This window comes from Trichosurus vulpecula, chromosome 8 (genome assembly GCF_011100635.1).
Source record: "Trichosurus vulpecula isolate mTriVul1 chromosome 8, mTriVul1.pri, whole genome shotgun sequence".
Lineage (NCBI taxonomy): Eukaryota > Metazoa > Chordata > Mammalia > Diprotodontia > Phalangeridae > Trichosurus > Trichosurus vulpecula.
The window spans coordinates 233387362-233503832 of record NC_050580.1 but is presented as its reverse complement, the minus strand read 5'-3'; the positions used below and the strand labels follow the sequence as shown (position 1 = coordinate 233503832).

Here is a 116471-nt window from a genome sequence, read left to right as displayed (position 1 = left end):
AGGGCAAGGAAACCTGCTTTACCCCTGAGAAGTTGTACTAGGGCCCTGTTTAAATGGGACCCTCCCATGCCTCTCACTCCCACCCCCTCCCTCCCTCCACCTTTTCATTTCATCTCTAACATTCCATGACCTCACCTGGCCATTGTGATCTAGGAGGGTGGACCTGGCAACAGCAGGCCTCGCAACCTCCCGCCGGCTGAGGCAGTCATCTTTTCTCCTATGTTCATCGGGATCAAGCCAAGGCTTGGCTGGGAGTGCCCAGGTGGTGTGGGTGGCTCACTCACAGGTGGCATATTTCCCTCTGAATTAGGACTGAACCAAAGCCTTTTAATCAGGTGACTGTCAAGAGCTGCCATCATGTCCTACTCTAGAGATGATGGCTGTACTTCAAGTACAAAACATTTCAGTGGAGGCTGAGGTCAGTTTCCTCCTCTATAGGTTTTATGTTTTTTGTTTTTGTTTTTGTTTTTTGTTTTTAAATTTGGGAAAGCATCCTGAGGCTTGGAGCCGAAGATCTATATCAGACAAATATACACGTTCTATCGACACAGACGGCAGCCAAAGCATTACCCAAGCAAGAGCTGCTTCTTGCCAGCTTAAGTTGAAGTTGCCCTGAGGTCATCCCCATCCCAGGCTGTGTTTCATGTCTTGGAATTGAAGTTCAGTTAGAGTTTACTGGTGGGTGAATCCAGAGACATTTTTGTTTTTTGTCCTTGTTTTTACTTCTTGACAAGTTCTTCCAGCACTTCGACAGGTCAGGTCAGTAATTTGGTTGATTTCAAATGATTCAATTTCCATAGATCTGTGATCTTTTCCATGTGGTTGTTCCAACAGTGCAGACTGCAATCTTATCCTCTGAGACTTTTGTCCATGAACTCCTTCCATAGAGTATACGGCCTTCTTCTAGGACTCTTGAACATTTTGTGGGTGCCACTGCAAGCCTTGGGCTGTGCATTCTCATTGTATGTGATTGGTTCACCTTCATCTCTGATCATACACTTCCTGGATATCTCTTAGGTCCTTCTGTGTAGGTCCTCTAAGTCAAGTTTAACACCAAATACCAAAGGCCTGAACTACTTAGGCCCATCGTGTAAGTTTTGCCAGTGACTTTTGGGGTTACCTGCTGTTTAATTTACCTGGAGAGTCATGGTATTTCACCATGCACAGCCGCATAGCTTCCATTAAATACAGTGATAAAGTGAAAAAGAAATGGAGAACAAAGATACTGAGCCAGAAGGAAGACAGAATGCAATAGGAAAAGAATCAGATAATTCCCTTGAAAAATGTTAGATGTGTGTCCATTCTCTAGAAGAAATGCTATTAGTTGAATGGAATAATTCCTGAAATATAATCTCCTGGCCCTGGGTTCAGTGACTTCTCAGGAGAGCAACAGATGATTATTATAAGAGATGAGAGTTTAGGACTGACGGGTAAGAGGTGCTGTCAGAGGTGAGGAGAACATGTATTCTTACGCATTCATTATGCTAGCCAGAAGCCCTCGCGCTTCTTCTCTGTTGCATAAGAGGAGACGAACACACTTTATTTGACTTCATCTCCAGCTGTTGAATCATTTCTCCTGAGCAGAAGGGGTCCATTTCTTCACTAATGAGGGTGAGGAGGTATTTAAAGGGACTTTAGGCTACTTCTACAAAGCAATTGAAGTTGGAAACATCTCCCCAAGGAAAACATGTTATAGGCAATTATTTTGGCATGCTGATATTTTCCCCTTGACCAATGGAGGCAAGCAGTCACTTTCACTTTGGTTCCTAGACTAATTTAAAACCAACATAGTTATTTGAGACTGGAGTCACTTCAAATAGAATTTTTCCTCTAGGAATACCACTAGCCTCAGCTTTCCTGACCTACTTTAGGGCCAATGGGGTTGTAAATGAGGTGCTTGTGAGCTTGGGAAATAGCTTGGCCTAGTGGAAAGGGCCCTAAGCTTCAAGTCAAGATTTGTACGTTCAAATTTCAGCACTGACATTCCCTAGTTGTGACCATGAGGTTGCTTAAGCTCACTGAATTTCAGTTTCCTCATCTATAAAAAGCAGGTTATATATTTCTGCTACTGACCTCAGAGATGTGAGGAAGATATTTGAAAACCTTAAAATACTACATAAACAGGAATTTTTATTCCATTTTCATGATTCCCTTGAAGCAAAGAGAACTTCAGGATGGGGAAGCAAACCCAGATTTCTCCTGTGGAACCCAATCAGTAGGGTTTGGAAACCATAACGCTGGGGCTCCCTAAGCTACTGCGGTATCTCAGTCACTTAGAGAAGTGTTGTTGACAAAGCTGCACCATAACTCTACCGCAGTGTGTCCTTTAACATTTGAGTTTTCATGACTTACCGTAATATAATGCTAAATTCTTCTAGATAACGACGCTTTGATAGTCTAAGTAATTCTTTCTATTCATACACATTCATGCCTCTCTCCTGGATATCTCACAATATCTCATGGATAACTCGTTAGAGGAGATGGGTGCCATGATGTGGGGGAGGGGGAAGAGAAGGGAGTCAGCATTTATAATAGAGTATTTGCTGTGTGTCAGGCACTGCGCCGAGTGCCGTATAAACATCTCATTTGATCCTCATGATAACCCTGTGAGGTACGTGCTGTTACTATCCCCATTTTACAGTTGAGGAAACTGATGGAGGAGCTACAAGCTCTTCTTGGAATCAGGAAGGCATGAGTTCAAGTCCAGCTTTGATGAGTATTGGCTCCATGACTTAGTAAGTCACTTAATGTCCCATCACCCCCAGGCAGCTCTGTTAAAACCCCAAGTTGCAGAGAGGGTGTGATTTGCATTGGTTAAGGAAGTTCTTTAACTGGAGTCTCTTATGCCAATAAAACAACAGGTTCAGCAAAAAACAAAACACAAAAATGAACAAAATAAACAAGTCAGACTCATCATTTGCTAACTGCTCGCTGTGTGCCAGGCACGATGCCAAGTCTAGGGATGCAGAAAAAGCCAGAGTCATGGTCCTTGTCCTCATGGAGTTTGAAATTTAATGGGGGAGACAATGTGCATGGAAACATGGAGTCCCTATGCTGGAGTTCTAGTCTTTTGTTTGCAAGTTCAATGATACGGCTTTTAAGTTAGAAATCTGTACTGACTCTAACTGGAAACTACTCCTCTGAGGTAATCTAGTTCATTATCTAGAAATACATCCTTTGGTCCCAAAGGGAAATAATTTTTGAGTGGACAATTTCCCTCTCTTAGTTTGGTACCCATACGTGAGGGACATAGGATTTCAGGTAACACATGGGACTCTCCTTTGTGAGAACTGACCGATACAAGCTGAAAATTAACCTGTGCTTTAGCAGATTAGTCTCAGTGAGTTGTATGGTGACACAGAGAAGTTAAGTAACTTATCATAGGATCACACAGCTAATAAGCTGTGGGAAAGAGGGAAGCCAGTGGATTCAAGTTTAATTCTGACTTGGACACTTTCTACCTTTGTGACCTTGGGTAAATCACTTAACCCCTCTTAACTGCCTTAGTTTCCTCATCTATAAAATGTGAGGGTTAGACCAGATGACCTCTGTGGTCCCCTCCAACTCTAAATCTATGACCCTATCATAAATACTATCCATAGGACTCAAACACAGGTCTTCTTAAGACCAAGTCCAACACTTTAAACAGGACTGCAAGCACAATGATGCCCCTTCTTCCAAGCTAAGATAAAAACGCTTCCCTCCAGATCACGTCTACAAAAGTTAGAAATTCTTCAGACACTGAGTGAATCACCTCATGTTAGTTCAAGGATGATGAAGAATAAAGGTAACTGATAAACAACAACCCCTGACATTAAAATGATTTTAATATACTTTTGAGGATAAGGTATGGATCACCGGTCAAAACGAGAGTTATCCTCAGTAATTTACGCAGTTATATAGACATAAACATGTTATATGCATTATTTGTATGTAGAAGCATGAAATTTCTCCTACCATGTCTTGAGGGTTGCTTGCAGTCCACCCCTTCAACACCTACGGCACAGGAGGCAAAGGCAAAAGGAGTGGCATCCTTACATATAGATATAATATGGGCAATTGAGATATTCCCTAATAAATGCAAATCCCCTATTTTCAGCTCCTCCAACATTCATGTACATTTGACCACGTACCTGTTCATTATTGTTAGATAGAGGTCAGCTTCTAGCCTTTCTTGTATGTTTTGGGGAAATGACCTATCTAAAGGACTACAGCCTCAGTTATAAATTCTACAGATTATTGGTAGTAACTCTCATTTAACCTGTAATCCATATTGTATCCTCAAAATTATATTAAACCCATCATAATGTTGGTGATTATTATTTATCACCTATCTTTGCTATTGATTACTCTTGAACTGACATGAGGTAGTTCACACAATGTATCTCACTGGAGAGTTTCTTACTGTTTTGTAAACATGATAGGGAGGAATAAGTAGGTTTTTCTCCCACTTGGAAGATGAGGATGTCACGGTATCTACTATCCTGCTTGGGGTTGGGCAGTTGGTCATCTAGATCACCTCCCAGTTGGCCAAGTGTATTTGGAATCTATAAAGATCTGAGCCCTACCTAGGACAGAGGGACTAGGGCTCACAGCTTAGAGGGTGCCATATTTAAATGCTGACAATACTTACCCTTCCACCTGATAGAAACAACAGAGCTCATAACCTAATTAAGGTGAGGGACAACAAAGAAATAAATCCCAACTAATTAAAACAGGCTGGGGTAAATTCTTACACCCTGCCCTGCTCCCTACCCTCATACAGCATTGTCAGTGATATCCCACCATGACCCTGACCCTCCCCGCTCCCTTTTCATCTGAGGATACTCCTTCATTTCACTTGCCCTATGTTGTTTCCACTTGTATCAAGTACAAAACGACTCTGGGCAGAGATGTCTAAACACAGCTTCTATTGGCTAATCAAATAATGCCAGATTTGAGACTGGAGAATATGCATCATATTCAAACCCAGAGGGAAGGGGTCAAGTGGCAGAAAGTTGCATGCCAATAGTAGGCAAAGGCTATATTAAAACATTTCAATACAAGGATATTAAACTTTCTGTAAAATGAAAGGGTTACACTAAGTGGCCTCATTGCTTTTTGCCAGCTCTAAAAGCCTGAGACATATATAATTGGATAGAGGATATAGTTGGAAATGGAAAAGGGCAATGGAATTTGAAAAGTCCCATGAACTCCAGATGTTTGGCCACTATAAGTGAACCTTGAACAGAAAACTCTGGGGAAATGAAATTAGGGCAGCTAGGTGGCGCAGTGGATAGAGCTCTGGACCTGGAGTCAGGAGGACCTGACTTCAAATCCAGCCACAGACACTTGACACTTACTAGTTGTCTGACACTGGGCAAGTCACTCAACTCCAATTGCCTTGCCAAAAAGAAGAAGAAGAAGAAAATAAAAATAAAGTATGAAAACAGCCACTTTAAAAAAAAAAGAGAAAGAAAGAAAGGTCTCTAAAATACTATCTCATGAAGGTGGCTATGTGTTCTTCTCATTAGGTGGCAGTGCTGTATATACATGTTCACTCTGCCAAGAAAGCATACAGGAAGAGAGGGAAAAATGTGGCTAGATTACCTGATTCATTTCTGGAGTGCTGTCTCGGGGTCTTGAGATTTCTAGCATTTTGTCCAGTGTCTCATGGAGGGATCTGAAGTGATTTGAAGAACAGTATTCTGTGTACACATTTTTGATCATTCAAGGATCTCGAAACACTACTGAATGTTTTCCTTTACCCTTTCAGTACCTCGGGGAAGAAAGTAAGGAAAGGGTTAATTCTTATCGGCCATTGTTTTACAGATGTGGAAAAGGAAGTAAACAAGGCTGAAAGCAGCTGACAAGCAGCTGGGTGCTTACAGGATCTTAGATGATGAACTCAAAGGGACCTTTCAATCCCACCTCATTTTACAGATGAGAAACTGAAACCCAAGAGGAATAAGCGACTTGCCCAAAGTCACAATAAAAAAAATAGTAATAACTAGCATTTCTGTGATGCTTTGAAGGTTTGCAAAGAGCCTTTCCCATATCACTTCATCAACCCTGGGAAGTAGGTGGTATTATTACCTCCATCTTCCGGATTAGGAAAGTGAGACAAACAGAGGTTAAGTAACTTGACCACAGTCACGCATCTAGTAGAGGCTGGATTTGAATTGAGGTCTTCCTGACTCCAGGCCCTGTGCTCTTAATTGTATCATCTAGCTGCCATCATTCTTGGTGAAGCTAGAGTTTGCACCAAGGCGCTCTTTCCTCCTAAAGTCAGGATTTTTTTTCCAACTGTATCATACTACTTCTCTGATGTGAGGAACAAGACCCAGAACACTCAGCAAGACCATGTTCCACCTCTCCCCAATGTTCGCTTGCTCATAACTGCTGTTCGGGATTAACTAATGCAAATACTACAGCAAAAATGGCCATTTGTAGGGTTAAGGGGAGGAAGTTTCCAAAATTTAAAATGAAATAATCTGAAAGTGGCAGGAGGGGGAGGGACACAATTTGAGAGAGTATAAAGTTGAACCTTCTCTAAATCTCAAAGAATCCCAAACACACAAAATTGTGATGAAAACAACATCTTTGTTTTTCCTCTCCCTTTCCCCTCTGAATCTCAACCTCCTTTTGTCCAAACCATGAAGAAGGGGCTTCCTGCCTAGGATCTGGATGAATGTTCTAAGGTTAGGACCAGTTTTGGAACTTGAACCTCTGGCAGCTGGGAGAGAGGAAAACGAGAGACATTCCCTCAAAATTTAGCTGCTCTCTAAGATAGTAGCCTTCCTCTGAAACCTTTTTCTGAACACAAGTCTGCCTAAAGTGGTTAATTGATTCCACAAAAACATCTATCAGGTAAAAGTACATTATAGCAAGTAGTTACACAAGAGCAATATGTTTTCTTGTGACCCTGTGGAGAGTTTAGTTATAATGTGTTGATGATTTTTTAGCAAAACATATTGATGGGGCAAAATCATGCCTATACTTACAAAGCGACTATGATTGACTTATTTTCACCCAACAAGCCTCTCAGCACTTCAGATGGCACCTGCAGCCTCCTGTTGAAAGGGCACAAAGATACTTGTTATCCTAAGATCTGCACCAGTTTCAGGCACCCAAAACAGACAACTGTATAATGCATATAATTTACACACAGAGTGGTAACTGAATTTGCCGTTATCCCCATTACTGGGGAGGCTGAAGCTTGGGGGGTTGTTTGAAAAATTCTGAGCCGTTGTAGGCATGAGTCTGGCAAAAGTATCTCAAGCCCCTGAGAGGCTTGAGAGGCCACCACCCCATCTAAGGAGGGGCAAACGGGGCTAAGTCAGAGATGGTACAGATCAGATTTGGCCTATTTGCCAATTAGTACTGCAGCCCATGAATGGTTGTTGTACTTCCATCCTGGGCGAAAGAGAGACCAGTGTCAAAAAAGAATATTACACAATGTTTTTGTTATATATCATTGTCATCATCATCATCATCATCACCATCATCACTATTATCTCTGTGTTTCTTTTTCTAGCTTTTCTGTGTCATGATGTACCCAGCCGGTCCTGGGTCTGGAGACTCCCCAGAGGGCTTTCCTGAACAACAGAGACTCCAGCCACAAATTGGAGACTGCACAGCCCGGACGCTGGGTACTGAGATAGGGAATATAATAGAACTTTCTGGCTCCATAGCATGAGGTGGGAGACGGGAGGGAAGAGAATAGGATCTGTGTAAGATGAAGAAAAATTGAAAAATAAGTTGTCAGAACAGTATACACATTGAACTTAAATAGCTTTTAGTTAATGCTGAGAGCCTCTTATTTAGGGGATTATAGAGTTTAGAACTAGAAAGGGCCTTTGTTGTCACTTACTTAGCCTTACCCATCATTTTATCGATGAGGAAATTGAAGTCCAAACAAATAAAATTACCTAATGACCGATGGAATTACAGAATGTCAGAGGCCGCATAATCTCACCTACACCTGAACGAAATGATCTGTTCCACAACACGCCCACCAAAGTGGTCAGCCAGCCTTGAATGGAAGACCTGTAAGTGAGAGAGACTCTTCCAGGGCAGCCCATTCTAGTTTCAGACAGCTCAAATTTTTAGAAAACATTTTCTTCATATTTAGTTGAAACAGGCTTCTCTAACAACTTTCACCCAGTGCTCTTAGCTCTACCCTTTGGGGAGAAATGGAGCAAGTGTAATCTCTTCCCCGTGGCAGTCTTTCACATAACTCTTTGTAACTATTCACAGTCTTTCATACAACTATTTTATCCATTGTAGGTCTCCCCTTTTCCAGGGTAAATATGTCCTGACCAGTCTTCATACTGTGAGAACTTGGGGATGGGAGGGAAGAAGAAAATGAGCATTTATTAAATGTCTACTATGTGCCAGGCACAGTGCTAACCACTTTACAAGTATTCTCACTTGATCCTGGGAGGTAGGTGCTATCATTCCTTTTTACAATTGAGGAAACGGAGACAGACAGAGGTTACGTGATTTGTCCAAGACCACACAGCTAGTAAACATCTCGGGCCTTTCACCATCCTGGCTGCCCTCTTCTGGATATGCTCTAGCATTTCAATATATTTTCTAAAATGTGGCATCCAGAACTGAATAGAAATCACTCCAGATGTAGTTTGACCAACAGCAGAATACGGTAAGACTGACATCTCCCTTTTCTTGGACATTATGCTTTTCTTATTGAGACCTATGGTTTCATTAGCTTTTTTTTGTGCTGCCATATGGTACTGTTTACTCATTTAAGCTTTTCATCCGCTAAAACCCATAGACCTTTTTTTCCCCATATGAAAAGGTATACCTTTCATTTTTTTTTTTGTGATAGAGTAAGCTCTGAGTTTAGCTCTGTTAAATTTTATCTTATACAATTCAATTCAAGGTCCTAACCCGCCTTTGATATTTTGGATCCTGACTCTCCCATACAAACTAATCTATTCTTCCTAGATCCATATCATTCGCATATCTGGATAAGTATAAATAACACGTCTTTATCTAAATAAATATTTTTAATGCCACACAGGTAACAAAGCAGGATTTCAAGCCAGACCCTTTTGCTGCAAATTCATCAATCTTTTTGATTACACCAAGCATTTAGTTTGTTGCCCCTTTTTCATCCCTTCAGAAATTGACTCCCATTTTCTCCAGACCCTAACCCAAAAGGTCTCCCACTCTAACCCTAACATTCCAGGGCTGGGGAACGTGGGGCCTCCAGGCCACGTGTGGCCCTCTAGGTCCTCAAGTGTGGCCCTTTGATTGAATCCAAACGTCTGGGGACAAATCCTCTTAATAAAAGGACCTAGAAGGCTATGTATGGCCTCGAGGCAGCAGTTTTCCATCCTTGGGGCTAAACCCTAATCGGGGTGGAAGGAGGTGGGGGGTGGGGAGACGAGAGAAAAATCTCCATGCCTTTTGGGGAGGAGGAAAAAGAGGTGGATGAGTCAAAAGTTCGTTTCTTTTAGGTGGTGCCTTGGCCAGAACACTGAACCTAGAGTCAAGAAGGCCTGAGTTCAAATCCCAGCCTAAAACACTTAGCTACACACTAGCTGTGTGACCCTGAGCAACTGCCCTAGCTTCAGATTTTCTTCATTTTACCTCCCGTTTTGTGAGGACAAAATGAGATATTTGCAAAGCACTTCGTGAACCTCGTAGGGATTATTCTGTTAATTAACTAGGCCTGTGGCCTTGGACAAATCCCCTCCCCTCGCGGGCTCGGTTTCCTCATCAGTCAGTGGTTAAATGAGGTATTGGCCAAGTGTTTAGTGAACCTTAAAGTGCCGTATAAATTCTGGTTATTGTGATCATTCTGCCAATTAACTAGGTCTGAGGGCAAGCCCCTTCCCGGGCCTCGGTGTCTTCGTCTGTAAAATGGGCGCGCTGCCCTAGGTGTCTCTAGGCACCTTTGCACGGGCAAGGAGGGGGTGGGGCGTGTCTGGAGTCTCTGGGCTGACGAGGCAAAAGGGAGGGGCGGAGCCTGCGCCGGGAGGGGCGGGGCCTGCCTTTGAACGCGCAGGCGGAGCGGCCGGTCGGTGGTTGATTGATCTGGCACCGCGGCGCCCCACCGAGGGTGAGACGGGTCTATCGCAGGCAAGGGGGCGTCCTCCCGGAAGGAGGAGGGAAGAGGAGTGGGGGAGGGGCAGGTGGCCCCGGTTGTTTTGGTAACCCGGGAGCCACCGTGGCCTCCGCGTGCCGGGCGAGCACGCTCCCAATAAAGTTGTTGTTGAAGGGTGAGCGGCGGCGGCGGCACCACGTGGGCGCGGCGGCTGCAGGGAGGCCCGGTGGAAGGGCGGGCAGCCCAGTCCCGCAGCCGGGGATGATCGGGTCGTGCCTGTGCTACCTGCTGCTGCCCGCGGCGCGCCTGTGCCGCGTTCTTTCAGGTACACGGGACCCCACGCTCTCGGCGCCGCCCGTGCAGACCCCTCCCCTCCGCCCCGGAAGCCCGCCTCCACCCCCACCCTGGGCCGGCGCGCCGGGAGCTGTCCGCGGGGGCAGGAGTGCTGTGGCCACAGCCTCTTCTCTGGCCCGTGGCGGAGGGATCTTCGCTGCTGGAGCTGCTGCTTTTGCAGGGTCTCGGCGGGGGACTACCGCCCCGGGGCGCCCCAGCAGCTAGAGGCTGGGGGAGGCGTCCGGGTCTGGGTGGTGGGGGCGGCTCCGGGTCAGTACCGCGGAGTCGGAACTGCCTGGTTCCAACATCAGCCCCACCCTCCCGCCCCCCAAGAAAAAAGCAGGTCAAAATGAACAGTCAGTGACCGAGGGGTTGTGCTTAGCAACATCACTTATTACACCAGATGGAAATAACACCGAACCTATCCCGGGCTATTTGACTCCGAGAAATTAAGCAGCATATCGACATGTGCTTTGTTGAAGAAGACGAAGCACCGTGTACAGGGTAGACCAGCAGTCTCGAGTGCTTTAATAAAGCTTTAAGAGTGAGCTTTGATAGAGTTAAACTGCATGCAGACTTTTGGGAGCATCTTTTATCTTAGAAAAATTCCCTAAGCTTTAAGAGTAAGCTTTTATGGGCTTAAACTGGATAAAGTGGAAGCAGACTTTTGGGGGCACCCTGTATCTTACAAAATTTTCCAAAGCCTCAAGAGTGAGTTTTAATAGATTTAAACTGCATGCAGACTTTTGAGAGGCACCTCTGGATCTTGGAAACTTTACAAAGCTTTAAAAGTGAGCTTTTTCTGAATTTTAAACTAGGAGCAGACTTTTGCTGGCACCTTGTATCTTGGAAAATTTTCTAAAGCTTTGAGTGAGCTTTACATTTAAGCTGCATGCACACTTTTTGGCACACCCTCTATTTAAGGAAATTTTATAAAGCTTCAAGCTTTAGTAGACTTAAACCGCATGCAGATTTTTGGGGGCACCTTGTACTTTAGAAAATTTTACAAAGCTTTAAACGTGAGCTTTAATAGATTTTAACTGCATGCACACTTTTCAGGGCACCCTCTATCTTGGGAAATTTGCCTTCCATGGTGACTAAAATTTTTTAAGAATTTGGGCACCTAATAGATTTAAGCCTGTATTCTGGAAAATTCACATATGTGAAAACAGCTCTTTCCTTGATGACGTATGTCATTGTATGTTGTTATAGTGCAGGGTGTCTTGTGAACTTAATTTTTTTTATAACTCTCTCAATATAAGTGGTCTCTTTTGTAATCTTGTGTGTTTTATTCATGTAAAAGCATTATTTTGAGAAGGGGTCCATAGGCTTCACCTGCCAAAGGGACTCATGACAAAAAAGATTGAGAACCCCCTTCACCATAATAAGTGATTAGTAAACATTCGTTCTATTTATATGGCCTGAGGTTGACCTTAACCCCAAGTGACCAGGCTGCCTACTTTCTTTCCTACCAGGTTTTCTTGCCTCCTTTTTCCAGGCTAGAAGGGAGAGGAAGAAAGAAGAATTTATTGAGGGCCTACTATGTGCTAGGCACTATGCTTAGGCCTTAGAACTATCTCCCTCTCTTAGAGGGGAAGGGCATATAAGGGGGAGCTGGGAGCCAAGCTTGGAGCCTCTTCTCCATTCTCTTTACTTTGCTGGAGACAGCTAGCTGTCTGTGGGCCAAGGTCACGCCTAGGGATTACATAGCTAGAACCATAAGCCTGAACACCTCTCAGCCCCTTGTGTTTATTCTGGTGGTTAGTAGTATGAATGAATTAATAAAAAGGTATTTACTGAACACTGACATGCCGAGGTTTATGCTAAGCACTGGGGATTCATAGAGAAAAGTAATCCGTGGTTGCTCCTGAGGTGCTCACATTCTGATGGGGGAGACAACCCCATCTGCCCCATGGGGCAGAGGTTTTGAGCTGCAAGTCGGAAGGAAAGGTCATATGGTCCTTACGGTCAAACAGATAGTAATGCATCTTCCTGCATGTCATTTCCACTGACAAAATCACATCTGTTTGACAGTATGCCATAAGCTGTAAAGCTTCCTTGTCTGTCACTGACCTTCAGCCCTTAGCCACTAATGGAAACATTTGTGGTCATAGACTATCGACTGCAAAGGACCCTAGAGATTATCTAGGCTAACCTGCTCCATTTACAGGTCGTAGTGGCCTAGGGAGGCAAAGGGGTTTGCCCAGTATCATCACAGCTGGTGAGTGGCTTGGGTTAAATTGAACTCAGAGATTCAGACTGAGTCTGTGTCTATTTTACACTCTCTCAGCCTCCCAAAGACTAGGGTGGCAGATGATCCCTGTAGTGCAGACTGCAGTGCTTGAGTTTTTTTGGTCATTCCCCCATCCTTCCGGGTTTCATTTGCATGGCCTGTCTCGGCTTTGTCAGATCTCAGAGCCTTGTACAGTTTGAGACTGCCCTTCCCTCCCTTGAGTTTTTGTAGAGCTCCTATGGTGGTGGTGTTCAGTCGTGTCCAACGCTTTGTGACCCCCTACTGGAGTGATTTGCCATTTCCTTCTCCAGATGAGGAACTGAGGCAAAGATGATATAATGACTTGCCCAGGGTCACACAACTAGTATGTGTCTGACTCACGAAGAGGAGTCCTCCTGATTCCAAGTCCAGTGCTGTATCCGCTATTCCATCTAGCTACCCAGAGCACCCAAACTTTAAAACAGAATCTTATTTTTGTTGATAGTTTTATACCATCCACACTGCTGAATGTGTCTCCCCACCACTCCACTCCCAAGCTAGCTATTCTTTTTTTTAAAAGATTTTAGAAATAGTTTAAAAATGGGAAACAAAAGCAGTTCCACAAAACCAAAGAACACACCAATCCTGTCTGTATGTGCACTATTCTGTACCCACAGAGCCCCACCTCTGCCAATTGGGGAGGGAACAGTTCTAAGGTACTTTGGTGCATAATAGTGAATTCATGAATAAACCCATGTTTACTGAGCGCTTGCTCTACCATGTTTCATTTGTCTGGGCGTTGGTCTCATCAAGGAGGGAGCTGTTTCCACATAAGAGAGTTTTCTAGATAATAGGCTTACCCCATGAGGTGCCAAGGTGTTTAAGATTTTGGTTGTTATTGAAGGAAAGCTCTCTAAAATGGATGCTGTGCTTTCCTGCTTTCTTAAATAGGATACATTGTAATACCCTTGCTTGATGGTTCAAGGTCATAATTATGACTATCACTTTTTTGTACCGACCCATCAGGCCAGTTTGTCCCAGACTGTGATTTTAGTTCTCTTCTCTACTTTTATTCATGTCTCTTCTCAGGTTGTCAGCTGTCACTTTTTGCTTCTAATCTGTTGTGGGCAGAGAAACCAGATAACCCAGCTTGTTAGACTTGTAGGTAATTATAGTAAATAGGTGCTGAGTGAGGGCCTTAGGGCATTTTCTGTGGAATAAAACATTCAAGTTCTAGTTAATAGGCTTCACGATCCCTATTCTGACTTTTTAAAGGCCGTTTCCTCTTGGGTTGTGTTTGTTTAAATTCTAGAATTTATTTATTTTTAATAATTATACTTTAATATTCATTTAAAAAAATTTGAGTTCCAAATTCTTTCCCTTTCTCCCCACTCATTGAGAAGACAAGCAACATGCCAGTTATATGTGTGAAGTCATACAAAATACAAAATCATTGAATTTAGAGTCAAAAAGGAACCCTAGAGACCATCTAGGCCAAACCCCACATTGTACAAAAGAGAAACATGAAGCCCGGAAAAGGGACTTGACATTCCCAGGTCACATAGAAAAGTCGCAGGATATTAGGACTGAAACCCAGGTTTCCATCATGGTACCAGTATAAAGAACACTGTTAGAGGACCTTGGTGTGAATAACACTGTCAGAGGACCTTGGTCTTGGTTGGGTTGTGCTACTTTCTTCTGTTTTACCTTAACCTCTAGCTGGGCCTCAGTTTCTTCATCTGAAAAATTAGAAGGTTGGACTAGATGAGCACTAAAGAACCTTCTGGCACTAAATCTGTGATTCTGTGATCCAGGTTCTTTCTATACTTTCCCATACCCCTTATTTCAGAAGTTAGTATCCAGAAACCTCCTTGGTCTCTGGATAAATGAACCATTAGTTATCTGTGCTTAGGACTATATGAGGAACCCTAGGTAGTACTAGACATATTTTTATAAATACATTTTTATTAATCTTTTCTGGTTTTGTTTTTACTTCATTTATATTTCCCACATGCTGTATCCCTCCTCCTATGTTTTCCTAGGGAACCAATCCTTTATAATAAAGAATAAAAAATAGGAAGCAAGAAAAAAAATCTCGTAAAACTAACCAACATATCAAAAAAAGTCGGACATTATATGCAGTGTTCCATGTGAACTTTTTAAAAACAATATTTTGATAACTATTTCAGTACAATTAGTTTCCTTTGTAATTTTTGTGTATTTTGTTGATTTAAAAAAGCATTACTCTGAGATGGGGTCCTTAGGCTTCACCTACCTAAGGGGCCATGACATGAAAGAAGGTTAAGAACCTCTGCCATAGCAAGTGATCAAAAAATGCTGGTTGTATTTATTTTAAACTTGTATTTAAAACTTTTTTCCCCCAAGACTCTCTGCAAGCTATTGTAATATTTTGTCAGCTTTGGATGTTAAGAGAGTGCAAAAAGAGGAGACTTTAGGTTGGCCAGATGGCCTACCTTCTTCCCTAGTAGGCTTTCTTGCTTCCTTATTGGGGACCCATGGTTCTACACTGTGCAGCAGTGGAGGGACTATGTATGTATCTTCTCCTATCCCTTTATTGAGGCCAAACTTGGTCTTATAATTTCACAGCATTCTTTTTCATTTGCTTTATTGTTGGCAAGTAAAGTGCTGTAAATGATTCTTGTCCTTCAGGAGGTTAGAGTCCACTGGGGAGAAGGGTGTGGTAGAGCAGTGGTACTTATGCTGTAACCTGGTGTATTGACTTTTCTAACAGATGCTTTCTTCACGTGTCGGAAAAATGCTCTCCTGGCAAAGAGCTCGTCCCCCCAGGTGGAGGGCGGCTTTGCCATGGCCCCTCGGGGTCTAGACCAGGAGGAGCGGGAAGGCTTGCTGCATCAGTGGAGAGAGGAAGGGGCTAGCAGGCTGCCCACATCTGTCAGTGAGGGGCCTCCTCTCGAGAAGGGGCTGGCCTCGGGAAGCTTGGCGCTCTTGATGGCAGGCCCTGAAGAGCAGCGGGATGCTGCTTCAGAGGATAGGTGGTCCAATGTTCAGCTGAGCGACTTGCGGGCTACGGAGACCCTGGAGGAACCCTTCTCCGACTTGGCGGGGATCCCAGGAGAGGAGCAGCTGGAAGGTGTGGATGGCACAGTGTGGACTGCTGTCCCAATGCAGGCAGGACCCCAGTTTGCGGATTGTGCTGTCCTGCCTGTGGGCACCCTTGCCACAGAGCAGTGGGAAGAGGACCCTGCAGTAGTGGCTTGGAGCATAGCACCAGAGTCAGTGCCAGAGGAAGAAGCACCAGTCTGGCCCTTTGAGGGTCTTGGTCAGTTGCAGCCTCCTCCAGTTGAAATACCTTATCATGGTGAGTAATGGCTGAACCAAAGGATGGAGGCAGGGAAGGGGGAGGTTGGAAGGCAGTCTTACTGTGGGACAGCGCACAAATTACAAAGTTTTTAGATAGCAAGGGACTCCTCTGCCTCTGACATGTGTTGTTTATAGAGTCATGGAATATTAGAATTGGAAGGAAACTCTGGAGTTTATCTTGCCCAACTCCTCTCATTCTATAAAGTAGAGAAGGTGAGTTGTGAGTGGTCTTGCAGCTAGTTAATAAAAGAGCTGGGAATAGAACCTGAGTCTCTTCAGTCTAGGGCTTTTTCCATTAGACCATGGTGCATAAGAAAATTGAGGAGAATAGATGAGTCATGGATTCCAACCCTCCTTTTTCTTCAGTGCACTGAGCTGCCAATTTTAAACAAAGGGGAACGAGCCAAGCCTGGGACTGAGGTCAGAACAGAAAGACCTTTAACATCAGCTTGGTTCGACCTCATCAGTGTGTGCATATGTCCAATCAGTAATAAATCAGTGAGCATTTATTAAGCTCCTTCTCTCTGGAAGGTACCATGCCAGTGAAAATAGATATCTGTGAGCGGTGCCCTCATAAAGATGCCTTACATTGATCAGCGGTGGTCATTCAGTTCAACATTTATTAGATACCCACTGTGTATAAGGCATAGTGATGATGGGCAGTGAGAACACAAAGAAGATGACATTCCCTACCCTGAAGGAACTTAAATTTAATAGGAAATTTCTGTGCAAGAACTTTAGATTACCAGGTGCAGGGTCAGGGTCCCAGGGAAAAGGAAGAAAAGCAGGCCATTAACAACCAGATGGGCCTGGTAATAGGGATCACTGGGGAGGCAAGGTGGGAAGCCAAGAGGGGAAGGAGGAGGAATCCTCCCCTCCCTCAGTGCCCAGTGACAACTTCCTTGGGTCTGTCTCTTGTCTATAGAAATCTTGTGGCGAGAATGGGAGGATCTCTCTGTCCAGCCGGATCCTCAGGGCCTGGACTCAGGGGAGGCTCCTCAATTCCAGTTTACTGTCATGTCATATAATATCCTGGCCCAGGACCTGGTCCAACAGAGCTCTGAGCTCTACCTGCACTGCCATCCGGACATTCTGAACTGGAATTACCGATTCTCCAACCTTGTGCAGGAATTCCAGCACTGGGACCCTGACGTGAGTTGGAAATTGTGCCCGACTGCACTGGGCTTCCTCCCGTTGGGACTTTTCCATGACCCTAATACAGGTGCATTTATTCTATCCCTACTAGGCAGTTGAGATCACATTGAAGGGCAAATCCCTCCCTGAAATTAGTTAGGCAGAGGCCTCAGAGAAACCCTCTTGAGAATTCCAGAGCCTACAAAGTCTTTGTATATGAGTGAGGATGGGGCTATTAAGAGAATAGGAAAATCCAGACCTTGGGTGCTGGGTGACTTCTGTTTTAGGCTGGGGTTCACTGATCAGGATTTAGGGGAAATGGTCAGTGATTGTGGGAATTTTGTTGCTTTCCAGTGCACCCCCTTACTCCCCTGGCGCTTTCCACATTGGTCTCAGTGCCACACCCTAGAGTGGAGGTGTCCCCAGCACTGTGCCTGCCAGCAGGAGGTGGGGGCCCCTTCTTTTCTGCACGTACCCATGTCCCCTGACTGATTGATCTCTTCGTCGGTTTCCCAGATTCTTTGTCTCCAGGAGGTTCAGGAAGACCACTATTGGGAACAACTAGAGCCGACTCTGCGGATGATGGGTAATGTAGTCCTGTGGGGGCTGTTGGATGGAGATGACTCTGAAGTTCTTCTGCCCTCTTCCCTCTGTCTGGAGGGACTCCCTCACTTCCTCTCTGGACCTTAGTGCATCCCGGATTCCTTTGCTCTGCTGAAAGTGAGCTCCCTCCCTCCTCCTGTGGGTAAGCCTTTCATTCCCAGTGAAGGAGGGCTTCCCATTTTCTACCTATTCTCACACCTATCTGCCCTCCTGCCCTTTCCTATCATTCATTCATCTGGATATAGCTAGAGAGAAAGCCTTGCAGAAGTAAGAAATTGGCAAGGGCTACAAACCCCAGAGGTGAGTAGTGGAAGCACTGTGATGCTTTATTTAGACAAGTATCATTATCCAGAGGACCCTGGCCTTTGACATCTGTGACCCCTCTCACTGGTTGTGGTTTCCCTCACAGGCTTTACTTGTTTCTACAAGAGGAGGACTGGGTGTAAGACGGATGGCTGTGCTGTTTGCTACAAGCATACCCGGTTCCGACTGCTTTGTGCCAGTCCTGTGGAGTATTTCCGGCCGGGCCTGGAACTCCTTAATCGGGATAATGTAGGATTGGTTCTGCTGCTACAGCCGCTGGTCCCAGAGAGCTTGGGGCAGATAACTGTGGGTCCCCTGTGTGTGGCCAATACACATGTGCTGTACAACCCCCGCAGGGGTGATGTCAAGTTGGCTCAGGTGGCCATCCTCCTGGCTGAAGTGGATAAGGTGGCAAGGTTGGCAGATGGCAGTTACTGCCCTATCATCTTGTGCGGGGACCTGAACTCTGTCCCTGACTCACCCCTCTACAATTTCATCAGGAGTGGACAGCTCCAGTACCAAGGCATGCCAGCTTGGAAGGTAAAGTGCTTATTGACCCTGGGGGCCAGGGAAGGGGAAGGAATGGTGCTTCAGGGTAGAGAACAACAGGGAGGAGAGGCAGGTTACCTATGGGGTGGCTCCATCACTGCCATCAAAGTTGTAAAGGGTTTTTATATGGAGGCTGCTTGAAATAGCATGGTATCTTGTTGGAAATAGGAGTTGACTTATTCCATGTTATTCAGACACCAACACTAGGGCCAATATGTGAAACTATAGAAAGGCAGACTTGGACTCCAGATGATAATCACTGGGCTCCAGTCATGAAATGAGGCAGTGAGCTTGTCATCCCAGGGATATCTATGTCTGGATTACTAGATATGTTGTATAAGGGATTTCTGCATTGGGCAGGAGGTTGGCCTAGATGCCTCTAGAGTTCTTTAAGAAGAGGCAGTCACCCACCTGGAATGGTTTAGTCACCGGCTAGAAGGTGCTAGGATGGGGCAGGACTAGATGATTCTTGCATTTCTTTTTGATTTTATCCTATAATTTGGACTTAGCTCTTAGCATTATTGTGGTTACTTTGGAAAAAGATGCTTTTTCATAATCATATAGTCAAAGGACTGGAAAGGATCCTGAGAAGTTAACTAGCTTGGCTCTCTTTATTTGAGCAAGATCAGCCTTAAATAGGTCTCAGGTATTACCTTCAGAGGAAAATAGCTCTCAGCTGTCCTTGGGAACTTTACCACCATGGGGTCAAAATTCTTCACTGTCAGGAAATACCCTGTCCCAGCTAGAAGGATTTGAGAAATCATATATTACAGTGGTTCTTAACCTGGGGTCTATGAACTTGCTTTTAAGAGACATTTTGATAATTGAATTTCTATATAACTAGTTTCCAATATATATATTCCTATTCCAGTGCCTATTCCATATTCCTATTATATATTCCTATAAATTCTGTGCACTTAAGTACAGGATTCTGAGCAGTGGTCCACAGGCTTTACAGCTTGCCGTAGGGGATCCATGACAGAAAGAAGGGTAAGCAGCCTGAGGCCTAGACAGGTGGAGTGGCTTGTTGATGGTCATACAGCCACATGGTAGCAATATTGGGATAAAGAACCCTGGACTTTTATTTTAGGATTCTTTCTACTACATCAGACTGTCTCCATAGTATGACCTACATCCCTGTTGCTGTAGCTTTCTTGTTTTGCCTCCAGAGAACTGGTCACTTTGAAAGGAGCCCTCGCTTTGCTTGGCAGGCTTTGTGTCTTCATTCCATTCATCGAAGCTCTTTGCCTTGTCTGACTCCTCTGGAAAGTGAACCAAAAGGAATGCCAGTGAGACTGGCTGAGTGGTCTGTGCCCGGGTGGGGAGTGTGAATTGACCTCTTGGGTGGTGCTGGCTCGTTGGAATCCCAGGCAGGACACTTAAGCTTTCTCTGTCTCTTCTGATTTAACATAATGGGTGTCTTTGGCAGAGCAGAGTGGGAGGAAGGAGAAGAGAATTCATAGTGTTCATAGAGCTTACTGAGCTTTTATTGTAATTAGGTTACTTAAATTTTTATTAAGCAATAGCATTGAGCTTCTTGCTCAATGGTGAACTTCTTGCTGAGAATTAATATTTTGAGAAGTTTGTTGTCTTAAGCTAAATCAGTACATACAGAGAGATCAAGGGACATTTGTTGCATTTGCTGCGTTTATTGGAAATGAGAGGCTGATTAAAATAAGGAAATGCCTCCCATATAGCGCTCTGTTTATTCTGGTTCCACTAAAAGGTGTTTTGATAACCATTAACTAGACCAGGTAATGACCAGGATTTAGAGCCTTTCTTTCCCTCTAAGGTTTGTCAGTGGGTTGGCTTCCTGGTCCTTTCAGTTGGTCATAATTTTTGGAGACAAAAATCTATGGGAGTAAGACAGGGTGGAATCAAGTATACAGGGCTTTAGCTGCAGGAAGGATAGCATTATACTACGGATTATTTGTTTCATCTGGCACATGTTCTCTAGCAGTAGGCTTAGGTGACCATAGGACCATGATCTGGGATAAAACAGGGTGCTGGTCAGGGCCTTGCTTTTAAATAATCTTTCGGTGCTGCAACTTTAAATGGCCCTATGGAGCATTACAGCTCATTGTGAAGTTGGAGAAGAGTTTATCCAGAGGTGAAACTTCAGAGGCTGTGTGCTGTCAAGTTTAGGCTTTGTCTTCCCTTCCTTCCTTTCTCCTGGACACAAGCAGATGTTTCCAGGGGAAGAATGGTGTGTTTAATTAACTCAATTAGAGCCATATTTTGCAGCCTCACAGGGAAGCGTATGCAATACCCTTAGCATATATGGATCTGCGTGCATTCACCAGCGGTCACGTCAGCCTTTCCCATTTCCGTTTCTGTTTCTTTACCTCTGGCCTGCTGTTTCCCTGCAGGTGTCTGGACAGGAAGACTTCTCCCATCAGCTTTACCAGCGGAAGCTGCTGACCCCACTGTGGCCTAGCTCCTTGGGCATCACTGACAGCTGTCAGTACATTACTCCCTATCACTCCAAGAGATCGGGTGAGCCACCATCCTGGTCTGCTGCATTTGTTGCTTGTAGCCTTTTTTTTTAATAGGAGAAAGTTCTGTCTCTTCAGGAAGATAGGGAGAATATCATGCCTTGGGGTCTCCTGGCATATTCCAAGGTTTCTTGTACTCCTGTCTGCATCTCAGTATTTTCAAATTGACAGAGTCAACCCTTTCATCTCCCCTGTACCCCTGGATTAGATGCTGCTCCATCACTGGGAGGCCTCATCATTTGGGGCTTTTTGCTTCTTCCTCTCACCCAGTGCTTGTCCTGTATCTATAGAGAGACGCAAGTATGGCCGGGACTTCCTGCTTCGTTTCCGCTTCTGTGACAGTGCCTGCCAGCGGCCAGTGGGACTGGTCCTGATCGAAGGAGTGACAGATGCTAGACCAGGTAATAGACATGGAGCCTTTTCTTCCTTCTCAGATCTATCACTGGTGCAGCTTTCTGGGCCTTTCAGTTCATTGGTCATAATTCTTAGAGACAAAAATCTATGGGAATAAGTGCAGGGTGGTCATCAAGTCTCCGTGCGACTTTTAGCTTTAATAACTTTCTTCTTTTTTATTAATTTATTTTTAGTTTTTAGCATTCACTTCCATAAGTTTTAGATTTTCTCCCCTTCCTTCCGCAAGATAGCATGCAATCTGATATTGCCTCTACACATACATTCCTATTAAACACATTTTCACATTAGTCATGTTGCATAGAAGAATTATAACAAATGGGAGAAACCATGAGAGAGAAACACAAAACAAAAAGAAAATAGTATGCTTTGATCTGCGTTCTGACTCCATAGTTCCTTCTCTGGATGTGGACGGCATTTTCCATCATGAGTCCTTTGGAATTGTTTTAGGTCCTTGCATTGCTGAGAAGGGCTGAGTCTATCAAAGTCAGTCATCACATGCTGTGTCTGTTATCGTGTATGACGTTCTCCTGGTTCTGCTCTCCTCACTCAGCATCAGTTCATATAAGTCTTTCCAGGTTTTTCTGAAGTCAGTGCTTATAGCACAGTAGTATTCCGTTACATTCATATAGCACATCTTGTTCAGCTGTTCCCCAGTTATAGGCATCCCCTCTATTTCCAATTCTTGGCCACCACAAAAAGAGCTGCTATAAATATTTTTGTACCTGTGGGTTCTTTTCCCATTTTTATGATCTCTTTGGGATACAGCCCTAGAAGCGTATTGCTGGGTCAAAGGGTATGCACATTCTTATAGCCTGTTGGGCATAGTTCCAAATTGCTCTCCAGAATGGTTGGATCAGTTCACAACTTCGCCAACAATGCAGTAGTGTTCCAACTTTCCCACACCTCCTTCAACATTTATCATTTTACTGTTTTGTCCTGTTAGCCAATCTGACAGGTGTGAGGTGGTGCCTCAGAGTTTTGATGTGCATCTCTCTAATCAATAGTGATTTAGAGCATTTTTTCATATGCCTATGGATAGCTTTAATTTCTTCATCTAAAAACTGTCTGTTCATATGCTTTGACCATTTATCAATTGGGGAATGACTTGTATTCTTGTAAATTTGACTCAATTCTCTATATATTTTAGAAATGAGGCCTTTATCAGAGACACTAGTTGTGAAAATTGTTTCCCAGTTTTCTGCTTCCCTCCTAATCTTGGTTGCATTGGTTGTTTGTGCAGAAACTTTTCAATTTAATGTAATCAAAATTATCCATTTTTGATTTCATAATGTTCTCTATCTTGTTTGGTCATAGATTCCTCCATTCCCCATAAATCTGACAAACTATTTCTTGCTTCCCTAATTTGTTTATAGTATTAGCCTTTATACCTAAATCATGTACCCGTTTGGACTTTATTTTGGAGTGTGGTGTCAGACATTGGTCTATGCCCATTTTCTGCAATACTGTTTTCTAGTTTTCTCAGCAGTTTTTGTCAGATAGTGAGTTATTCCCCAGAAGCTGGGATGCTTTAATAACTTTCATTGTAACCATGATAGAAGCACACTGTAAATATAAGCTATAAAAGGTGAATTCTTAAAGGGCTTTATATACTTGTTGGGTTAGTTTTTATTTCTTTTCACAAATACAATTCATGAAATTTCTGAATGCCAACTGAAAATCGATTGAGGAATGTGCCGCAAATGATGGTGGTTGAAGGTTATGTTGAAGGTTAAACACACACACACACACACACCCCAAAAGTGCATAGCTTTAAAACTGAACCAACTGAACACTGGCCTTTCTGAGAATAAACTGAGCGAGAGGCAGCATTGCTGACTGTCTAGAGGGCCAGCCCTGGAGTCAGGAGAGCCCACATTCATGTCTTACCTCTTATCCACGCTAGCTGGTTGACCATTGGCAAGTTACTTCTCAGGCAACTTTCCTAAGTCACAGAAGAGTTGCTGATTCGTGTTGAAGGAGGGAACGTCTACACCTGGAGTGTCCTATATGAAAGGAAAGGTCCACACCTTCTGAAAAGGTGAAAAATGTAGTACATGCTTTGCCCCTTATTTTAGGTGTCCTCTGAAGGCAAGATGGCGTTCTTAATGGATGATAATATTGACAGTGAGACAGCTTGGTCTCTGAGACAAGAAGGCCTGGCATCCTGCCTCCAACACAGACTGGTTTTGTGACTTTGGGCAGGTCACTTAATCCCTTGGATGTCCCAGCAATTCTCTCAGCTCATAAATTACAGAATTGTTGCCAGCATGTGTTGGTGGAGGAATGTTCCTCACTGGGAGTTTCTTATACCAAGGAAGTTACAGAGCTGAGCTAAAAAAAAATGGTAATGAGAATTATTATAGCCTAGGAGGGGTCAGCCTCTACTTGTGTGAAGACCCCCTCCCTTACTCCTTCTGACTTTTTCCTTATTCCTTTCCCTAGGCTCCCAAATGCCATCTTCCTCTTCCTCCTTTGTTCCTCAGAAAACCAAATGGGGTTTTCAGAGGAGTTTTAGGACAGGAGGCTGGAGCACTGCCCCCTGCCCTGGGGATTCTCAATCCTGTGTCTTGTCTCCTTCGTAGAGCGTCCTGCTGGCTGGTCCCAGTCTGTCCCTGAAGCGGACGCACCTGATCCAGAACCCTTCTTCCCCAGGTAGCCTTCTCTGGCCCCAGCCTTCTGTGTCTTGCTCTCTTCTCTTTTCCTTCCCCACCAGTGAGATTTGCCCTTTCCCAAAGTGCTGGTTGATGCCAGCCCTTAGGGCAGGCTGCTTTTCCATCTGTTCTCGCCTGCACCCTCGTCCTTGTTTGTCTCTGGGCTAGTTTTAAAGTCACTCCCAACAGAATGCCTGTGGGTGCCCCTTACTATGGAATCTGAAGGGCTAAGGGAAGGTTTACACCTTGGGTTGGGTCTGCTTGGACCAAGATGCATTCTCACCTCTCCATCGCTGCAAGCAGGGAGAGCTGAACCTGCCATCCATCTTCCTCCGCTTGGCTCAGTGATTACTGAGTTATCAGCCTCATGTTTTCCTGTGTAGGGCTGTGCTGAATCCCATGAGGCTTTTTTAAAGCCAGTGGGAGTGGGTGGGATTGCCAGCTATGACGTCTCAGCCTGTTCTGCCCCTCCTTGTCCCTTCCCCAGGTCTTCAGGCACCATTCAGCACAGCCTCAACCTGACCTCAGTTTATAGCCACTTCCTACCCCAGCACGGCCGCCCAGAGGTCACCACAATGCCCTTGGGCCTTGGAGCCACAGTGGATTACATTTTCTTCTCTGCTGAGCCCTGTGAAAATGGACACAGAGCAGGTGAGTCTGGTGGGTTGTGGGTGCCCTGAGGTCTTGACCGCCACCTCCGGCCGTAGTGGATTGCGGGTCAGCCATTTGTCAGAGTAGTCTGGGATGGAGAAAGCTAGGAATACGTGGAACTAGCAGGGGGGTTCTTATCGAGAGGACTTCACACTGACCTCCCTGGGTAATGCTATGAAAACAAATACTGATGAGATTTTGAATAAGAAGACCTAGATTGGAGACCTGGCTCTCTGATACTCTGTAGCAGCGGCTCTTTTGGCAAGTCACCTGACTGTTGTGAGCCTCGGTATCCCCATTTGCTAAATGGAAGCAATAAAAATGCTTAAACTGCCGACTTCACTGGATTTGTAAACCTCCAAACGATACAGAAATGTGAATTTATCATCGTGGTGCCTCTCAGGGAGCGTAGCTGCTGTTAGCATTGAAGTGAGGAGCCTGAGACCCAGACAAGTGAAGCGATTTAGCCCAGCCTAGATCTCGTGGCCTTACCCTGCACCCTTCCTCCACCATCTGCTTCGGGCAGGTTTGGATGGGGGCGGGGCTTTATGTCTTATGGCCCAGAACTAGGAGAAAGAAGAAGGGTATGAGTGTGGCAATGTATGTAATCTGTGAAAGATACTCTACCCCCTTTAAGTTTAATATGTTCCCACAAAAGATGCATGGCTCTGTGACCATTTGCGTGACCACGAATGGTAAGTACTTTCTTGAACCCTGCCACGCCCACACTGGCTTTGAGGGCTGGCAGATGCGTATAAATTTGTATTTTCAAGTGCCTTACATTTGCTCCCTTTCACAACCCAGGTCGCCGGCTGTACCGGGATGGAGCCCTTAAGCTGCTTGGCCGTCTCTCCCTCCTCTCCGAAGATGTCCTTTGGGCTGCCAATGGCTTACCCAACCCCTTCTGTTCTTCAGACCACCTCTGCCTGTTGGCCAGCTTTGGGATGGAGGTCACCGCCCCATGATGGGGCTCTTAGGGGACGGGGGGCTTATCCTCCAGAAGAGCTCATTGGATCAGAGACTGTGGAAATCCCAAGCTTCTGGAAACTTACACCCAAGGAATTTCCCTCCCCCACCCCTCCTTTCACCCTCCCCTTCTCCTTCTTGGTTGGATTTCCTCTCTCCCTTTCCCCCACCCACTATGCCCCTGCTCCTGCCCCAACCTCTTCCTAATCCTGTGCCTCACACGCAGTGGCCCTGGGAGAGGCAGGAGGGGGGCTCCCCTTCCTACCATGTATCCAGCGCCTCCCCCTTGATTTTTAATTACCAGGGTTGCGGGAGTTTTTGATCTCATTGGTTATTTGCTTTCAGGCTGCAGCTTGTTGACTCCCCATTGCAGCCACTGCTGCCTGCAATCTCCCCTCCTGTCGAGCAGATTGCCCACTAGCCTCCCTGGCCCCTGCCCATCTGGTCTAGCCATTATACAGCTACTGTATAGAATGTATAGTGTTTTTTTCCCTTGGTGTTCTGGTAAGCTGCAAGATTGAGTGCAGCATTAATTGCCCCTCCTAGGGTGGGTTGAATATGAGCAGGTGAAGTTAGTAGACAGATTCTAAGTGACCTGCTTGCTGTAGAGTCCCTTCTCCCCTCCCCTCTCCTCATTCCCCCTCTCCCCAGCTACCTTATGTGTAGGTTGCCACAGAATTGTGTTCATCCAGCTTGGCCCTTGTGAACAAAGTGGACCCCTCAGTCTGGACCAGCAAGATCAAGAGGGCCTGGTGATCCAAGATGATCCGACTTGCCTCACTCCACAGCCCCCACTCCTGAAGCTAAGACATGGCCCTAGTGTATTTCTCTTGGGTTCACCCCTACACCCTTGTATAAGAGAAGTTGGCCTTTCCGAGTGTCAGTTTGGGGAAGGTGGAAGCTGCGGGAATGGGGGAGGTGGTGTCAGAGGAGCTGAGTATCTTGTAAGATGAAGAAATTGGGTCTGAAGGAAATGTTCTTCTGGCCTGATGGTATCTGAAGCTGGCCCAGGGTGGTGGTTTCAGTGGGAAACAGGATGTGAATTGCTGCCATCATTCATTTGAGGGCTATCTGCTGAAGCTTAAAATCCTGAGGAAGGAGCTTGTCCTTTCTCGTTACTCCCAAGGAGCTGATTATCCTGCTTTTCTGATTCCCCAGGCCCTCCTTGAGAAGCTGTGGTGTTGGGGAGACATTATCTGGGAAGCATCTCTTTTATTCTCAGTGGAACAATTTGGTTGGAGAACTAAGGGATGGCAATGAAGCCAGTTGGGTGGGAATGAATTGTAGAGACCACTAGTGCCCTGGCCAGGTGGCATCCAACATAAAGCCCCTGCTTGACTCTCCGGTAGTGAGAGTGGGAATGGGTAAGGAGTACATATGCATGGGGGGGGGTGTCTCCCTAGAACCTACATGTTCTTGCCCTGCCCTGACTGCCACTCCTGTGTGCCTTAATCTCTCCTGGTAGCCTTCTTCCTGGTAGCCTTCCCCTTATGCTCCCCTTAACCTTAAGGCAGATTCTGAAGATGCTTCTATCCCCATTGGGTCTGAGTTCCCTTTGTATTTTTCCAAGCCCCCTCAAGTGGGCCTGCAGAATCGCTGATAAGCCTCCTCATGCCCATCAGAAGAGTTTTTTATCTTAAAGGAAAGCCAAAGACCCTGCTTGAACTATGCTGTCGCTTTTTTTTTTAACAGACCCCTTAGTTCTGCCTCCTTTACATAAACAATGGCTTGCCTGAGGTTTAGGAGCCTCTATTTGCCTGATTAACTCCACCTGCTTTTTAGCACCCCTTCCACTGTGTTTGCTTCTCCTGGGTCCATCCTTACAGGGCCTCAGGACATCACCCATTTGTTCCCCAGCTGCCCCTTGCCCTGTTCTCCCTTGTTGGGAAGCACCATGGCCCCATGCTGGGAAGGTTTACTAGGGAATCTTTTGGTCTCTGGCTTGTTTCTGTTTTGAAAAGTGAAGTAGGAAATTTTTCATGCTAATTTAATTTTTTTTCTGAAATAAAGGTTTGTCTTTTTTTTTTCCTGCTCTTGTGTTATTGGGATCCTGGAGGACATAGCACAGCCAGGCCAATTTTTTGTCTGGATTGGCTCAGAACTCACTTGTATATTTGGGGGTGGGATTAGGAGTAAAGGGAGTCCTGAGAACAGAATAGGGAAGGAAGGAAATGAGCATTTATTTAGCACCTGTTATGTACCAGGAACTGTGATAAATGCTTTAAAAATATTTCATTTGATCCTCACAACAGCCTTTGGAACTAGAGTGTTAACACCATTTTGCAGTTGAGGTAAATGAGGTTATAAGTAACTTGCCTGAGGTCACACAGCTAGCAAATGTGAGACTATTTGAACTCAGATTTTCCTGGCTCCAGGCCCACTGCTCTATCCACTGTCCCACATAGCTACCTCTAGGGACAGAGAAAGCACTGGAGCCTGGGACTGGAGTCTCAAGCACTAGAACTAAGCTTTAAGTAAGGGAAAAACCCAAGACTAGGAAGGCCTCTGTGGAGCAGCTGATCAGAAGCCCTGTTGTTCTTGTACCCTGCAGAAGCCAATCTGGTCCCTCTCCCCATCCTGGCATTTCTGTTTTACTTTGAGGATGGTGAGAGTGTGCTGGGCTGAGGGGAGTCATTTATGAGGGGATGGCAACCTCCTGGTTGTGGGGCAGCCCCTTATTTCTGTTACAACCACCAGGGAATCAGACTCCTCTCTAGCCCCCTCCTCCTTCACCTTGGGCATGCAGAGGCAGGCTGTGTGGGGGTGTTTCTCTGGATGAAGCCTAGGCTGATGCATTCCCACTTTGTTTATTTTTTGATAATCTGTTTTGCATTCCTGAGCTAGAGCTGATCTGTGGGCCATCTGTTGCTGGGGCTGATCCCCTCTCTGTGTCTGGTTCTGCTGTGCTGTAACCTTTTCTTTCTCCTAGCATAGTCTAATAGAATTAGAAGTCAGAAGAGCTGGAGTTTGAATTCCAGCCTTGCTTGTGGCCTTGGGCAAATAATTTGATTTCACTGGGTCTCAGATTTCTTTAAGGAGAGGGAGAGGAATTAGTTAATGTCTCAGTTCCCTTCCAGCTTCACATCCTGTGAAACCTGACACTGAAAAAATCAGTCTTGACCATACCTAAACTGGAGGCTGGAGTTTCCAACCCACTGCAAACCACCACAAAAGTGGAGGAAAATCCCTCCCCAAAACAAGCACCATCAATATCATATAGCCAATAGAATGGATTAAAAAGCATTTATCAAGTATTATTGTGTGCTAAATTGTGTAAGTGCTTGGGACACAAATAAAGCAAGACCATCCCAATGCTCAAGAAGCTTTTATATTCATGGAGACAACACATAAAATTCCAGCAGCCACATAGCATAGTGGGGAGGCCTGGAAGTCTTAAGGTTTCTGTGGTGGAAGGAATGGCAAGGCCCAGGAAGTCTTTAGGGTCTGTTAGACCATTGCTTCCAGGGTTCATTGGTTTGACCTTGTTTACTTTTATATTTGTATGTGTAGCACATAACACTGTGTATGGCACAGAGTAAACATTTAATAAGTACTTTTCCCCTTCCTTTCCTTCCTCTCCCTTCTTTCTCCATCCTTCCCTCCCTTCTCTCCTTTTCCTCATCTCCTTCCGCCTCTTCCTCCTTCCCTTCCTCTCCTTTCTTCCCTTTCTTTCCTTCCTCTCCCTCTCTCCTTTCCTCCCTCCCTCCCTCCCTTCCCCATCTTTTCCTCCCTTCCCTCTTTCCTTTTCTTCCTCTCCCCCTTCCTCCTTCCCTTCCTTTCCTTCCTCTCCTTTCTACCCTTTCTTTCCTTCCTCTTCCTCCCCTCCCTCCCTTCCTTCTTTCTCCATCCTTTCCTCTCCTTCCCCTTCTTCCTCCCCTTCCTCTCCTTCCCTTTCCTTCCTCTTCCTCTTTCTTTCCTTCCTTTCCCTCCTTCCCTCCCTCCCTTCCTTTGTTCTTTCGTTCCTTCCTTCCTCATTCAATATAATTTCAGGCAAGTCAGCCTTCCTAAAATTTCATGCATTTGGATAGAGGTGAGGGGTAATGAAGTGGATAGATCATGGATATAACTGCAAAGGACTTTAGATGGGTCACCTAGTTCTATCCCCTCAAATAAGGTAACTGAGTCCCAGAGAGATTTTAAGTGACTTGTTCCAAGTCAGATATGTAGTCTGAAGCAGAGCTTGGTCTTAAACTCTGACTACAGAGGCAGCACTCTCCTTATTACACCATGCTACCCTGCCACTGGAAATGTTTTGAGACCCTTGGAAGAAAGATGCTCTTTAAAATCCTGAGAAACATTTTTCTAAAGAAAACTACTCAGAAACAGTTTCTTCTCCACCAGTTAGTTCATTGTGATCAATGCCTTCTGGGCAAACTACCTTTACAACTCCTAAAGTTGTGAAAGTGCCAAGGATGTCCACATCAGAAGGCTCCTTACTGTAACATGGAACTATTGGGATACTGATGATTGTGAACAAAGTAGCCTGGGGTCTGACTCCTAATTACTGAACTGCCAAAAATACCTGGAAGCAGCCGCGTGATTCATATTCTTCCCCAGGGGCCAACCCTATAATTTTTCTTGACAGCTGTTAATCTTTTTACTGGAAAACTCTGATTGTGACAAAATTCCCTATCACTTTAAAATTATATCCCTTCTTCTACTTGCTCCCCCTTGCTCCCAGATGACTTTTCCCTCTCCAAAAGGCAACTTTCTTAGATTGAGTATCTGATCATCAGCATTACATTGGTGGCAACCACTTAAGGTCAGTGCCATCTGGGAACATGTATTGCCAGAGTGATGGCAGTAGTGAGCTAAAAGCAGGGTTTAGCTTGGTGGTAGAGCATTAGCAACCTCCAATTCTCCCATTACAAACATCAGACACAGAATTTCCTTGACTAACACCTTGTTTGCATTCCACCCCCATTGTGAGTTAAACTTCCCTTTCCCCAAAGGTCCCTCTCAGTTTGGCATTTTCACCAGGAGGACATGGTTTCCAGTGTTGCACCAATGAGAGGTCAAACTCACTACTGTAGCTAAGACAGGTAAAGTTAGTTACCACTTGCACAGGATCTCAGATAAATCATATAATTTCAAGGCCCTTCCCAGCTCTCGGGTCCAAACTCCTCATTTTACATGTGAAGAAATCAAGGCCCACAAGGGAGAAGGAATATTTTCTTTTGCCATTCACTTCTCTCAAAAGCAGAAGAGCCTTCTCTCTTAGCTTAAGAGAGCTCCATCAATTGGGTGACCCTCATTGGACTATTTCAGGTGTCAGGAGAGCAAGCAGCAATGGGTGGATACCCCATCTGTAAAATGAACTGATGCTGGATATATAACCCTAGGTAGTCCTAGGGCCAAGAAAGGCATAGAGGGGTAGTGACTTTTTGCATCTTTTTCTATGACACCAAACCACTTTTCTATAAGACCTCTAAAACAGTAGTTTTAGAATTTGTTTACTGATTATATAATGGAAGTGTGGCTTTTCCTTACTGCTGATAAATTGATCCTGCCAGAGGAGATCAGGCTGCTTTGGGTTTTTTGTATGAGTGGAACCTACAATCTTATGTTTCTAGTAACAGCCTGATTTCCTTCCTCCTTCTGTCCCTCCTTGCTTTTCTTTCTTCGTCTCTACTTTATATTCTCTCTCCCTCTCTTCCTCTCTCTCTCTCTCTCCCTTTCTCTCTCTCTCTCTCTCCCTTCCTGTCTATGTCTCCAAGGGATCCTCCTTCCTTCTTTCTAACTTGACTTTTCTGACAAGTAAATAGGCGTATCTTCAGTCAGAAGGCATCCAAGTGGTCCTACAGTCAGAGTTTAACAATTCCAAAGAAAAGAATGTTGGTTTATTACATGGGACAGAGAGACCTTCTGGTCATCTACCCCACCCCCAACAATGAATGTGTGAACTTAATGAGGTCTGTGGGTTCCAGAAGCTGTGTTCCAGAAAGAACATAAGCATAAGGGTCACTGCACGCCAATCCTGAGATTCCTTGCCTTTCCCACTAGTTCATCGTTCTTAACACTTTCCAGCTGGGAGTTGGACAAAAGTCCAGATATGTGTTCCCTGGGTTTGTTTAGGGATGGACTTGGAAAGTTATTTCTCCAGCTGCTCTGGGGTCATCTTGTCACCATAACCTGCCAGGCACTGTCTTCAGGGATTCCAGCTCCGGCCACTCCCCTGTATGGCAAGCGTTGAAGGGGTCCAGGATGTCGTGGTTATGGCCCCATTCAGAGGTCTCCTCTGTGTCTAGCATTAACCTAGGGCTCTCTGTTACCACTGTTCTTCATTTGATGACAATGTTTTGATTGGAACAAGAGAGGAGAAGATGCTGCCTGGCTTAGCCAATGCTAAACAATGGTAGGGAGTGAGCACCAGTTTGAGGGAGGAAGTTGAGGTAAATGTTCCAAGCCTATTCTATCATAAAACAGGAAATGTACCCCCACCCACCCCCATCTAAAAAGGCAGCGTAAATCAGTAATGTAAATGAGCGACTGATAGAATAGTGATCTGAACCAAAAAAGTCCAGGTGTGGAGTTTAAGAGGAATCTGGTTACTCCATTAATTTCTAATCTATGATAATCCCAAGGGGTTAGACTGAAATTTACCTTTGCATCAATTGGTGAAGAAAGTCCTGCCAAACAAACTCACAGAGTAAACGAGATTGTAAGGGGAATGATTAACCTGTGTGAGCAATTAACATGTCTTCAAGTCCTTGAGCAGTATTCATTAACATGTAAATAATTAATGTGCCAATTACATATGTCTTATCTCTGTGTGAAAACCCTCTCAGTAGGACTTTTACTTACTTAACAAGAGCTTAGAAGTTATCTGGAATCACTGTGTGTACCTGAGAGTAATAAAACTTAATTTCTTTAAAAACTGTCTTTGAATTCAGGCTGTTTCTTAATTCAAGTAGGTCCTTAATCTCCATCTTCCCCTCCCAGCCAACAAACACATCAGAATGAGTGAGGTCTAAACTTTTCTTTTTCTCACAGGAATTCATGAAAATCATGGTATTAGGTGGGGTGGTGGTGGTATCTTTTTCTCTCTTACAGCCAAGTTGTATTCTTTTCAACTGGGGTTTCTATAGCAGAGAGAGGTTAAGGGAGCTGTTTTTATCTGAAGGGATGAGACTGATAACATAACTTGAAAAGTGGCAAATATCTGGCAGGCCAACTCCCTCTCTCTTTTTTAAAAAACCAGTCTGATGCTGGGCATAGTGTGTATACCTGTAATTACAGGTGTAATTACACCTGCTCCTGGGTAGGCTGATGCTAGTGATTCACTTGAACTCAGGAGTTCTGAGATGTAGCAGGCCAAACCAATTCATTGGGTGTACGCACTAAGTCTGGCACCTATATCACGAGCCCCTGGGAGTAGGGGTGTCACCAGATTGCCTAAAGAGGAGAGAACAGATGGGAAAATGGAGTGGGTCAAAACTCCTACGCCCATCATAGTGGGACTGGGCTTCTGGGTGGCTGCTGTATGTCAGTAGTCTGAGGCTTAACATTTTTTTAAAATCAATCTGGAAAGTCTTATTTAAGTGACTTTGGGGTTTAGTTTTGCATCTGGTGATGGTATAGGTTGGAGGGGAGTAATCATGAAGTGAGTGAGAGAATGGCTGAGGGGAAGGACCCAGGGGACAATAATTCTGTAATTTTCAAAGTCTATTCTTGCATTGTCTCCCTGAAGTCTATCTTTGACCATTACAGATTTATTTGGGGATCCATGTGTAACAGCTAACAAGTGCAACTCACCTCAGAGGAAAAAAACTTCCTTTCTCTTCTGTGCAGACAGAAACTGTTGTTCAATGGGACAGGAAAATTGGGTTCTCAGCCCAGAGAACAGGCCCAGCAGAAAAACCCTCGGCCTCCCTCAACCCTGCCCTTTCCTACTTGGGCATTGGGAAGGTTCATCAGAACGTTCCAGGCTGTGCACAGGAGAGGAAAAGAAGCATTTATGGGTGATGTAGCAGATCTGTTCACATATGAGGGCTGATAAATATAAGCTGTCTGAGGAGGGGTGAAGGATGTTGAATTAAAATGGAAACTTTCAGCATCCCAGAGATAGAAGATTTTAATCCTATACCACTGGCTCTTTCTCCCTTCTTCACTTCCACAGGCAGCTGCCTTCCCTCCCACCCTCTCCTCAGGGACAGAGCTGATGGGGGGAGTGATACAGAGTTGATAGCGAAGGGTGGAGACTCAGAAAATTCTGAAAGAAAAGGTGGCAAGGTTGTCAGGTCCTGGTTTCTGCCCAGTCCAGACAATAGGAGCTGGGTAGACTTTATTAATTGTGTAAAAGTGAAGACAAGAGTGAGGTAAAGCATAAAAGTGAAAGGGGTTTGAATACTGATATGAAGGGATGGAAATACAGGGGATCAGAGAGAACTAATTCTACATATGGTACATAGCCGGATATAGAACACAAGGGAGAGAGAGAGAGATTCCATCATTTTGTCCACTTGTGCCAGGCAGGCTGGCAATCCTCTTCCCATCCTTTTCAAACATCATGATTAAGGGAAACTTAAGTGGCTCCAGAGCACCAGGAAGTAACTTAGAGGGGACCAATACTGATTGGCATGGGGCTAGCACCATGTCAGGGCCTACCCTACAAATGGAAATGGTGAGATGGAGATAGAGAACCAGATGGCATCACAGAGAGGCAAGGTGAAGGGGTCAAGTGGTTTCTGGTTAAGGGGATTTGGGGGTCAGATTCTCTCTGTCAAATGCTTGACACTTCCGGAACAGGTCAGTCCATTCTGCCTCTGCCCTTGGCTTTTCAGTAGGGCTGAAGAAGATGGCGACAGAGAGGCAGGGGCTTCCATTGGCAGAGGCTATGGCACACCATGGTATTCACAGACTGTCAGGGATGGAAGGAGGCCAATCCCTGCTCCCCCTGTCCCCTCCAAGCACACATTACTGCCGGCAGCCACTGTGGTATGGGGGCTGAAGTGATGGTGTGGAGCATTCAGGCTCTGGTAATGCTGCTAATTGAAAAGGCAAGAATGAAAGCCCACAGATGCCTGCCTGTGCATCCAGCCACAGCTGCATCTGTAAGAGCATGGGAGTGAATGTAGAGATGTTCCGAAGTGTGGGTACACACCAGCCAGGACCAGTGACCTAGAGTCACTGAGTTGGGTCTGGAGTGAGAGAATTTGAAACTACAGGATGCCCTCTAGACCATCAGCCATAAATCTTTCTGCCCCTGAGAACCCCAGAGCTATACCATCAGTATAGCTTGACAGGGTCTCTCGTGATTTATGTCATCTTCTTCACTCTCTATTATGATTGATCTTACCTACGTTGTAACCCCATGAGACTGCTAGCAAAGATGGCAAAGTTAAAACAGACTGGGTGATGTTGATGCCTTCTTTCATGCCCATAGTTTTCCTTATCATATCCTAGTGGAGTCATGGGAGGGAATGGTATGGTTAGAAAAATCATAAACAAGGTGGTGATGGGCATATAGACTGATGAGTCATAGGGGGAGGGGGAGTGTGCCATGAATCTCTATCTGTTCTATAGGAGTGGGACCAGGACAGCTTGAGATGAGGAGCTTCCAGAGACAGTAGAGTCAGAAGGAAACTCAATTAAATTGATACTGGAAGGAAAAGGCAATATAGGGTCAATGTTATCTCTCCTCCCACTAGCTCCAAGCAAACACGGCTGGGGTGGATGCCTTCCCCCAACTGGGAAGCTAAAAATCAAAGCTTCCTGCTTTCCCACTTAGATTCTAGACAGCTGCCTAGTCTTTCTCTTCCACCCTCCCCAGGGAACAAAGTGTAAACATAGTGGGGGAGGGAAGGCAGGTGGGAATGCTACATATAAAAAACACTTTTAAAAAATAAATAAAAAGCACCAGTGGGTTTTTGTTTTTGTTTTTTAACATAATTTTCCTTACATCGCCCCAAGCCCCAGAGAGAAGTCTGGGGAAATCACCAACAGGAAAGGCTAAGCAGCTGCTTTGCTCCTAGTTTTAACAGGAAGAGGTTGGGGAACCTCCTGTCCTCAAGTTACTACCTCATACCTCCTCTTTACTAGAGGGGTGTGTGGCTCAAACTGGGGCAAAATTTAAGGGGCCACACTGTACCAAGGAATCACTCATTTTCAGCCTTATGGCTCATCCTGCCAGCCAAAGGGGCTTATTTTTTTCAGTAATATAAACATGTCATGACCATCATTACCTAACTGTTTGGGAAACCACTGTGGAATGGTGGGTAGTGGTGGGGGGGTGGGGAACATTAGGTTCCTTCCCAGTGTTGTGAAATAAGATTCCTGGTTAAGTTAATGTAGACACATCTTGAGGTTCCTTCCTTGTGAGGGTTGGGTGTAGGGCTGGCACAAAAAGGAAATGGGGCTGCCTATTAGCTCCAAAGGCAAGCTAGTGAGACTAGAGTCTGACTAGCCACCTTCCTCTCTACCTTCTACCTCAGCTCCTGGGGCTGCATTTGCCTATAGGTAGTGAAGCAGATGGCTGGCCCTTTGGTCTGGTAAGGCCAAGCCTGGAGTTGCTGTCTCCAAATCAGATGGACCAGCTGTCACCCCAAAGCCTTTTGGCAATCTTTGGGGTCTGACAGCTGCTGAGAAGGGCAACTGTTCCCTCCTGAGCCTAATAACTCCCTCCCTAACCCACATACCAGTAACAGCTGTTATCAGGTATAACTTCCCCTTACTGGGGGCCAGGAAAGGCAGCTCCTGTTCTTCCCACTTCTCTTGACTAAGCCAAATGTTCTATAACCTCTGTAGTAGATGGTCTCTATAACTCCTGTGGGAGCACCCAAACCAGGGCCTGCTGAGAGAAGTCGGTCCCTACTACCATAAGATCTGGACATCCGTTCCAAGCCCTGAGGCCCAGGCTGCTTTCCTCTGGGCTAAGGGCATTCTGCAGTGTTGGCTTGCTTTGATGCCTGCCCCCATAGTTGGGATATCTGGCAGTGGGGATCCTGGTCAGCACCAAGCTTGTTTTCCCTGTCCTCAGCCTCTTTCTGGGCCTGAGGCTTGTCTTCTTTTCTAGGCCCTATCAGTTTTTCCGCTGCTGAACTCTGCCCTATATCCATTTCTGTTCTATCCCCTGCCCCCACTCAGGGACACAGCAACCTCTTGGAGCAGGATAAATAACTCCAGGGTCATTGCAATGCCCTGTGTCTGTTCCCATGCTCCTATTCACATCTCTCGGCTGAACATCCACTTTCTTTCGAATTCAATAGCATGAATGATGTTTCCTCTTTTCTTTTGCTCTTTCTGAAATTTATGAATTTCATGTTTTCTCTTTGTCTCCCCCAAAGCATCACTCAGTCCTTGCTTTGCCTTGACTTCCCTTCTCCCACTGGTCCATGCTTATTCTAGGTCCTTTATCTGGTATATTCTGATTACAACTATACCACCATTCACCTCTCCTTCAACAGACCCATTCTGCTACATCCTTCAGTCCTTCCTTGTAGCCTTACAACGACTCCCAGAACTTTGCCATCGAGCCTTCTAGATTGGCCACCTCATCTCCCCATGACTCTGCAGCTGTAATGGAACCTTAGCCTGCTGTGTGAGTCTTGGGTTCCTTCTCCTAGGCCTATCACCATCATTCTCTCTGTCTCCTGCCACTATGCACTGGCCTGCTCAGTGTCCTACTGCCTCCTCCCACTAACCCTCGACCTTTCAGTATTCTTCTGCCTCTTGTTACTATGTCCTGGCCTCCTCAGGGTCCCACTGCCTTCTCCAGTTAACCCCTAAACTTCTGAACTACTCCACCTCTTCCTACTCACCCCTGGGCTTCATTCAACACCTCTCTCAGGCCTCCTCCATGTCTGGTTGCTCCTTCTCCGCCTCTTTTGCTTGTTCTTCATCCATGTCACACCCACTAACCATGGAAGCCCCCTACCCAAAGGCATCCTGATCCTTTCAGAGTCTATTTGCCTATTCCCCCTGTCTCAGACCCGTTTAATTCTTCTTTTTACAAATGTACTTGATGCCTGGTGGGCAGAGCTCAGGGATTATCTCAACACAGATCTCCTTTTTTACTGGGACTGGGTGGGGGGCTGCTGAAAATCCCATCTGATGGCAGGAAGTTCCTTCCTATTACACACAGCTAAGATCATCATCCCCAAAATCACTGAATTTAGCTGGTGAAAAAGAGATCATCAACCTCAGGCATCGTCATCCCTAGTTCCTAATTCTCTGCCTGAGGAAGAAGACCAAAAATTGCATTGATGCTATGGGACAGGAGAGAGGAGGAGAATTTGGCTCCTGCCTAAGGAAAGGGAGGAGAACCAGAGCTGACACAAGATTCTTCGCTTTCCATGGTGTCCCATCTGTCATGAGTTATGGGGCTTGCCTCCCATGCCTACTTTTTTCTTTGTCTGTGCTACTCTGTATGTTCACCTATGTCCAACCCAGCATGACTCCAAAACCAGGTCCCTGGGGCTCCGGAGAAGTCCATACCCTGCTGCAGAGAGACCCACAGGACGGGCTTGAGGCTGAGCCCTGCAGCTGGTGCTTCTCAAAGCCTGGGAGGCAACAGCTGCCAGTGCTATGTATGGGGGACGCCTTCTCCTTCTCTCTGGTGGCATCATGGTTCTCTGGTACATCACCTAAGGAGCAGCTCCAGTCTTTATGCTGGGCTTGTGGGCATTGTCTAGTCCTGACAGTGCTTCCCGTGGGGGCTATGTGGTCACAGCCACTTATCTCTGGGACACCACTTGCCCTGAGACAGGTGTGACCTGTTCAACACGTTGCTTAATGGGATGTATTAAACAAATCTCTGGGATCATATTGACCCCTCTTCTTCTTCCCTTTAGGGTCAGTATGCCTCTTCCACAAATGCTGGGTGAGACCCATGTTCTGCCTGAGGGAAGCTGTGTTGTCAGATGAAGAGGAGCTCTGGGCTCCTCCTACTGTCCCCTCAACCCACACCTCCCCTCAATCAAGGCTCACGGTGGGTGGCTCTTGGTCCTGTGGCCCAGGGGGTAGTGGTAAGTCTGTGGAGCAAGTGGTATCATCACCACTCACCTCACACCCGGATTTGGTACCCATTGAGGTCTGGCATGGCTTTGGGTTCAGCAGGCTTCTTTTCACCAGATGGTCTGCAGGGGAGAAAGGAGAGAAGGAGCAGGAGGTGAAATGGACGAGCAAGTAGGATGGGTCAGAGAGGAAGCCATGTCAATTTCTCATCATCTCACTCCATTCCTTAAAAAGAGGGCCCTAGAGAGGAATGAACCTGGCATTTTCTGCTCACCCTGATCTGTGCCCTTTCTCCCTCCTGGTCTTTCCCTTCCCCCTTATGTGTCTCTTCTGTGTCCTGTTAATAGAGTAGGGCAGGGGTGAGGAACCTATGGCCTTCTAGGTCCTTGAGTGCAGCCTTTTGACTGAGCCCAAGTTTTATAGAACAAATCCTTTTATTAAGGTATTTGTTCTGTGAAGTTTGGATTCAGTCAAAGGGCCACACTCAAGGACCTAGAGGGTCACATGTGGCCTTGAGGCCACAGGTTCCCCATCCCTGGAACAGGGCATTTTCTAAAATAATTTGGCTACATAGCCTTTTTAGGGCAGCTAGGTGGTGCAACCAATAGAATGCTAGGAGAGTCAGGAAGACTCATCTTCCTGAGTTCAAATTTGGCCTCAAACACTCGCAAGCTGTGCGAACCTGGGCAAGCCACTTAATCCTGTTTGCCTCAGTTTCTTCATCTGGAAAATGAGCTGGAGAAGTAAACCACTCCAGTATTTTTGCCAATAAAATCCCAGATGGGGTCACGAAGAATTGGACATGACTGAAAAACGACTGAAAGACAACAACATATAACCTTTTGGGACTTGAAATATAATTATGGAACCCACAGATGCTGGCTTGGGGGCATAAAGGGAGACTGGGAAAGTTTTAAAACAAAAGAGTAACCCAACTATTTTTTCTACAAAAAAGCTGAAGCTATTCCAAATCTTCTCTTCTCTCTTTAAACCTTCCACACCTCCTCCCTATTCTCCTTCAGAAGAGGGCCTTACTTCTTACTTTACTGAAAACAAAACAAAAACAGAGGCCATTCTCCACGAGATCCTTTTCTCTTTCTCTTGATCTTCTCTTGCCCCTTGACATCAGTCTCCATTCTTTCAATCTTTACCCAGTATCTGACAAAGAAGAGTCTTTTGCCTTACAAGGACTCACCCCTCTACATATGCCCTTGATTTCATCCCCTCCCATATACTCCACACAATTGCAACCTCAATCATTCCCACCTTCTTATCTTCAACTTTCCCCCAGCTACTGGTTCCTTCTCCGCTGCCTTCAAAAATGCCCAAATCTTCCTCCATCCATAAAAAACCTTTCACTATGCCCAGTCACCCCCTCTATCTCTCCTCCCCTTTCTAAACTCCTTGGAAATATCTACAATCTCATTCTTTTCTAAAACCCTTCCAACCTTGTCTCTTAACAGAATTTACTCTCTTGGTCTTCCTCCTACATGTCTGGCTATTCCATCGCTATTTTGCTGGATCTTAACCTATGGCACACCTACTGTGTGTACCCTCCCCCCCGCAAGGATTGGGCATCATTTGGATGACCCCACATAAAAAATCAGTTGTCAAATCTTGTAATTTCTTTACCTGCAAGGTGTCTCCATAAGTGCCCTTCTCTCCACATCCCAGTCCCTCATCTCCTACCCGGACTGTATTACAATAGGCTTCTAACTGGTCATCCTGCCTCAGGTCTCTCTCTCCATTCCAATCTACCCTACAAACAAAGTGACCAAGTGAGGACAGAGGGGTAGGTCTGACTTTGCTACTGCTCTGCTCAGTAGACTACGATGGCTCCCTATCACCTCTAGGGTTAAATTTGACATTTAAAGCTCTCCTCAATCTGGGCCCTTATTACCTTGCCCGACTTCTTTCTTTCTATTTCCGTCCATGAATTCTATAATGTCGTACTACTAGACTACTTGCTGTTCCTCGCACAAGATACTTCTCTGTTTCTGTGCCTTTTTACTGGATGTTCCCCATGACTGGAATGCTCTCTTTTCCAACCTCTGATTCTTAGAATCTGCTCAAGAACTACTTCTCCTGGGGCCTTTTCATGGCCCCCACCCCCACCCATAGTGTCTTCCTCTCTAGGCTGCATTTCTTCTACTCTGCACTTATTTTTCTGTATTAATTTATATAGATTGTTGTCCCCATTAGAGTGTAAACTCCTTGAGGGCAGGGATTGTTTTTGCTTTTTATTTATATCCCCACCACTCAGTAGAGTGCCTGGCATACAGTAAACACGTGATAAGTGCTTTTTGATTGATTGTGGGTTGGGCACCTCCAACCTCTCCGTTCCCAATCCTGCTGGACAGGAATGGACATGGTTGTTCACACAACTTAAGTGATTATGGAGTCACTAATTACAATCCTTCTGAGAAGATGGAAGACCACTGGAGCATACCTTCTGCCTTACTGTTAACTCCCCAAATGTCTAGCCATTACTCTGTGACCTCTTAATGCTCCCTAAAGATTCTAAGGTCTTGCCATCTACTCTGTAACTGCACCCTACACACCACTGGCCCTTTAGCTGAATCCACCTTGATGTCTTGGCTCTTCCAATTACAATGTGAGCTCCTTGAGATCAGAGACTGTCTTGGTTTTCTACATGTATCCCCAGCACAATGCTTGGTTAAAAGGAAGTATTTAATAAATGTATTTATCTATCTTCCCATTCATTCATTCCTCCCAAAAATTCACCACAGGAGGACCACCTAAAGTGATGGGGACCTTATAACACAAAATTTAACATTTTATCACCAACATTAAAACTTTTCCTAATAAATACTGTACTGGAATATGAAGGCTCCGTGGAACAGAGTAATAGAATGTTACAATCTTAAACCTAAGAGATCATCTATTTCAAATATCTCATATTACAGATGAGGAAACTGAAGCCCAGTTAGCGGCAAAGCCAGAATTAGAACTCAGGTCTCCAGACTCCTAGTCACTCTTTCCACTTTACAAGGCTGCCTAAAATAATATGCTGGCTGAAAGAAGGGTGAAGAGAGGAGATGTATAAGAGTATATTTCTTCTTAATCTATTTTGAGGCAGCTAAATGGGGCACTGGATAGAGCACTGGGCCTGGAGTCAGGAAGACCTGAGTTCAAATCTGACCTCAGAGAAGTAACCCTGGACAAGGTCCTTAATCTCCATCTGATTCTGTTTCTTCATCTGTAAAATGGGGATAATACAGCACTCCTTCGGGTTGTCAGGATCAAATGACATCGTAGCTATAAAGTGTTTTACAAATATTAAAGAACTATATAAATGATAGCTATTATTTTTATTTTTAAAATTTTTTCCCAGTTTTCAGATGAAGAAATTAGAACTTTCTATATATGAAAAAATGTTCTAAATCACTATTAATTGTGCAAATAAAAACAACTCTGAGGTACCACATCACACCTATCAAATTGGCTCACATGACAAAACAGGAAAATGATAAGTGTTGGAGAAGATGTGGGAAAATTGGAATACTGATGCATTGTTGTTGGAGTTGTGAACTGATCCAACCATTTTGGAGAGCAATTTGGAGCTATGCCCAAAGGATTATAAAAACGTGCATACCCTTTGATCCAGCTATACCACTTCTAGGTCTGTATTCTTAAAGAGATCATAAAAATGGAAAAAAGGACCCACATGTACAAAAATATTTATAGCAGCTCTTTTTGTGGTGGCAAAGAACTAGAAATTGAGGGGATGCCCATCAGCTGGGGAATGGCTGAATGAGTTGTGGTATATGAATGTAATGGAATACTATTGTTCTGTGAGAAACGATGAGCAGGTGGATTTCAGAAAAAACCTGGAAAAACTTATGTGAACTGATTCTGAGTGAGGTGAGCAGAACCAGGAGAACATTGTACACAGTAACAGCCGCACTGTGCAATGACTAACCGTGATAGACTTATCTCTTCTTAGCAACGCAAAGATCTAAGACAACTCCAAATGATGGAAAATGCTATCCATATCCAGAAAAAGAACTACAGAACCTGAATGTAGATGGAAGCATATTATTTGTGCATACTCTCTCTCTATCTATCTCTGTCTCTCTCCCTCCCTCTCTCTCTCTCTTTCTCATTTCTTCTTTCTCATGGTTTCTTCCATTGGCTCTAATTCTTCTTCACAACATGATTAATGTGAAAATAGGTTTAATATTAATGTCTATGTAGAGCCTGTATAAAATTACAGGCCATCTTGGGGTGAGTGGAGGGGAGAGATGGGTAGAAAATTTGGAACTCAAAATCTTATGGAAGTGAATGTCGAAAACTAAAAATAAATAAATTAATTTAATTTTTAAAAATTCTTAAATTTTGTTTTGACAGTGTAGAAACCTCCCCACTTACAAAGTTCACTTTTAGCTAGCTGTCAACTAATCGTTGCCAAGGTTTTTAAATGATAACTAAGTTAGTTAACAATATCTTAGGAGACACGGGCCTTATCCCAGGGGCACTGTCATTTTAAATAGTGAGGGGAAGTTTCTTAAAGACAAAAAGCCTTCAAAACAGAGGGATGAAATTGAAATGATGAAATGATAGGCAAGAAGCAGGGGGAATCACAGGATGTCAGAACAGGAAGAGACCCTTGAGATCATCTACTCCAAGAATTAATTTACAGATGAGGAAAGCAAGACTCATCTAGGTAACATGACTTGCCCAAGTACACAGATAGATTAAATAGAAGAACTGGGGACTGAGCTGAATCCTTCTGGGTAGAATGTAATGTTCTTTCAGGCTAGGTCTATCTTGCTTTTGCATTTGTTATCTCCAGTGCCTAACATAATTCATGGTACAAAGCTGGTGCTTAATAAATGCTTCTTGATTGATTCAACACATCCCTTCCCCTCTAACAGGCTTTTGTGTCAGAGATCTTGCCAGGTGCCTTTCTCTCCTTCTCCTCATCTCACAATGCTTTGACATCATCCCCCATGATTTCCTCTTTTACTCCAGTCTCTGAAGAGGTGGCCCTTTTAACCAGCCCCTCTCTATATACTTTTAGTTCTATTCTCTCCCACTTTTCCAGAAGATACCCTCCATTAAAATCTTCAATCTCTTCCTGTCTACTGGTTCCTTGAATGTCTCCTATAAACACACCAAAGCTTAAAACAAAACAAAAACCTCTCAATAGACCCTACTATCCCCTCCACCTGTATTACCATTATCTCTCTTCTTTTTCTTGCCAAACCTCCTTGAAAAAGTTGTCTATATTCCTTGCCTCCACTTCCTCTCCTCCTAATCTAAATTCTCTCCAATCTGGTTCCTGAACTCATCACTCAAATGAAATTGCTCTCTCCAAAGTTATCAGTGATCTCTTATTTTCAAATTCCATGGCCTTGTCTCAGTCCTCATCCTTCTTGACCTCTCTGTAGCATTTGACAGAACTGATCAACTTCTCCTCTTGAATGCTGTTCCTTCTTTGGGTTTTTGTAATCCTTGTCTCTCTTGGTTCTTCCCCCATCAGTTTAGCTACTTTTTTGCTGACTCATTATCCATGTCATGCCCCCCAACTTTGAGGGAACTCCAAGGCTCTGTCTGTGTCCCTCTTCTCTTTTATCCCTCACTTGGTGCTCTCATCAGCTCCCATGGATTTAATGATCTCTACGAAGAGCAATCTCAGCTCTATATAGCAAGCCCTAGACTAGATTCTACCCTTAGCTTCAGTCTTACATCACCAACTGCCTACTGGACATTTCAAAATGCAAGCATCTCAAATTCAACATGTCCAAAACAGAACTCATTATCTTTCCCATAAAACCCACATCTCTTCTGAACTTCCCTATTACTTTCAAAGGTATAATCATCTTTCCAGTCATACAGGTTTGCAATCTTGGTGTCATCCTTACTTTCTCATTCTCTTTCACTCCACATATCCAAACAAGTTGCCAAATCTTTTCATGTCTGTTTCCGTAAAATCTCTCAATATGTCTCCTCTCTCTCTGTGTCTGTCTCTATCTCTCTTTGTCTCTCTGTCTCTATCTCTATCTGTCTGTCTCTCTCTCTCTCCTCTCGCTCTCTCTCTCTCTCTCTCTCTCTCATACACACACACACACACATACACATGGGCATTTATTAAGTGCCTACTATGTGGCTGGCACTCTGTTAAGCATTTTACAAATATTATCTTGGTTAATTCTTACGCTCCTTTGGAAGGCAGGTTCTATTATCCTCATTTCTCACTTGAGAAACCAGAGGCAGACAGAGGTGAAATGGTTTGCTTAGGGTCATACAACTAATATGTCTCTAACACTGGATTTGAACTCAGGTTTTCTTGACTCCAGGTCCAATGTTCTCATAACCGCTCACCTAGACTACTACGATAGACTCTTTGATCAGTTTCCTCACTTTTAATCTCCCCCTCTCCACATACCCCCATTCCACTATATTCTCTACTCATTCACCAAAGGGATTTTCCTAAAGTTCAAGTTTATGTTACTTTTGAATTCAACATCTCTTTGTTATCTCTAAGATCAAATAAAATTGCTTCTTTGGGACATTGAAAGTTCTTCACAATTTGGACCCTTTGTAGTCTTTTTGAGTAGGAATAGGCAGTGCAAAGGTATGGAAATGAGATGTGGATTGTTGAGGGCGAGGATAGCAAATAGACCAGTTTATCTGGATAATATAGAGTATGTATGTATGTGTGTATGTGTACTCATACACAGACTCCCCTGTTAGAATGTGAGCTCCCTTAACAGCAACACTGGGACAGCTAGGTGGCACAGTGAGTGGAGCACTGGCCCTGGAGTTAGGAGGACCTGAGTTCAAATGTGGCCTCAGACACTTGACACACTTACTAGCTGTGTGACCTTGGGCAAGTCACTTAACCCTGATTGCCCTGCCTGCTCCCCTCCAAAAAACAAAAAACAGAAACACTGTGCGATGATCAGCTATAATTGACTTAGCTCGTCTCGGCAATACAATGATCTAAGACGATGCCAAGACTCAGGATAGAAAATGCTATCCACATCCAGAGAAAGAATTATGGAGTCTGAAGGCAGATGAAAGCAGACTATTTTCACTTTGGGGGGGGAGCGGTTTGTGTGTGGTTCTTTCCTTTTGTTCTATTTCTTCTTTCACAACATGATGAATGTAGAAATATGTTTTACATGATTGCACATGTATAACCTATATCAGATTGATTGCTATCTTGGGGAGGGGACAGGGGAGAAGGGAGAGAGGAAGAGAGAAAAATTTGGAACTCAAAAATCTTTTTGGTTCATTTTAAAATTTTATACGTGTGTGTGTGTGTGTGTGTGTGTGTGTGTGTGTGTGTGTGTATTTTTTTCCAATCAGCAGAATTCTACCTTCTTACCACCCTCCCCTGCCATTGCGAAGGAAGGAAAAATAAATCTCCTGTTCCAGGTACATAGTTCTGTTCTGAATTTTAAAGGCATCACTGGTCCCTAGCCAGGGGAGATGCAACCAGTCTTAGGATTGTTTTTTGGGTCTATTAATTACAAAGTCTTTTCTTTCAAAGCACAGGGGAAACTCAGCCACAACAGGGAGTGGCTAGGGTCTTATTTCCTTTAACATGCTGTGATAGGCATAAGCAGGGATCTTAAGAAAGGTGATTACAAGGTCTTGTAACAACAATTTCAAACTCACAAGACCTTGTAATCACTTTTTTTTAAGGTGCTGAATTAGGATTCAGGAGATAACTGTCCAAGTCATGCCTCTGGCACTGACTAGCTGTGAGACCGTGGAATATTTTTCCAACCTGTACCTGAACACGAATCCCTTCTACAGCATGTATGAGAGGTAGTAATCTAGCCTTTACCTGGAGACCTCTAGTGATTGGGAACCCATTACTTCTGGAGGTAGCCCATTCTATCTTTGGACAATGCTAATTGTTAGAAAGGTTTTTTTTCTCCTCCCTTGACATCAAGTCTAAATTTTCCTCTTTGAAACTTCTACCCACTAATCCTAGTTTGACTTTCAGCAGAAATCTTTTTCCACATGACGGACCATTAAACTCTTGAAGAGAGTCATACATCCTCCATAAGTTTTCTCTTCTCCAGGACAAACATCGCTGAGTTCCTTCAATCAGACCTCATATGGCATGAACCCTCTGGTTGCCCTTGTCTGGATGATCTGTGGCTCAATAACACCCTTACTGAAGTGTAGTTCAGTACTCTAGATGTGGTCTGATCAGGGTACAGAATGATGAGACTATCACTTTCTTATTCCTAGAAACTAGGCTTTTCTTAATGTAGCCTAAGATTACACAAGTTTTCTTGGCCATCGTTGATTTACATATCTTAAAAAGAAACTGGGAAGCCTTTCTGGGGAAAGAAGCCAACCTTTATTAAGAGAAACAAAGGTGGTGGTCTGCAGTCCTCCCAGTATGGTCTGAGACCCTGAGCTACAGAGTTCACAGTTATTTACAGTTCTCTTGATTCGTGTATGACTTAAGCTGGTCAACCCGTGGCATAATGCATAGGTTATTCTATGGCTCAAGCATAAGTTTATTACATTTACAAGTCTATATTTTACATTATAGATCAGGTCCACTTTTTACCCAGTATATTTTAATATAAAGATGATTATGCTTACGTTCCTAAGATTAGCTGACACGGGTATTTACCTGGGATTACATCATAGTTTCAGTTAGACACAGGTTTTCACCTGGGACAGTATTCTAACTATAAATCACAGTTACTTCTTATGATTATAGCTGATAGATGATTAGCAAAGTAATGCAAAGCAAGGTGATCGAGGCATTGGTTATTGACTTTTTCTATTACACATAGGCAGTGAGGACAGAACATTGGGCCCGGAGTCAGGAAGACCTGAGATCCAGTCCAGCCTCAGTCACTCTACTAGCTGTGTAACCCTATGCCTCAGTTTCCTTAACTGTAAAATGGGGATAATAATGATCAAATGAGTAATACTTGTAGAGCGCTTGGCATAATGCACGGCATATAGTAGGCGCCATATAAATGCTAGGTGCTATTATTATCATATTGAGCTTTGAGTCGATTAAAATTCCCTAAATCTTTTTCAGATGAACTACTACCCAGACATGTCTTTCTGATCTTATAACTGTGAAGTTTATTTTGTCCTTTAACTTCTCTGAGCCTCAGGGGAAAATAATGTTTCCATTACATACCTGCTGTTGGTTGTGAGGATCAAACCCTGCTGGTCTAATGCAATGTTTTAAGAATTTGCAAACCTTTAAGCGCTATATATCATGTCAATTGTAATTATTATTTAGGCAGGATAAAAGAACGGGGGGGGGGGGACAAAGCAATTTGAAAAATTCCTCATCTCTGCTCCACCTCGTTACCAATGACCCATTTCCTTACCGTCTCTCTCCTCGGCTGTTGCGGCGGTGTGGACTGGACTGGCTCCGCTGTGGCGAAGATACATCCTTTTTCCGATCCTTGGTAGGAGAGGGTGGGCCGGTCCCTTTGCCTATCTGTAAGCATCGGGAGAAAGGAGAGATGAGGGAAGTTTAAGACGTCACCTTAGGACAGGAGAGCGCACGGCCCAAATAAGCACCAAAAAGCCAAAGGATTTCAGGAAGGCTCGGAACACAGAAAGGCCCTGAGAATCCCTAGATCATCCTCTACTCAGGGCCCTTTCGGCTATTGCTAATGCGTATACTACCAGAGACCTGGCAAAGCCCGGCTCCAGTCTCATCATCCCCCACCTCTGCTACTGTGAGAGTCTCAACAGCAATCATATTCACTCCAAGGGTTAAGCATGGACTAGAATCTAGCTTTGAGGGGGACTTCATACCCAAAGATGACTAACGTCATTGTTTGGGCTTGCCTGCTCCTGCTCTGCAACACTTCCCTTCCCAGTCCCCAAATTTCCCCTGTCATTATGTCAAGCAGGAAAAAACAGTTTGCCCACTAAGGACCACACATTCTGCTGTTGCTCAACCCTCTCTTTCCAATGGAAAAGTATTGGTGCCTCTGGACTAATATGACCAGAGACCCTGGTTTGGTTAGTCTAGTTTCTAGAACTATACTGACAGGGTAAATATTGAGAGAATAATTACAAAACACTTTTCTGGGTGATTGTAGTTAAACTAAACTGGTTTGTTAAGAAGAGCTTATACCATTTCGGCTTTTGCAGAAATTGACAGTGAAGGCTTAGAATTCAAGACCCTTTTCTGGAAGTTCACAGGTAGCCAGGAGGAAAGGCAGCTTTCAGTCCTGAGGCCCACGGAATCATGGGAGGACTTTGGGGCTCAGCTTGGAGGTTATGCTGAGAGAAGAGGAAGGGGCCCTCCCCCTCATTTCACTTTATCCCAACTGCCCTGGATTGTTCCCATGACCTAATCCTATGGAGTACTACTCTCTGCTTGTCAAGTCGATGGTCATCATCTACAGAACCTCAAAGAATCACACACTCAATCTCAGAGTTTAATGGATGTTAAAGGCCATTTAGAGGTAGCTAGGAGACACTGTGGATAAAGCAGTGGGCCTGGAATCAGGAAGACCTGGGTTCAAATTTGGCCTTAGACACTTACAAGATGTGTGACTCTGGGCAAGTCCTGCTTCTTTCCTCAACTGTAAAATGGGGATAATATAGCACCTATCTCCCAGTTTTATTGTGAAGATAAAATGAAATAATTCTAAAGTATTTAGCACAGTTTCTGGCACCTAATAAATCTTTCCTTTCTTCTTCCTCCCCTTCTCCTTTCTTTCCTTCTTTTTCTTCCCCTTGTCCTTCTTTCTTTCCTTCCTTCCTTCCTTCCTTCCTTCCTTCCTTCCTTCCTTCCTTCCTTCCTTTTTTCCCCCTTCCTTCCTTTCTTCCAAAATATACCTGGTAAGTGGTCATTCGATTCCAGTTGAAAGCCACCAGCAAAAATGAACTCACTACCTCCTTAAACTGCCCATTTCTTTTTGGGACAGCCTTAATAAAAGGAACTTTGTGTTATATTAAGCTAAAATCTGCTTCTTTGCAGGTCGTAGCTATTGTTTCTAGTTCTGACTCCTGGGGCTGATTAACAGTCCCTCTTCTAAATAGGCAACCTGCCTGTAAATGTTTGAAACAATTAATAAACATTTATTAAGCATTTACTATGGGTCAAGAATTGTACTAAGCACTTTGAAGACCGTGACCATTTTCTTCTTTAGCCCCTAAACCTCCAGTCTTTTCTTTTCCAGGCTAAACATCTTTGGTTCCATCTGATCCTCAGATGGCGTGGTTTCCGGTTCTTTTACTATCTTGGTTATCCTCCTCTGGATATGTTGTACCTCATTAGTGTTCTTCCTAACATATAGTAACCAGATTTTAACCCCCCAGATATGATATAATTTAGAGTATAATGGGAGTGATCTTCCTGGTTCTAGACCCATTGCTTGATTAAGGAGTATTTCATTTGTCTTATATCACAGTGCCTGGCACACAGTAAGTGCTTAATAAATGTTTATTCACTGATATCACATTGCTAGCTCATATTGAGCTTGTAAGACTCCCAAACTCTGTAGATCAGTGCCACAGTTACTATGCTCTGCGATCCTGTATTTCTACATTTGATTTTTTGAACCAAGGTGTAGAACTTTACATTTATCTCTATTAAATTCCATCTGAATAGTTTGGACCTTCTGTAGAGATCTTTATGGATCCTGATTCTGTGGCTCAATCCATTGACTAACTCTGTGCAGTCAGGTTTTCAGACTCATACAATATTAAAACTGGAAGGGACTTTTAATATCATGTGGGCCAATTCTTTCATCTTATAAATGAAGAAACTGAGGCCCACAGATTTTAAAAATTTAAAAATGGTTTTTGCAGGTAATGATACCATTCAGGTATTTTAGATTCCCAGGCTAATACTCCTTCCACAATAGCAAACTACCTTCTCTTACTCTCCCAACATCCCTAAACTCCTCTCTCCCATAACTAACCTTCAGCCTCATGTCCCGGGCGTGCCTCTCTAGCTCCTTCCGGAAATCCTCTCGCCCCAGCTTCTCCACGTCCAAGATAGAGTGTTTCCACTCAATCTGCTCCACGCTATGGGGGTCATGAGAAACACACTGGCCAAGCTTCACCTTCTTCAGGACATGCCAGCAGCGCTGGTAGGCAGCCTCATAATCCAGGACCAGCTCACTGAGCGTGCGGAAAGTGGGAGGCTTGTACATGAGGTCCTCACGGCGGCTCATGCCTAGCGCTCCATAACGACCCCCAAAGTTCACCCCCAGCACAATGTGTCGGAAGTAATTCCCTGAGAAGTGGGTTTTGAAGCTGATGGGGAAGCGCTCCAGTGTGGGCATGCTGTTGGTGAGGTAACTGGTCATGCCAGTCTTGCTCAGGAAAACAACCAAAGAGGAGCCAACCACCGGGGTATAGCACATTAGCCAATGGACTGGGTAGATTTCCCAAGATGCTACAGATGGAGCTCTCAGTAATTGAGTTCCAGATCCTTCTGGGGGGTAACAACCCCTCTGTTTTTGTTGCCTTGTCTCTGAGGTAAGGGATTGGTGGCAGTGAAGGTGAATGGATCCTAGCCCTGCTGATCTAGGGCTAGGCCACTAAAGTGGTCTGGAGCTCAGCTCTCAGTTCCCCTTTCCACCTAGAGTGTTTCTTTGCAAGTAGTAGGATGGAGGGGGCAGCTAGGTGGCACAGTGGATAGAGAATCAGGAAGACTCATCTTCCTGAGTTCAAATCTGACCTCAGACACTTATTAGCTGCGTGACCCTGGGCAAGTCACTTAACTCCATTTGCCTCAGTTTCCTCATTCTGTAAAATGAGTTAGAGAAGGAAATGGCAAACCACTCCAGTATCTTTGCCAAGAAAACCCCAAACAGGGTCACAGAGAGCCAGACATGACTCTAACTATGGAACAACAAGAAGTAAGATGGAATTGGAGATTTCCCTCCAGTACAAAGTGCTCCATAAACCCTTCAGGAATGCCTAAATGACCTATAAGGCAGTCCAATCACTACATATGACAAACGTGACACCTGGAGAGTAGCGCCTTGCTTGATTGGATTCAAATCCCAAAGTGGGAGCTTGTCCCATAAATGAGGGTCAGGCCCTTTGTCCTTGGTACCAACCTTTGTACTTTCTGGGGAAGTGAACCTGGGGCCTGGGGAAATTTTCTCACTACTATCAATGTGCAGGTGTAGCACGACTCAGAGGAGGAGATTCTGGGGGTTGGGATTAGGAAGACCTAGGTTCAAAACCTGCCTCTGACATTCACTAGTCCTGTCACTCAGGCCTTAATCTGCGTGACTTGATATGCAGCTCAAGTGACTCCTGACGACTCAACGAAATGACATATGATCTACGTTAGTAGAGAGAGTCCCCTATATTGATGAAATCATGGAATCTTCTCACAGTCACACACAAAAGCCTTTAGTCAGGGGCAGCCCATCTGATACAGTTCCCTAGAATATACTTTTTCAGACATTTTTTGGAAAAAGCCTTCATGGTGAACAAACCAATTTTTACACCCTTTGGGTGGAGAGTGACAATTCCTAACCCTATTTTATAAATTAAAATAAGCAGAGAGGCCCCATGGCATAGAGCAGAGGGGTCAAACATGCGACCCCCCAGATACATGTGGCCTATAACATTTCTGAGTACAGCCTGAACAAATTAAAGTGTAGAGCCTATCTAATTTTAGAATGTTGATGTATTAGTAAAAAATAAATATATAAACATGTGTGGTTTTCTAAGTCAATATGTGCCTTTCAAGGATCCTTATGTTTAGTGTCCTCCATTTCTGTCTGAGCCATATCACTGGCATGGGGGATACAAACATTTATTATGTGTGTGGTGAATCACTTAGTCTCTCTGGACCTCAGTTATCTCATCTATAAGATGAGGGGAGGGGTTTAGACTTGACAACTTCTAAGGTCTTTTCCTGTTTTTTTTTTCAGTTCTTTGAATCATCTAGAGTCCATGATTCCCACCTCTGACCAAGACAGATTCTTCCCAGATCCTGCTCTTACAAGGATAAACTGGTTTGTGTTTGTTTGTTTTTTTGTATCCAGAGAGTGTTCCAAGAATGTAGTTCTCCTTCTCCTGGCCCTGATGATGACTTATCCTCTCTTTAATCTTTTCCTCTGTTACAATAAGTATTCTTCTTCTCTCTTCCAACCTTCTTCTAAATGGTGAGCGGTGAGAGTGAAGATGAACTTCTGGGTCAGGTGGTGTACTACATACACACACACACACACACACACACACACACACACACACACACACCCCAATCATGAACATGCACACACAATACGTGCACTCATACACTCACATACACACATATACACACACCAATCATGAACATGCAAACACAATACATGCACTCATACACACACACAGACACACACAGACACACACAGACACACACGTACCCCAATCATGAACATGCACACACAATACGTGCACTCATATACACACACACACACAGACACACAGACACACACACACACCCCAATCATGAACATGCACACACAATACGTGCACTCATACACACACACCCCCCCCAATCATGAACATGCACACACAATATGTGCACACACACACACACACACACGCACGCACCCCAATCATGAACATGCACACACAATACGTGCGCACACACACACACATACACATATGCACTCACACCACCTTTGGGCTGCGGTTGACGCCATCGCCCTGCCCTGTCCATCCACCTTCCAGTGTCTCTTTTCTAAAGGTCCCTTCCAGTTTATAATTCAGTGGTAAAGTGTCAAGGGTTAGCCTGTGATGTAAGAGATGCAGGTTTCACTCAGAACCAGAGATCATTTCACTCTTGCACCAAAAATACATGGGAGAAGAGGCTGAACAGAAGCACAGGATTTTTGGAAATGAAAGTCTTTAGCGATCTGGCACAATCCCCTTATTTTACAGACGAGGAAACTGAGATCTAGAGAGGAAAGAAACTTGCCCAAAGTCCCATAGGGTGGTGGGAGGCAGAGCCAAGACTCACACCTGTCATTTTGATTCATAGCTAGGGCTCTTTCCACCATGCCAAAAGACCTGGGGGTCGCATGTTTGACCCCTCTGCTCTATGCCAGGGGGCCTCTCTGCTTATTTTAATTTATAAAATAGGGTTAGGAATCGTCACTCTCCACCCAAAGGGTGTAAAAATTTGTTCGTTCACCATGAAGCCTTTTTCCAAAAAATGTCTGAAAAGTATATTCTAGGGAACTATATCAGATGGGCTACCCCTGACTGAAGGCTTTTGTGTATGACTGTGAGAAGACTCCATGATTTCATCATTATAGGGGACTCCCTATTTGGGTAGAAGAAAAAGCAGAGCCGTGATAGGAGAGACGGGCATGGAGTGAGGAGAAAGGATACATTCCCAGGATCACAGCTTCTAGGCATTTGATTGGCAGAGCCTCTTTGGTCATCTCCTTAGCCAGGTCCATCAGCCTGTGGGGAAAGAGGGAGGGTCAGACCTAGGGAGAATGCTTCAATTGTCCTTGGACCCAGAGGAGGACACTGCTAAAGGGGGAGGTGGAAGCAAGGGAGGCTGAAATGGGCAAGAGGTGGAAAGAAGGGCAAGCAACAAGCAAAACAAATTAAAACAGATAACTATCTCTTTCTTGGCCAATTCTGCTTTGGCTTGGCATGCTTCATTTACATGTTCTCTCCCTTGTGAAAGAGGAGAAAGGGCTACGCTTTGGAGATGGGTGGGGAATGAGAGAAAAAGGGAAAAGGGGGAAGCTTTCAGTGGGATGACAAAGAAAGGGAGAAGTTGCTCCCTCTCCTCCATAATACACGTCTTCTGCTATAACACAAAATCCTTTCTCCCTGCCCTCCTATCCATATCTCCCAAACCCTGGACTGCTGATCCAAGAGACCTCCTGAGGAAGGAATAGGGTAGGCAGGTAAGCCAGTTAGCACTGTTCTTCTGTATATCCCCTCACTCACCCTCATACATCTGACAGTCATTAGCAGAGGGTGAAATCCCCCACCTTAGATAGGTAGGCATTCGGGGAGGCTGGGGGAAGGGAGAAAAAAACCTATGCTTTTCCCAAGGCCTCAGAGTTGACCTCTCCTCTTTTAATAACCATTCCCCAAAGGGACCAAACCAGCTGGATTACTCTAGGGAAAGAAGAGGTGGAGGCAGGAACATTTAAGCCCTAGTGAGCCAATAATGGTTTGTCCAAGAAGCATGCAACTGGGACCAATTGCTAGTCTGCAACTGGCTTGATGCTCTATTATCCTTAGGTAATTTCATAGAGTCTAAATTCAGTTAAATGCAAGCCCCATTGTTCCTAGGCTCTCGTGTTTGGAATTCATGGGGCTTTATTAGATTTTAGTTCCAAAGCAACTTGGAACCCTTCTTCCAGTACAGCAGACCTATCTCATCATAGTAGGCCCCTGGGAACCCAGACTCAAACTATTCCTTTCACAAAAGAAGGGAATGGGGGCAGCTAGGTGGCACAGTGAGTAGAGCACTGGCCCTGGAGTCAGGAGGATCTGAGTTCAAATCTGGCCTCAGACACTTGACACATGTGTGACCTTGGGCAAGTCACTTAACCCCAATTGCCCTGCCAAAAAGCAAAAATAAAAAGAAGGGAACAAGGCATTTTTCAGCTCTTATCAGGTAATTCACTGAGAAATGACAAACGAGCCTATTCATAATAGGTAGCAATCTTGAAATCTTCTCCAGGGTGTCCTCACTGGGTACCAGCCTCTCATTAGGTATTTGGAGGTGAAGAAGAAATGGAGGGGAGGAAAAGGTAGGCAAGCATAGACTCTGTCAAATGGATTCTAATTCCTTTTAGAATAGGAGTTCTTACCCATTTTTTGGGATAGGGACCCTTTCTATAGTCTAGTGAAGCTCATGCCCTTCTCAGAACAATGTTTTCAAAAGCATAAAATAAAGTAAAAAAGGATTTTTGCAAAAGTATTACAAAGACAATTATATTGAAATTCAATCATCAAAATGCTAAAATAAAGTTCACAGATCATAGATTAAGAACCCGCTAGGGCATAGGAAGACTGTTCCTTGTCCCTCAGCCTAGCTTCTGGATAGTGCTCTAGGAAGAAGACTAGAGGAGGTAGCTTCTCCATTGAGCTATTTTAAAAAAAGATCTGATATATACATACGTGTGTTTGTGTGTGTGTGTGTGTGTGTGTGTGTGTGTGTCTGCACTCCTAAGGCACATGTTGATTTTCATTACCTACCAATAATATATAAATACCTTATCCTGGCATTGGAGGGTCTTCATAATCTTCCTCCAAGCTGCCTTTCCAGCTGTATTGCATACTTCTACCCTTCATCTACTCTAAATTCTAGCCACTAATTCTTCTCTCTCCCACTTCTGCCCCACCTGCCTGGAATGGACTCTTGACATCTTTCCACTCTTTGAAGGTCCTACTCAGGTGCTGTCTCCTCCATGAAACTTCACTTGATCTGCACAGTTAGAAGTCACACATTCTTCCTCCAGTCTTTCAGGCCACTCTCTGTCTCCTATTTGCTTAATCATTTTTATCTTGCAGAGTATAATCCCTCTGAGGGCAGGGAGTGTGTGATTTTTCGTCTCTATGTCTTCATCACCTGATAAATTTAATTAGCCCTTAATCTCATTCCCAGTGTCCCATCCTCCAAACTACCAAAGCAGGAAGGTAAGATGGCTCCACTTCAGGATGCATATGACCCTTCTGTGGACTCATTTTCTCTTCAAGGCTGCCCTTGACTTTCAATTTAACCTAATTCCATTTGTATGAAGACCTTGCCTTTACCATGGATAACTTATATTCCTCCAGGAATGGCCTGATACATCCCTATTGAAAAGCACAGCTGCCCAGGAATGCAGGAAGCATGTGGAGCTCCTGTCCGATTCAGTGGGGAAAAGCTCTGATCAGAACAGTGAAAGGCGGCACTTACCCAGTCAGAGGTCTGCTCTTCTTAATTTCAAAGAACTGTGTTCCTGTGTGATTGTACCTGGAGGCAAAAGGTTAAGGGTCATTTGGCTTCCCCTAGAAGGGAACAAAAATCAAGGATGGGAATGCCACATTGTCTCTTGGACACATCTGTCCTTCTGCCATGGGCATAACTCACTTTTTAAACCTCTTTTTCAGGGACCAAGTGGTAGAATCAATGTTACCTTTGCTACTGTGAAGGGCACAACAATCTACTGCCCCATGGCTCTACTCCATGGTGATTCTGAGTGGTAGTCAGTGTAGTCAAAGCTCCTTTCTCTGACCATCACTCCCTACTGCCTCACAACCATCCACACCAACAACATCCCTCTGGCATCCCTCTCCCACTATTTCCTAACCTTCCATTTTGCCATTTGGAGACTGCGTTTTGTTATTTAACCCCTCTTCCTATTAGGTCTGTGCTTTATTCCTCAAAGTTACTTTGTGTATATTTGATACACAAACTTTCTATAAATATAGTGTGTATATGCTGTTTCTCTCCAATAGAATGTAAGCTCATTGAAGGCAGGAATTGTTTTACTTTTCCTTTGTACCCAGGGGTATGCTGGGAGACAGCTCAAACCAGCAGAGCTGATTGTTAAATGTTGTATGAGCATTTACAGCTCAGAAATCTGAAAATGCTATGAATAAGGGCTTGATATACTGTTTTGTTTTTGTCTAGATTAGAGAAAGTGATGGAAAAATGTTAATAATGTAGATTCAGCTTCAAAATGTGTCACACAAGCATACAGCTCTTTGGATCCCCAGTGACTGGAAAACAGTCGGAGCTTAATAAATGCTTCTTAAATTGCACTGAATTAGGAATTCCCCTGTATGGTCAATTTTTCCCCTAACACTAGGGAATCCAGAGTTTATAAGATATCTCAGGAGACATGCAAAATTCTAATTCTCCCAGAGGCAGGGGAAGAGAACAAACATTTATAGGGCATATTGTGTGCCAGGCACTGTGCTAAGTGCTAAGACAAGGAAGATGGGCAAACAGAGTTTAGGTAGCTTGCCCAGGGTCCCACAGTGAATAAGTATCTGAAGCTGGATTTGAACTCAGGTCTTCTGACTTCAGGCCCAGCACTTTATCCACTGGGCCCACAAGGTGAAAGGGAAAGGAACAAATACTTAATAAGCACCTGCTACATGCCAGGCACTATGTTAAGTGCTTTACAATTATTATCTCATTGAATCCACAACAAAATGCGATGAAAACAAACTGCTTTCCAATGCCCTCTTTGACAAGGGCTTAGCTTCCATCTCAGGGTAATGCAATACACAGTGGTGCCTTCCTTTGGTTAGACCTGGGTGGCAAGGAACATGAGACACACTACTCAGTGGGGCAAAGGATACTGCAGCTCCCTGATATAACGCTGTATGGCTTCCAGGCGCTCAGGGATAGATGTGGACGGCTGGAATGTAGGCACACTTGGTATGGGAGTCTGGGGAAACAAAAGAAATAGAATCTTGGTCATAATGAGAGACGAAGTTTAGTTCTTGAAACCTTCCAATCAAGCAGGCTTGATTTTGGGAGAAAGTACAAAACAAATGAAACTGATCTCTTCCATCCTACCACTCAATCTCCTCTTTCAGTCTGTCTGTCCTTCCTTCCTCCCCACCCCGTCTGTCTCTTTCTGTGTCTGTCTGTCTGTCTGTCTGTCTGTCTCTGTCTTTCTGTCTCTCTGTGTCTCTCTCTCTCTCTCTGTCCCTCTGTCTCTGTCTCTCTCTCTCTCTCTCTCTCTCTGTGTCTCTCTCTCTGTCTCTCTCTCTCTGTCCCTCTGTCCCCATTGATTGGCCATCCATAGATCCCAGGCCAAGCCTCACTTGATCATTGTTTGGGCCCAGATTGGCTCAGAGTAAATGTAAATACCAATTGTTTCTATTTTGGCCAGAGACCCTAAGGGTCTTTCTTTCCCAGACTGATTTTTTTTTTGACTAGCTAAAAAGACCATTCTCTGCCTCATTTCTTACCTAGCCTTAATCACTGAATGGGCATTGCTTTAGTCGAACTGAGACCCGTTAAAGACTTTAGCTTTTAAGCTAAGGTCTCTCACTGTATCCGGGGCCATCTCTAGTCATCCTGATCTATATCTTGCTAGATGACCCTGGAGGAAAAAGTGAGGCCGGTGACTTTGCACAGCCGTCCCTCACTTAAACCCAATTCACTTGCGTGTCTTGCCGTCACCTCCCTGGTGTCATGGTACTCTTTGAGAATGAAGGACAGGCAACAACAACAACAACCTTCCCTTCGGTGCTATCTCCTGATTCCCATCCTGCTCCCTCACCTCCGGTAGATGCTCTTCCTCCCTCCCTCCCTCCCTCCCTCCCTCCCTCCCCTATAGCATCATATCCAGACTTATCTACCACGGGCAAACCTCAGCTCTCAATAACTGAGACTCATATGGAACAAAACACTGACTTGGTTTGAAGAATATTTGAATTTCAGTTTTGTTCTGATTAAATAGTTTTAGAAATGAACATGCTTGGGTACAATTCAAACTGGTTCACTGGGATTTAAAAAAAACCTTTTATTAGATTCATGCTATTTTGTAGAAATTTAATATCTGGATTCAGAAAGCACAAGAGGAACAACACAGCAGAGAGGATTAGAGACAGCCTTGGAGTTGTAAACACCTAAATTCCACCCTTGACCCAGACTAGCTATGGGACCACAGGCCAGTCACTTGGCCTCAGTGCTTTAGGCAATTCTCAAGCTGTGGCTACCTCTGCATTGGTAGGTGGAGTTTCCCTTATTGAGTTCATCTTCCCCCCTTCTTGCCCTCTGGGGTAAGTGAAATTTGTTCTGTGTTTGAGTTGAGTGACATTAAAATGTATTTGCTCTATGTAGCATGCTGTCTGGGACCTGCCCTGTGCCAGATGACAGTCTGCTAATCATGCTCTTCTGTCAGTGGGTATGGATTAATATGTTATCCCCTCCCAGGTAACATGAGTAAATGATATTAGTGGTTTTCTGAAGGTGTGATACATTAATCCAAAGTAATAACTAATGATGAGAATATTTGATTTCCTAGTAGACTGAGAGATGGGGGAAATGGAAGGAGATGTGCTTTGGTCAGACGGGTCTTTCTGTGGCCTCAAAAAACAAATATATAGATTATCCCTGCTTTTCACATTCTTTTTTGGCAAGACTTCTTATTATGCCACTGATGTGGTTCGTGGCATCCACAGAGACCACGACTAGGAAAATCACCCAGCTCTATCAATGACTGCATCCATTTTTCTCCAGTGTCTTGGTTCTGTCACTAAGTATTGTGGGGAAGAGGGAGAGAACCCTTGTCAGAAGGGTCTACTCTAGCCCTGGAATCTCCCCTGGGAAGGATTTTAAGAATAAACAGATGCTGGATTTAAGACAGGAAGAACAGCATATGAGTCCTTTTGATGTGTGGAAGAAGCTCACTGGAAGCTCAGGACTGACTCAGTGTGAGTCACAGGAAAATACTGTGCAGCAGACACAATAGGAAAGGTTAAAGTTAGGTCAGGTTTGGCCACCAAATTTCCCTGGGTTTTACCCATTCCACATTTCATGCTGAGGTCTTTTGGCAAGGCAGGGAATGAAAGTCTTAGCCTTTCTACTAATAGAGACTATTTGCGGTCAATGACTTCTCTCTGCGATTGCCCCTCCTTCTCCCCCAAATCTTGAAGACCCATAATTTGTCTGGGAAAAAATGAATCAGAAGATGGGGAGGCCCCACAAAACCCAGGTATTCTGGCTAAACCAAAAAGACTAGTATGGCACAGGATACAGACTGGCTGGACAGATCCCTTCCCATTGAGAGACTCCGATTTCCAGCCGTAGCTTACACTGGGAACAAGGCCCATCTCTCTTTGGGGTTTCCCTGCACCAATATAATGGTCATCCCATTCCATCCCATGTATCCCTGGTTCCTCTATTTGTCAAATGATGCCCCAGCCGTTGTGGGCATCTCCTCTATCACGCTGTCTTTGCCAAATCCAAGGCCGTAGACCAGGAGGTTTCCTGGATTTTCAAGCCCAGACCTTGTGGCTACCCAGAAGCAGAGCTAGTGACTGCTGAGTGATGGAGTCCAACATATCTAGAACAAAGGGAAGCAGAATAGGGGTAGAAAAGAACCTAGATCATCCTATGGTGGTGAGCTTTTGTTATTCTCTTCATCACAGGCCTTTACATAACTGGGGTTACCCAGAAAGAGGTTAGACTTTAGCAGAGAAAGGAAAGTGAGCCATGACACTCACAGAGGTTAGCAGATTAGTGCTTTCCCTTCAACCTCCAACAGATACACATGGAAAAGCTTTGAAATGCAGGAGGGCAGAGGCTCCATAGCTATTGTCGCCATACTGGCCTTCTGTCCTGTTCCCTCCCTGTGGCAGCTCCTCCTGCCTGGGTTGTCCCTAGCAACAGATTTGCCTCCCCAAACAGATGACATCTCTGCTGGGGAGAAGCAGCTTCTGCTTTCTTTTCTCCCTTTCCTCACTGACACGGCTGCTGTCATAAGTCAACAAAGCTGAAGGTCTGGGGCCTTCCTTTCCCCATGCCAAGTGAGCTAAGGACCACCACGGATCTGTCTTTTGTCATTCCAAATAAATACAACCTATCCAATGGGAATGGGGGAAGGCAAGGTGGCAGAAGGAGGGGCCACCACTACCACCACTACCACCGTCACCATTACCATCGACACTTTATGTTTATATTGCTTTTAATAGCTGTCAAAATGCTTTCACACACATCATCTCATTTAATTCTTACAACACATCTGTGAGTCAGGCCAGGCAAAAGGATTTGGTGTTGGAACAGATTTTAGACATTGCCTAGTCTAACTCCCTAATTTTATAGATGATGAGACGGAAGTAGCCTTTTCTCCTTTGTGAAACTTATTTTCTTATCTCGAAAATGAAAGATTAGAAGAGGGGATGATTGGACTAGATCATCACTAAGGTCCCTTTCAGTTCTACCAAAGGAACTCTGCGTAAGATTGTTGGTTGATTCCTCAGGAATTCCTAAGGGGAAACAGGAACTACTTCACCAAACTTTCTGTAAAGGCAGACAGGTAGTCAAGATCAAAAGCATGTGCATACACAGACACAGACACAGACTCAGACACACACACACACACACACACACACACACACACACACTTTTCACTAAACTATGCTAGTCCCCCGTTCTCCTGGATGCATTTTGACTGTAGGAGGACTCTCCCTCTAGACTTTTATATTCCAATATCACACGGTAAAGAGGTCCAGAGGTCTATCTGTGGATGATGCTAAAACAGTAGAGATTCCCACCAGTACCATCTCACTGACTCAGGCAAACATTTTCTTATAGCTGATGAACATTAGGAAGTATACCTTACTTCTGAGTCTTACTAGCTGTGTTACCATGGGCGAGTCGCTTGACTCTCAGACCTCTGAAGGCTATTGTGAAGTTCAAATGAGATAATTAGAAGTCCTTCACAAACTTCAAATGTCAGTTACGTAAACGTCAGTTATGATTTTATTTTCCTTTCTATTTTCTGACACCGTCAATGATGATCAAGAAATGAGACAGAAATGAGGAGGGGAAGGAGGGTTATCACCAGGGAAAGAGGGAAAAACAGCCTCAAGGAATGATGGAATTACAGATTGGAGAACACTCTCCCATTAACCTCTTCCCCCACAATTTGACAGGGCTGTCCCTGATAATGTCTGGATGGTGAAAGCAGACCCATGCTTCCCCACGGATAGATCAGGATGAGGGTGAAGAAGCAACAACCTTGAGCCTGCTAATAGCCTCTAATTGACTGCTGGGCCAGAGATTTTTTGCAGGCCTAGGGACTTCCAAAAGATTATATTTATTTAAAGATAAAACTAGAGTTAATAGTTAAAGCACTGTTTACATATTGTTACCCTTTCTAATTTAGTTTAAATCTATACACCTAAGTGCTGTTTTGTTTTTAATAATGTCATTTGCATTCATTAGCACTTTTAAAATCCCTTGAACATAGAACAAATAGATGGGGGCACCAAGATTAGGGAAACAGGAGGGGAAAGTAAGAAGAACATTACCAAAGCTATCTCCTATACCTCTTGGGACTTGGGCAAATTTCTTTATCTTTCTGGGCCTCAGTTGCCTCATTTGTCAAATGAGGTTACTGGACTATTGGAACTCTAAGGTCCCTTCCAGCCCTGATGAACACCGATTTCCTGATAGTCCGCTGCTCTTTTTTAGATTAAGTCATTTGGGTTTCATGAGTAAAAGATCATTATTTGAGCACTGCACGGAGTTAGGTATTCTAGTCCTAGCTTGGTCACTAATTAGCTGTGTAACTTTGGGTCAGTTACTCAACTTCTTTGGGCCTTGTTTTCTTTATTTGGAAGAAGAGGAAGAGAAGGGGCAGGGGGAGGGGAAGGTGGAGGAGGGAAAGACGAAGGAGAAGGAGGGGGAGGAGGAGGGAGGAAAAGAAGAAAAAGATAGAGAGGTAGATGGAGAAGAAGAAGATAGAGAAGATGGAGAAGAAGGAGAAGGGAAAGAAGGAGGAGGAGGAGAAAGAGAAGAAGGAGGAGGAGGAGGAGAAGAGGAAAGAGAAGGAGAAGATGGAAAAGGAGGAGACAGAGAAGAAGATGGAGAAGGAGAAGAAGGAGAAGCAGATGGAGAAGGAGAAGAAGAGGAGGAGGAGAATTAGAAGACAAGAATGAAGAAGGAGGAGGAGGAGCAGGAGGGGAAGAACATGGGGAAGGGGTGGGTAGGAGGAGGAGGAGGAAATTGGGTAAATGATCCCTAACGTCCCTTGCAGTTTTAACATTCTGTGACGTTAATCTCATTCCAAGTGGAAAGTCTGTAATGCTACCACTTCAAGCCCCTGCCCCCGGATTTCATCAAGAAAACTCCTACCAATGCAGATCAGCAGCTAGCTATAGACTGGCATCTCTTCTATAACTTGTCTTTGAGAGTTACCCAGAACACTAAAAAGTCAGATGACTTGCCCATGGTTCCATAACTAGCATGTTATAAGAGGCAAGATTTGAACCTAGATCTTCTAGAGCCCTTAATTCACTACAGTAGGCTGCTTCTCTACCACTACTAGCATCCAGCCCCCTAAACTGACATTTTCCCCTCTCCAGCTTTCCCCAGATAGCCGGCATTTATATAGTGCTTACTGTGTAACAGGCACTGTGCTAAATGCTTTACAATGACTGTCTCACTTGAGCTTTACGACAACCCTGGGCGTAGGTGCTACTGTCACCTCCGTTTCACTGGGGAGCAAACTCAGGCAGAGAGCGATTAAGTGACTGGTCCAGGATATCTGAGGTTGGATTTGAACTTAGATCTTCCTGAAGGCTCAGCGCTTTATCCACTGTACTACCTAGATTACTGGTTCCCTTTGGGCTAGGAGATGGGGCAGGAAATGCCTATTTCTGGTAGAGGGAAGTGTGGACACCAAAACCAGACTTAAGGCAATCTTACTTTGGTCTCCAGGCTGCGCTACTTTTCTGTGCTCAAAAGTTGTTGGGGGAGATTTAAATCCTTCTAACACCTCTCCAAAACTTCCTCCTAATCCTCTATCTTCGCCTCTCATCCAAAAACCAAATAAAAACCAACCAACCAACCCAACCCAACATTAACTCCAACAACCCAGTGTGCTGCCCTTCTTCTATCTGAAGCCAACTACCTGTGGAACGGACAAGCTCCTTGTGGGTATGGACTGTTTCATCATCATCTGTGAATCACCAGACTAATGCAATGCCTTGCACAAGGCATGCACTTTTAACACCTGCTGAATAGAACTGATGGTAACAACTATTTTCCCAATGATGGTGTTGGGTTTGTGCCAAGATATTCATGTTCCATTCCCCAGTACCCTTGGTGACTAACTTATACCTCTGCTTAATGGCCAGCTAGAGTGAGGATGTAGCTTGGGGTTAATCTATTCAAAACTTAGTCACTCACGTGAGAATAGAATCTGTGGTTCTACTCCTAAAGCACAGGTCTGATGATCAGACCTTCTTTCCTCTCAATAAACTAAAGTGGCTCCCTATTATCTCCAATATCAAAGAAAAAGTCCTTTAGCCTTTAAGCTCTTTATAACTGGGTCCCTTCTTATCTTGCTTGACTTTGTAGATGATCTGTGATCTAGCCATTATAACCCACTTATCCTTTCTCACATATGACACTCTATATCCTATCTCCAAGTCTTTGCACCAGCTGTTTTCCATGCTTTGAATGCTCTTCCTCCATCAACACTGGCTTTCCTTAAGACTAACCTTAAGCATTACCTCCTCCAGGAAACTGGTCCCCTTCGGGGGATAATGCCACCCCTTCTAAGATTATCAGTCATCTACTGTCACTTATCTTTTATGTTCTCATGTATATATGTTGTCTCTCCCATTAGAACATAAGCTTCTTAAGAGTAGGGAATGATTTTTTGGTTGATTGACTGAAGTATGCTAAAAAAAACAAACCACAGAACGTTAAAATCATACAAGGTATTAGAGATCATCTAATGCAAGCCCTTCATTTCCCAGACAAAGAAACTGAAGCTCAGACAGGTATGAAATCGGAGAAATCACTTCACAACACAGTGATAAAGTTAGCACTAGAACCCAGGTCTTGCAGTCTAGAGTGTTTTCTAATACATCAGGATGGTTTTGGCTTCATCAGAATCATGCTTTGGCCAGATGTGGGCCTCTTCCTCATGAAAGACACCTGAGAAAAGATGTCACCAGTCCACCAGCATCTCTCTATCAGAGAGCCATTTCTCAGTTTAAGTCACTTTCAGAGTTTACAACCAACAGGTAAATTGACACCACTTGGCCAGTGATTTTCCATAGTGGCCCGGCCTCAATCCTCATATGAGAAAAGAAAAAAAATCTTCTTGACCCAAAGCATTTACCAAAAACTAGGCTCCCAATCAGCAGACTTGAGGGGGTAGAATGTCTCTTTAGATAGTTATGCTATACCTATGTAAGGATGAGAACCCCTCAGTCAGATGTTTCTGATGATGCCAGCTGTCCTTTAATGCATGAGGCTCTGTTATCCTATTCAAAGCTAGGCATTCAGCTATGACCTCTTCCTAACCAGTTTTCCGTATCAGGTGCTCTATCGTATAATCTGTGTGTGTGTGTGTGTGTGTGTGTGTGTGTGTGTGTGTGGTGGAAAGAGGTCTTCCTAGGTCTCACAATAGTTTTGTCATCAAAGAACATTTATCCAGAACTCATTTGCTCGAGCTAGGCACTTAGTTGGTGGCAAAGTGGGTAGAACACCAGGCCTTGAATCAAGAAGACCTGAGTTCAAATATGGCCTCAGACACTTACTAGCTGTGTGACCCTGGTCAAGTCACTTAATCCTGCTTGCCTCAGTTTCCTCATCTGTAAAATAACCTAGAGAAGGAAATGACAAACCACTCCAGTGTCTAGCCAAGAAAACCACAAATGGGGTCACGAAGAGTCAGACACCACGACTGAAAACATGACTGAACGAGGCAAGGCATTTAGTACAACACAATCTAGACACAATGCTGTCTGCCTTTCAGGGTGTCATAATCTGGCCAAACAGGTGTAATTTATTTTGTGTCCATTTTTAATTCCTTCCACTCCTGGACTCTTCCTTTCCCCATTCATTCCTCTTTCAGTAATCCAAATTCAGGTGATCATGTGAATGCTTATTCAGTTTTCTAGCTACCTTTCCCAACTTCTGCTCACTCCCAAAAGGACTTGCCTGTATCTTGTTCTGCAGGGACCTGGGCTAAAGAACCAACAAAGAATTTTAACTCTGCAAGGAGCCTCAAGGGCCATTTAGTCCATTCAAAACATGACAATTCACTACACCTCTCATCTCTATACTTTTCTATACCCATTTAAACCACTCTAAATCCCCTGTACGCCCCTGGACAAGAAGTCACATGAAGTCGACTTATATGACAAGAAACTCTCTCCTTTCTCTTCTTCATCCTCTCCCCACCCCAGGTTAGTTTACAGAAAATTAATCTGTTGAACTAATTCACGTTTGGAGGATGAGTTATAGAGCTTAATGTCTTATCACTCCCAATTCATGTATGTGTATTTTAATAGGCCCTTTTGGAAACATAGTGCCTAAAACTCAAACAAGTATCTAAACTGCAAACATTTCAGACACTGGTAGAGAAGATATTCCTGAACAGGTGGGACCTCTTTCAGTCCTTCAAATCACCAGTTACTCTTTTTATGCGTGCATTTGGCTCAGGTTTCACAGCCTTTGGGTCTGTGAAGTTCAAGGACCCCACATGACCCTTTAGCTCCCACTCAGAAAGACTCCCACACTGACTCACCTTGGGCAGGTCTGTGGCCCCACGGATCCTCTGTGCCACCTTCTCTCCATCAGGATGAATTTTGGCCACGTGTCTCCACATCCTCTCCCAGGTGGCCTCATCCACAGGCAGCCCACCCCGGTTAACAAAGAAGGGGACACCTCCATCTCGGAGGTCTTCATCCCCTTCTTCCTCTTGCTCTTCTTCCCTCTGTGCTGAGGCCCCTTCACTGGTTTCAGATCTCCTGACCCCAGAAGCAGCAATGGCACCACTGCCACTAGGGCCCACTTTTTTTCCCCCAGGCATCCCAAACTCTTCAGAAAAAATAATGTTTCCAGAAAAGGAAAATTAGGTAGTTCACAGGAAACTACCGAATGAATTGACTCACTCGCTGCCAGAGAGACAACACATGACCCACCAGAGTGTAGGGCCCCTTTAAGAAATCAGGGTGTGGTTCATTTATAATAAAACAATAATTTTTAAAAAAGATAGAATCAGTGCAATATCAGGGTACTCCCCAGGGCAGAAAGGTTCTTGGTTGTCTAGGATCAACCTTGCAGTAATACTTGGATTTGTTAAAAAGAAAACAACATAGCCTGAGAGGCCTGCACACAAACACAGACAGTCCGTACAGCCCAAAGCTCTCTGGAAGAACAATGACAGAAGCCCGGGGTTAAAGAAAAGTCTAACGGGCCAGAAGCCTGACAGCTCAGATCAGCTTCAAAAGGAGAGGGCAAGGCACGTCCGTGCACACCGACTTAGTGCCCCTCAGTTCCAGCTTCAGGAAGAATAAATTCCTCCACAAGGCACACAAGACGACGTTAGCCCGAGGGACCAAGGCTCTCACGGACCAGTCGGCTTCGGGAACAGACTATCTGCTGGCAGCTTTTTTCCGAAAGAGACGGGACTGAGCGGAGGGGGGTGGGGGAGAGGAAGGGCCGAGAAAGGAAGGGAGGGTAGGGGGGACTGGCTATTTCCCTGTGGGGATGGATAGCAAAGAGTGGATACACGGCTGTACCTTACAGAGACGTGGGCACCACAAGGGGCAAGGGACGGGCAAACACACATCCCACCCGGTCCAACTACCTTTACAAAGTGGTCTTTGTCTCCGGTACCACCGCTCGCTGCCTCTTCACCCCTCCCAAGACAGCAACAGAACCCACAGCGGTGGGAATTACAATTTTTTTTTTTTTTAAGAGGAAAGAGGGAAGTAACGGGGGAGGGTGATAGGGCAGAGAAGGAGATAAGGCAATATAAAGAAGACCCTTCTTGTTTCCACCCTTCCTCTGCTAGCGGGAGGTTGGTGACTTCACAGTGCCGGGCTCCCCCACCGATGCCATACCAAAGATTCTCCTATACAAGTCCCTTGCCCCAACTCAACTAGCAGGGCTCAAGCAGGGTGAAGGGGGCCAGACTGAGAGCCCGGCTGAGGTCACCAAGCTCCGAGCTGCGGCCACTGGGGCGCCGCCCGGGGCTGGATGCAGCATGGGAGGCGGCGGGAGGCGATGCCCGCGGTCACCGAGAGAGTGGAAGGGAGAGGAAAGGGAGGGAAGGATGCTTCGGGTGCAGGGCAGGGTGGTGGACGCGCAGGAGGGGCTCAGGCTCCTACTTGCTGGGCAAAGGGGTGGAGAGAGAAGGACAGAAGGGAAGAAGGGAGGTGGGGGTAGGGTTGCAAAGGGAGACTCAGGCTCCAGCTGCAGCAGCCGGCGGATGTTGCCAGAGGCTAGCCACAAAGCCCCGGGAGGGAGCGAAGCGGCTCCCGGGTCCCTGGCAGTCCATGGGGTGCTGCAGGAGGGGATGGGAGCTCATATGCCCATTGCGTCCTCTATGGCCTGAACGCCGCTGCCAGTGCCACTGCCGTCGCAGCCTCTGGGAACAAGGGCAAAGCCGCCGCGGCGTACCCCAGCTGCTCCTCCCCCCCACCCCCGCCGCCCTCCCGACTCCAGACTCCGCCCGGTGTCTCTGTCTCCAGCCCTGGCACTCCGTGCGCATGCGTTCCCTGTTCCCCCCTTTAAAGGGCCAGCAGACTCCCCCACTCCGGCCCCTTCAGCCCCGAAGTTGTTTCGGAGCTGCAGACGCTTCCCTTTTTTCTGACGCCGCCGATCTGGGAATTTACCTGGGACTTTCAGACCAAGCGGAGGAAGTTGGCCAAGGACAATAACAAGGGGGGAGAATTAGCGGAACATCTTGGTACTATAAGGCGGTCAGCCTAGTCATCTTTTTATGGGTGAGGAAACTGAGGTCTGGAGAAGCCGCGTGACCTACAGGCAGTCAAATAACTAGTTAGTGACAGAACGGAGGCTGGAATTTAGATTTTCTTACTCCCCAGAGGCTCTTCTTTACCTAATAATAGGCTTCCTAGAGGAGAGCCATGTAACAGATAAGACCCCATTTGGGGTTTTCCTGGCAAAGATACTGAAGTGGTTTGCCATTTCCTTCTCCAGCTCATTTTACATATGAGGAAACTGAGGCAAACAAGGTTATGTGACTTGCCCAGGGTCGTGCGGCTAGTAAATGTTTGAGGTCATATTTGAACTCAGGAAGATGAGTCTTTCCGACTCAGGGCCAGGGATGCTACTCATTGCGCCCCTTAGCTGCTCAAAATGCCACTCTCGCTTCTATTATTAACTTAGCTGTGTGACCTTGAGTAAGTCACTTGGTTTCTCTGGGTCTCAGTTTTCTCATTTGTAAAAAGAGGATGACTTCTAAGGATCTTTCCTGCTCTCCCCTTCTGAATGACTGAAGGGTCAGTGGATGTAAATGGTAGCAGTACTACCTACCACTCCTCCCTTACAGGCCTTCTACAACTGACACTCAGAACTGAGGGGTTAAATGGTAACCCGTGGTAACTCATGCCCCAGAGAGAGTGATCCATAAACATTTATTCAGTGTCTACTAGGTCCCAGGCACTGTGCTAAGTACTGGGAATACACAAAGAGGCAAGACAGCCCCTGCCTTCCAGGAGCTTGTAGTCTAATGGGGAGACAAGATGCCATATATTATAAGCCAGCTACGTACATGATAAATAGGAGAGAAGGCACTGACATTGAGAGGGGTTGGGCGTGTTTCCTGTGAAGGTGGATTTTATTCCGGACTTAAAGGAAGCCAGGGGGAGGTCAGCAGTCAGAGAGGAGGAGGGAGAGTGTTTCAGCCATGGGAGAGAAAATACCTGGTGTCTAGAGATTGTATGGCTTGTTGGCGGAACGTCAGGAAGGCCAGCATCGCTGGATTGAATACAAGACTCGAAAGATAGAAGGGGGCTGATTTATGAAGGACTTTGAACGCCAAAGAGAGCATTTTGTATTTGATCCTAGAGGCAATAGGGAGTCACTGGAATTTATTAAATAGGGAGGTGATTGACTACTGAAAGCACCTACCTATGGATTACCATTCTGATCCAGTCTAGAATCCCTTCTCCCAGAGAAACTCACCTGGAAGGTCCAGCAAGATCAGTCAAGGCTAAAGGAATAACAAAACATAAGGAGAGTGCACTAACCTGCCTCCTAGGAGGCTATGACTTTTCAGAAAGGCACCCTTTAGGAACTCAGCTTTAATATATGTGTGTCTGTTGGCAAGGTGACTTGAGCTCTTGCGTTCTTCAAAAGTAGGTATGGGAGGACATAGAAGGGATGTGAGAAGGGAGGTCAGTCAGTCCAGAGTGAAGGCAATAACTGTTTTACCTCCTGGTTTTGCAGTGATAATGAAGCATTGAGATTAACACTGGGTAGAAAGGTATTTTCTGCAAGCAAATTTCTAGGAATTGGAGTGCAGGAAACATGACTTGTTTAAATTTTGTAAGAGGGTTGTGTGTGTGTGTGTGTGTGTGTGTGTATTTTAAAGAACTATATTTTTGATATCATTCTAGTTTCTACCAAGCTTAGAATAGAAAAGATAACTGTTTCTGATCTGTAAAATGAGGGGTCCACTCTAGACTATATGATTTTCTTCTAGCTTGAAAGAGCGATATAGAACTAAGTATCTTAAAGAATCTGACAGTATATACTGGATACTTCCAGAGGGGATTGCTCTACCAGAGGAATGGGTGTGTGTGTGTGTGTGTGTGTGTGTGTGTTATAGAATCATTATGAAGGTTTCAAAGGGCTGTAACCATTAAGGAACTGAGTATTATTGTCTACTCCCCAGGGTTTGACTATTACAAGAAAAGTCATTTTGGGTCTTGGCAGAATATTAGAGGATGGTACTCGGAATGGCTCAAGTTGCCTCTGAAAGGATAAAATTTCCATCAGATCCAAGAAGGAGCTGATGTACAATTTCACAATTGGCCGTAAAAAGACAACCAGTCTTTTGTCTCCTGGTCCAATGTTCTTTCTACCACACCATACTGAACTCTTGAGGCATAGAGGGAGGCTCAGGATGAATTAGTGAACAAAAGCTTGCAGTGACAAGGGGAAAGAAGGAATAAATTTCTTGAAGGCCATCTTTCAGCATGAGATAGTGCAAACTATATTGCAGAAAGGCATTGTTTAGTTTTGTGGGGGCAATGGAGTGACCACCCTCCTTTTGGTAGGTCCCAATGTGGCATCTCTCTTGAAGTCAGCGCTATAGTCAACTCAGTTCAACAATAAATTTTCCTTAGATCAGAGGTGTCAAACACACAGCCTTTGGGCCTGCAGCGCTCCTGAGTGTGGCCTAACCAGATTAAAATGTATTTGGGAGATATTTAACAAAATAATTAAAAATACAATAGCACATATGTTATGTTAATATGCGGTTTTCTAAGTCAAAGTTCTGGCAGTAGGGATCCTTATGTATGGTTTACTGGTGCCTGTTTCTATTTGAGTTTGATACCACTGCATTAGATATTTACTGTATTCCAGGCAGAGGTGTAATGTGGATGGATCCACACTGTGGATGCAAAGACAAAAATGAAGCGCTCCCTGCTCTCAGAGAGCTTCCATTCTAACGGAGGGATGCAATATGCACAGTGTATGGCATAGTAGTATGGGGTTTAAAGTTAGAGTTTGAATCCCAGTTCTGCTGCTTATGACTTGGGGGATCTTGGCAATTTATTTAAATTCTTGACTTCAGTTTCCTTATCTACAAAATGAGGAGATTGGATTAGATGAATTCTGAGATTAGTTTTGAATCTATGGTCTAATGAAGTAGATATAAAGAAATTCCAGGAGGGTGAGATAAATAACACTTTGGGGTGGGGCAAGATGTGGGAGAGTCAAGAAAGTACTTGAGTAGGAGAAAACTAGCATCTGAGCTAAAGCTTGGTAGGACAAAGAGTTTTAAGAGGTGACAATGGAGTGGAAGGTGGGGAAGAATTGTATTTCAACCTGTTTCTCAAGTGCATCCCCTACAAGTGGTGGTTACAGGTAGTAGGTTATCCCAATACTCAGGACTGTGTTCCCATCCAAAATTATTCCCGTGCAGGAGCCAGCATCTTGGCTGATTCAGAAAGGATCAGGAATCAAATGGGACCCCAACAATCAAGTCCAGAGCAAGTCAAGATTGCATATGACTCTCCTCCAGTCCCGCGGGGTATTTGCTATCTCTAATCTCAGTATTCCATTTCCAATGTCTATGTCTTTGCCAGGTTGAACACCTTGCCTGGAATGCATCTCTGTCTGGTGGTCAACTTCCTTCAGAGCTCAGCTCAAGTATGACACAAAGCCTATCCTGATTCCACTGGGTACTACTGTCTTTTACTTTGTATATACTTTATGTATACGAAATTACTTTACTTTTTACTAAATTACTTTTTTTTTACTAAAATTACATTACTTCTTAAATATTTTGCTACTTTTATAGTTATTTATCTGTGGGTATATTGGTTTTTACCAACAGAATATTAACTCCTCAAGAGCACGAAATATTTCACTTTTGTCTTTGTATCTCTAGTGTTTAGCACCATGCCTGGCACATAATAGACATTCAATAAATGCTTGAAAAAAAAAATCAATGAAACAGGAAGTGAGATGATGGTGTACCAAAAAGAATTACTCCATCAACCTCTTAGTTTAGTCCTGAAAGGAACCTTAAAGATCATACATCCCCTTTGTTTTACGTAAAGGAATAATTCACATTCATGTAACACTGAGGTTTACAAAGCATTTTCCTTAAAACAATCCTGTAAGGTCAGTGGTACAAATGGTTTTTTTTTAAACCATTATTTGTTTATTTAATATTTTTAGTTTTCAGCATTAATTTTCACAAGAGTTTGAATTACAAATTTTCTCCCCATTTCTACCCTCCCCCCACTCCAAGATGGCATATATTCTGATTGCCCCTTTCCCCAGTCAACCCTCCCTTCTGTCACCCCACTGCCCCCCATCCCCTTTTTTCTTACTTTCTTGTAGCGCAAGATAGATTTTTATGCCCCATTGCCTGTATATCTTATTTCCTAGTTGCATGCAAAAACTTTTTTTTTGAACATCTTCTTTTAAAACTTTGAGTTCCAAATTCTCCGCCCTCTTCCCTCTCCACCCACCCTCCCCAAGAAGGCAAGCAATTCAACATAGACCACATGTATATCATTATGCAAAACCCTTCCACAATACTCATGTTGTGAAAGACTAACTATATTTTGCTGCTTCCTATCCTATTCCCCTTTATCCAATTTCCTCCCTTGACCCTGTCCCTTTTCAAAAGTGTTTGCTTTTGGTTACCTCCTCCCTCTATCTGCCCTCCCTTCTATCATCCCCCCTTTTTTATCTCCTTCTGCCTTCTTTCCTGTGAAGTAAGATACCCAATTGAGTGTGTATGGTATTCCTTCCTCAGGTCAAATCCGATGAGAGCAAGATTCACTCATTCCCCCTCACTTGCTCCCTCTTCCCTTCCAACAGAACTTTTTCTTGCCCCTTTTATGTGAGATAATTTACCCCATTCTATCTTTCTCTTTCTCCCTCTCTCAATATATTTCTCTCTCATCCCTTAATTTAATTTTATTTTTTTAGATATTATACCTTCATATTCAACTCACCTAGTGCCCTCTGTCTGTATATATATATATATTCCCTTCAGCTACCCTAATACTGAGGTCTCATGAATTATACCCATCATCTTTCCATGTAGGAATGTAAACAAAACAGTTCAACTTTAGTAAGTCCCTTATGATTTCTCTTTCTTGTTTACCTTTTCATGCTTCTCTTGATTCTTGTGTTTGAAAGTCAGATTTTCTATTCAGCTCTGGTCTTTTCATTGAGAAAGCTTGAAAGTCCTCTATTTTATTGAAAATCCATATTTTGCTTTGGAGTGCTATACACAGTTTTGCTGGGTAGGTGATTCTTGGTTTTAATCCTAGCTCCGTTGACCTCTGGAATATCATATTCCAAGCCCTTAAATCCCTTAATGTAGAAGCTTCTAGATTTTGTGTTATCCTGATCATGTTTCCACAATACTCAATTGTTTCTTTCTGGCTGCTTGTGGTATTTTCTCCTTGATCTGGGAGCTCTGGAATTTGGCAACAATATGCCCAGGAGTTTTCTTTTCGGGATCTTTTTCAGGAGGTGATTGGTAGATTCTTTCAATTTCTACTTTACCCTCTGGCTCTAGAATATCAGGACAGTTCTCCTTGATAATTTCTTGAAAGATGATATGTAGGCTCTTTTTTTGATCATGGCTTTCAGGTAGTCCAATAATTTTTAAATTATGTCTCCGGTATATATTTTCCAGGTCAGTGCTTTTTCCCATGAGATATTTCATATTGTCTTCCATTTTTCATTCCTTTGGTTCTGTTTTATAATATCTTGATTTCTCATCAAGTCACTAGCTTTCACTTGCTCCAATCTCATTTTTAAGGTAGTATTTTCTTCAGTGGTCTTTTAGACCTCCTTTTCCATTTGGCTAATTCTGCCTTTCAAGGCATTCTTCTCCCCATTGGCTTTTTGGAGCTCTTTTGCCATTTGAGTTAGTCTATTTTTAAGGTGTTATTTTCTTCAGTATTTTTTGGGTCTTCTTTACAAAGTCCTTGACTTGTTTTTCATGGTTTTCTTGCATCACTCTCATTTCTCTTCCCAATTTTTCCTGTACTTCTCTAACTTGCTTTTCCAAATCCTTTTTGAGCTCTTCCATGGCCTGGGATCAGTTCATGTTTTCCTTGGAGGCTTTTGATATAGGCTCTTTGACTTTGTTGACTTCTTCTGGCTGTATGTTTTGGTCTTCTTTGTCACCAAAGAAAGAATCCAAAGTCTGTGTCTGAATCTGAGACTGTTTTCACTGTCTGGCCATGTTCCCAGACAACTACTTGACCCTTGAGTTTTTCATCTGGGTATGACTGCTTGTAGAGTAGAGAGTACTTTATCCCAAGCTTGAGGGGTTGCGCTGTTGTTTTCAGAGCTATTTCTACACAGCAAGCACTGGTATAGTGCTCCTCCTCCCTCAAGAACCACCAACCCAGACTGAGACTCAGATCTTAAGCAGGCTCTGCACTCCTGCTCAGATCCGCCACTTAATTCCTCCCACCAGGTGTGCCTGGGGCCTGAGACAACTGCAGCTGTAGGTCTGTTCTCAGAGCTGCACCACCTCCCCTGCCCCTGGGGTGATGGCTGAACCTCGAACTCCTTTCATTCTGTCCCCGCAGCTTTTCCCACTAACCTTCTCTGTTGTCTTTGGTGTTTGCGGGTTGAGAAGTCTGGTAACTGCCACAGCTCATTGATTCAGGGTGCTAGGGCCTGTTCCACCCCACTCTGGTCTGGTTGGTCTGGATGGGGCCCACGCTGGGCTCTGGTTCACTCTGCTCCCAGCTCCAGCGACCATCCAGGCTGTCCTGGGCTGGAGCCCTGCTTCCCTCTGCTATTCTGTGGGATCTACAGCTCTAGAATTTGTTCAGAGCCATTTTTTATAGGTTTTTGGACAGGGGGAGGTCACGTAAGTCCCTGCTATCCAGCTGCCATCTTGGCTCCACCCCTCAAATGTTATCTCCATCGAGAGGTTTCTTTTTGTTTGTTTGTTTTTTGCAGTTGGGAAAACCGAAGTTCATAGAGATAAACTAATTCACCTATGGTCGCATTGCTAGTACATGTCAGAGTAAGAATTCATACCCAGGTCTTCCAACAAAGTCTAACTCTGCTGTAGTATAGTGTCTTGTGATGGAGAAACTGAGGCCTAGAGAAGCAAAATGATTTTCTCTAAGGTCACATAGAAAGTTAATGCCAGAGCTGAGACTACCAGGTCTCTGTTAAACCATGATTAGTTAGCAGGCTAAAGGGTTTAGGATTTAGGAGGTAAAACAGGAATATTTTCTTGAATCATTCAATTTGACTCAATTTATTAAGCATTTAATCATGTGCAAGGTACTGGAAATACAAAGACAAAACATAAAATAGGTCTACTTATGTTCTCTGGGTCTCTGGGCAGATTTAGGACTTGTTCTGCATATCATCATGGCTCTGTAAGGTCACAGCTTTAACGACTATGGTTTCTACCTCAAGGATGTATCCATATAGACTCATTGGTTCAGTTACCAGCTCTTTCAGGGACTTTCCTTCCTAATTACCTCTTGTCCAATCCTCACTTAAGATCTTTTATTGCCTGTTTTCCCTCCTCTCCAACCCTGGCTCTACCAAGTTTCTTTGTTCCAAGACAGTTCCTCCATTCAATTCTCATCCATTCTGGATGCTTAGTACACTGCTGAATGATTTTTCAGGGGAGCCTCTGAGCAACAGCTGGTCACAGCTGGCCATGAGGGAGATTGAGGTGCCCCTTCCCTTCACTCTAATGGAGCCCTGGGAAACAAGGCAGAGTTTTAGTTTGTTTTTTTTTCTCCAGTGGACTGGGGATAATAATGAGTCTCACATAGCATTCAACAGACAGTGAGAGCCCCGTGCCCATGTGAACAGGGCAAGGTGCCCATTTGGGCTGCAAAATAAACAGGCGACATATGTGCTCCAGACCAGTTCACAATGACTCCATTATCTTGCTTTTGCCAGAAATGAAATAATACTCTATTACTGAAGGCATCAAACAATCAAGTAAACAAAATGTTTTCCTTCATTTCCCCCGTGCCCTTCTTTCTCAATGTTCTAGGACCTTTGGAAACTTCAATCCTGAAGATTTCCTGTGATTTTGCTTCTAAAGGAAGTGAGACCAACAAACACCAATAGAACAAGACCTGAATGAACCCCCTTGGGGGAATCCTGAATTTTGTGTTCTGTTCGGATAGCAAACAGCCCTTGTTCAGCCCCTTGGGTGTGGGATGAGGAGAAACAGGGATGGGGAGGAAAGAGAGTTGTAAAGGAGGGCATCGAGAACTATGGGTCAGCTTTGGGTCAGTGCATGGTTCTCTGGTAATGACTGGAGGAAGAAGGGGTTGGTTGAGTGGCCCCTTGTCCTCATTAACCACAACAGGACTGTGTTTTAGTACAATACGGAGATAATTGCAAAAGCTGTAACTTATTTGGCAATTAAGTGAGCTCTTCATAAATATTTCTTGAATGAGTGAATGAATGAATGATGACAACCTGAAATGACATTAGAAGAATAGGTAAATGGCATCACAGACTACTTTGGAGACTGAAAAGTTTTTTAAGTCCTTGAAGTTTGATGGTTACTGCTATAGGACAATTAATTGAAAGAACAAGGAACACGGAGTTAGGAGTTAGCTAGGTTCAGAACCTGGCTTTGTGTGACCATAGATAAGTTACTTAACCTTTCTTAGACTCAGTGTTTTCATCTGTAAAATGGGAATATGGATACTTATCTCATAGGGCTGTTGTGAGGATCTTTTCTCAAGAAATTTAATATTCCTCTCCACCACAAAACCAACTTTTATACTTAGAGAATTTGAGTTACATGTTTACACCTCCTCAATCACCTTGGCCTCCAATTCATCGATCTCCCCAATTCCTATGACCTAGTCCCTTAATATATCTCAGCCTCACACAGGGTTAATTATACCCTCAATCTCACTAACACCTATAAATGCTCCATTTTCTTGATTAAGAGCTCAGATATTCCTCTTTAGGATTATAACCTCCTATCTTGCCTTGCGCCTCAATCTTCTGAAAACTATTTTTTGTCCTTATGGTGTCCTTTAGTTATTCTTCTTGGTGCTCTCTCATGTTACTGGGACCCCTCTTTCTTCTTTCCCCAATCTTGACACTGTCATAAATCGTTCAGTTATATACTTTCCTGATCTCTCAAAACTTCTATCCTCTTGTCCCATCACTGCTCCTGCCTTGTTACACTTTGACCCTGGATTTCTCCCATCTCCATTGCTACTCATATGTTGCTAAGCAATTCTGGCAGTGAATACAACAGGTCTGACCTTTTCACTGTGCCTGGCAAATGATAAGCACATTATTTTTATTGACTGACTGACATGTCCAAAACAAAACTCAGTGTCTTTTTTCCTATTTCTACCCTTCCTCCTAACTGTACTATGTCTCTTGGGGACACCATGATTCTTACAGTCACCAAGGTTCTTAATCTATGGCACAAATACAATCATGTCACTCCCTTAAGAAGCTTCATTGGCTCCCTATTGCCTCAAGGATAAACTCTTTAGTTTGGTGAAGCCTTTCCATCATTTTTCAGTCATTTGTCTCTTCATGGCCCCATTTAGGTTTTCTTGGCAAAGATACTGGGATGGTTTGCTGTTTTCTTCTCCAGCTCATTTTATAGATGAGGAAACTGAGGCAAACAGGGTTAAATGACTTGCCCAGAGTCACACACCTAGTACATGTCTGAGGTCAGATTTGAACTTGGGAAGATGAGTTTTCTGACTCTGGGCCAGGCACCCTATCCACTGCAGTAGTCAGTCTTTCCAGTTTTATTGTATATCACTCTCCACACACTCTATGTTCCAGCCAAATGGTCATACTAGTTGTTCCCCTTACATTGTATTCCCTCTACTGATTCTATGCCTTTGCTCTTGCCTGGAATACACTTCCTCCCCCTTTCTGCCACTTGGAACCTGGAAGTAGCCTATGTTAGTCACACATCCGGCAGGGTATGCATCTAGCAGAAACCTTCAGGAAGCAGGCTTAGTAACACCTTGAGAAGAGCCTTAGAAGACATCAGCATCCCTGAATTGTTCAAGGTAAGAATTGCCTTCCTACTTGTTTGCTCTGACCATATGTGTCTACGTCTCCATACATATACATACTCCGGCCACGTGTGTTTCCTATATTAGGGCCTTTCTAATCATATTACCTACATGTCTATATTATTCCCATTGCTGATATGTATATACATGGGGGAGTGTGCCCTAAGATGCTGGGGCAAAATTTTATTTCTACTTTTCATATTAGACTATTTTTTTTTGGAGGGGAGAAGGCAGGGCAATTGGGGTTAAGTGACTTGCCCAAGATCACACAGTTAGTAAGTGTGTCAAGTGTGTGAGGCTGGATTTGAACTCAGGTCCTCCTGACTCTAGGGCCAGTGCTCTACTCACCGCACCACCTAGCTGCCCCAAGAACTATTTTATTTAATGCCTTTTCTTTGAATTAATGAGATCCTTGGGCTTACTGTTAAAGGTAAACACATCATGAATGATGGTTTCAGTGGTTATACACCCAGAGTACCTTGAACCTGGAGCAGCCTTTTCTGGGGGACCTATTCGACTAGTTGAAGTTGTATTCCCAGCTATTACACATGTATTGCTTCCCCAGTATAATGTATTCTTGAGGAAAAGGACTGTTTTTTTTTTGCTTTGTATCTCTAGCTCCTAGCACAACGCCATGCACGCAATAAGAGGTTAACATATGCTTTTTCGGGTTGCACCATATTAGAAAATGTATGGAAAGCACTTTCTATATACCTTAAATCACTATGTAAAGGTTGGTTCTTCTTGTTATTATAAGGACTAGAAAGAGGGCAATAGACTGAAATTTGAATGAATTGGATACAAATGACTGTAGTCTATTTCCTTTGTCTGCTTTAGGAATAATCTTCAGGCTGGTGATACCCTGAACACACCAATCCTCTGGTTTGTTCTGCTCAAGAAGTTTGAAGTGTGAAAGAAGGCAAGAACACCAGCTGTCTTTTGGAGATGATGCTAGAAGTGTGGGGACGATTCCTGCACAGTGGAGAATTTGGATCCACTGTCAATCCTGGACTGAAAGGTTGTAGGCAGACTAGTTCAAGTGTGGAAGGGGTAAGTGGATTTATATTTCATAAAGCTATTCTCAGGAAGAAAACTGAAAAAAAATCAGATATTGCTTGTTTTACAATAAGGAATAATCTGGGAAGATGAAGGAGGAATATGAACTCATGGGAGAAAAAGCCCCTGGTTTTAGGTGGTTAAAGGTTTCAAAAGTGGTTCAGGCACACAGATGCTTAATTACGTGATAAAATACAAAGGGGATAAAATATACAGATGACCTACATCTGAACTATATAGCCTTTAGTCCTTGACAAAGAACTTTTCTGATGCTTCTTTGAGTGCCATCTGGTGGCTACTGATTTTTTTTTAAAGCATTCTAAGACACGGATTCTCTGAAACTAATAGGATATCACTGACTTAGATCTGGAAGGGACCTCAGAAGCCATCTAGACCAACCCCCTAATTTTACAAGTAAGAAAACTGAGGCCCAAGGCCCTAAAACTGAAACAGCAAGCCCAAGGTCATACAGGTAGTAAGTAGCCAACCTAGGATTTGAAGCCAGGTCCTCTGAATTCAAATCTACCTAATTCTTTTCCAGTTCCAAAATGCTTCTGTGAAGCTACTTGGGTTTCTTTTGCCTGGCAAATTATGAATATCATTCAATAATATCTGGGGTAAATGCCATCAGATAAAGTTATCTGTGTATTTGTTTGTGAAGATACCTAAGTAACAAAAGCAACTTACATTTGTTATAGTTGAGGTACCCACCTCCTCACAGAGAGGTTCATGTAGTTATAGCTAACTCTAAGCTTCATTTTCATGTAATAGTAGCTAGTGCTTACATAGTACTTTATTGCTTCATGTTATTGTACTTATTTTTTCTTCTTCTCCCCACCTCCATTTAAAAGATAAAAAACCCCAACAACAACCTTGTAACCAATATACATAGTCAAGCAAAACAAATTCCCCCATTGTTTGTATCTAAAAATGTATGTTTTATTTTGAATTTTGAGTCTATCACCTCTATGTCAGAAGGTGGGTAGCATGTTTCTTCATTTGTCCTCTGGAATCATGGCTGGTCATTGCATTAATCAGAAATACTGTCTTTCAAAGTTGTTTGTCTTTACATTGTTGTTATTGTATACATTATTCTGGTTCTGCTCACTCCACTCTGCATCTGTTAATATAAGTCTTCCCAGCTATCTCTGAATCTGTTCCTTTGCTCATTTCTTATGGTGCAATAACATTCTGCCATATTCATGTAATTTGTTCAGCCATTCCCCGAATTGATGGTCCTCTCTCCCCCTTAATTTCCAGTGCTTTGCCACTACAAAAAAGAGCTGCTTTACATATTTATATAAAACTTTACAAAACATTTATAGACACTGTCTCATTTGATTCTTTCATGTGTATGTTTTTTCTACATGTGTGTATATAGTGCAAACATTATTAGCCCCATTTTATAGATAATGATTGAAAGATTCAGAGCTAGAAGAGATCTTAGAGATCATCTAATCTAGTGGGGTCAAACTCAAATAGAAACAGGGCCCACTAAACCACATATAAGGATTCCAAAGGGCCATGTATTGTCTCAGAAAATCACATGTTAACTTTACATATATACTATTGTATTTTTGTTTATTTTATTAAAATATTTCCCAATTATGTTTGAATCTGGTTTGGCCCCGCTAGGGAGTGTTGCTGGTAGTATTTTATACCTCCAGATTAGATTCCATTTCAACTCCCTTTATAGAGGAGGAAACTGAAGCCCAGAGAGATGAAGTAACTTGGCTAATTATTATACACCTATTACATAGGTAATAGCATCATAGGATTTAGGAATATACATTAGAGGTCATCTGAGCCAACCCCTCTATCTTTTACAAATGAGTAAAGCAAAGCCTAAAATGGTTAAGTAATTTGTCCAAGGTTACGTAAAACCTCGGATTTGAACATGAATGATCTGACTCTAATTCCAGTACTCTCTCTCCTACTTAGAAAGATTAAGTGAGTTATCCACGGTCATATAGCTAATTAGTGGCAGAACCGGGACACCAGCCCAGTCTGTCTGACTTTGTTTAGTGCTCTTTCCAGTACAGCAGAGCAGAGAGGTCTTAATAATTTTTTGTGTCCTGGACCTTTTGTTTTTTGTTTTGGAAGTCTGGTGAAACCTGTGGACCCTTTATCAGAGTAATTTTGTTGCCTGTATTTGTAACTGAAGAAAATGCTAAATTTCAGTTAAAGGTTAGTAAAAATAAAGGTGTAGTTCCCTCTCCACCCTCATCCAAGTTCAGAGAGCCCCCTAAAATCTATCCTTAGGTTAATAAATCCTGCACCAGAATATTTTTGGATGTTTGGGGAGAAGGGAATGGAATTTCATTAACTTTTAAATTAGTCAGATCAGCACTGACTTTATTTCCCTGGTACAGACCTGGCTAGGGGGACCAGGATCTGATTGATAAATTGCCATTGTGACTTCTTCCCTATCCCTTCTTGGGTAAGACTTGGGAATTTTTTTTTGTCGTCCAATCGGCATTGTTTCTAGACTTTTGTTGACCTTTCTGGTGGACTAAGGCCGTCTTCCTGAAGTTCATGATAACCTCATTTTTTCTAGTTTTAAGAGCCATAGGTGCACAAATTTATATTTCTTTGGAAATAAATGGGTCACTCTTGCCTGGGACTTTTAAAAGATAAATCTTTCCTGTCAGGGAGTCTATGTAACCTTGTCTTAGGCTTTGGCTGTGCATACCCGGTGTTTCCTGTGCCCTGGCAGTCTGGCAGAGGCTGAGATGTCACTGCTTTTGCTTCCTAGGCTTCCAACTTGTAAGTCAGCCAACTCAGCTGCTGCTGTGTCACCTTCTAAAGTTGTGAAAAGTTCCTGAAAGTATATCTTGCAGTTTCCAAGGTGGAGGCAGCTATAACATCCCATGGGAAACATCCTGTGCCCAGAAATGTGGGAGTCAGTGCTTTGTCCACAGCGGTAATTCAGGCAAACTGAAATCGACAAATGTTTTATTAGGTTTCTACTGACAGACAAGGTGTTATACTAGATGTTAGGGACACCCTCAGAAAGCTTTCATTCTATTGGATTGATTTGAATTTTTGTTAAAGAAGTAACAATTCAATTTAGTTCAGTTCAAATTAGGACAAGAAAGGACCATAGATTTAGAACTGGAAAGGACCTTAGAGGCTGTATAGTTCAGTCCTTATCTACCAGTCCTATTTTATAGATGAAGCAAAAACAATGGCGTCTGCTTCTACCGAGGCACAGGGAGCATTGAGTATATGCTGTGTATGTACATACTTCATGTATATACACATACATACACACATACATGACAAGTTTCCATAGACATGTTAGATACTGGTCTATGCAATACACACGTATGAGAAAAAGTTGCATAGATTACATACAATATTTTTGTTGTTGAGTCATTTCAGTTGTATCTGACTGTTCATGACCCCATTTGGGGTTTTCTTGACAAAGATACTAAAGTAGTTTGCCATTGCCTTCCCCAGCTCATTTTAGAGATCAAGAACCTGAGGCAAACAGGGTGAAGTGACTTGTCTAGGGTCACACAGCTAGAAAGTATCTGAGGTCACATTTGAACTCAGATCCTCCTTACTCCAGGGTCAGTGCTCTATCTACTGTACCACCTAGCTGCTCAAATACAGTCTCTCCTCTCCTCTCCTCTCCTCTCCTCTCCTCTCCTCTTCTCTCTCTCTCTCTCTCTCTCTCTCTCTCTCACAGACACACACACGCATACACACACACACACAACATTGAGATATATATTGAGATATATACTGTGTTTATGTAGGGAGAGAGAGAGAGAGAGAGAGAGAGAGAGAGAGATTGGGAATTTTATCTCTTATCCAGTTAGAATTGTTCCTAGGCTTTTGTCTAGAAATTACATATATATGTATATATATATGTAGTTTCTAGACAAAAGTATATAAACACATACACACACATATATGATACTTCTTGTGCGCGCATGCATGTGTGCGTGCGTGTGTGTGTGTGTGTGTGTGTTTGTGTGTGAGAGAAAGAGAGAAAGAGAGAGAGGGAGAGAGAGAGAGGGAATTGGGAATTTCTTCTGTTATCCAACTAGAATTGTTTCTAGGCTTTTATCTAGAAACTATATATCTCTATATAGTTATATATACATACTACATATACACACATGTGTGTATGTATATTTGTATATAGTACTGTGCTAGGCGCTGGAGATGCAAAGATAAAATCAAAACAGTCTGTACCCTCAAGGAATTTATGTTCTACTGGAGGAATAATAGTACACATGTAAATAAATACAAAACAATGTCAGGGCCTGAGATAATAACTACTTGGGGCAGCAGGAAAGGACTCTTAAGGAGGAGGCATTTTAAGAGAGAAACTTGAAGGGAGCTTTAGTTATAAGGGTATGTAGGCAGAGGGGGAGGTTGATCAGAGGAAACTGATGAGATTCCCTCACCCCCCACCATCCATTTGCTGAAATTACAGGGGGTGGACCCTTTGCCAAAAGGGCACTTCCCATGTAGGAAGGCATAAATGCCCTGTTGGCCTTTTGCTGAGCTGACACAGGGAACTCCTCTGATTGGTTCCTAGTGACTGATGTCTCGAAAATGATTGGTTGTGACTTCGAGTCAGTGGGGATGGATTTAGATTGTTTGTAAAAGCCATTTTTTCCCTGTGGTGTATAAAAGTGAGCTGTGGAGTGGTTCATTCTTTTCCTTTTTTATACATTTTCTCTACCTTAGAATTCTAGACTAGAGTATATCAGGAGGAACAGGGGAGGTAATTTTTCCCTTCTCAACCCTGGAGTAGAAAATGGCAGGAGAAACCAAGGTGAGCTGCCTTTGTTTGCCTGGATGGCATGAGAAGGAAATTCATAGACCTTGAGTTCTTGGTTGCCTTTTGCCTTTCTGCTTCTTTTTCTGAGCACAAGTCAGAGACTAGTTTAGCACAGTGGCTAGAGGTTGGCAACCTGAGCCAGATTCTGTCCTTTACCTACTATTGTGGTTTGCCCAGGTTCAACTCTCAGGAGCCTGACCTCTCCTCAGGTGATTTGGCTCCCCACTTTTGCATTCATTGGTTCATCACTCCCAACTCTGCACACTGAGAACAATTTTGTTTTTATCTCTCATCTAGGATTTCCTCAAAAGAGGGAAAGTAAAAGAGGTATTCAATGCACAAACATGAATTGGCTATAGTAAGGTAATTTATTCCTACTTGAAGAAAGCCTTGACAAGAACAAGAGAATGTAGCAGGCATTACAGAATGACCCAAACCGAATTCAGTATTTTACTCTTTACATCTAGCCGTTAGCTGGGAGGCCAATATTCAAGACTCTTTTGGACATGTAATATTTCCTGAAAGGCTGCTAATTAACCGCTTAACATGTCCCCACTGATGTCATTCTATCAAAAGACAACCTTGATTTTTCTGGCAGCCTTTTGTCCATGCTGACCCTTGGTGCCGGTCCACCCCTGTGGCTACTTAGTCACTCTTTTCTGACAATGGCCAAAATGAGGGGTAATAGATTTGGACCTTTTCAAGAATATTCTTACTTTGAGTTGCTGGGATAGTGTGGGTCTAAAGTGAATGAAAAATATTTCTTCATTCATATCCCAAGTGTTTTTACCTTAAGGGGATAACCTTAATGGGTTATTTGAATGCATTATTTTCTATGTTTGCTTGTGGGCTCCTGGGATCCTTGTGCATTTTTATGATAGATGAAATAAAGATTTTCCTGTATTTGACACCCATTAAGTACCAATGAAGGAGTGGGGATCCTGTTATCCACAACTGGAGAAACCTAGACCATGCCATACCTTATCTTTATTTAGAAAAATTTCCCTAAATCAAGGGTGGAGAGGAAATCTTCTGGAATGGCAGCATGAATCAAAGACAGAAACTGACTCCAGGATTGGAGGGAGAGAAGGGAAGGGAATAAGCATTTATTAAGTGCCTATTATGTGCTGAGAACTGTGCTAAGCACTTTACAAATATTATCTCATTTGAACTCAGCTCATGTGAACCCAGGGTCCTTGAGGGGCCTTAGACTATGATTCATATCTATCTATGATCTGTGGATGTTAATTCAAGTTGTTTAGAGCAAGGGTTGCTTAAGAGGCTATGGGCATATGTCAAATTCCTGCTTTCTCTAAATTTTACATGCAAGGGATAAGCCTTGCTGTTGACTAAATACAACTAAAGCCAGACATTGCTCCATATGAATAGGAGCAGGGCTGCTGGTGTGTGGTGATTTTGGTTTTAAATGATGCCAGTGATTTCAATGAAATTGGATCCCAGTGGGAGTTGAGTCATACCAAAGCAATCCATCGGGAAGAAAACACTCATTCTCTCTCTCTCTCTCTCTCTCTCTCTCTCTCTCTCTCTGTCTCTCTGTCTCTCTCTCTTTCTGTCTCTCTCTGTCTCTCTCTGTCTCTCTGTCTCTCTCTCTCTCTCTGTCTCTCTGTCTCTCTCTCTCTCTCTCTCTCTCTCTCTCTCTCTCTTTCTCTCTCTCTCTCTGTCTCTGTGTGTGTGTGTGTGTGTGTGTGTGTGTGTGTGTGTGTGTGAAGGTGCTGAAGAACTGAAGCCAAAGAGCCAGGCATGGAGAGATTAGGGTGATGGTAATCCCCCTGTATTCTGCCCTAGTCAGAAAATATCTGGAGTATTTAGAGAGGATGTTGATAAGCTGAATGCCATCCAGAAGAGACCAGTCAGGATGGTAAAAAGTCTTGAGTCCATGTCATACAAGGACAACATAGGAGAAATGATAGCTATACTCAAACATTTGATATGTTATCATGTGGAAAAGATGTACTCTGGTCCCACAGAGAAAAACCTGGAGCAATTAGTGAAAGTTATAAAGAGGTAGGCTTCATTGGAATGAAGGGAAAACTGCCCAGTAATTAAAGCTGTATAAAGGTAGTGTTGCCTGTCTCAGGAGGTAGTGTGGGGTCCCCCCAACCAAAAGTCTTCAAGCAGAAAGTGGATGTCTACTTTTTGGGTCTGTTGTAGTGGGAGATTCCTTTGGTATATTGGTTGGATTAGATTGCTTCTGAGGTCCCTCCCAACACAGATTCTGCGATTCTGTGAGAGATGAAATTATGCACAAAGCCAGGCCCATGTTCAAAGTAGTCACAACTACAGTCTTCTTCCATAAGGTTAGCCACAATCTATTTTGTTTGTATCATATATGGACCTATTCATTTACATGCTGTCTCCCAGAGCGTAAACAAGGGCAGGGATTGTTTTTGCCTTTCTTTATATCCTCAGACCTCAGTACAGTGACTGGTGTACAGTAAATTGTGGAGGTTCCCCTGTTAACAGGGGCTTTATAATGACTATACTGTTTGTAGATCAGGACAATGTTACACAAAGTTACACAATAACCAGCCAATTAGAAGGATTCCTGAGGCTCAGATCCGCTTGACATACCAGTGATCCTTTGTGAGTGAACTCTAGCCAAATTTGGAGATGCTTTTAGCTGCCAGAAACCACAGAACCAACCTCAATCAACTCAAGGGCAACCTTGAGCAGAAGCTGCAGACCTGAGACCTTGCTTGGGAGTTTCTAAACATCCTTCTGCCTGGCTTATTGTATCTACAGATGTCTTTTTCCTAAACACCCTTTCCCCCACCCCATCTTCTCCTGAGAGCCTTTTCCCACTCCCTTTGATCAGCTGAGACCTCTCTCTCCCTCTCTGCTCCCTTGTAGGATCTTCTCTCCCCTGAAAGCCTTTTTTCAGACAATAAATGCCTTATAATCTGTGATTAGACAGTTTCATTTCAGGTCCCTTTATAAGCATGGGAGTCTTTTGTTAATATCCCTAAGGTTTTGTCCTAGACTCTGTTTTCTCTGTGTTCTCTCTATTAGTAACTGCATCAGCTCCCATGAGTTGGACTATTGCTTCTATATCTATGATTCACAGATCTATATATCCAGCCTAATCTCTCCCCTGAGATTCAGTTCTACATCATGAATTGTCTATTGAACATTCCAAATTGTATATCTCAGAGACATCTCAAACTCAACACGTGAGTGCCTTCTCTATGGAGGCTGTGGAATGCTTAGAGCTTGGTCAGGTCATTCACTGCGTCCCAGTGTATTACCAGGTGTCCTGACTTTGTTTTGCTACTGGACTTTGATAATTCAGGAAGAGAGAATGAGGCTGATGACTTTTGCAACTGCCTCACTTTAATACACTCGCAAGTTAAGACATCACCTGTGATGACACTGATCCTTTCTGAAAATGAAAGATGAACAAGAACAAATTGGCCTCCTTTCCTCAAGTCTCTCACCGCACCAGTCCATCCTCTTTATTGCTGCTGAAGTGATTCCCCTTAAACTCAGATCTCACTATCGACTCCCCTCCTCTCACCTTCAGTGGCTCTGAATTGTCTAGAAGAATAAAACATGAACTCTTCTGTTTTAACTTTTAAAGCCCTTCACAATTTGCCCCAGCTTATCTTTCTAGCCTAATTCGACATTGCTCCCCCTTCCGCATTTTGTGATCCAGCCAAACTGGCCTTTTCTTTGTTCCTCATGTATGACACTCTGTCTCTGTCTTTGTATTGGTCATCCCCAGTGTCTGGAATGCACTCCCTCTTTACCTCTACTTCATACAGAGTCCTTCTTTTCCTTCAAGATGCAAAAAGGTATTCTACATGACACCTCTCCTCATTCACCTAGCTGCTAATGACAAACCATTTTGGTATTTTTGCCAAGAAAATCCCAAATGGGGTCACAAAGAGTTGGGCATGCCTGAAATGACTGAACAACAGCAAGCCATAGCAATAATTATTAGTAACTAGTCACAGTTCTATAGTGCTTCACATAACAAAACATTTTTCTCACAACAACTATTTTATATATGAAAGGTTACAAGGTATTATTAATCTCTAATTTATAGATGAGAAAAATTTGGCTTAGAAAAGTGAGGTGGTTTGCCAACATGGATCCATATGGTTAATAAGTGTGGGAGCTGAGATGCAAACTAATATCTCCTGACTTCAGTATTATTTCTGCTACACTACTGTCCAGCTGTGCCAGGGCTAAGACCTAAATAGACACCACTGAACCTGGGATAGTTACTGGAATTATGGGTGCAGTGACTAAGAGGAAATACTTGCCATACTCAGCAAACCCCATGACAGCAAATGTCAGCATTATAAAGACCAGTCTCTGGTGAGCTAACCCTATGCACGTAAACGGCTTTTTCTCTGTTCTCCTGACAAAGATTGTGGTTCTTGCCCAGCCGGATGTCTTGTGAAAGGAATGTCAAAGCTGGCAAGAGAAGGTGGCTAGACAGGTGCTCACCAATCAGCACAGCTGGAACAACAACCCACCCCTTACAATAGAGACTGAATAGCATTTTCTTTGTCTATGAAGGACAAAATGTGTTTGTTTTACTCTGATGGATCAGCCAATTAGTGCTTTGGCTGGAATTATAATGTGCTAAAGTGATTTACGTGAGAGACTGACATGGCTATAGAGGTTTTCGATGATTAATAGGATCAAAAAGAAACCAGCAATCCCTGGGCCATTCCTGTAGCCCCATCCAATATAGTCAGATTTCTTCTTCAGCTGCCTACACTGATTTTACCTTAGTATGGTATCTAGCGCATCATAAATGCTTAATAAAAGCTTACTGACTGATTGGTTGAACTCTGAGGCATACTTTGGGTATTTTGGTTGTTGTTGGTGGTGGTGTTGTCATTCGGTCCTGTCTGACTCTTCATGACCCCATTTGGGGTTTTCTTGGCAAAGACACTGGAGTGATGTGTCATTTCCTTCTCCAGCTCATTTTATAGATGAGGGAACTGAGACAAACAGGGTTAAGTGGCTTGCCCAGGGCAATGAATCGATGTTTGCTAGGTGCTGCTGTGTATTGCCAGGGCTGACCTGAGCATGAGAAATCAGATGAAAGGGAAAATAAATTGAGCTAGTTATTAAACCATTTCTTACTTGGAGAAAGCTGCCCAAACTGGCATAGTCTCTCATGCCATCTGGCATGACTCTCTCCCTGAAAGATTTTAGGAAACATTTATAGGTATCTTGAATAAGGAAAATATATCTTAAAACAAAGTCTAGGTTAATATTGCACAACTGAGCAACCAGCTCACTGTCCTATTCCTTCTGGACCATTACCTTACCCTTAGAGGCTCCTCCTCCCTCCCAACAATACGTCCCTTCGAACAACGCTGCCGTTACTGTATACAATGTTCTCTTGGTTCTTGCTCATTTCACTCTTCATTATTTCTTGCAGATCTTTCCATGTTTTTCTAACATCATTTTTATAGCATAGTAGTATTTCACCATAATCGTACGTCACAACTTGACATTTCTTATTGCACAGTAGTATTCCATCTCATCGTTTCCACAACTTGTTTAGCCATTCCCCAATTGATGGGCATCCCCTCAATTTCCAGTTCTTTGTTACCACAAAGATAGCTGCTATAAACATTTTGGAACATATAGGTTCTTTTCCTTGTTCCCTGATCACCCTGGGAAACAAACCTGATAGTGATATTGCTGGATCAAAGGGTGTACATGGTTTCATAAATCTTTGCGTATAATTCCAGATTTCTCTTCTAAATGGTCAGATCAGTTCACAGTTCCACCAACAGTGTATTAATGTCCCATTTTTTCCACATCCCCTCCAACATTTGTCATTTTCCCCTTCTATCATTTTAGCCAATCTGTTAGTCATGAGATGATATCTCAAAGTTGTTTGAATTTGCATTTCTCTAATCAATAATGATTTAGATAATTTTTTCATATGTCTGTATAAAGCTTTGATTTCTTCATTGAAAAAACGCCTGTTCATATCCTTTGACCATTTATCAATTGGAGAATGACTCATATTCTTTTAAATTTGATAAAGTTCTTTATATGTTTGAGATATGAGACCTTTATTGAGAAACTGTCTATAAGTTTTTCCCCAATTTTCTGCTTTCCTCCTAACTTGGCTACATTAGTTTTATTTGTTCAACCCCTTTTAAATTTAATGTAATTGAAATTATCAATTTTTCATCTCACAATGCTCTCTATCTCTTGTTTATTCATAAATTCTTCTCCTCTAAAAGTCTCATAGGCAATAGGTCCAATGTTTCCGTAGTTTACTTATGATATCTCCATTTATGTCTATATATCCATTTGGACCTTATCTTGGTAAGTGGCATAAAATATTGGTCTATAGCTAGTTTCTGCCAGACTGATTTCTAGTTTTCCCAACAATTTTTTTTTACCAAATAGTAAATTCTTATCCCCAAAGCTTAAATCTTTACATTGGACAAATACAAGGTTAATATAATCATTTACTACTTTTTATTGTATGTTGACTCTGTTCCACTGACCTACTTTTCTGTTTCTTAGCCAGTACCAGATAGTTTTGATAATTACTGTCTTATACAGTTTAAGATCTGGTAGTGTTAAACCAAAGCAGCTAGATATTACAGTGGTTGGGCCTGAAGTCAGGAAGACTTACCTTCATGAGTTCGCATATGGTCTCAGATACTTCCTAGCTGTGTGACCCTGAGCAAGTTACTTAATCCTGTTTGCCTCAGTTTTCTCATCTGGAAAATGAACTGGAGAAGGAAATGGCAAACCACTCCAGTATCTTTACCAAGAAAACCCTAAATGGGGTCATGAAGAGTCAGACACAACTGGAAAACGACTGAACAACAACAAAAAATGTGAAACTTTCTTCCTTTATATTTTTCTTCCAGTGAATTTTGTTATTATTTTTTCTAGCTTGATAAAATATTTTTTCCTAATTTAATTGAGATAGCATTAAATAAGATTAGTTTAGGTAGAATTGTCATTTTTATTATATTGGCTCTGTCCACTCATGACCAATGACTGTTTCTCCAGTTATTTAAACCTGACTTTATATAAAAAGTGTTTTATAATTATGCTTCTGTAGTTCTTGAGTTTGTCTTGGTAGGTATGTTTTCAGGTATTTTATGCTGTCTATGGCTATTTTAAATGGGTTATCTCTTACTATCTCTTCTTGCAAGTTATTTTTGGTGATATATTAAAGTGCTGATGATTTATGTGGGTTTATTTTATATCCTGCTAGTCTGCTAAAATTATTAATTGTTTCAATTAGCTTTTTAGTTGAATCTCTAGGATTTTCCAAATATATCATCATGTCATCTGCAAAAAGAGATAGGTTTATAACCTCATTGCCCATTCTGATACTTTCAATATCTTTTTCTTCTCTTATTGCTATTGCTAGCATTTCTAATACAATATTGAATAATATTGGTGATAATGGGCATCTTTGTTTAGCTCCTGATCTTATTAGGCTTCTAGCTTATTCCCATTACAAATAATGCTTGTTGATGGTTTTAGGTAGATGCTTCTTATCATTTATTGAAAAATCCATTTTTGTTGATGCTTTCAAGTGTTTTTAATAGGAATGGGTGTTGTATTTTGTCAAAACTTTTTCTGTATCTATGGATATAATCATATGACTTCAGTTACTTTTGCTATTGATATTATCAATTACATTACTAACTTTTCTTGTATTAAACTATCTCTGCATTGCTGATATAAATCCAACTTGGTCACAACGTATAATCTTTGTGATATACTGTTGTAGTCTCCTAGTTAGTATTTTATTTAGGATTTTTGCATCCATATTCATTAGTGAAATGGGTATATAACTTTGTTTCTCTGTATTTGTTCTTCCTGGTTTAGGTATTAACACCATATTTATTTCATAAAAGGAATTTGGTAGAAATCCTTCTTTGCCTATTATTCCAAATAATCTATATAGTATTGGAATTAGCTGATCTCTAAATGTTTGGTAAAATTCACTTGTAAATCCATCTGGTTCTGATGTTTTTTTTTTAAAGGAAGCTCATTTATCACCTGTTCAATTTCTTTTTCTAAAAGAGGCTTATTTAGATAGTCTGTTTTCTCTTCTGTTAATCTAGGCAGTTTATATTTTTATTCTTCCACTTCACTTAAATTGTTAAATTTATTGGAATATAATTGGGCAAAATAACTCTTAACAATTGCTTTAATTTTATCTTCATTAGTGGTATATTCACCCTTTTCATTTTTGATACTAGTTTGGTTTTCTTCTCCATTTTAAAAATCATATTAACCAATGGTTTATTTGTTTTATTGATTTTTTTCATAAAGCTGGGTCCTATTTTATCTATTAATTCAATGGCTTTCTTGCATTCAGTTTTATTAATATAACCTTTAATTTTTAGGATTTCCAATTTGGTATTCAGTAGGAGATTTTAAATGTGTTCTTTTTCTATTTTTTTAATTGCATACCCAACTGATTGATCTACTCTTTCTCTATTTTATTTATGCAAGTGTTTGAAGATAGAATTTTTCCTCTGATTACTGTTTTTGCTGCATCCCATAAGTTCTGGTGTGTTGTTTCATTATTACCATTCTTTTTAATAAAATTATTTATTGTTTCTATGAATTGCTCTTTAATTCTTTAAGATTAGGCTAGTTAGTCTCCAATTAATTTTTATTCTGTGTTTCCGTGGTCCCTTATGAAATGTAATTTTTATTGCATTATGATCTTAAAAGGATGCATTTAATATTTCTGCACTTAACTATAAAGTTTTTATGCCCTAATATATGGTCAGTTTGGGTAAAGACACCATATACCACTAAGGAGAAGGCATATTCCTTTGTATTCGCATTCAGTTCTCTCCAGATATATCTTAATTCTTTCTTTCTTTCTTTTTTAAGAGGGGGGAAGGCAGGGCAATTGGGGTTAAGTGACTTGTTCAAGGTCACACAGCTAGTAAGTGTGTCAAGTGTCCAAGGCCGGATTTGAACTCAGGTCCTCCTGACTCCAGCACTGGTGCTCTATTCACTGTGCCACCTAGCTGCCCCTAATTCTTTCTTAATGGAGGACGGTGAATGCCAGGTAAGATGAGGAGACAGTGAGATGAACAAGAAAAGTTAAATTTGGCTATCACCCTTAATTCATTCATCTAATGAAGGGCCTTCACCTACCCTTTTTGCTTTGATCTTTCACCTACTTTCCCAAGGCTCTGGAAAAGGCTTTAGAGAAAAATGTTATTTCTTACTATTTTCAATTTTGTTATACATAAGATTTTAAACATGCTTCCGCAATAGTTACGTGACAATAATCATAATTATTTCTTACATTTGCATAGGGTCTGGAAAGGACTTGAGTCTAACTCCCTCATTTATTTATTTATTAATTAATTAATCAATTTATTTATTTATTTATCCGCCTATTTATTTATTTACCTGTCTATTTATTTATTTATTTGTTTATTTGTCTATTTATCTATTCATCTATCTATTTATTTATTTATTTTACAAAGACTGGGAATCTTTATTCAGATCAGCAAACTCACATTCCTCAAGTCTCAGACTTTGGGTGGGCCTTTTGAGAAAGAGGAGAAGGATGGAAGAGAGAGGAGAAGGCAAGGCCAACCCACCTCCCTGGACATCTCCTCCACCCCCCAACCCTGTCTCAGGCTACTGGGTAAAGAAGGGAATAGGCAGAAGGGAATGCCAAGAAGGGAGGGACTGAGGGAAAAAGAGGGCCCTGCCAAGGAGAGGCCTACCCAGATGTGTGGCTTTCAAAGTCCAGCTGTGGCCAGGACGGCAGCCACCATAGGCCCCTCCCTATAAATTAAGTCCCCACAGTAGCAAGGCTGGGGGTGGGGGGAGCAGGAAGAACAACCTTGTGGAAGAGAAATTGGTCCCATGTTCAGCTCCTTTCAAGGCAGTGCCCTGAACCCCAGCTCAAAGAATGGCTATATGGGTGCAAGTTCTCAAAAGAGAGGTTGAGCCAGGGTCGGAGAATGAATAGGAATGTTGAAGGGGTCAGGTATCCCCCAGTTTTGGTCCAGGAGAAGGGAGGATGGGGTGGTTGGTCCAGTTTTGCTGATTTGGGGGATGAGGAGTGTATTACAGCAAGTTCAAGGTGAAAAGCCACTGGCTCAGCACCTATAAGCACAACAGGAGAAGCAGTGCCACCAACAGGTAGGGAGTAAGGGGCAAAGAGGAAGAGTCGGGAACAGAAGGGTCTTGAGAGTTCCACGAGCTTCCTGGGAATGTTACTGCTAGTAATGTATTAACCATTCAAGGGAGGGTAAAGAAGAGTGGTGATCAGAGGATGTGCTGTGGCATCCCATATCCAGTCATGCCTGCCTGAGATGCCCCACAGTTGGTGCCAATTTGCAGTCCAATGACATTCTTGCCCTCCTGCAGTTGGTTATCTGTAAAATTTTGGGGATTCTCCTTGGACTTCTTAGGGAACCAGTTAGGATCTCCAGAGAAGAACCCATCACCCCGAGCCACTGCCAGCCCACCCAGGTTCATCAGTGTCCGCTGCACACAGGCCATATTCTTTCCTTCCTAGAGGTCCACAGTTTGGAAGATATTAGTGGCATTGATGCCATAGAGCTCTGCTGCCTGCAGGAACTGAGAAATCTGTTCCATCTGTTTGAAGGCCATGCCTGAAGCCTGGATCTTCTTTACAGGGCCCTGACCTTCAGGATGTAGCCCACTGATGAGCTCACACAGCACCGTGCCATCCTTGAGCCAGTTTTGGAAGTTCTCTCACCCAGGCTGGGGCCGCCCAACATCTCGGTGGCACTGTGTGGTAATCCGATGAATGAGATCTGCTCCAGATCGGCATCATACTGCTTCTCAATTTTCTGCTGTACCTCCCAGCTCAGTCCGTAAGCAGGTCCCCTGTTGGCCATTCTGAGACTGCGATGCAGGTATCTTTACCGAGAGGCGGTGGATGGAGAGCAGAGGGGGCTGCGGCACAGTGAGCGGCCCCTCCCTTATTTTATAGATAAGGAAACTGAGGCCCAAGGAGGTTGAGTGATTTGCACAAGGTCACACAGGTATTAAGCATTAGAGACAGGATATGGCCCTAGGTTTTCTGGCACCCGAGCCAGTGCTAGGGGTGGGATTTGAATTCAAGTCCTCTGACTCCAAGGTCAGTGCTCTTTTCCCTGTACCATACTGCCTTCATAAAGGTTTTAAAGTTTACAAAGTGCATTCACACTCATTATCTCCTTAGGTCCTCAAAAGGGCTCTCTGAAGATGGGGAACACAAGTATTATTACACTCATTTTACAGATGGGTACTCAGAGATTGCATGATTTACTCAGGGTCCAGCACTGCTAAGCGCTGGTTCTAGTTTCTTCTGACTCCTTTTCCAGTGCCCCTTATGCTGTATTACTTGGCTACAGAGTAAGAACAGCCCCAGGGAGTGCCAGGGGCTCTCAAAAGAACAGCTTTTAAATGGGCCAGTTCCTGCAGGTTACTGCATGTGATGTTTGTTGCACTGTCTGCAGAGAGTATTTTTGGGCTGGTGTTTTATCATCTGGATCACTTATGCTGACAACTGTGGTAATAAACTGTGGGGAACCCAACATTATCTTGGGGCCTTGCCTCTCCTATAAACCACACAGTAGATGCAGGCAGTCTTTTATGGACTGAAAAGGGATGTGTAGCCTGTATAATCATAAAATGCCAGAACTTAGATGTGTAGGCTTCAAGTGGAAAAGACTTGAAAGGTAGAAAAGATTTCAAGTAGAAAACTGCAGAGTTCTCATTCTAAGGTTTACTAAGGCTTCCTATATGCATCATGTCCTACCAAGTCTTGGCAGGTTGAGTAGAAAGAAGGGTACCAACATTCTCCTAGTTTGTAACTTCAGTAATTCCTCGCTTTCTGTTATCACATTTATCCACTCAATTGTCATCTCTACATCCCCAACATCCTTCACATCTACCCCTTTTCTCCAGTCCCATAGGCATCACCCTGACTTAGGTCCTTATAACTTCTTGCCTGGGCTATTGCAATAGATTGCTAGTTGGTCTCCCTACCTCAAGTCTCTCCCCACACCAAATCATGGTCCAGTGGAAAGATCACTACCTAAGACTGAATACGAGTTCTGCACCTCTGATTCTCACTTTGTGTGTGAGCTTGGGCAACTCACTTAACTTTCCTGAGCATCATTTTCCTTATCTGTAAAATGGTGGGTTCTGAGCTCCCCCTCCGGCTCTAAAATTTAGAATCCAACAATCCAGGTGTCAAAGTGATTTTCCTAAAGCACAAGTCTGGCCCCGTCACTCCTTTCTTTACTTAATAAACTTCATTATCTCTGCATTATCTCTGGAATCAAATATTAATTCTTCTTTTTGGCAAAGTCATTTGAAACCCCACCCAACTTGCCTTTCCAACTTTATTACATATTTTTTTCCTCCTCCGTGCACACTATAGTCCAGTTGAACTGTTCTTTACACTTGACATTGTATTTGCCATCTCTCTGTCTTTGCACTGGCTGTCTTCTAATCCTGAAATGAGCTCCTTTTCATCTCTGTCTCTTAGAATGCTGGGTTTCTTCAAGACTCAGCTTAAACTCCACATTCTACATGAAGTCTTCTTATCCCCATTCACTCCCACCCCCAGCTGCTAATGCATTCCCTAAGTTTATCTTTTTAAAAATCACTTTATCAAAATTACTTTTCATTTATTTTGTATGTATTACCTGTGTATGTGCACATTGTCTTCCCTGATTAGATAATACCAGGAGGTATTTCACTTTTGTCTTTGCACCTCTGGAGCCTGGCATGGTGCCTGGCACGTATTCATTGAGCAGTTGATTCATAGAGACTTAGCATGGTACATTCCTCCTCCTCTTCTTCTTTTTCTCCTTCTTCCTCTTGTTTTTCACCTCTTCCTATCCTTCTTCCTCTTGTTTTCCTCCTCTTCTTCTTCCCTTCTCCTCCTCCTTCTTTTCTCTTTCTTGTTCTTTTCCTCTTCCTTTTCTTCTTTCTCTCTCCTCCTCCCTTTCTCTTTCTTCTTTTCCTCCATCTTCCTCTTATTTTCCTCCTCCTCCTCCCTTCCTCTTCTCCTTCCCCTCTCCTCTTCTTCCTTTATTTTTCCTCCTTTTTCTCCTCCTCTTCTTCTTCTCTCCTTCTCCATTTCTTTTTCTTCTCCCTTTCTTCTTCTTCTTCTTCTTCTTCTTCTTCTTCTTCTTCTTCTTCTTCTTCTTCTTCTTCTTCTTCTTCTTCTTCTTCTTCTTCTTTTCTTCTTCTTCTTCCCCTTCTTCTTCCTCTCTTTCTTCTCCTTCATTTCCTCACTATTCTAGGATCTCTGATTTTATCCACTCAAGAGACTCCCAGAAAGAAGTCCATGATGCTAATCAACATCACCTGTAACTTGTCTTAGAGAGCAGTCAAAGGCGCTGAGAGTTCAAGTACCTTTCCAGTAGTGCATATAGTCAGTCAGCAAGCATGACTACTTACTACGTGCCAGACAAACTACTAAGCCAACATGATTAACAGCAACTGCATTAAATGCCATGTGTCTGAGGTGGGACTCAGCCAAATTTCCTACCTCTAAGACTCTAGTCACGATCCCAGACTTCCTTTTGTTGCATATAGTAGATGCCTAATAACTATTTAATTGAGAAGAGATGATTTTCCACACCACTTTGCATTTTCCTATCTCCATGCATGGGCCATCAACCCTTTCTGGTTAGAAGCAAAAGTCTGAATCTTAACTTTAAACTAGTTTTTAATCTAGTTTAAATATTCTCAAAGGACTACACCAATTCTAAAGAACTGGAATATGTAGATTATAGGATTAAGATTAGATGGTTAATAGATTTAGAGCTGAAAGGGATTTTAGAAGTCACTTAGTCTAAACCCTTAACTTTCACAGTATTCTTCTGACTTTTTCAGGAGAAGGTTGTAAGAGAAGGATCAGGAGAAGAGGGGAGGACTTGAGATAAATAAGAAGAAGATTTCATAGGTGATTTGCAGGGGCTTGGACCTACGAAGAAGGCCAAGGCTTGATTTGGGGGAAGAGATATTTTAGAGAAATTGAGGAAAGTTTTATGGAAAATAATCTCTAGGTCTAAATTTGATTTGTTGTTTCTATGAGAGAAGGTAGAAAGAGGAAGAGAAGGATCAAGGAGGATTAGAGTAAAGCCTTGAAAAGAGAACCTCAAAAAGAAAGTATGGCAAAGACAGAAGAGGAAAAGGGCAACAGGTAATGCAAACAAAGTAAGAAGAGATAAGCAGAACAAGTTGGAAGGTAAAGCAGATTGAGAGAATGGATTGACACTAAAAATTGTTGAAAGTGCAAGAAATGTAACCTGAACCCCAAAAGCCCATTGGTATGGGGCTCTCTCTTCATTAGCAGAGATCGATACCCCACACCTGAGTGAGGGGCAGGGCAGAGTTGCAAGAGCAGGAGAAAAGAGAGATCCACTCTCCTCAGTCTCTTTGAGTTCTTCTAGGTTCTAGCTTTGAGGCAAAGATATGTGATGTCATCCTCTTTTCAGGGTGATAAAGGGACAGAAAGACCCTGGGAAGAAGCTGACAAGCTGGAAATCTCTACCATGTCTCTATCTTCCTCTTGTTATACTAGAGACTTCAAAGAATTCTCCCCTGAGTGAGATTTGGGACTCTCTTGAGTGAGCTATCTCTCTCCCAACTTCTATAATCTGTATTGTCTATTATATATTCTCATACTTTCTCTGATTACAGTTTTGCTATTGGCATGGATAAATAGGTTTATTTGCTATTTGTTACATGTATGTCATTGTGGAACTGGTATTTGGTGGGAAGGGAGTCCAGCCTTGGGTATAAATCTTGGCTCCCACCTTTTCCTTTAAGAATTTTTTTTGCAGGGGGGAAGGCAGGGCAATTGGGGTTAAGTGACTTGCCCAAGGTCACACAGCTAGTAAATGTGTCAAGTGTCTGAGGCCAGATTTGAACTCAGGTCCTCCTGACTCCAGGGCCAGTGCTCTACTCACTGTGCCACCTAGTTTCCCCACACCTTTTCCTTTTAAGAAAGAATGATCAAGAGTTTAGCATCCCCTGGACTAATAATATTTAAGGGAACAACAGATAGATATAATTCTAGCCATTGCCCACACTCTCTCAAGAGAGTGGCCAACCTCCTGCTTCTCCTGCTGAGAGGAATCAAAGTTTCTTGATGAAAAATGGGGAAGAAGAAACTAGAGATGTCTAGTCTTGCTTCTCTCTGAGCCATGCCAGTCAAAAACACCCTTTACTACAGCAATTTGGGACAGGGTAGGGTGTGGCTATGGAGTATTTGAGACTTGGAAAAGAAAGTTAGGTGAGACTATAAAGTTATTAAGAGGTGGGTAATTGCCTAGAAAGGTCTTAATGAGCTACTTAGAGGTGAGGTGTAAGCACTGACAAAGATTTTAAAAAGAAGGTTGAAAATCAGCAGGTGAATGAGGTAAAATTTGCAGTGACTCAAATTGACTATATGATGTTGGTATTTCTGCCATGGCCGAGTGACTGCTATCTGTGTTTCAAGTACAGGATATTTTTCCTCCTGGCAGAGAGGTGAAGGTGCTTGAGTATTACATCTCCTCGTGGAGATAACTTTTCTCCACACTCCGGGTTGATTAGGGCCAATGACAGTTTTCTAAAGGATCCAGAAGCAGGGCTTCAGTGCCTTCATTGCCCTTCCAGTCCTAAACACAGTGCCTGGCCCACACACTTTATAAATGCTTCTAGACAGGTTAACTTGATTTCAATGTGGAAAAAGGAATCTGAGGTGGAGAAAAAGGAAACTTGTATCTTATCATGAGGTTGCAGAATGGAAGAATGTCCCACAGAGGATGAAGGAAAATAACTAGACCATTGTATACACCAAAAGCTAGAAAACAGACTTGAGGCTCTGTTTGAAAAGGAGAAAGCTGGATGTTCCAAGGAAGAAGCAACTGCTTTTTCTCCAAGTAACAATGGAGTTGAACCACTGAAATCTTCAGGTAAGAGACTTTTCAGTAAGCTCCAGAGGGAGAAGAAAGGGGTAATGGCGATTGATGATCACATGCTCTGGAGTACTGAGGGAGCTATTTCAGACCTGATAACAGCAGTAGAAGAGTCCACGACATATCTCCCAGATGCAACAGAACACCTTCCAAGACTCATCAAAATGGAATCACTTGTGGGGATTCTCCTGGACATAAATCATACTGCAAGAATGAATCTAAAAAATATCCCAAAGATTATGAAACTTTGGGCAAGAAACTTGATAGTATGATAGGGACTCTTTGAAGTAGGAAGATCACAATTCATTTCATAGCATCTGATTTGTGACTTCTATAACCATACGATGGCATAAAAACATGTTTGCTTCTTAGAACTTTGTAACTACAGGACATCCTTTTTTTGGGGGAAGAGCAGGAATACAAAATGAATTTATATTGCTTCCTAAAGAACATATCTATATCTATCTATCTATCTATCTATCTATACATACATACATATATATATATATATCAAGGGAGGAAGAGTTCATTAGTAAATCACAGATTGGTTGATTCATGTTAATTAGTAATATCTTCTTATCATATTAATATCTTATATGCTATGTAGTTTTAAGTGCTTCTCACTTTTTTTACTTTCATTCCAAAAACCAGCTCCTCTGTCTCCTAATTATGGATTCATAGATAGTGTCCTCCTGGGTCCAAATGGCTCCTGGGATCATAGAGAAGATCCTTCACGTGTGTCTCTCTTGTTAGCTGACCTCAGGTAGCTGGGGAGATGTTATGAACCTAAGTCTTTAATCCCTATCAGCCACTTATACCATTCAAAGGTCCCAAAGTATAAATCTGCCATCGGACAGAATAGAAAGTACCTTGCTCCCCACCAATCACTATCTTGGAACTCCTTTTTCTTGTGCAAAAGTAGAAATATATGAAACAAACTTGGAATCATCATACTACCACATCAATCTGATTGCACATTTGGAGCACCAAAGCACCAGAAAGACTACTATTTCTAGCCCTCCCAAGGTGTCAATCAACTCTAAAGAATATCCTTTAATAGATCTCGTTTGGACAAGTAATTCTTGTGCATGATTTTTGTCATTTTTTCTTCCCTAGCACAGATGATGAGGTACCACATAATAGTTCATTTGGAAATGCCAAATGTAAATATTAAAATGGGTAGGAAAAATCTATCAATTCTTCTTCTCATTTCAAAACTCCTTGAATTCACAGAGAATCCTCACTGAAATCACTATAGTGAGTGGCACTAATTTAGGGGCACAGCTTGTTTTTATTATGGCCCATTGAAGGAAAGTGATACAAAAAAGAAAAAAAAATTAATTTGGGAAGTGAACAGTTGGCAAGAGATAGTTTGAGACCAGAAATTGGATGTCTGGATTATTTCTTAAATATAAGAAAAACAGACTCTTAGTCAAGGAAGGAGCTTATTATTATTGCTTATTATTTCTTAAATATAAGAAAAACAGACTCTTAAGGAAGGAGTAAACTGAAAAGCCTATTAAGAATATATTTGTTGGGTGTCTTACAAACCTAGTGAAAAGGGATTTAAACTAAAAAGGATGGGAGAGGAAGAAAATTGGCTACGTGCATCCACCAAGCTAGACATTATAGAATGTAGCTATAATGAAGGAAGAGGAATAGCAGTTGATATATTCAGAAGTTCACAGGAGACAAAATTCTCCCCCTCCCCGCCAGAATGAATAGTAAATACTTCAAATGTCCATGTACAAATGCCCAAACTTTAGGCAACAGAAAAGATGGCCCAGAGAGGCTTTAATGCAAGCAGGCAAATCATACTACTTAGGTACCACTGAAACTTGGTAGGATGAAACCCATGTCTGGAATATGGCTCTACACCTAACTCACAAAAGAACAAGATATTTAAAAGGATGGGGGTGGTGATGGTAGGACAACATTGTATATTAAGAAGGTATACTTATGTGAAAAAATCCAGGAATCTGAAGAAGGGAAACATTATGTAGAATATTTGGATGATGTCCAATGGACAGAGGAACAGAAATGATTTTGTTGTTGGAGTATGCTATAGACCACCTGAACAGAAAGGAGAACCAGATGAAGAGTTTGTCAAACAAATAATAAGCCTGAAATGGTAGTGGAAGACTTCAATTATCCAGACATCTGTTGGATCTCTCTCTCTCTCTCTCTCTCTCTCTCTCTCTGTCTCTGTCTCTGCCTCTGTCTGTCTGTCTGTCTGTCTGTCTGTCTCTTTCTCTGTCTCTCTGTCTATCCATCTGTCTGTCTGTCCGTCTGTCTGTTGCTTTCTCTGTCTCTCTGCCTCAATAGCAAAGCATTTCATAGCATCTTGACCTGCCTTGATGATAATTTTATCTTTCAGAAGTTGATGAAACCAACATGGGGAAATCCTATGAATGTATTTGATATTTTACTAACAGGAAGGAATTGCTTGCTGGGGTGGAAATGATGGGGAAATTAAAGAAAAGTGACCTCCAAGAGTTTGTGATGGAGAAAGGAAGTCTGAGGTATACTTAGATTTTGGGTAAAGCAGATTTCAAAGTGTTGAAAGGGAGGTTGGGTAAGCTCCCTTAGACTAAAAGTCTGTAGGGAAAATCAGCTTCGCAGGTATGGGAAACTCTTAGGAATGAAATTCTGAGATATAAAACAATACCAATGGGTAATTATCTGAAGAAAACATTGTGAGTGTACAAGGGACTCACTAAGTTATATTTTTTAAAAGGATGTACAGAAGATGGAAGCAAGGGCAGTTAACAGAGGATGAATCCAAGAGCATGACACTGTTCTACAAGATTAATGTCAAGAGTGATAAAGCTCAGAGTGAGTTGAAAGCAACAAGAGAAACAAAGGACAAAAAAATTTTTGTTTTTATTTTTTAAAGCTATATGTTGAGATACTTAAGAAATTACTATCCTGAAGATGGTGGCTGGAAAATAGGGACTCCCTTAAGCTCTCTCCCAAATCTCTCCAAACACTTGTAAAAATGGCTCTGAACAAATTCTAGAGCTATAGAACCCACAAAATAACAGAGGGAAGCAGGTCTCCAGCCCAGGTTGACCTGGATGGTCTCTGGGAGTGGAGTGCAGCCGAGGGTGGACCGTGTGAAGAATGACTAGGCCAGGAATAGATTGGGTGGAGCAGGCCTTAGGGACATTAATCGCTGAGCTATAGCAGTTACCAGACTTCTTAACCCACAAACACCAAAGACAACAGAGCAGGTCAGTGGGAAAATTACTGGATCTGGGTGAGAGCAGTACATGGTCCAGCCCCAGGTGTGGGGGTGGTGGAGGTGATGCGGCAGCAGCAGCAGAAAGCTCTGGTGGCCACTTCCAGAGCTCCAGCTGCGGCAGCTTCCAGAGTCCCTGGCCCACCTGGTGCGAGGAATCAAGTGGCAGATCAGAGCAGGAGTGCAGGGAGTGCTTTGCTGGTACATAGGCAAGGTTCTCTTGCTTTGCCCTGATTGGATCTGGGTCGAGATCCTGGTTGGCAGCTCTTGGGGGAGGAGGAGTGGTGGTGTGGCAAAGTGTGCAGTGACTGTGGAGAGGGAGTCCTCTTGGTAGCTACATGGCAGAAAGGAGTGCTCACACTCACAGACCAGAGCACAAACCAGGAGAGGAGTATCATACCACCTCAGAATAGAAGTAGCTCTGAAAACAGCAGTGCAAGGCCCCTGAAGCTTAGGACAAAGGCAGTCATAACCTGACCAAAAGCTCAAAAGTCAAGTAACTGGCTGGGAAGATGAGCAAGCAGTGTAAAAGGACTCAGACTCAGACTATAGAATCTTTTTTTTGGTGACAAAGAAGATCAAAACACACAGCCAGAAGAAGTCAACAAAGTCGAAGAGCCTACATCAAAAGCCTCCAAGAAAAATATGAATTGGTCTCAGGCCATGGAAGAGCTCAAAAAGGATTTGAAAAAGGAAGTAAGAGAAGTGGAGGAAAAATTGGGAGGAGAAATGAGAGTGATGCAAGAAAATCATGGAAAACAAGTCAACAACTTGTTAAAGGAGACCCAAAAAATACTGAAGAAAATTACACTTTAAAAATAGACTAACCCAAATGGCAAAAGAGCTCCAAAAAGCCAATGAGGAGAAGTATGCCTTAAAAGGCAGAATTAGCAAAGTGGAAAAGGTGGTCCAAAAGACCACTGAAGAAAATGCTGCCTTAAAAATTAGAATGGAGCAAGTGGAAGCTAGTGATTTTATGAGAAATCAAGATATTATAAAACAGAACCAAAAGAATAAAAAAATGGAAGACAATGTGAAATATCTCATTGGAAAAACCACTGACCTGGAGAATAGATCCAGGAGAGATAATTTAAAAAAGAAATTACTATCCTTTCTCTGCTCACCTCTGTGTTAGGCATGTGTTGGATGAGTTTCCAACTCCCATGTCTTTTGCCTCCCTATTCCTGTCTGAGTGATTTTCCACTGTACAGTTTTTCTTGCTTCTTTTGTCCCTTACCTGAAAGACCTGAAAGGGCTAGCTTTGTCACCCTAAGTAGGCTATCACTTGTCCTACCTCTGTCTTTCTCTTGCTCACCCCAACAAGGGGGCAGGGCACTTGGATTCCCAAGTACTCTAGAGGGAAAGAATAGGGATTCCTTGAATTGCCTCAGTAGTTAGGACAGTAAAGAATATCTTCACTGGTTTCCAGAGAGGTGGGATAGGTGAGGTCACAGAAACAGCACCAAATCTGGGAGCCATAAGACCCAGAATTGGGTCCTGGTCCCTTAGCTGTGTCTAGTAGCAATTATATTTGAAGATCTTTCCCACCCATTAATAGGTCATATGACCTGCTTAGGTCAAAGGAAGCCTAGAACATATGTGGTGGGAGGAACTTCCTGACAGGAAAAGGAAGTTATGTCACAGGAAATGCTGAGAGAGAGAAAGATGTTATGGTTGCTAATGGCCACTAATGGCTGTCTTTGTGATCATTAGAACTGAACAGCTGTACTGTGGGTTTGTTTTAGGAAGACCCCAGCAGGGGGTCAGAAAGGTTTTGGGATGGTGAGGCTCCAGGTTGTTATTTTGTGTGTGGAATGTTTTACTGCTGTGGTAGACTGGATTAATGACTTGTGGGATATGGTTGTCTGGTGTTTGAATAAATGATTTACTTCTTCTACCTTCTATGTGGAGAATCTCGTATACTTGGCAATACAGAACCACACAGGCATTTTGACAATTATCATCTACATTGCTTTTGTTGCCTTACTGTTACATGTTTGACCTTAGATAAGTCACTTAAGTTCTGGGCCTCCATTTCCTAATTTGTTAATGAAGAGATTACGCTACATGAACTCTAAAGTCTTTCCACATTCCTTTTATGTATTGTCTTCCTCTTTAGAATGTGAATTCCATTCATCCATCTAGGCGTCCTTCGGTCTGTCTGTCTATCTATCTATCTATCTATCTTCCACCCTAGCATTCTATGGGACTACTGAATGGATTAATTCTGTGATTCACCTTTCTCTTGCTTTTTAAGTCTCTGTTCCTTTTTTACTCTCCTCCCTTCTATATCTCTTTCTTTTGAAGTCTTATAAGATGCTGGAATGAGGCCAGCAGGTTGTAGAAAGAGCAAGTTCCAGTAAAGTTACTGGGTATTAGCCAATGTTAGCCACCAATAGAGTGGAAGGAAGCCAGCTTTCCTCATTCCCTTTCGCTAACAGCCCTTGTCCTCTCTCAGAGACTGGAAGAAGAGACTCTGGACCACTTTTCTTTGTTCACTTTGAAGGTTTACAGGGTTGTTTGTTTTTCAACATTTATCACATAAGCTTTGCAGGATAGTTCTCTGTTAGTAAGCTTCCCAAATTCAAAGGGAAGAGGAAGCATTTTTCTTTCCTCAGCCAGAGCCAGAATGTCTTAGATACTTGTGCCAGAGAGTAACTGTTAGTGCACTTTCCCATCCTCTTCTACTGGTCTTATGAAAAGGCTGGTGTCTCATGAGGGTGATTAGTTAGTTTTGGAGCTCAGGGGAGAAAGCCTTGCTTCCTTGCCAGCTTTCTTGGGAAAAAAATAAAAAAAAACAAACCTTTGCAGATGGTTCCCCTAGGTCCAAGATATTCAAATGACTTTTGTAAAGGTCATTTGCAGATGCAAGGTCTATATAGGCAAAATGAAATGGAGGGTTGATCAAATATCCTATGAATTGAATCAGTGTAGGAAGAACCTAGGGATAATTCACACCCCCTCCTCCTTTCCTCTGCAGTATTTCCTCCCTATGATAATTTTGGCTTGTTGACTAGTTGAATAGAATCTTAGCATATGTGAAGACTTAAGTGAATTCTAGTAACAATAACATTCCATTAGGACTTTTGTGATTTATAGGATACTTTCCTCACAACAATTCTGTGAATGAGGTAGTGCAAGTATGATTGACATTTTACAAATGCAGAAACTACAGGGGCAGCTAGGTGGCACAGTGGACAGAGCGCCAGGCCTGAAGTCAGGAAGACTCCTATTCCTGAGTTCAAATCTGGCCTTAGACACACTAGCTTTGTGACCCTGAGCAAGTCATTTAACTCATCTGTAAAATGAGTTGGAGAGGGAAATGGCAAACCCCTTGAGTATCTTTGCCAAGAAAACCCCAGGGAGGCCACTTCTGGGAGCCAAGTTGGTGGAGTAAACAGTAAATTCCTATTGCTGTCCCATATTCACCTCCAAAAAACCAATTAGCCATAAAATAACAACTCAGAACAAATCTTAATCCAGGACAGGAGGCATCCCAGCAATCTAGCAGCAAGCCCCACCTCAGCAAACCAGCAGGAGATCCTGAGCCTCTGTGTGATGGAGCAGGCAAACAGCAACACCAGGGCCCCCACATGACTTAGCATAGCCAGTGGAACCTGCAGAGTCCAGCTCTGAGAACCACCGCAAGCTTTGGCACAGCCCCAGGTGGGCAGGTACCCTGCCATGGTCAGATCTCCAAGTGCTTCAGTATAGCCCCAGGGAAACACAGAAAAGCCCCACCTGGCCTCAGCACATGCCAGACACCACCACTAGGTTCCGAGCGCAGCAGCAGGTAAGCTGCCAGACTCCTACAGCCTCCAGCAGCACTGGCCAACCCTCTCTCCACCCCTGCAGTGCAGCACCAGAAACATGGGTCCTCTATGGGCCTCAAGGCAACATCAGGATAGCACCAGGTAAACAGCCAGGGCCTGTAGCCACTAGCAGAAGACGCTCAAGACAGTGCCCCTTCTACTTTGGGAGCAGAGCTCAAATTTAAAAGAAAGGAAAAACAAAAAAGTGCAGGGAGAATGAGCAGAAAACAACAAAAAAAGAATCTGACCATAGAAAGTTATTACAGTGACAGGGAAGACCAAGACACAAACTCAGAAGAGGACAACAATGTCAAAACCCCAAAGAAAAAGGGGAAGTTATCTCAAGCCTAGAAACAACTCTTAGAAGAGCTCAAAAAGGAGCTTAAAAATCATATGAGAGAGGGAGAAGAAAAACGGGGAAAAAGAAATGAGAGCAATGCAAGGGAATTATGAAAAAAAGACTTAAGAGCTTGGAAAACTACTTAAAAAGTAGAACTGGCCAAGTGGAAAAGGAAGTACAAAAGCTAATCAAGGAAAACAACACCTTAAAAGTTAGAACTGGGCAAGTGGAAACTAATGACTCCATGAGACATAATGAATTAATCAAATTCAAAAGAATGAAAAAATGGAAGAAAATGTAAAATACTTCATGGGAAAAACAACTAACTTGGAAAATAGATCTAGGAGAGACAATATCAGAATCAAAAAATCAGAATCAGAAAGACATAATCAAAAGGAGGATCTGGACAGCATCTTTCAAAAAATTATCAAGGAAAACTGCCCTGATGTCCTGGAACCAAAGGGCAAAATAGGCATTGAAAGAATCCACTGATTACCTCAGGAAAGCTATCCCAAAATAAAAACCCCAAGGAACATTATAGCCAAATTTCAGAAGTATCAGGTCAAGGAAAAAATACTGCAAGTGACCAGAAGAAACAATTTACATAACAGGGAGTCACAATCAGCATCACAAAGGTCTTAGCATCTGCAACATCAAAGGACTGGAGGTCCTAGCAAAGGAGCTAGGAATACAACCAAGAATCACCTACCTGGCAAAATTAGGTATAATACTCCAAGGGCAAAAAATGGTCATTTGATGAAATAGAAGGATTTTAAGCCTTCACAAGGAGAAGATCAGAACCAACCCCAAACTTTGACCTCCAATATCAAGACCCAAGAGATGTATAAACAGGGAAAAAGGGAAAAGAAAACAGAAAGGATTCAGTGGAGCTAAACTGTTTACATCCCTACACAGGATGATGATACATGTAACTCTTTTTTTAAAATCATTATTTCTTTATTTAATATTTTTAGTTTTCAGCATTAATTTTCACAAGAGTTTGAATTACAAATTTTTTCCCCATTTCTACCCTCCCCCACTCCAAGATGGCATATATTCTGATTGCCCTGTTCCCCAGTCAGCCCTCCCTTCTGTCACCCCACTCCCCCCACCCATCCCCTTTTCCCTTACTTTCTTGTAGGGCAAGATAGATGTTTATGCCCCATTGCCTGTATATCTTATTACCTAGTTGCATGCAAAAACTTTTTTTTGAACATCTTCTTTTAAAACATTGAGTTCCAAATTGTCTCCCCTCTTCCCTCCCCACCCACCCTCCCTAAGAAGGCAAGCAATTCAACATAGGCCACATGTGTGTCATTATGCAAAACCCTTCCACAATACTCATCTTGTGAAAGACTAACTATATTTTGCTGCTTCCTATCCTATACCCCTTTATCCAATTTTCTCCCTTGACCCTGTCCTTTTTCAAAAGTGTTTGCTTTTGATTACCTCCTCCCCCATCTGCCCTCCCTTCTATCGTCCCACCTTTTTTTTTATCTCCCTTCTCCTTCTTTCCTGTGGGGTAAGATACCCAATTGAGTCTGTATGTTATTCCCTCCTCAGGTCAAATCTGATGAGAGCAAGATTCACTCATTCCCCTTCACCTGCCCCCTCTTCCCTTCCAAAAGAACTGCTTTTTCTTGCCACTCTTATGCAAGATAATTTACCCCATTCTATCTCTCCCTTTCTCCCTCTCTCAATATATTTCTCTCTCATCCCTTAATTTAATTTTTTTTTTTTTAGATATCATCCCTTCATATTCAACTCACCCTGGGGTTCCCCACCCCCCACTCTCTTTCCCTCTCTCTTTCTCTCTCTCTCTCTCTCTCTCTCTGTATACATACATATACATATATATGTATATATATATAATATATATACATATATATATATGTATATTCCCTTCAGCTAACCTAATACTGAGGTCTCATGAATTACACCCATCATCTTTCCACATAGGAATGTAAACAAAACAGTTCAAGTTTAGTGAGTCCCTTATGATTTCTCTTTCTTGTTTACCTTTTCATGCTTCTCTTGATTCTTGTGTTTGAAAGTCAAATTTTCTATTCAGCTCTGGTCTTTTCACTGAGAAAGCTTGAAAGTCCTCTATTTTATGGAAAGTCTGTATTTTGCCTTGGAGCATGATACTCAGTTTTACTGGGTAGGTGATTCTTGGTTTTAATCCTAGATCCTTTTGGAATATCATATTCTAAGCCCTTTGATCCCTTAATATAGAAGCTGCTAGATCTTGTATTATTCTGATTGTGTTTCCACAATACTCAAATCGTTTCTTTCTGGCTACTTGCAGTATTTTCTCCTTGATCTGGGAGCTCTGGAATTTGGTGACAATATTCCTAGAAGTTTTCTTTTTGGGATCTTTTTCAGGAGGCAATTGGTGAATTCTTTCAATTTCTACTTTACCCTCTGGCTCTAGAATATCAGGGCAATTCTCCTTGATAATTTCTTGAAAGATGATATCTGGGCTCTTTTTTTGATCATGGCTTTCAGGTAGTCCAATAATTTTTAAATTATCTCTCTAGGATCTATTTTCCAGGTCAGTGGTTTTTGCAATGAGATATTTCACATTGTCTTTCACTTTTTCATTCCTTTGGTTTTGTTTTATAATATCTTGATTTCTCATAAAGTCACTAGCTTCCACTTGCTCCAATCTAATTTTTAAGGTACTATTTTCTTCAGCAGTCTTTTGGGTCTCCTTTTCCATTTGGCTAATTCTGCCTTTCAAGGCATTTTTCTCCTCATTGGCTTTTTGGAGGTCTTTTGCCATTTGAGTTAGTCTATTCTTTAAGATGTTGTTTTCTTCAGTATTTTTTTGGGTCTCCTTTAGCAAGTCATTGACTTGTTTTTCATGGTTTTCTCACATCACTCTCATTTCTCTTCCCAATTTTTCCTCTACTTCTCTAACTTGCTTTTCCAAATCCTTTTTGAGCTCTTCCATGGCTTGAGACCAGTTCATGTTTTTCTTGGAGGCTTTTGATGTAGGTTCTTTGACTTTGTTGACTTCTTCTGGCTGTATGTTTTGATCTTCTTTGTTACCAAAGAAAGATTCCAAAGTCTGAGTTTAAGTCTTGTGATGGTATTTCTAGGTCAAAGGGCATGCCTAGTTTTGTAACTTCTGGATGCATAATCCCAAATTATTTTCCAGAATGGCTGAACCAATTCAAAGCTCCACCAATAGCACATTAGTGTGCCCCATTAATATAATGAATGACAGAAGAGTTATAGCAAAGGACATGACTGAAATTCTAGCCTCTCTACAAAATTGGAAAATGGTAAAGCCAGAAAATATCCATAATTATTAGCTCAAATGTTTAGCAGTCAGGCAAATAGGCCAGTTTTATGTTTATGTGCTTTATATAAAGTATTCCTAAGGTATCATGAAAAAATTCTATAAACACAAGAAAGAAAGTGTTAGTGAAGGAGCAAAAAAAGTGTGCCAGAATATTTTAAAGGTATAAAAAAGAATATATGATCAATGTGGTAATTACCAAACAAGCTACCCCAATGCAGCCTAATAAAAATATTGCTTTTGTTAGTTATTGAAAAGTTCATGGCCTGTTCCTCTATTGCAAATATATAAAATGTGCCTAAGTATAATTAGAATACTTGGTATTTGATGTCCGCATGTCTTCTCTGATGTCTTCTCTGTTTAAAACAAATCACCAACAAAGTCAAGAAAAATTCATATAAACTTTAGCTGTTCCCCCCCCCCCAAGAAAGACAATTTAAACACTTTATGATTCTGTTTAGCTGTAAATCCATTATGAACTCTCCTAAGGACAACTAAGTATGGCTTCCAAATTTTAAAAAAAGAGTTGAACCCAAAATCTCTTTTAACCACTGAACATACAAGGATGACATATGGCTCCACTGAAACCCACACTAAATATCTTCTTCATCTTGTGGAATCTTTCTCCTTGTTGTTGTTCAGTTGTTTTGATGATATCTGACTCTTCGTGATCTCATTTGGGGGTTTCTTGACAAAGATACTGGAGTGGTTTGCTGTTTACTTCTTCAGCTCATTTTCCAGATGAGGAAACTGAGGTAATCAAGATTAAGTGACTTGCCCAGGGTCACACAGCTACTCAGTGTATGAGGCTAAATTTGAACTCAGGAAGATGAGTCTATCTGACTCCAGGCTAGACATTCTGTCCACTGCGCCACCTAACTGCCCCTGGAATCTCTCTGCAGCTATATTAAAAAAAATTCATTTGGACTCAATAAATATACAATTCTTAATATACATTGAGCCATAATAGAGACCAAAAGCTTTGGGCTTGAATATGAAGGTCATAATGAGCCAGTGGATAAAATTGATATCTGTAAATATATTGGTTTCCTTCAGGCAAGAAACACTGAACATAAAGATATCAAAGAGAAAGCTGTGGCCAAATATATTAGGAGATTCATTGGCATTCTGAAATCAAATCAAAATGGAAAGGATGCTTTTAAAAATATATGTAATATTTTATTTTTTCCCAATTACATGTGAAGACAATTTTCAGCATTCATTTTTTACAAGATTTTGAGTTCCAAATATTTATCCCTTCCTTCTTCTCCCCTTTTCTGGAAATGGCAGGCAATTGGATATAGGTTACACATGTGCTATCATATATAACATATTTCCATGTTAGTGATAGTTGTGAAAGAATAAACAGATAAAAATGGAAAAGACCATGAAAAAAATAAAATAAGTGAAAAAATATGCTTCTCTGCATTCAGAGTACATCAGTTCTTTATCTGGATGTGGATAGCATTTTCCTTCCTGATTCCTTTGTACTTGTCTTGGATCATTGTGTTGCTGAGAAAAGCTGAGTCATTCATAGTTGATCATCACATGACGTTGTTGATACTATGTACAGTGTTTTCCTGGTTCTGCTCATTTCACATTGCATCAGTTCGTGTGAGTCTTTCCAGGTTTTCCTTTACTCTGTGTGTGTCTCTCTGCTTCAAGTGTGTTTCTTGTAAGCGACATATTGTAGGATACTGGTTTTTGATCCACTCTGCTATCCATTCCTTTTTTCTTTTGGTTGCTGATACTGTATACAGTGTTTTCCTCGTTCTGCTAATTGCACTTTGCATCAGTTTGTAGAAGTAGAAAGAATGCTTTTAAAGCAATTACCATTTATACAAGTGTTATTGTATAATTTCAAAATTATAAAATGAACCATAGTATACTTGGAAAGCCCATATAACAACACAACATAAGGGCCCGTCACCCTAAAGCAGCTATAGAAAGATTAGTGTGTCCATGTTGTCTTCTGCTTTAGGCTTGTTCCAACTGAAAAAAAAGCATCAGACCAGCACACTTTTAAAAACTTGATTACAGCTTTTTATTAAGTACAACTCAGTGGGGAAGTTAGAGGAGCAGTATAAATGAAAGTAAAAACAGACATAGAGATGTGGATAGTAGGGGGCTCAGAGGAGGTGGAAGAGAGAGGAGGATTTTTTGGAGGATGTGGACAGTCGTTCTAGAAGGAGTCAGCTGGTTTAGTATGGGTGGAGTAGCACATGGAGTTCCCAGGGATCTTCTCTTTATATTAGGCAAGTGTGTGTGGGATTCATGGACTCAGCTGAGGACTCATGGCACAAACTAAGGGAAACTCTCTAATTTTGACAATGGGATTTGTCAAGTTCTGGTTTGCATAGACTTGGGGTAGTGATTTTTGTTTGTTTTTTTCTTGTTGTTCAGTTGCAGTGCTATACAAATGATAGCAATTATTATTATAGTAGTAACTGAGCTCAAGTCCATGAAGTACAAATACAATTCCCCCAATATTCCTCAGCATTGAAGAAATAAACTATATTCAAACTAGACCATTATCACAGATACGACTCTTCACCACAATCACTTGGACATAATATAGACCTGCAAAACATAAGAACATCTTTTATAGATGTTGCCATATTGACCATGTTTGGGGACTCCCAAACGAAAAGAAGTGAAAAACTCTCAAAATATAGAGACCTAGTCAAAGAAATCAAAACTATGTGAGAACAGGAAGAAGTACATCTCATTCCTGTTATTCTGTCTACTACTGGAGTTGTGCCAAAGATGTTTTCAGTAAATCTACAGAAGATGAGCTTACTTTCCAACACTTTCATTTTCATTCAATTACCAAAAAAATCATTTAATCCACTTACAGAATAGTTCATCAAACAGTAAACCTAAAAGTAGGATAGTGACTTGTCCCAGGATCATTTTTATCTGAATCACACTGAATACAAAGATGTCAAGAAGGAGAAGTTAGATAGTTCTCTAAGGTTTGCAAAGTGATTTACATAACATTATTTCATTTGAGTCTCAGAATATTGGAAAGAGTGCTGGATTTGGAATCAGAAGACCTGAGTGTGAGTTCTTCATCGACCACCTACTATGTGGCTTTGGGTAGGTCACTTAACCTTTCCAGGTGTCTCTTCTGTCATCTGTAAAATGAATAAGTTGGATTATATGCCCTCTAAGATCTCTTCTATCTCCTCAATTGTCTCAATCATGCAATTAGAGAATTCTATGATCCATTTTACCAAGAAGGAAACAGATTCATAAAGGTTGTTACCTTTCCATGGTTACAAGTATCAGAGCAAGTATCAGAGACTAGATGTGAACCTGGGGCTCCCTGAGTCTAGGGCCAATACTCTGTTTACAATGCCATGTTTCTACTTCCTCATTACCAGTCTTCAGCTTTTTTTCCTCCTAAATTCTACTCCAGTTCAGTACTAAAACTCATAGCCAATGTATAGAATCATGGCATACTAGAGCTCAGAAGTCACCTAATGTAACTATCTTATTTTTTATGTGAGGAAACTCAGGCCCAGAGAGGTTATAACCTTTCTAAGGTTGCACAGCTAGTACACAGCAGAACTGTATTTGAACACAGTCCTTTTGACTTCAGGAATCCAGGGCTCTGTCACTATGCCACACTGTCCTAAATGATATATAAATAATAATTATTTATCTAATAAACTATAAATAATTTAATATAAAAGGACTGTTTGTGCCCAACCTGTGGTGAAACCTTCCAAGCTCATATTGGTCTGATCAACCACAGTTGGACACACTGTACATTGACCCAGACATAGTGATGTCATTTTAGTCCTCTTCGAATACAAAGGACAACAACCATTTAATAACCAATCTTTGTGTGTTTCCTTGTTTCAATGGCTGTGAGAAAGCCTGTTAGTGGCTTGTGTCCTTTTTTATGACCAGCTTAAAGAGAGGCTTTGTATCCACAGGCATTAAGGTGGTTTTGTTTAGCAGGGTTGCTAAGATCCTTGTGATTCAGGATGGAAAAAATTCCCCCATTTCCAAAGCAGGCATCCTGGTTGTTTTATCTCAAGCCAGGGGTCCAGAGAATACAGTAAATTCACCAGTGGGTGCTCTGGGGTAAGAGATAGATACCTAATAGAAACATATAATCTTTTCTTCCATCCTCAAACATTGAATTGCATCAATGGAAAAAAAAGTTCATGCATTTGGAGAGATTGTTGAAACAGAGGGGTAATTATGGCAAATAAGTTGGGGAGGGCTTGTGTCTACCCATTATGACATTAGGACCAAAGCTTTCTTATTGGGAAGAAAAAAGAAAGAGCATTCCACTGTGTATGCTGAAGTTAAACTAATGACATTTTATTGTTGTTTCAAAAAATCCATTCAAGAACCCTGTATATTTGGCCAAAAACTCTGCCCATCAGTCTAGACTCACATAATTAGTTTATAACAGAGCTCAGTGTAAAGGGGGAAAAGGAAATTATTTATTTTTCCTTATCCATTTCCCTCTCTTACCTGCTATTTAAGAAAAAAAGGAAGGGGGAAAAAGAAGACATCCCAAACTGCTTCATCTGTTTGGGGACTTTATACGGTTTTCATTAAAAAGTCAGAAAGGCTAGAGATGGATAAAGTAATAAGCCTTTATTACAAGAAAACCCAAGCTCTAACATGAAACCTCTAGAGATAGGGGCAAAGGAATAGTCATTCAAAGTAAGGGAGATATTTGGGCATTGAGGAGTGGGGTGTTAGAGCCTAAGGCACATTGATCTTCAGGAGAGGGAGTAAGGCCCAACAGTAGTTCTTTAGAGAGACCGCCCTTCAAATCGGCATACTCAGGTTCCACCAAGTTTCCTGCCTTTCTTCCTCTTTGATGTGTGGGATACTATGGTCATATAATCATAGGATCTTATATTCGGAGCTGGAAAAGCCATCGGAGGCCACTTAATCCAGTGTCCTTATTTTTCAGAGAAGGAAATAAGACACCTAGAAATTACTCAGTGGTTGTTGTTACTGTTGTTGGCCTTTTGTTCTTGAAGAGGCCCAATGACATCACAAGACATCACAAGGGTGATGTCTTGACTTGTGTGGGAATTGGATTTAAGAGAGGCAGAGCTGTGCAAAGTCATCAGCCTC

General features: G+C 42.8%; 2 protein-coding genes and 1 pseudogene across 3 annotated transcripts; 1 reads left to right on the top strand and 2 right to left on the bottom strand.

The window, feature by feature from the left end:
- The first annotated feature begins 9989 nt into the window (after window positions 1–9989).
- Window positions 9990–27736, top strand: ANGEL1 (angel homolog 1). 2 transcript variants are annotated; one of them, XM_036736393.1, is made up of 10 exons: window positions 9990–10069; window positions 15352–15939; window positions 16867–17093; window positions 17592–17661; window positions 18088–18521; window positions 20900–21026; window positions 21316–21426; window positions 24022–24091; window positions 24578–24741; window positions 25546–27736. In XM_036736393.1, the coding sequence occupies exons 2-10, from the start codon at window positions 15426–15428 to the stop codon at window positions 25704–25706; spliced, it is 1878 nt and encodes a 625-aa protein (XP_036592288.1). In that variant the 5' UTR covers window positions 9990–10069; window positions 15352–15425; the 3' UTR covers window positions 25707–27736. The 2 variants fall into 2 exon arrangements, with proteins under 2 accessions (XP_036592288.1, XP_036592287.1); XM_036736392.1 differs by having other exon boundaries at window positions 10006–10379.
- Window positions 27737–33895: 6159 nt separating this feature from the next.
- On the bottom strand, window positions 33896–68740 carry VASH1 (vasohibin 1). Its single transcript, XM_036736105.1, has 7 exons — window positions 66858–68740; window positions 57931–58019; window positions 56537–56593; window positions 53995–54069; window positions 50571–50952; window positions 48012–48124; window positions 33896–38783 (listed from the first exon to the last, which is right to left on the bottom strand). The coding sequence occupies exons 1-7, from the start codon at window positions 67140–67142 to the stop codon at window positions 38711–38713; spliced, it is 1074 nt and encodes a 357-aa protein (XP_036592000.1). The 5' UTR covers window positions 67143–68740; the 3' UTR covers window positions 33896–38710.
- A 26250-nt stretch (window positions 68741–94990) lies between these two features.
- Window positions 94991–95592, bottom strand: LOC118830084 (annotated as a pseudogene).
- Window positions 95593–116471: the final 20879 nt, after the last annotated feature.

Bases quoted from the DNA above. Each gene is read 5' to 3' on its own strand.
- ANGEL1 (XM_036736392.1), top strand. From the start codon at position 10,316: ATGATCGGGTCGTGCCTGTGCTACCTGCTGCTGCCCGCGGCGCGCCTG. The intron at 10,380-15,351 runs GTACACGGGACC...CTTTTCTAACAG, and splicing joins CCTGTGCCGCGTTCTTTCAG to ATGCTTTCTTCACGTGTCGG. The intron at 17,094-17,591 runs GTGAGTTGGAAA...TCGGTTTCCCAG, and splicing joins TCCAGCACTGGGACCCTGAC to ATTCTTTGTCTCCAGGAGGT.
- VASH1 (XM_036736105.1), bottom strand. From the start codon at position 67,142: ATGCCTGGGGGAAAAAAAGTGGGCCCTAGTGGCAGTGGTGCCATTGCT. The intron at 56,594-57,930 runs GTATCCTTTGCC...TTTTGCCTCCAG, and splicing joins CGTTATATCAGGGAGCTGCA to GTACAATCACACAGGAACAC. The intron at 48,125-50,570 runs GTTAGTTATGGG...CGATGCTTACAG, and splicing joins CCCGGGACATGAGGCTGAAG to ATAGGCAAAGGGACCGGCCC.